General features: G+C 40.2%; 1 protein-coding gene and 1 long non-coding RNA gene across 4 annotated transcripts; one reads left to right on the forward strand and one right to left on the reverse strand.

The window, feature by feature from the left end:
- Nucleotides 1–6,778: 6,778 nt before the first annotated feature.
- LOC132402160 (uncharacterized) lies at nt 6,779–30,209 on the forward strand. The gene is made up of 3 exons (XR_009514819.1): nt 6,779–7,205; nt 20,439–20,617; nt 30,138–30,209. It is a non-coding gene; the product is annotated as an uncharacterized LOC132402160 (long non-coding RNA).
- On the reverse strand, nt 9,976–111,267 carry tada1 (transcriptional adaptor 1). 3 transcript variants are annotated; one of them, XM_059984828.1, is made up of 8 exons: nt 110,906–111,247; nt 67,229–67,320; nt 59,966–60,031; nt 54,306–54,403; nt 50,083–50,292; nt 43,831–43,982; nt 39,161–39,323; nt 9,976–11,300 (listed from the first exon to the last, which is right to left on the reverse strand). In XM_059984828.1, the coding sequence occupies exons 1-8, from the start codon at nt 111,205–111,207 to the stop codon at nt 11,151–11,153; spliced, it is 1,233 nt and encodes a 410-aa protein (XP_059840811.1). In that variant the 5' UTR covers nt 111,208–111,247; the 3' UTR covers nt 9,976–11,150. The 3 variants fall into 3 exon arrangements, with proteins under 3 accessions (XP_059840811.1, XP_059840810.1, XP_059840812.1); XM_059984827.1 differs by lacking the exon at nt 9,976–11,300 and adding an exon at nt 11,309–13,758 and having other exon boundaries at nt 110,906–111,262; XM_059984829.1 differs by lacking the exons at nt 9,976–11,300; nt 59,966–60,031 and adding an exon at nt 11,309–13,758 and having other exon boundaries at nt 110,906–111,267.
- Between the last annotated feature and the right edge of the window lie 26,965 nt (nt 111,268–138,232).

The raw sequence follows: 138,232 nt of genomic DNA on the forward strand, positions 1-138,232 counted from the left end.
GTGATTCTGAGACCTGGACTATCTACAGCAAAAACCTCACTGCACTGGAAAGACATCACAAACACTGACTTTCTAAAATCCTCCAAATTCAGTGAAGGATACATTTTTCTCATGTAAGGTATTGCAACAACTTTAACTGTTTGAACCAATGTCAGTGAGCCCTCCCAAGCTAGCAACCCAACCATCAAAGCCTTAGTTATTCTCAGTCAACAACAGACACATAGAGTTGTTCAGCACAGAAAGAGGCTCTTCAGTCCAATTCATCCATGTCAACTAAAGTGCCTACCTAAGCTCATTCCATTTATCCACAAGGTGTATATCCTGATAAACCTTTCCTTGCCCTCCATTCCAAGCAATATACCTGAGAATTACTTCTACACTTGCTTATGCTTAATCACATCCTTCCTATAATGAGGCCACAATAAATGCAAACGACATTCGAACTTTGGATGAATTAATAATTTGTACAGCAGTAAAATGAGATTCCAACTCCAGTACTCAAAGCCTCAGCTGATGAGAGACACACTTTGATTTTTTGAAACTTGGCAGTTTTCTGTTGCAAGGCAACATCTTAAGCCGGCAGCTAAACCTATCTGAGGACCTATTGTCACCTTTTGTCAGTACATTTAATTACATGTGCTCCAAACATGTTGAACCTTTTCATGTTTGTGATCTTTATTGAATGCCTTCCAAAAATTCAAGGACACCTCATTCACTGGCTCCCCCTTATCTATTTTGTTAGCCACATCTTCAAAGAACTCCAGTCAACACAACCTTGTAGGTGAAAGGGCCTGTACTATGCCGTAATATTCTATGTTCTACATTCTAATAGTCAAATTTGATTTTCTTTCTGCCAGCTCCTATTACTCATTTCAAAGCATTTCATTAATTCATCCTTTGTTATAGATTCTATCACTTTCCTGTCACTGATATTAGGCGTACATGTCAGTGGTTCCCTGATATCTCTCTCCTTCCTTTCTTAAATAGTAGGATTATATTTAGTACCTTCTGAACCACAGAAACATGCCATTAATCTGCCCTGAAAGTTTTTTCTTGCACTTTTTCATTAGAAGGACCATGATGATTGACAGTTCATATTCAAAGCAGTGCAAGTTGGTGCAATTGTGAAAGGGTTTAATTGCCTACTCATTCTTCAGCCCTGGATGAGTCACTTGAGAGTCTGGGTGAACAGGTTACTGAATAAAAAGTGAGAAAGTGTAGCTTCTCTATTTTTATATATTTGTGATCACAGATAGATAAAAGTAGAAAAAGAACAGGCATAAATCTAAAAAATTCCACATAAAACTGAGTTTCAATAGTATGGCAAGGTCCCCCCCACCCAAGAAAAAAAAAACAGAGAACTGCAGTGAAACGACCCAGAGCTATAGAGAAAGCCTTCAAGCAATCTCACTCAGAAGAAAGTGAAATGAGCTGTGTTCTGTGCTTCTCCACCCCTGTTTCCCACCCACCAACCTCCCTTCATCCCTGCTACGCCATGCAGTCGCTTCCTCTTGTTAATTTCTCAGTGAAAAGTAAAACCCTGCCTGTCAGATGCTAAAGGACAAAAGAAAGGATCATAAAAGAAAGTATGAAGCCCAAAGCCTACTCACAATATCAACCAAAAGACCAAGTTTGGTCCTTATCAATCCACTGTAATTGCAGCATCTTAGTTTGCCTGAAATAAAATGGTTTTTCTCTCACGAATAAATTTATCTTCCTACTTTTTGTGACACAGGTACATTGCTTCCATGTTGAATCACAGAGGAACATCAGTCTCACAGACGCAAGAGATTCTACACATACTGGAAGCTTTGAGCAACACACACAAAATGCTAGAAGAACTCAAACGAACAAACAGCATCTATGGAGTGGAACAAGCAGCCAACATTTCCAGCTGAGACCCTTTATCGGGTCTGGAAAGGAGCCAGAATATGATGGTGGGGTGAGGGTGGGTTGCATAATCTGGCAGGTAATAGATGAGACCAGGTGAAGAGAGAGGTGTGTAGGGAAGGGGAGGGGGTTGATGCAAGAAGCTGGGAGGTCATAGATGGAAGAGGTAACAAGTTGAAGAAGGAATCTGGTGGGAGAGGACAGCGGAGCGTGGAGTAAACAAAAGGAGGTAGGAAACCAGAGGGAGGTGATTGGCAGGCCATGAGGGCAGGGTAGGAGAAGAGAAGGGGTGAGAGGGCCATCCGAATGGGGGTGAAAAGCAGAAAAAGATTTTTTTAAAAGGTGGGGGTGAAATGGAGGGGAGTGGTTACCAGAAATTAGAGAAATACATTCCATGCCATCAGGTCAGAGACTACCAGGGTAGAAAATGAGGAGTTACTCCTCCAACCTGGGCTTGGCCTCATTGTTCCAGTGGACAGACATGTTGGCATGGAAATGGGAAAACAATCTTATTAGTTTCATTCCTCTCTCTCTCTAATTCCCTCCACCTTCACAATTTATTCTCTCCCATGTGCTTATAAACTCACTTTGTGATTCTTTTACCATTTACCTGCACTGAAGGATAATTAATCTATTAGCGCATTTTTTAGGATGTATGAGGAAACAGCACTCTGGGGAAATGCACATGGTCACAGGGAAAACATGCAAGCTCCATGTTCAGAAGACCTCTGTGAAAGCAAAAAGGCAGTTCCATATGAAGTTAGAGGGACAGTTGGATGTACAACAGATGTGATGGAGTTTGCATTCCATTACATCAGATAAGGTGAAATTTAGCAGTGCAAATGGCAGTGATGCTTCATTCCCCAATGAGCTCAATGCCTTTTCCACTTTGAAATAAAGAATAACACTACAGCCATGTGAATCTCTACAGCACCTTGCGACCTCCATCTTAGAGGTCAATGTCAGATGGTAATCCCTCGCAAAGGGTCAGGCCCTGCTCGTGTGCCTTGCTGGGATCAGAAAACCTGAGCTGAGCAACTGGCTGAAGTGTTCCAGGACATCTTCAATCTTTCACTGCTTTGGCGTGAGGTTCCCATCTGCACCAATCACAGTGGTAGCCAAGAAGATCAGGTGACTATCGCCCAGTAGGACTCACATTTATTGTGAGTTGGTCATGGCTAGAATCAAGTCCTGCCTGAGCAAGGATCTGGACCTGCTGCAACTAGCTTATCACCACAGTTTACAGTGGATGCAACCTCGCTAGCTCTCCATATGGCTTTAGATCACCCAGGTAACAGCAAAACATAGGTAAGACTGCCATTTATTGATTATAGCATGGTTCTTGATTATTATTGGGGCAAGGAGAAGGGGCAATAATGGAATGGAAGAAACAGTTGGTGGAGAACTTTCTTTTGGATATTTAATGTAAGGTCCAGCTTTTCATATTCTTCATTAAAGGATGGCTGGTATGTTGACTCCAAGCATTGTCATCATGCTGTACCTCAATTTTGGAGTGGCCTTGGATGTGGAATGATGATTATAGTTCATCTTGAAAATTAGATCCACCCAAGCAAGAAGACACACGTATGGTAAATAAGAGACCAGCCAATATACCACAATTGAACAAGTGTGTAAGTTTATGAACTGTTATGTATGCATCTCCCAGTATTCAAGCAGAAATTGGTTCAATGATTTATGTGGCATGATTAATTCAGAAGTGAATCAAAAATAGCAGATGCTGCAAATTTTAGGTAAAATGTTGAATTTTGGGCATACTTAGCATGTCTGGGAGGGAAATGGGATTAGCACTTCAGATGAAGAATTATTTACAAAGGGTGACTGACAAGTTTGTGGCCTAAGGTAGAAGGAGTCAGAATTCAACTCTGAGTGATTATGCAGAAAGTCTGAAGTTCATAACTCATCAGTTAATAATTCATCAGGGTGATTGATAAGTTTGTGGCCTGGTAGAAGGAGATGAGTTATTAACTTCAAACTTTCTGCATAATCACTCAAAGAATTCAACTGCATGTGCATGTAATGAGAACTGTATAACTCATCTCCTTCTACCTTAGGCCACTAACTTATCGATCACCCATGCTCTGGACCCTTTCTGGAGGTCCAAGATCTTTATGCTCCATGACCGCTGGACTAAGTGTGTGAATGTAGTAGGGGACTATGTTGAAAAATAAATATCTAGGTTTTCTAAAATTGACTCCTTCTACCTTATCAATCACCCCTTGTAAAATGAGATATCAAACATGTCTTAAACTTGAAGAAAGCAAAAACAAAAGGATTGTCTGTGATCCAACTGGTGACACAATTTGAGATACTGCTGCCTGAGGGCATGGTAAACACAATAAATGAGCCATTTAGATAAAATGTTAAAAGAATGAGAAGAATGAGAAGGTGGGTGTGAGAAAGTGAAAGAATGGAAAAGCAAATGCAATGTTATTATATTAATCAAAGAAGTTGTTTAAGTCAAAGTCTCAAAAAATAAAAGGTTATAAATGACTCACACCCTTTGAGTGGTTGAATCTGACATTCGTACTTAGACATACCTACCAGACAAGTACCAGCAGACCTAACAAATTCAGCAGTCTTCAGTACCCCACTATTCTTACTGACACTTGCATCCCACCCTCCCCTTCTTGTGAAATCAGGACAGGTCCTCAGGTCAAAATGGAGGTGGCCAGGCCAAGAACATTTTGCTGTCTCCAGTTAGAATGCCACCTGCAGCAAGAAAAGGAAGTGATGGTGGAATATTGAGTTTCAATTTTCTTTATTGCAGCAGGAGTAGGTGTTCAAAACAAGACAGAATATTCACTTTTCAAAACACTTGCTAAAACTTCCTCCCAAGAGGATCATGTACTTGAACCCACTAATTTCCTACCATGAACAAGACCAGTATCATTATTATTTTTAGTTAAGAGCAGGAAGAATAACCAGACTATGGAAGAATTTACTTGGGCTAAGGCCATTTGTCTATACTGCATGATCTTGTGCTAGGGAGAGAGGAATTTAAGGCTAAATTTGCCTGAAATAAAAGATTGGTGGAATTTCAGTTTACACAGTTGAATGAATTTAGTCATTCTTAGTTCTAGAGGTTTTGTAAAAGAAAATATAACTTTTTCAAAGTTACATTTTTGCTAATTCTAATTTTGAAATATTGAGGAACAAAATCATAGACTTTTTACAGCAGGGAAGTTGAACCATTTGGTCCATCAAATCTACCTTTTTTGTAGAAACTTAATCTAACTGATCAACCTGACATGTCCTCAACCTATAAATCTGTCACTTAACCAGCTTCTTTTCAGAATCCCATATCTCTACTCCTGCATCTGGCAGCGTATTCCAGACCATATTTGCTCACTATCCAAAAAGGTTTTTCTTATCACTTTTCCTCTTTTTATAAACCACCATCATTCAATTGCCCCTGATATTTGACCTGTCCAGCAATACAAAGTGTCCCTCTCTGTCTATTCTGTCAATATTCTTCATGACCTTAAATATTTCCATCAGATCCTACATAATATTTCTGTAATAAGGAGAAGAACTCCAGTTTCTCCAGTCCATTGACATAGTTCCCTCACCTCTAGAATTCTTCTGGTAATGGAAAAATAACTGCAAATGCTGAAATATGAGACAAAAGTAGAAATGGTGGAAGAACTCAGCCAGTCGAGCAGCATCTGTTCAAAGACCAACTGGTTTGTGTTTGGGTCACTGACCTTTTTTCATAACTTCTTTTGGTAATTCTTGCCTGCACCTCTCTAAAGCCTTTACGTCTTTCCTGAAGTGTATTACATAGAATTGGACACAATACTCCAATTCTGGTCTGTCTGGTACTTCATAAAGGCTTATCATAATTTCCTTTGCTTTTATTTATCAAAGCCTAGGTCCCACATGTCTTTTCTGCAACTTCAACTTCCCCTGCTACCTTCAACAAACCATGAACATACTCAGTCAACTATATCCTCCCACTACCACCCCTAGTTGTTCAGATCTCAACTAGTTTATCTTGCCTTTCTAATGCTTCCTGTAAAAATCCTTCCTTTCAACCATCTGCTGGAGGTCCTATGTGACCAACAACCTGAGTCTCAACGTGGACAAAAGGGATGAATGTGCACTTCAGGAAGGCGCAGGTCGACCATTCTCCATTGCACATCAATGGCATTGCCTTGGAAAGTCAAGAGTGCAATGTTCCTTGGTGTGCACATAACGGACGACCTAAGCAGGATCCAGGGCACCTGCTCATTACTCAAGAAGGCACAGCAGTGTCAACACCTACTGGGGCAATCGAGGCCTGCGAGGCTCCCCGCTCCCATTCTAACAACTTTCTACAGGAGCACCATCAAATGGACCCTGTCTGGCTGCATCATTGTGTGCTGCAGAAGCTGCAAGGCATCGGACCAGAATACCCTACAGATGATAGCGAAAACCGCCAAGAAGATCATTGGGGTCTCCCTCCCATTCTCCCCTCTCCCATTTGTCACATTTACCGGGGCGTTGTAGACACGGGCCTGAAGCATTGTTGAGGATCCCTACCAGCCATCCCACAATCTCTTTGACCCACTACCATCAGGACTAGGACTAACAGACTGGGTAACAACTTCTTCCCTCAGGCTGTAAGACAAAAGAACCACCACTGAGGTCTGGTCACCAGGACAGCAAGCGGTTTTCTGTTTAACTGTACTGTGCACTATATGCATTTTGAATTTTTTAACTGATTCATGGTAATATTTGGTAATATTTTGTTTTATGTGCACGTTTTGTGGGTGCAAGAAGCTTCAGGTTCCTGCACCCATGACTTTATGATGATCCATTTCACAATTAAAGAAAACTTGAGAGCAAAAAAACGCCGATTAAAAAGTTAAGTGACTTGTGGCAGGAAGCCTGCCCACCCTGGTATGAGGCCAGGGAGGGGCAACACAGTGGACGGTGTAGTGATGTAGCAGCTCATGCTGTGAGATGACTCCAGTGAGAGGTTGGATCGTGATCTTAGTGTGAAGTCTACATGTCTGCTCTGTAACTAGCCTGGTTTCCTGTCTGCTCCTGTTTTCTATCTCACCCCAAAGATACGCTAGAGCTTTAAATGACTAATGTGCTACCTCTAGTGTAGGTGGGTGACAGGAGGATTGACAATAATTGATAAGCATCCGAGCGTGAACAGTTTTCAGTAAAAGCAGGAGGACTTTGGGAAAAGACTGATAGCCTAGCTCTGATTGTGTCCTCTACGTCATAAGCAAACATCATATTTAAAAAATGCTAGGATTTGTGAAGATGATCATTTTAAAATCAAGATGCAACTTAACTAGCAGGTATTGTTTGTCCCACGTTTATTCCTCCGCGCCCACATCTCAGCGAGTTCGGCACCCGCCCCTTTCGTCTCCGAGCCGATTTCTTTCACTCTCCACCCTGCACCAGTTACCCTTCCTGCGTCTTCAACCCTCCTCCTCTTCCTGGACACCCCGCCCTGGTCTTGTGGCTGCTTTGGACCTTTCCATTGCCAAATGCGGACGGGACATTAACCGTCCAGACTATGTTTAATACTCCTCTCTCCTCTGGTGACCTCACTCCTTCCGAACGCTCGGCTCTCCACTCCCTCCGCACCGATCCTAACCTCACCATTAAACCCGCAGATAAGGGAGGTTCCACAGTAGTCTGGTGTACTGACCTCTACCTTGCCGAGGCCCGGTGCTAACTCTCAGACACCTCTTCTTACTTACCTCTCGGACAGGACCCCACTGAGGCACACCAGGACATAGTCTCCCGCACCATCACCAGTATTATTGACTCTCGGGGTCTCCCATACGCTGCCACCAAACTAATAGTTCCCGAACCCCGTACCTCCCGTTTCTTCCTCCTACCCAAGATCCACAAACCCGCTTGTCCAGGTAGACCCATTGTTTCAGCTTGTTCCTGCCCCACTGAACTCATATCTGCATACCTCAACTCTGTTTTATCCCCCCAGTTTAGTCCCTTCCTACCTCATCCGTGACACCTCACAGGCTCATGATCTTTTCAAGGATTTCAAGTTCCCTGGCCTCCATCAACTTATTTTTACTATGAATGCCCAGTCCCTGTACATCTCCATGCCCCATCAGGAAGGCCTCAAAGCATTCCATTTCTTTCTGGACACCAGACCCAACCTGTCCCCTCCACCACCTAGCGGAACTTTTCCTCACGCTAAATAATTCCTCCTTCGGCTCCTCCCAATTCCTTCAATGAGAAGGGGTAGCCATGGGCCCAGCTATACCTTGCTGTTTGTTGGCTATGTGGAACAGTCTATGTTCCAAGCCTACACTGGTGACCGTCCCACACTCTTCTTAAGCTACATCGACGGTGGCATTGGTGCTGCTGCCTGCACCCGTGCTGAATTCGTCAATTTTACCCACTTTACCCCCAACTTCCACCCTGCCCACACATTAACCTGGTCCATTACCGACACCTCCCCCTTCTCAATCTCTCTGTCTCTGGAGACAGCTTATCCACTGATGTCTATTACAAGCTCACAGACTCGCACATCTACCTGGACTACACCTTGTCCCACCCTGTGAGTTGAAAAAGCGCCACCCCCTTCTCTCAATTCCTCTGTCTCCGCAGCATCTGCTCCCAGGATGAGGCTTTTCATTCTTAAACAAAGGAGCTGTCCTTTTTCAAAGAAAAGGGCTTTCCTTCCTCTATCAACCTCAACTGCATCTCTTTCATTTCACGCATGTATGCTCCTACCCCATCTTCGCACCACTCTACCCAGGACAGGGCTCCTCTTGTCCTCACCCACAAGCCTCCTCGTCCAACAGGTAATTCTTCAGAACTTCTGCCACCTCCAACGGGACACCCCCCCCCCACCAAGCATATCCTACCCTCCCGCCCACTTTCTGCTTTCCACAGAATTTTACCCCCTACGCAAACCCTTTGTCTATTCACCTCTCCCCACTGATCTCGCTCTTGGCACTAAGCCTTGTTAGTGGAACAAGTGCTAAACCTGCCCCTACACCTTCTCCCTCTCTACCATTCAGGCTCTAAACAGTCCTTCCAGGTGAGGCGACAGTTCACCTGAGTCTATTAGGGGCATTTACTGTGTTTGGTGCTCCCAGTGTGGCCTCCAGTATATCGGTAAGACACGACGTAGATTGCCAGACTGCTTCGCCAAGCATCTAAGCTCTGTCCGCCAGAACAAGCGGGATCTCCCAGTGGCCGCCCATTTTATTTCCTACTTCCCATTCCCATTTTGATATGCCCATCCATGGCCTCCTCCACTGTCACCTATTTCCTGGTGTTTCTCCTATCCCTCCCATCTTTTAAATCTACTCCTCAGCTTTTTTACTCCAGTCCTGCAGAAGGCTTTCGGCAGAAATGTCAACTGTACTTTTTTCCATAGATGCTATCTGACCTGCTGAGTTCCTCCAGCATTTTGTGCCTGTTGCTTGGATTTCCAGCATCTGCAGATTTTCTCTTGTTTGTGATTTGGCAGTTATTGTGTTAAGATGTGACAGGTGAATAGAACCTGGCGTGAGTACAGATTTGGAGCAGCAGAGTTCAGTTAGCCTTCAGATTGCAATGGAGTAAAATTGGGAAGATCCATGGAGACGTGTTTGTATACTTAAGTTTAAAGATAATGAAAATAATGAGGGGATCTCAGTGAAGCAAAGAAGAATCGTGTGTGGAAATAAATGACTTTGTGATGGCGCAATTTGTGGTCTAAACCTCATTTCAGAATCAAACAGAATATCAAGGATGTAAACAGACCAATTCAGCTCCAAAGTGGAGAGGAATGGAACTGGCTGCTATGAACAGGTAGGAACCAAATTTGGTTTTCCGAGCAAATTAGAAAAAAAAATCCTGTTCATCCAGTTCTGGATGTAGGATAAGCAATCTATCAACTTAAAATATAGTGCAATGGTGTGATGCAGCTAATTATATAACCAAACTGTAGGTTGATCCAAGCATCAAAATAATGGTTTTGCACAACCATGTTGTATGTGCAATATATACTATATATACTGGTAAAGGATTTTAGACAATTTTAAAAATCAATTTTGTGTTGTATATTCAAAATTCAGAGATTAATACTTGCAAATTTTTCAACATAAGCTAAATGACATCTGGGTTTATTGATATTTAAATGAATTGACTACAGCATTTTTCCACATCAACTACAAAATAAAATTATAAATACACAAACATGTAAAACAAATGTAAAAAAAAACTTGTATACAAAAGAACCTGTATTATACAGATTAAATCTCAAATTTTTATCGTACAAAAATAAACTTATTCAATGTTGTTATTACAATGCATTGGTAAACATGCACTTAAGACATTTTGCCCATCAATAATGGTATTTTCCATCAATTAAACTTGCACAAGGAATCAGGATCTACCTAGCGAAGTTATTTTACATTAGTTGGCAGGTATTACGCACAAAAGGGAAATCAATCAGGCCTTTAAGTACTTGGCAAACTTTTAGCAAATGCTTGCTTAGTTTCTTGTGTGAAATTCTAACCTTTAGCAAAATACTGAACCAGCTTACTTTAGAATTAATCTATAGGCTGGCAGAGTGGTGCTGCAGGAAGTACAAGTGTGTCATACTTCTGGCAACCTACGATCAATCCAAACCTCAGGTGCACTCTGTGTAGACCTCACACTTTCTCCATGTTATTGCGTGTGTTTCCTGCCACATCTCAAAGACACACTGGTTGTTCAGTTACTTGCCAACTATAAATTACTCTTAGAGTAGGTGGCTGGTGGCTGAATCAGGATATGTTAGTGGGCGTGTCACAAAGTATATGCTAAAGGGAAATTAGTGGGGGAATAGGATTGATCTGATGGTCACAACTGACTTGAATCAAATGATCACCTTTTCCGTTGCAAGGAAACAGGAACGTATGAGTAGGGAATTAGTACACACATATCACACTTTGCAACCTCAAATCAGATAACTAAAAGCAAATTTGGCCATACCAATTTTTTGGAATGCATAACAGCAATGCAGCTGCTTAATAGATGAAGGGAAACACTCAGCTATAAAATTTATTGTGAATATTTTATCAAAACTGTTAAATTTAAGTAACATTGTCCATTATTTAAAGTCACATTTGTCATTAGCTACAGGCAATAATGCTTCCTAGTGCAGGGATTATCCATAGATGGTATAGACATAACATGACTGTTGATGAGGGATCCAATTTAGATCAGCAACAGATTTTTTTTTAACAGCCAATGCAAAGCATGTTCTGAGCTCCAAAACTGGCTGCGACCAGTCAACAAACAAGGCCTTCTTTGACTGCCAGTCTTTGCCGATGGATCTTATCCTGCTCCAACTCCTCATGGCTTGGGTGCCAGAGTCTAGCCAATATCCTTTCTATATTCAAGGCATAAACTGTGTGTGCTGGTATTACTTCCCTGTGTACCTACAAAGAAAAAAGATCATTAAGTACAATAAAAAGGCAACAGATTAATGTGAACATTTCACAGAAATTATAATCTTAAATTCATTCAAAAAAAATTAACTGCTGTAGGAACACAGTAGGTCAGGCAGCATCTCTGGAGGCAGAGGAATGGTCAATGTTTCAGACAAAACCCTGCATCTAAACTGTGAGTACAGAGGGGTGATAGTATAAAGAGGTGAGAAGCTTTGATCATTTCAGTTTGGCTGAGCTAAGTACGGACTCAAAAATCTATGTTTTTCTCTTTTGCTAAAAATTAAGAGTAAACTGCAGCAATTTTAGTAACTATTTAACACTAATAATTAAAACAATTACCCAAAACTCAGTTATCCTGACAATCTGGAATAACTTTTCCCTTCTCAGCTCACAACGGTCAGAGAAACTGAATTAACAGATTTATAACGTAATGCATTTGGTGAAGTTTTTGTTTCCAAAAGTAGCAGAAACACATCCTAGGAACCATTCAGAAAATCAATTATTGTGAACAATGGAATCTGAACACAAAGAATACACAGCAGATCAGCTGGTAGACAGAAGAATGTCTGTGGCTGCTTTCTGAGGTTTGGTATAGTGGTTGAGTTGGGGCCCAAAGCTCCAGGCATATTAAGGATTAATTCCTGCCCTTGGTACTTTAGCCACAAAGAAAAGAAAACGCACATATATCAACCAGTTAGTTTCTTTCTTGTTGGATTTGGTTGTGGACATTGAACATTCCTTCATTTGCAACTGAAGCTGAAATATATTTATAGGCCAGAACCAAAAGATGTGATGCGACGGTCCTGCAGTTGATGGTCCACCTTGGTTTAATTAATAACATTGTTAGCCATACATTCCACAATGGTGTTATTCTTCCAGTTGAATACAAAATACAGAACTAGTCATAGAAAAGTACAGAATAGAAACAACTATTCGGCCCATCTAGTCCGTGGTGAGACATTTAAACTGCACTGGGACCATAACTCTCCATACCCCTACCATCTATGTACCTTTCCATACTTCTCTTAAAACACTGAAATCGTGCTTGTATGCATCACTTACGCATGCAGCTGATGCACACTCTCATGACCCTCTGAACGAAGAAGTTTCCCCTCATGTTCCCCTTAAACTTTTCACCTTTTGCCCTTAACCCATAGCCTCTAGTTGTAGTCCCACCCAACCTCAATGGAAAAAGCTTGCTTGCATTTACCCTATCAATACTCCTCATAATTTTTTATACCTCTATCAAGTCTCCCCTCAGTCTTCTACTATCCAAGGAATAAAATACCAACCTAGTTCATCTTTCCATATAATAAAGGTACTCCAGACCCCGCAACATCCTTGTAAATTTTCTCTATACTACTTCCTGTAGGTAGGTGACCAAATCTGTACACAATACTCCAAATTAGGCCTCAGCAATGCCTTATAAAACTTCAACATAACACCCCATCTCCTGTACTCAATAATGATTTATGAAAAGCAAAGTGCCAGAAGTTTTGTTTATGACACTATCAACCCTTTCTATGAATTTTGGACCTGTAATTCCAAATCCCTTGTACTACTGCACGCCTCAGTGCCCTAGCATTCACTGTGTAAGACCTACCCTAGTTGGTTCTACTGAAGTGCAACACCTCACGATAGTCTGCAGCAAATGGCATCAGCTATTTTTCAGCCCTTTTTGCCAACTGGTCCCCATCCATCTGCAAGCCATGATCATCTTCCTTGCCGTCCATTACACTCCCAATGTGGTGTCATTGGTTGTTTGTTAATCTAGTTAACCACATTATCATTTAGATTGATGATATATATGACAAACAACAACAGACCCAGCACCAATTCCTGCGGGACTCCACTAGTCACAGGCCTCTAGTCAGGGGGGCAACCATCTACTACCACTCTCTGGCTTTTCCCAAGAAGTTAATGTCTAACCCAAATTACTACCTCATCTTGAATGGCGAGCAACTGAACGTCCTTGACCAACTTCCCATGTGGGACCTTGTTAAATGCCTTGCTGAAATCCACATAGACAACATCAACTGCCTTGCCTTCCTCAACTTTCCAGCTAATTTCTTCGACAAAATCTAAGATTGGTTAGACACAACCTAACACACATGAAGCCGTGCTGATTTCCCACTACTGATGTCAGGCTCACTGCCCTATATTGTCCTGGTTAAATTTTAGAGCCTTTCTTAAACAGCAGAACAACATTAGCAATCCTCCAATCCTCTGATTGGAGGATGATTTAGCTAATGATAGCTAAATCATCCTACCTGCCGCCAGGCAATTTCTGCACTTGCCTCCCGCAGGTTCTGAGCGACACCTTGTCAGGTACTGGGAATTTATTCATCCTAATCTGTCTCAAGACAGCAAACACCTCCTCCTCTGTAATCTGCATAAAGTCCATGAAGTTGACGCTGTTTTGCCTTATAGACTCTGTCTTTGTTTCCTGAGTAAATACAGATGTAAAAAATGCATTTAAGATCTTCCCCATCTCTTTTGGCTCCACACATGGATTATCATTTTGATCTTCCAGAGGACCAATTTTGTCCCTTGCAATCATTTTGCTCTTAAAATATCTGTACAATCTCTTGGGATTCTCTTTCACTTGTATGCTAAGGCAACCTCGTAACTTCAATTAGCCCTCCTGATTTACTTCTTAAGTGTTCTCTTGCATTTCTTATACTCAATAAGCACCTTATTTGTTCCTGCCTGCCTATATCTGCAATGTAACTAATTTTTTTTCTTAACCAAGGTCTGAATATTTCCTGAAAACCAAGGCTCCCAACACATGTTATCTTTACCTTTTATTCTGACAGGCACATACAAGCTTTATACTCTCAAAATTTTGCTTTTGAAGGCCTCCCACTTACCAAGTACATCTTTGCCAGAAAATTCCCTGTCCCAACATACGTTTGACAGATCCTTTCTGATATCATCAAACTTGACCTTTCTCTGACTTAGAATATCAACCTGTGGACCAGACCTATCTTTTTGCATATTTACTTTGAAACTATTGGCATTGTGATCAGTAGATGCAAAGTGTTCACTTGCCCTATCTCACTCCCTGATAGTAGATCAAGTATCATACACTCTCTCATTAGGACTTTCTATGTACTGATTAAGAAAACTTTCCTGAACACATTTGACAAACTCTATCCCATCTAGTCCTTTTAACATATAGGAGTCCCAGTCAATATGTGGTAAGTTAAAATCATCTACTATAACTACCCTATGCTTCTTGCACTAGTCTGCGCTCTCTCTACAAATTTGTTCCTCTAAAGCCCTCTGACTGCTACAGGCACACAATCCTGAGATCACAGCCCCCGAGATCCTGCCCTTTAACTCAGCACATAAAGCCCTGAACTCTCTTTACAGAACCTCATCGCTCTTCTTTGTATCAGAACCTCATTGGTACCTACATGGACCATGACTTCTGGCCATTCACTCTCCCACTTAGAAATGCTGGGACTCGATCCAAGATATCCCAGACCATGGCACCCATGAGGCAACATATCATCCAGAAATCTTGTTCACATTCACAGAACTTCTTTTCTGTTCCCCTAACTAACCAATCCGCTACCACCACAGCTTACCTCCTCTGCCCCCTTTGCTTCTGAGCCACCATGGCTGTCAAAAGAAAAGGACTGCATAAAAGCCAAGGAAAGGATATAGAAGGAGAAAAAGTGAGTGGGAAGTTGGATGATTGGGAAGCTTCTAAAGTCCAACAAAAAGCAATGAAATAAAGCTACAAGGGAAAAGATTAAATAGGAGGGCAGACTAGCCAATGATATAAAGGATACCAAATGTTTTTTTCAATTATATAAAGAGTAAAAGGGAGGTAAAATTTGATACTGGACCATTGGAAAATTATGCTGATGAGGTAGTAATGGAAGACAAAAAAATGGCAGATGAACTTAATGGGTATTTTGCATCAGTCTTCACTGTGGAAGACGCTAGCAGTGTGCCAGAAATCCGTGAGTGTCAGGGAGCAGGAGATGAGTGCCATTGCTATTACAAAGGAAAACGTGCTAGGCAAACTTAAAGGCTTTGAAGTGGACAAGTTACCTGGACCAGATGGACTACATCCCAGAGTCCTGAGAGGGGTTGCTGAAAAGTTAATGGATGCATTGGTCAAGATCTTTCAAGAATCACTTGATTCTGGAATGGTCCCAGAGGACTGGAAATTTGCAAATGTCACTCCACTTTTTAAGAATGGAGGAAGGCAAAAGAAAATAAATTATAGGCCAGTTAGCCTAACCTCTTTGGTTGGAAAGTGCTGGAGTCTATCATTAAGGTTGAGGTTTCAGGTACTTGAGTCTAAAGATAAAATAAGTCAAAGTCAGCATGGTTTCTGTAAAGGGAAATCTTGCCTGACAAATCTGTTAAGAGTTCTTCGAGGAAGTAACAAGCAGGGTGGACAAAGGAGTGGCAGTGGATGGCATTTACTTGGATTTTCAGAAGGTATTTGATAAGATTGCACACATGAGGCTGCTTAACAAGATAACATCCTTTAGCATTACAGGAAAAATACTGACATGTAGAGAGGAATGGTTGACAGGCAGGAGGCAGAAAGTGGGATTAAAAGGGGCCTTTTCTGGTTGGCTGCCGGTAACTAGTGGTGTTCCTCAGGGGTCAGTATTGGGACTGCCGCTTTTCACATTGTTTGTCAATGATTTGGATAATGGAATTGATGGCTTTCTGGCAAAATTGGCAAATGATACATAGACAGGTGGAGGGGTAGGCAGTTCTGAGGAAGCAATGCAGGAGGACTCAGACAAACTGGAAGAATAGGCAAAAAAATGGGAGGGAATAGTGTTGAGAAATGTATGAGAATACATTTTGGTAAAAGGAACAATAGTGTGGACTATTATTTAGATGGGGAGAAGGTTCAAACATCAGAGTTGCAGAGGGATTAGGTGTCCTTGTGCAAGACTCCCTGAAGTGTAATTTACATGTTGAATCTGTGGTACATCTCTCTCTCTCTCTCTCTCTCTCTTTCATTCATTCAAGGAGAATACAATATAAAAGCAAGGAGATAATGCTGAGCTTTTACAACACACTAGTCAAGCTTCATGCAGTAATGTCAACAGTTTTGGGCTCAATATCCCAGAAAACATGTGTTGTCATTGGAGAGAGTCCAGAGGAGATTCACGGGGATGATTCTGGGAATGAAGGGATTAACATATGAGAAGCATTTGGCAGTATTGGGCCTGTGCTCACTAGAATTTAGAAGAATGCAGGGGGACCTCATTGAAGCCTACTGAATGTTGAAAGGACTAGATAGGGTGGATGTGGAGAGGCTGTTTCCTATGGTGAGGGTACTCAGAACTAGAGGGCACAGCGTCAAAACTGTGGAGCAACCTTTTTGAACAGAGGTAAGGAGAAACTTTTTTTTAGCCATAATAGTGAATCTGTGAAATGATCTGCCACAGACTGTGGTGCAGTCCAAGTCCGTGGGTATATTTAAGACAGAAGTTGATTGTCTCCTGATTGGTCAGTTCATCAAAAGACGTGGGAGAAGACACGTGTGTGGAGATTAGTGGGATCTGGGACCAGACATGATGGAATAGCAGAGCAGATTCAATGGGCTGAATGCTTAATTCTGCTCCAATGTCTTATGGTTTTATGGACCTTTGGAATTATGGTATTGTACCCATTGGTGAGACTTGATTTCAGGGGAGGCAAGACTAGCAGCTCAATGAATTAGGTGCTAAATTAAAGGTTAGGACCTCCATAGTTGTGGTCTCAGGATTGCTCCCTGCACCATGTGCTATTGAGGCCAGAAATAAGAAGATCATAATGTTTAACATGTGGCAAAAGAGTTGGTGTAGGAGGGAGGTTGTCAGATTTTTGGATCATTGGGCTCTCTTACAGGAAAGGTGGGACCTGTATAGACGAGATGGCTTGCATCTGAACTGGAGGGGGACTGATATTCTAGCAGGAAAGTTTACTGTTTATCAGACAGACAGACATACTTCATTGATCCCGAGGGAAACTGGGTAATTGGTTTACCAGTGATGGACAGGGTGGATTTAAACTAGAGTTGCTGGAGTGGGAGTGGGAACCAGAGCGCCCGAACAAATAGTGGTTGTGGAGAAAAATGATGTTAAGCCTACATACAAAGACAAGATTCAAAAGATTGATACTGGTGGTATTAATGTTCTGAGTCATGTATATTTCAATACAAGCAGTACTGTGGCCATTAGTGAGATGGTTACAGGACAGGCAGGACTGGCAGCTCAATGCTCCAGGTTCCTGCTGTTTTAGACATGACAGAGCGTTAGGGGTGATGTTACTAATCAAGGAAAGCATCTCGACAATGCTCAGCCAGGACAGATTGGAGGGCTCATCTACTAAGGCTATATGGACGGATCTGAGGAATAAGTAAGGGGTGACCATATTGATAGGATTATATCATAGACCCAATAGTCAGTACAGTTTAGGAGAGCAAATTTGTGGAGAGATAGCAGATAGTTGCAAGAAAAATAAGGCTGTGATTACAGGTGATTTTAACTTTCCATATATTGACTGGAACTACCATACTGTAAAAAGGATAGATGGGATGGAGTTTATAACCATATAACAATTACAGCACGGAAACAGGCCATCTCAGCCCTTCTAGTCCGTGCCGAACACTTACTCTCACCTAGTCCCACCGACCTGCACTCAGCCCATAACCTTCCATTCCTTTCCAGTCCATATACCTATCCAATTTTACTTTAAATGACAATGCCGAACCTGCCACTACCACTTTTACTGGAAGCTCGTTCCACACAGTTACCACTCTCTGAGAAAAGAAGTTCCCCCTCATGTTACCCCTAAACTTTTGCCCCTCAACTCTTATGTCCTCTTGTTTGAATCTCTCCTACTCTCAATGGAAAAAGCCTATCAATGTCAACTCCATCTATCCCCCTCATAATTTTAAATACCTCTATCAAGTCTCCCCTCAACCTTTTAAGCTCCAAAGAACAAAGACCTAACTTGTTCAACCTTTCTCCATAACTTAGGTGCCGAAACCCAGGTAACATTCTAGTAAATCTCCTCTGTACTCTATTTTTTTTTACCTCTTTCCTATAATTCGGTGACCAGAACTGTACACAATACTCCAAATTTGGCCTCACTAATGCCTTGTACAATTTTAACATTACATCCCAACTCCTTTACTCAAAGCTCTGATTTATACAGGCCAGCATACCAAAAGCTTTCTTCACCACCACATGAGATTCCATCTTCAGGGAACTATGCACTATTATTCCTAGATCACTCTGTTCTACTGCATTCTTCAATGCCCTACCATTTACCATGTATGTCCTATTTTGATTATTCCTACCAAAATGTAGCACCTCACACTTATCAGCATTAAACTCCATCTGCAATCTTTCAGCCCACTCTTCTAACTGGCCTAAATCTCTCTGCAAGCTTTGAAAATCTACTTCATTATCCACAATGCCACCTATCTTAGTATCATCTACCAAATTTTTGTCAAATGTGTTCAGGAAGTTTCCTTAATCAATATATCCAGTCCCCAACTACAAAGATGTTCTGGGAGAGGGAGAGGTGTGGGAACCAGAGCGCCAGAATAGAGAGTGCAATGGTTGTGGAGAAAAATGTTGCTGAGATGTTGGAATCAAAAGGTCAAAGCTGTTGGGTGGTCTATAATATAATGGGATTATAATTAGAGCGCCAAAAAGTCAGTGAGATTTAGAGCAGCAAATTTGTAGCGAGTTCACAGACTATTGCAAGAAACATAAGAATGTGATAGTAAATGATTTTAACTTTCTACATATTGACCAGTACTCCAGTATTATAAAATAGATAGATAGGTACATAAATACTTTATTGATCCTAAACAAAATTACAATGTCACAGTAGCATTACAAGTGCACAGAATAAATATTAGAAGAGAAGTAGAAAAAGTAAAAAATAAGTTACCATGAACTGTCTTAACAGGAGAGTGCCACCACTTCCCCAGCTGTAGGTTGGCTCATTATACAGCCTAATGACTGAGGGCAAGAATGACTTCATATCCTTTGGAGCAACACAGTTGTCTTAGTCTATTACTAAAAGTGCTCCTCTGTTCAGCCAAGGTGGCATGCAGAGGGTGAGAAACATTGTTCAGAATTGCTAGGTTTTTCTGTAGGGTCCTTTGTTCTACCACAGACTCCAATGTGTCCAGTTTGACTCCTATAACAGAGCCAGCCCTTCTAATCAGTTTATTGAGCCTATTGATGCCGTTACCCCATTACACCACCGCATAGAAGATTGTACTGGAGACAACATGTGAAGAAGAGGCTTGCATACTCCAAAGGACCTCAGTCTCTTCAGGAAATAGAAGTGACAATGGCCCTTCTTGTACGTAGCCTCCGTGTTGGTGCTCCACTCAAGTCTGTTATCCAGGTGCACCCCCAGGTACTTGTAGGTTGTCACCACATTCAGGTCCTCTCAATACTAACATGGAGCAGTGTAGGCTTAGTCTTCCTAAAGTCCATCACCGTCTCCGTTGTCTTATTAATGTTGAGCTGCAGATGACTCAGCTTGAACCATTTGACAGTCCTCCACCTGGGCCCTATATTCATCCTCCTGTTCCCCCTTTTAACACCCAAATATCACTGTCATCAGAGAATTTCTGCAGATGACATAATTCAGTGTTGTATCTAAAGTCCTAGGTATAGAGGGTAAACAGGAAAAAAGCCAATACTGTCCCCTGTGGGGCCCCGGTGCTATTATAGCCATGTCTAACACACAGCTCTGAAGCTATACATAACTGTGGTGTGCCAGGCAAGTAGTCCATTATCCGGGATACAATGTAAGTGCCAATCTGCACTGAATGGAGCTTTCCCCCCAGAAATGAGGGCTGTATGGTATTGAAGGAACTTGAGAAATCAAAAAAACAGGATCCTCACAGTGCTACCCTGCTTATCCAAACGGGAGTAGACTCTGTTCAGCAGCTAAATGATAGCATCATCTCCTCCATTGTGCTCCTTGTAAGCAAACTGCAAGGATTGAAGGCAGATTTGACTAGAGGTCAGAGGTAAGCCAGGACCAGCCTCTTTAAGGTCTTCATAAAGTGTGAGATCAGGACCAGACAACTACAGTCATTCAAAACTTTCGGTTGGCCCTTCTTAGGTACTGGGACCACACGATAGGCTCCACAGTTGGGACCCTTTCCAGGCTGAAACTCAGATTGAAAATACACTAGAGAACTCTACACAACGGCTTCAGGACATTGGAGTTCACATCATCTCGGCCAATGCTTTGCTGTGTCAGTTTCCCTACAGCTCTTCTCACATTGCTTAGTAATGAAGGTGAGTCCATGATGTCCAGGGAGTTGATGGGTGAAGATTGGGATATGGAGGTGTGGATGGTAGGTGCAGGGCCAGGAAGGGATGAAGACAGTGGTAGCCTATGTTCTTCATCCATATGTTGAATTGGAGGGGGGAGGAGGAGAGGCATTGGTGCCTCTTCACCCAGACTGGTGTGCTGAGTGGGGGGGAGGGGGTGAACAGGAGGGAAATTGTCAATGATATTCCCAAATTGTCAATTGGGGATGATATAGGGCAGGTGACAGACGTTTATGTAAGGTACACACTGCATCTGGTGATCAGAATGTTATTAGTTTCAAGATAATTATGGAGAAGAATAAGTCTGGTCCTCAGGTTGAGATTCTCATTTGGAGAAAGGCCAATTTTGATGGTATTAGAAAGGATCTGCCAAATGTAGATTAGGTCAGGTTGTTTTCCAGCAAAGGTGTACTTAGCAAGAGTGAGGCCTTCAAAAAGTGATATGGTGAGACTGCAGAATTTCTATGTTCTTGTCAAAATAAAAGGCAAGGCTAACAGGTTCAGGGAATATTGGTTTTTGAGATATACTGAGGCCTGGTTAGCCATATATAACCATATAACAATCACAGCACGGAAACAGGCCATCTCGGCCCTCCTAGTCCGTGCCGAACTCTTAATCTCACCTAGTCCCACCTACCCGCACTCAGCCCATAACCCTCCACTCCTTTCCTGTCCATATACCTATCCAATTTTACCTTAAATGACACAACTGAACTGGCCTCTACTACTTCTACAGGAAGCTCATTCCACACAGCTATCACTCTCTGAGTAAAGAAATACCCCCTCATGTTTCCCTTAAACTTTTGCCCCCTAACTCTCAAATCATGTCCTCTCGTTTGAATCTCCCCTACTCTCAATGGAAACAGCCTATTCACGTCAACTCTATCCATCCCTCTCAAAATTTTACATACCTCGATCAAATCCCCCCTCAACCTTCTACGCTCCAATGAATAGAGACCTAACTTGTTCAACCTTTCTCTGTAACTTAAGTGCTGAAACCCAGGTAACATCCTAGTAAATCATCTCTGCACTCTCTCTAATTTATTGATATCTTTCCTATAACTCGGTGACCAGAACTGTACACAATATTCCAAATTTGGCCTTACCAATGTCTTGTACAATTTTAACATTACATCCCAACTTCTGTACTCAATGCTCTGATTTATAAAGGCCAGCATTCCAAAAGCCTTCTTCACCAACATATCTACATGAGACTCCACCTTCAGGGAACAATGCACTGTTATTCCTAGATCTCTCTGTTCCACTGCATTCCTCAATGCCCTACCATTTACCCTGTATGTTCTATTTGGATTATTCCTGCCAAAATGTAGAACCCCACAATTCTCAGCATTATACTCCATCTGCCAGCGTTCAGCCCATTCTTCTAACCGGCATAAATCTTCCTGCAAGCTTTGAAAACCCACCTCATTATCCACAACACCTCCTACCTTAGTATCATCGGCATACTTACTAATCCAATTTACCACCCCATCATCCAGATCATTTATGTATATTACAAACAACATTGGGCCCAAAACAGATCCCTGAGGCACCCCGCTAGTCACCGGCCCCCATCCCAATAAACAATTATCCACCACTACTCTCTGGCATCTCCCATCTAGCCACTGTTAAGCAGGAGGTGCACAGCAGGTAAAGGCAGGAAGAAACAAATGAGGTACATGAGTATATAAAATACAAGAGAACACTTAAGGAAATCAGGAGGACTAAAAACAAGCACGAGATTGCTATAACAGACAAGATGAAGAATTCCAAGAGCTTCTACAGATATATTAAGAGCAAAAAGATAGCAAAGGAGAAAATTGGTCAACTGGAAGATGAGTGTGGTCATCTAGAGATGGAGTCAAAAGAGCTGGGATAAATCTTTCTTTCTCAATCTTTTTTATTGAGTTTCAAGTAGATAAACTTAACAATGATAATGATACAAAGAGATTGGGATTACATTAATAACAGTTAATATGTACAGAAACAGACTCCGAGTAACATGTGTAATCTAAGCCTCCCAGTAATTAGACATGAAAAAGATTCAAAATAATTTTTTTTTACAAAGGAAAAAAAAAGTCCCACTAAACTAAAAAAAACACAAAACAAAACAAAAGCTGGGCTGCCATGTTTCATTATTTGTCATTAACTCTGATCCTCTATACACAAACAAAAAGTTATGAGAAGGATTCGGAAAAGGTCAGCTTACATCATATAAAAACGTTGAATAAATGGTCTCAAAGTTTCTACAAATTTAACCTAATGCCACTACTAATTTTTTCCAAGTTTAAACATGTTTTAACTTGGGAAAACTATTGAAATGTAGTAGGGGGCTTAGGATCTTTCCATTTAAATGAAATGGATCTTCTGGCTATTAATGTAACAGAGCTGGGATAAATCTTCAATGGATTTTTTGCATCTATATTTAATCAGAAGACAGACACAGAGTTTACAGAAGTGAGGCAAAGCAGCAATGAGGTCATGGAATGGAAACAGATTACAAAGGAGGAGGTGTTTGCTGTCTTGAGGAAAATTAGGGTAGATATACAGTGGCTTGCAAAACTTCGGGCACCCCGGTCAAAATTTCTGTTACTGTGAATAGCTAAGCGAATAAGAAATGACCTGATTTCCAAAAGGCATAAATTTAAAGACACATTTCTTCAATATTTTAAGCAAGATTTTTTTTACTTCCATCCTTTACAATTTCAAAATAACAAAAAAGGAAAAGGGCCCGAAGCAAAAGTTTGGGCACCCTGCATGGTCAGTACTTAGTAACAACCCCTTTGGCAAGTATGACAGCTTGCAAATGCTTCCTGTAGCCAGCTAAGAGTCTTTCAATTCTTGTTTGGGGGATTTTTGCCCATTCTTCCTCGCAAAAGGCTTCTAGTTCTGTGAGATTCTTGGGCCGTCTTGGATGCACTGCTCTTTTGAGGTCTATCCACAGATTTTCAATGATGTTTAGTTCAGGGGACTGTGAGGGCCATGGCAAAACCTTCAGCTTGTGCCTCTTGAGGTAGTCCATTGTGGATTTTGAGGTGTGCTTAGGATCATTATCCTGTTGTAGAAGCCATCTTCTTTTCAGCTTCAGCTTTTTTACAGACGGTGTGATGTTTGCTTCCAGAATTTGGTGGTATGTAATTGAATTCATTCTTCCCACTACCAGTGAAATGTTCCCCGTGCCACTGGCTGCAACACAATTGATCCACCCTCGTGCTTAACATTTGGAGAGGTGTTCTTTTCATGAAGTTCTGCACCCTTTTTTCTCCAAACATACCTTTGCTTATTGCAGCCAAAAGGTTCTATTTTAACTTGCATCAGTCCACAGGACTTGTTTCCAAAATGCATCAGGCTTGTTAGGATATTCCTTTGCAAACTTCTGACACTGAATTTTGTGGTGAGGACACAGGAAAGGTTTTCTTCTGATGACTCTTCTATGAAGCTCATATTTATGCAGGTGTCACAAAAAAACAGTGCACCACCACTCCAGAGTCTGCTAAATCTTCCTGAAGGTCTTTTGCAGTCAAACAGAGGTTTTGATTTGCCTTTCTAGCAATTAACAAGCAGTTCTCTTGGTAAGTTTTCTTGGTCTTCCAGACCTCAACTTGACCTCCACCGTTCCTGTTAAATGCCATTTCTTAATTACATTACGAACTGAGGAAACGGCTACCTGAATACACTTTGCTATCTTCCGATAGCCTTCTCCTGCTTTGTGGGCATCATTTATTTTAATTTCCAGAGTGCTAGGCAGCTGCTTAGAGGAGCCCATGGCTGCTGATTGTTGGGACAAGGTTTGAGGAGTCAGGGTATTTATAAAGCTTTGAAATTTGCATCACCCGGCCTTTCCTAACGATGACTGTCAACAAGCCATAGCCCTAGCAAGCTAATTAAGATCTGAGAACTTGGTAAAAGTTATCTGAGAGCTCAAATCTCTTGGGGTGCCCAAACTTTTGCATGGTGCTCCTTTCCTTTTTTCCCCCCACTCTAAAATTGTACAAAACAAAAATAATACACTAATCTTGCTTAAAATGTTGAAAAGGTTTCATCTTTAACTTTATGACTTTTGGAGATCAGTTCATCTTCTACTCACTTAACTATTCACAGTAACAGAAATTTTGACCGGGGTGCCCAAACTTCTGCATGCCACTGTAATCCCCAGGCCCTAACAAGTTGTGCCTAAAGACCCTGTAGGAGACTAGTGCAGAGATTGCAGGGATCCTAGCAGAGATATTTAAAACGTTTTGTTTTTGCCATGAGTGAGCTGCCAGAGGATTAGGATAATTAATGTTTAATAAAGGCTCCAAGAAAAAGTCAGGAAACTATAGGCCAGTGAGCCTAACAACAGCAGTGGGAAAGTTATCAGAAGGTATTCTAAGGGATTATATATATGAAGTATTTGGATAGACAGGGACTGATTAGGGATAGTCAACATGGCACTGTGTGTGGTAAGTCATGTCCAACCAACTTTATAGTTTCATTTTGAGGAAGTTATGAGGGAAATTGATGAAGGCAAGGCAGTGGATATTGTCTGCATTGACAATATCCTGCAAGGAAAGCTAGTAAAGAAGATTCAGTCTTAGGCAGTAAACTGGAATAAATCACAAACAAGAGAAAATCTGCAGATGCTGGAAATCCAATCAACACACATAAAATGCTGGAGGAACTCAGCAGGCCAGGCTTGGAACATAAGACAAACAGGCAGGCATAGCTGGGACCCATGCGAGTGCCCATTGGTACCCCTTTTGTTTAAAGGAAGTGGGAGGACCCAAAGGAGAAATTATGTACCAAGCCTACACTGGTGATGTCCCACACTTTTCTTACGCTACATCAACGACTGCATTGGTGCTGCTTCCTGAACCCATGCTGAACTCGTCAATTTCATCCACTTTGCCTCCAACCTCCACTGTGCTCTCAAATTCATCTGGTCTATTTCCGACATCCCCCTTCCCTTTCTCAATCTCAGTCTCTATCTCTGGAGACATCTTATCCACCGATGTCTACTATAAACCCACAGACTCTCACAACTACCTGGACTATCCCTTGTCCCACCCTGTTACTTGTAAAAACACCATCCCCTTATCTCAATTCCTCTGTCTCCAGCACACCTGCTCTAAGGATGAGGCGTTTCATTCTAGAATGAAGGAGATGTCCTCCTTTATCAAAAAAGGGGCTTCCCTCCTCCTCCATCAACTCTGCCCTCAACCGCATTGCTTCCATTTCATGCATGTCTGCTCTTACCCCATCCGCCCGCCATGCTACCAGCGATAGGGTTCCTCTTGTCCTCACCTACCAACCCATCAGCCTCTGCATCCAGCACATAATTCTCCAAAACTTCCACCACCTCCAACTGGATCACAGCACCAAAAACATTTGCTGCTCCCCACCACTCTGGTTTCCAAAGGGATCGCTCCCTGCATGACTCGCTTGTCCATTCGTCCCTCCTGGCACTCATCCTTGCAAACAAAACAAGTGCTACACATGCCCTACACCATCTCCCCCACTACCATTCAGGGCCCCAAACAGTCCTTCCAGGTGAGGCGACACTTCACCTGTGTGTCTGTTGAGGTCATATACTGCGTTCAGTGCTCCCGGTGTGGCCTCTTGTATATTGATGAGACCCGATGTAGAATGGGAGACCACTTTGCTGAGCATCTATGCTCCATCTGCCAGAACAAGCAGGATCTCCCAGTGGCCACCGATTTTAATTCCACTTCCTATTCTCATTCCAAGATGTCCATCCATGGCCTCCTCCACTGTTGAGATAAGGCCAAACTTAGGTTGAACAACACCTTATATTCCATTTTGGTAACAACAACCTGATTTCTCAAACTTCCAGAAATGCCAATCCTCCCCCCCATCCTTCTCTCATGTTACTTCCTTGCCTGCCCATCACCTCCCTCTGGTGCTCTTCCTTTTCCCCTCTTTTTCTTTCTTCCATGGCCTTCTGTCTCTTTCACCAATCAACTTCCTAGCTCTTTGCTTCATCCCTCCCCCTTCAAGTTTTACCAATCACCTGGCATTTTCCTCTCTCCCCTCCCCCCACCTTTCAAATTTACCCCTCAGCTTTTTTTTCTTCGCTCCTACCAAGGGGTTTTGGCCCGAAACTCCAATTGTACTTTTTTCCATAGAAACTGGAAAAACTATTGGCTTTGTGGGGGAAGCCAGAGAATGGTAATAGATAGTTGCCATTCTGACTAGAGGCCTGTTACTAGTGGTGTGCCACTATCGGTGCTGGGTCCATTGCTGTTTGTTATCTATTTCAGCGTGGTAAACTGGATCAGCAAGTTTGCAGATGGCACCAAGACTGTGGCGTAGTGCACAGTGAAGGTGGCTATCAAAGTTTGCAGTGGGACCTGACCCAGTTGGGACGGGTGTCTGAGTTATAGGGAAAAGCTCAGTAAGTCAAGACGATATTCTCTGACAGCGTAGGAGAATGAGGGGAGATTTGATAGATGTACACAAAATTATGAGTGACGTGAGTAGGATAAACACAAGCAAGTTGTTTTCACCACTGAGGTTGGGTGAGAATAGAACTAGAGGTATTAGGTTATGAGATAAAGGTGAAGTATTTAAGGGGAACTTCTTCACTCAGAGGGTGGAGAGTGTGTGGAAAGAGCTGCCAGTGGAAATGGTGGATACGAGTTCGATTTCAACACTTAAGAGAAATTTGGTAAGTACATGGATGGGAAAGTTATGGAAGGCTCTGGTCCAGGTACAAGTTGATGGGACTAGGCAGAATTGCAATTCAGCATAGACTAGATGGGCCAAAGGGGCTTTTACTGTGCTGTAGTGCTCTATGACTATGAATAAAGAGGAGGGTGGGTCAGAAAAACAGTAAATCACTTAAAAAGGGAAATACAATGGAATGAAATAGAGTTTGCTGAGGCTGAGTGTGCCAATAGAATAGCAGGAAGGAAAGTTGGCAAGCAGTGGCAGTCATTTAAGTAATTCATTATACTGCGCAAAAATGTATCCAGTAAGGAAAATACAATTCTAAAGGGTGGAACCAAAAGCAGCAAGATAAAGTTAAGCAAGGATAACATATATAAAGAGGAAAATGTTTCCAGCTGATCTGAATGGGAAAAATTCAGAAACCAGAAAAGGAAGACTAAAAATAATAAGTGAGAAAAAGCATACAATGATGCAAATTTTGTAAGGAATACGAAACTGGACACTAAGTGCTCCTTTGAGTAATTAAACAGGAAAAGAGAGGCAGTTGGAGTTTTTAAAAAAGGTAGGAAAACTTTACTGCAATTTTACAAGACATGACTGAGATCATACCTCGAGCACTGAATAATTTCAGTCTATCTACTAAAGAAAACAAACTATTTCACTGGATGTAGTTCATAGAAGCTTCACTGGAATGGGCCCAATAAGGAAAATTGTGTTGAGGAAAGAGTGCCACACAACTCATTGCTTAGAAACATAACAGTTAGCCTTATTGAAACACATAAGATTCCAAGGGGACTGGACAAGTTAAATGCTGACAGGATGGTTCCTCTCCCTGAAAGCCACTGATCAAGCCCTGAGCAGATATGGGAAATCTTGGTTCATCCAGGCCCAGGGCTTCTGGTTGGGGAAGACTAAATAATTCTCTGGGGGATACATTTGTTATATTTTGCAACTCCAAAACATAAAAACCAATTGAAAGGAAAACAAGGGAGCCAGGAATGTGAGTCTAACTTCATTTTTTACTTTAAGTGAACATAGAACAATACACCACAATGTTGTGCCGACCCTTAAACCCTGCCTCCCATATAACCCTCCACCTTAAATGAAGTGTGTACATATCACATAGTGACAGGATGATGTATACCAATTATGTACTTTTATATATAACCCGCAATGCATGATGTAAACGAAGAATGTTCACTGCAGATATAAGCCATACTGCTTGTCTGTTGTTAATTTTCACATTCTAAATCTCAAGGCTACCCAGTACTGTGTCACTCTCATCATTACCAGATTTTTCATTAACAATATGCAGATTAGTGCTCTTTTTGTAACTGCAACTTATTTTTTTACCTTTTTCTCTCCCCTGCGCAGTCCATTTATATTTGTCTGCCCTACGTGCTCTTTGTATGCATCCTACTTTATTGCATTTTCTGCAAGTTTTGCCCTTAAACCTGAATGGTCTGTTGTATGTGAGCCCTTAGCACAACGGTAGCATAATTAGTTTGGCCAGTCTGGCTTCTGCTTGGACACTGCAATTTTGTTCACACTCAGTTTCATTCCTGACTGCAACTCAGTTATGTCTTTGTCTGCTGTTTCCATTGATACAGCAATTTCAACTGCTCCTTCAAATGTAAGTTCAGTTACAAGTTGTTTTTGAATGCTTTCTTATAAGATTCCACAAACTATATGATCTCTCAGGACATCATTAAGCCCATCATTGAAATGACAGTGCTCAATCTCTTTAAGTCAGCCATGTACTCTGAAACAGACCCCCCCCCCCTTTTGTTTTCACTTACGAAACCAAAAGTGTTCTGCAAACTGCATGCTTTTAAATCCAATGCAGTCATTAAATTTGGCACTTGCTTCTCACTGGCTATATCATTTGCTTTAAAATATTGCTCAATTCATTCCATAAACAATATCCATTCACATGCTGTGTACTGAAATGTGTCAATCTTTCCGATGTAGCCCTTTTATATTTTATGATTATTATCTCCCACTCACTGTTCAGAATCAGATTTAATATTACCGACATAGAAAGATAGAAACATAAAAAACCTACAGCACAATACAGGCCCTTCGGCCCACAAAGCCATGCCGAACATGTCCTTACCTTAGAAATTACCCAGGGTTACCCATACTCCTCTATTTTTCTGAGCTCCATGTACCTGTCCAGGAGTCTCTTAAAAGACCCTATCGTATTCACCTCCACCACCGTCACCAGCAGTCCATTCCACACACTCACCACTCTCTGTGTAAAAAACTTACCCCTGACATCTCCTCTGTACCTGCTTCCCAGCACCTTAAAACTGTGCCCTCTCATCTTAGCCATTTCAGCCTTGGGAAAAAGCCTCTGACTATCCACACTGACATCCTACCTGTAGTGGGGCGACCAGAACTGAGCACAGTACTCCAAGTGGGGTCTGACCAGGGTCCCATACAGCTGCAACATTACTTCCCGGCTCCTAAACTCAATCCCACAATTGATCAAGCCCAATGCACTGTATGCTTTCTTAACCACAGAGTCAACCTCCCAAAGATCCCTGTGATCCTCCACACTGCCAACGATCTTACCATTATGGCATGATATGTCATCTCTGCAACAGCAGTACAATGCAATACATAATAATAGAAAAAGAAACTGAATTACAGTAAGTATATATATTTAAATAGTTAAATTAAATCATGCAAAAAGAGAAAAAAAGTAATAAAATGCAATGAGATAGTGTTCATGGGTTCAACGTCTATTTAGAAATCAGATGGCAGAGGGAAAAATCTTGTGAATATGTCTATTTTCTGCCTTTTTTAAAAGCCAACAGCATCTGTCCCTTCTGAAGAACATGCGCTGCATTTAAAAAAAAACTTGACCATTTCTCGTTGCACTTCTTTTTAACTAGAACGTCTCACTGAACTTCAACAGGTAGGTACTCATCTCAGGTTTGTTCAAAACTTTCTTGTTGCCACTCTTATGTTTTGTAACTTCAAGACATAAAAACTCATTTAAAGGAAATCAAGAGAGCCAGGAATCTAAGTCTAACTTTGATTTTTACTTTAGGCAAGGCACATATGTATCATGTTGTGGCATGATGATGTGTGCCACTTTCGTACTTTTACATGTTTTATTATACAAAAAATGCTTAAACAAACAATATACCTACAACATTACTCAATAATTAAATACACAACATTCATCCACAACTGACTATAAAGTCTTCAACAACCATGGCATGTCAGATTTTTTGACGTATGCTTGAACACGGCCCAGTCCACTGACTCTAAGCAGTCCCATAGCTGCTGCTGTGCCTCCCAGGGCCACCTCCTCATTATCCTTACTTCTGAATCAGAATCAGAATCAGACTTTAATCGCCAAGTACCTGTGCACATACAAGGAATTTACTTCCGGCAGATGTTGTCTCTCTGCTCAGAACAATAATAATGATAAATATAAATGAAAATATAGATTATACATACAGGTAGTGCAATCCAAGTAATAGTTAGCCGACAGTTAACTGGCAGTTAACTGTTCAGCAAAGTGACTGCAGTAGGGAAAAAACTTCTCCAGTGCCTATTAGTCTTAGTCTGGAGGGATCTGAAAAGATCTTGTGATCTTTTCTGGTTAAGTCAAAAACCTCTACAAAAGGGGTCGGCTTATACAAAGGTAACATGAAAAGTCACTTTTTTAACCTTGAAAATGGTCAGGGGTGGGGTGCGGCTGGCTTATACTCTAGTTTGGCTTATACATCGGAATTTATGGTACCAAAGAAAAATCAGCCTACTCTGACGCCTTTCAAATCATTGCTGGGGACTTCAGTCAAACTTGCTCAAAGAATCTTCCTGACTACTTTTGGGTATACCTTATGGATTTTGCACTGCTGATCATAAAAATCACCATGAAATTCCTTATCACTGACATATCCTCTGCAGCACTTGACCACTGCTATACGATCAGCAGGAATGCCTACAGTTTGATGCCTGGACTGCATTTCAGGAAATCTGATCATCTGGCTGTCCTCCTCCTACCTGCATACAGGCAGAGGCTAAAGTGCATGGCTTCTGCCAAAGTGCATGCACTTCTACACTGCAGTCATTGAGTCTGTCCTGTGCACCTTCATCACTGTGTGGTTTGGAGCCGCCACCAAGCAGGATAGAACCAGACTACAGCGCACAGTGAGGACTGCCGAGCGCATCACTGGAGCCTCCCTGCCCTCTATTGTGAACCTGCACTCTTCCAGGTTGAAGAAGAGGGCGGGGAACATCATAAAGGACTCCTTCCATCCTGCGCAAGGACTGTTTGAACAGCTTCCGTCTGGTAGGCACTTCAGATCCCTCCAGCACTGAAGAAGTTTTTTCCCTACTGCGGTCACTTTGCTGAACAGTTAACTGCCGGTTAACTGTCGGCTAACTATTACTTGGATTGCACTACCTGTATGTATAATCTATATTTTCATTTATATTTATCATTATTATTGTTATGAGCAGAGAGACAACATCTGCCGGAAGTAAATTCCTTGTATGTGCACAGGTACTTGGCGATTAAAGTCTGATTCTGATTCTGATCTCACATGTCGGTACTCAGCTTTGCTGGATCCGGAACCTGGAAATTTTGTGAACCAGTACCTGCTAAGAAAATAGGCCTACATATTGTAGAGCATTATAAGCGAATTCCTAATAAAGCAGGGAGGGAAGTTTTGGACTAGGTAAAGAATCTTCTGAAATGTAAGTGCACTTGTCAGGTGAGACAAAAGCAGCAGTGAAATCTGAAAATACGGACAGTGGCTCCCCAGTGGTTTGACATCTGTGCTCCAGCCACTAGATGTGAGTTTAAACTATTCAAAGAATTCAAGCATCGAAAGTGGAATGAATGGATGATGTCTGGAAATCAGCCATTCACTCCAGCAGGACATATGAGGGTCGCATCTCCAGTGACAGTTAGCGAGTGGGTAGCGCATTGTGGCAGGAAATGAAGGCCGAGTGCAATGTGAAGACCTTCAAGAAGTGCAGCGTCAGCAATGCTTTGGATGGCAGTGAAGATCATTTGCTTTGTGAAGAAGATGATGGAGATTTGGCAGCCAGTAAAGCTGCAAATGACAATGCAGAAGCATAAATTGACAATCCATATGATGATACGGTGACTGCCAAAGAATGGGACATGATTTTCAGAGAGTCAGATAATGAATAGTGTCAGAGTTTCAAGCTCTGAACGTCTGACAAGTGTACAAGTAAATTTAGAAACAGAATGTGTTCTGTAGATCTTTTCTTTTGTGTAGATTTCATAAGTGTTTGCATTTTCTTTTATACTTGACTCAAAAACAGCCAATAAATACGACCTGTCTTCTGTGTATTCACTTTTCCAAAGTTGGCACCCTCTGTACAAGCCGACCCCTAATTTTAGGACCAAAATTTAGGACTAAATTCTCAGCTTATACACCAGAATTTACGGTAATTGTGGCACTTAATATATCAAGTGCTCACTTAACATTGGCCTTGGGTAGCATGTAAACTGCAGTCAGGATTATGGAGGAGAACTCTCTTGGTAAATAGTACGGACGGCACTTAATCATTAGGTGTTCAGATTGGGAGAACAAGAGTGTGACAAGACCACTACGTCTGAACACCAGAAAGAGTTTATCATGAAACACAGACCACTACTTTCTGCCCATGGTGAATCGAGAAACTCGAGACTAACCGCCATATCTAGGTTGTCCAAGGTGAGCCATATCTCTGTAAATGCTACATTTCCGTGTGATACAGCAATCTTGCCTTCAGGTGTTCTATCTTGCTCTCCAGTGACTGTGCATTTGCTAATGAGATACTAGGTAGAGGAAGTTTTACATCCTGCTATTTTAGTCTGGCTTGAAGCGCTCCCTGCCAACCTCTCCTCCAGCCATGGCGATGGCCAAGCTTTATTCTCTTAAAGGTGCCATATCTGCATTCCTGAAAGTCAAGTCCGCAAAGCCCTTCTGGATATTGGAAAACTCATTAGTTTCTTTAGACGGTTCAAACTACGTTCTTAAAGCGATATGAAAGGCAGCCGATTGCAGCAATAGTTGTTCAGAAAAATATATTGAGAAGTTTTGTGAGCCGTCCATAAAACTCTGTTATGTATCACCAGCGCCACCTTTCTTCAGTTCTCTCCCGTTCAGTGGTGGATAACAACCAACAGTTAAATAACTACTTTGTTTCATTAACTTAATCTATGTGGTTTCTCCCCACCATAGCCTTGGCTCCCTCTAGAGGTCTCCACTACAACAAAATATTAAGGAATGGCTGAGAACACCAAGGCTTGGAACCAATAACATTCAAACTGCAGACAGTGAAGACATGCTCAGGAATTTACTGCACCTTTAGATAAATGTACCACAATAATTGGAATAGTGACATCTTTTAAACAATGTGGGAAAATGCTCTTAAGATACAATCCACAAAATGCAAAACAAATCCAAACTTGTAATTCCTACCCCATCATTAAAGTCTGAATCATCATTAAGTAGATGGAAAGCATTAACAGATTTCCCAAGTTACACTTAATCACTTACAGCCTGCTTCATGATGGGAGAGTTGTGGTTCTCCCTTAACCACAAAACTCCAGACCAGAATAAAGACAAACCAAATGCACATAAAACCTGAATTCTAAAGCAGAACAGAAAGTAAATGTCTTTACAGTAACTGGCCAAATGTAGCATCAAAGACTGCAATCACGTAGTGGTTGTTGAAGGGAAATCTTGACAGCCACAGTAAACTGCTCTGAGCATTAATCCAAGCTCAGATATCTTTAATTATTTCAGGAAAAAATCTTCAATAAGCAGAGGCATTCATTGACATTCATTTGCAATTCCTCATATAATCATGCATTCCATGCCTACATACTATACAACAACACTTGGGCAACATTCAAGTATATGCTGATAAATTTCAAATATTGCTGGTGGCATAGTGGCATCAGCGCCCTGCTGCCCCAATTAGTCAGTTTCTTAGAATTAGTTAAAAAAGGTATTAAAAAAACAAACTACTGTTTAATGGAGTAACATATTATGCATTTAAATGAAATACAATACAAATTAAAACACTTCCAAAGCTACAACAGTACTATAGTTATTAACTATAAGTTATCGACAGAGGAATTCAAACTGTATATCCTGCTGTTCTTTTGATTGACTGTAAATGAACAAAATCAGCAGACACTTAACGTAGCTAATAAACTGCCTTCATACTGTTATGAATGTACCACAGCTCTGAGGGGCCAAAGGGTGCGGGGTAGCCCCCTCCTTTGTGAGAATCGCAAGATCACTATTGAGTCCGTTCAGGAGACCCAGGAAATGAGAGAGAGAGACGTGCCGAATACCTCGTTCCACCGCGATGCAAAATAATGCTACATTGACCATCGTCTCCTGGAGACCACGTTTGTGGATTGGGGACTATTCTACGTGCAAGCCCTCGGGCAAAGTGGGCTGGTTGAGAGAGAGATTGCATCATCCCAACCTGATTGACATCTGAGACCCCGTAAGGAAGTATAAAAGAGGGTCTGGGGGAACACCCCCTTCAGACGCACCAGAAGAAACGCTAACGATCCCGTAGTAGCGGGAAGCCATTTGAAGGAAGTCACGTGCGTTCGATTCCGTTGCTGGAATCGGTGACTGGAACCATGGAAACCAGCTTTTACCAAACAATGGGGAAGCCCGCTTCCCTGATTCAACGGATTCGCTTCATAAAAGACCCGGGCAAGTTTCTTTTCTCACCAATCTCTCTCTCTCCAACAAGTGAAAACCCAGCGGTCCCCCCCCCCCCCCCCCCCCAAAAGGCTGAGGCCTGCAGGAACTGAGTGACTTTTATATTTCCATCGGACAATATATTATCCCCTAGACAAACGATCAAGCTGTTTCTTATTGATGGTTATTATTAGACCCGCGCTTTTAGATTGAGCAGTGACGACGTATATTATCTGAATGTTTGTATTAATCTTATTTTTGAGCCCCTTCATAAATAAAGACTTTTAAAAATAGTACCATCAGACTTCAACGGACCTCTCTATCTTTGCTGGTAAGTGATCCAGTTACGGGATTTTGTAACAATACAATGATTTCAATGATTGCATCCTTCAAATCTTCATCTTCATTGTAACATTCAAGATGATTGTCAATACCTTCAAATTATTTGTAGTTCCTAACTTGTTGATGTAGTGAAATTGTTTCATTTTCACTCCAGGATGTTTCTGTCATCTCCAAGCCTGAATGATTGAAGCCGCAGCAAGTAAAACAGTTCTGAATTGTCATACTGCTTATTTCTTGCCAACCATCTGTGACAAAAAAATCACTGCTTTTTGAACACACACATGTAATTGATACTACTTAAAAACTGATCACTGTAAGTACGGTGTAGTGCCTAATAGCCACATAAGTGTGTAGGACTGACACTAGTTTGGCAACAATCTTCTGTCCCAACTAAGCAGCACAGTGTCCCAAATAAATGAAGGGAATTCAAGCTATTTTCTTGATTTGTTTTTGTTCTTTAAAAGTTGTCCTAAGTCAGCAGCCGCCCTGATTAACTGATGGCCCAAATAACCAGAATCTACAGTACTTGTACTTCACAATTACATGTTTAATCATCTACCAATGATAGTTAACATAATTGATTTACAATCCATCAAGTTTTACCTCCTCCATCTTTGTAAATTAATTGCAATAGGTACCTTCTAAAAAATGCACTGTTTCAATTGATGATGACCTTTTCTACAGCAACTCTGAAGGCTACAATGTATCCACCTCAATACTCAAGAGCAGCAGGTGCTCAAAAAGACCTAACCCTCCAACTCACACAGGATCCTGGACAGTTTAGGAGGGGAGCTCATCACTTTTGTGAGCAATTACCATGAACATTAATTGTTGTTTTTCCCCATGTTGCCCACAATCCTGCAAAAGATTAAAATACAAAAAAAATGATAAAAAGATAGTGTCAGAAGTAAGGAAGAATGCTGACTGCGGAACTTAAAAGTTCAGAGGAACAGTGAGTAGAGCAGGATAAGAATACGTGTTTAATTGCAATGAAATTAGCAGGACATGTATTTTTCCCTGGCTGTATTCACTGCTCCTCTGGACCTTAAGAAGTCATATTCTCCCTTACATCTGACACTCTCTTTTTCTTATCTGTAGCATTAAAGATCTCTCTTTCTCTCCATGAAGAGGCTGTGTAACATGTTGAATATTTTCAGCCTCATCTTTTATTTCATAGTTCAGTAAATTGCAGTAATTTGTTTTCTCTAGTTTACCTCACCCTTCTAACTTAAATCTCCTTATACTCAAATCTTCGGCAGAGAGAACAGTTACCATTAACTGTGATTAACTTGATTATCTCTTCCCACTCAGCACCATTTGTGTCATTCACTTACTTGTGGTCTCTTTTGATTATATTCTCTTTGTTCTCATCATCCTTCACTGCAACTTTTCCTATTTATAATGGATCATCCACTTGAAAAGTTAACTCTATATCTCTGTCCACAAAGGCTCCCTGACCTGCTGGTTACTCTCAGCATTTTCTAATTCCACATGTGAAACCCCTACATTCACTATAGAGGAGGGGACAGATAATAGAGTTTAGACCAGACACTAAATTCAGGATCCCCTTATCCAAAGAAATTAGTTCAATTTAAGTTGTGAATATAACAAGTGAAACAGGAAATCAACTTTGAATGCATATTTTTATCTTACACCTTCCTGCAATGACATTCTCAGGCTAGATGTGAGGGTGATGGCAGAGGATGGATGGAGAAAGATCGAGAGATTGGGTTGTCAAGTTTATAAGTGGGAAAAGAGAGACAGGGATGGTATAGGCATCCGTCAGTCTTGAAAGTTTCCAGGGCGCAGGCCTGGGCAGGGTTGTGTGGAAGACCGGCAGTTGCCCATGCTGCAAGTCTCCCCTCTCTACGCCACCGATGTTATCCAAGGGAAGGACTATCCAAGGGAAGGGCAAGGGCCGTAACAGCTTGGCACCGGTGTCATCGCAGAGCAATTGGTGGTTAAGTGACTTGCTCAAGGACACAACACACTGCCTTAGCTGAGGCTTGAACTAGCGACCTTCAGATCACTAGACCAACGCCTTAACCACTTGGCCCAACACAGGGATGGTATACGGCTTGCTAGAAGGGATGTATCTTTGATAAATATCCTACTTCCTCAGTAAGATGAATAACCAGTCTGACATTTATTTTCTCAAGTTAAGAAGGCTAAAGAAAAACTATTAAGAAGCAATTAGGATGAAAAGGGGGAATTATGGTTGTTGTACCAGTCCAATTCTTAACATTACAGAAAAGAATTAAAATGTTCAAAATGTCAAAATGAATCCAATCTCAGGTTCGAGGAACAACACCTTATATACCGGCTGGGTAGCCTCCAACCTGATGGCATGAACATTGACTTCTCTAACTTCTGTTAATGCCCCTCCTCCCCTTCTTACCCCATCCCTGACATATTTAGTTGTTTGCCTGTTCTCCATCTCCCTCTGGTGCTCCCCCCCCCTTTCTTTCTCCTGAGGCCTCCCATCCCATGATCCTTTCCCTTCTCCAGCTCTGTATCACTTTCGCCAATCACCTTTCCAGCTCTTAGCTTCATCCCACCCCCTCCAGTCCACTCCTTTCATTTAGCATTTCCCATTCCCCCCTCTACTTTCAAATCTCTCACTATCTTTCCTTTCGGTTAGTCCTGACGAAGGGTCTCGGCCCGAGACGTCAACATCGCTTCTCCCTATAGATGCTGCCTAGCCTGCTGTGTTCTACCAGCATTTTGTGTGTGTTGTTGTTTAAAATGTTCAGTAAAGCTTTCTCCATCTTACTGAAGAGACCTGGATAATTCCTAGGCCAATGTGGGCACACATAATTCTTGTTTATGCAGAGTGCAAGGTAACATCAGGATAGTTGTGGAAATATAAGCACAACCAACAGGAAGTTGGTTTATATAGGGTGCAGTCTGGCCATGGCTAGGATAATCTAGAAGATCTAAGCCATAAATTGTGAATAATCACTAAATATGAGGAAATGCATAATGGAATTCCAATCTGTACGTGGGAGAGATACGAAGGGCTAATAGAAGGAGGTGCTGTTAAGAGTAATCTGCATGTATAAATTCAGTGTATTTTGTAGAACGTACACACTATAGCAACTATACACTGCTGGTGAGCGGAGTGAATGTTCAAGGTGGTGGAAGAGGTAGCAAGAAAATAAGGGCTGACTTTAAGAACGGTGCATGTACTTTTCCATGCAGTTTCAATACTAACACTTGCATGACATGATCAGTATGTAACAATCTGTACTGCTGCAATATTTAACTTTGCCATGAATGTAGACAGAAATATAATAACTACATTTTGTGAAAAAATATGAAGTATGAAAAAATAGGAAATAGATATCTCTTCTGAAAATTGCAATCTCTTGAAATGGTGCCTCAATATTCAACATTTTGGTTCAGGCAGGTACAATAGTATCATTTAAGAAGCACTCAGAGAGATACATGAGAGGGCTGAGCTTACAGGCATATAGGTTGAATGTAGGAAATTGGGACTACCTAGGTGGACAATGTGGTTGGCATGTGGAATGGTTGGGCTGAAGGGCCTCATTCTGCACAGTATTCTTCTATGACTCTATGAGTGATAACGATTAGATTTGGGTTCAAATAGACATAAAAGGTTCTGCGTAATGATCAAACACAGCCAAGAAATTAGATAAGAAGAAAATAGCAAATTTACTTAATTTTTATCACTGTAGTTTTCTCATGGTAGGCTATTTACTCATAAATTTAATAATAAAACTAGATCCACAAATCTAGGGCAATGCTACACAATACAATTTACCTGGAGAGCTTCAAGAAGGTCATACATGTTCACAGGTGGGAGAGTAGCTAGCATATCTTCACCAGAACAGGCCAAAAGAAGGGCTGCCTGCTGCTCCACATCATCTGAGGAGATGTGAGGACCTGAGTTCTGTCCAGCAGTTAGCTGCATACCAGGAGGGGGGCTGGGTCAGAAGGAAAAAAAATAATGAAAATCCATATTCCTCTGGACAAAAACATTTCCATTCTTCTGTAGATTGCAAACTCATCTTCAGAAATCTTAACAAGCAAATTATGAACCAAAATAAAAAGCTGGAACATTAAAATATCCATTGCCAATTTTACAATTGCTTCTTAATGAGCTTCAAAATATACTGCAGAAAATTCAAATAAGCATTAATTAAAACAATTGTCACTTTAAATTAAAATGTTAAGTTACAGAATAAAAGAACAAACATGATTGCAAACACTACCACAATGCACAAAAAGTTCATAAGACATTAGAGCAAACATCCTACATGTAGCAAAGCAAAGGCATATGGTTAACTTGATTTTGCCTTCAGACTGGCTTAGATACATCAACAAATATATCGTAAGTCTGTAGGCTACTCAGTAAAATTATTGGAACTATTACTTCACGTGGCCAAACTCAGTTTTGCCACTTGATTAGTTATGTTGACCACAGCAGCAGTCTACAATTTTATGTCCTCTTTAATGCAGAATCATATCATAACACACTATTAGTGTGACAAAATCAGTGCCAAACAATTGGTGCGTATTAAAAATCACCAAAAGACTGGAGAACATGTACATTCAAAGTAGAGTTTTGAAAATAAAAAGCAGCAGCAAGTCCTAGCATGTCTGCTCTATCACTCAAAAAGTTTCAACAGCTTCTTGTCTCATCCTATTGTAAAATTCCCTCAGAGCAGAGGGAATTCCTATTCTCAATGCTAAATGTAAGCTCTCGTATCCTGAATCTACGCCATCTGCTTCCAGATTCATCAGCAAAAGAAAACAACATCCCAGCAGCTAACCTTTCAATCTCATTCCAAATCTAATGTTTCAATGAGATTACCTCTTGCACTTTTAAACTATAGATTAAATAAACCCAATTTGCTCAACCTTTTCACAAAGTACAGCTTTGATCATTCCACTATAGTGGAGTGTCATAGCAGCAAAAGTGAGCAAAGCGTAGGTATGATCCACTGAAAATTTGGAAACCAGATTACATTGATCACTAGTTTAACTTCCTTATGTTCTGGGAAGAGGAAGAATGGAAGCAGAAGGTGGGAGCAGAGTAGAGGTGAAGGTGTAATTAAGTACCACACCAAAAGCCAAACAATATCTGTCAGTGGTCTTTCACTCTTACCAGTGAATCCATATTATTCACATTTTCTGAACAATTAAATCAAATAATGAGAAGTCAATTACAACCCCAATGTTTTAAAGCCTACTGCAAGCTAAGTCTGATTAATTTTGAAGGTGGTAGCAAAACATAAATTGAAAGAATGAAATCCATGTATTTAAAGTTTGCTGGAAGAACAGCACAAACATGCCCTTCTATACTGTAATGGGAACAGACTTGCCAGTGAAAGAAAGTGTAGCTAAGGAGTGAGTAAGCAACAGGTACTTGAATTCAATGCTTAAGACTTTTAAGACGCCTTCACAGCAGAAAAGCTGTGCACAGTGGCATGCTAAAATGCAACATGATGTAGCACAAAAATACATTGAATCTTGTTTTCTCATAGCTACTCCAGCACATCATCTCACTCCAGGTACACTCATCCCTCCTAGTCTATTCACTTCCACACATCTATATCTGTCCGGGAACTGCTGACATTCAATCTTATTTTTTTGAGTACAGCTGGCAACATCTGCCCTCTTTGTTCATCCCTAATTACCCAAAGTGGTGCTGTTGTGGCATACTGTCCTCTTGACTGCTACACACAAACAGAGACTGGTTGCTTGCCAGTCTTTGTGTATAGTTTTTCATTTACTGTATTGCATTTCTTTGTTCTACTGTGAAGGCCTGCAAGAAAATGAATCTCAAAGTAATATATGGTGACATGTATCAACTTTGATAATAAATTTACTTTGAACTTTGAAACACTGCATCTTTCTAGTAAGGATGCTCCCAAACCTTTGTTGGGTTAGGGCAGGGGTTGGCAACCCACGGCTCCGGAGCTGCATGCAGCTCTTTCATCTCTGTGCTGCGGCTCCCCGTGGTTTGTTAGTTTTTGAAATGTAATTCAAAATTTGAAGATTGTGGTGATCTTGTACAATCTAGATAAAACGTTGTGGCGACCCCATTTCCTGGCACATCCGAACCGGCTCACAATTAGCCACCGTTCCGGCTAAGGGAGATAGCCTACGGGAGTTTGTGAGTACGTGTCTTTTGGAGCATCCGCACCCATGGGGGGGGCGGGTTGAGGGAGGCTTTAAAGCAAGGCTGTTTAGTTCGAATAAAGTTATCTTTGACTGCAGTGTCGTTATTTTAGCGCTGCGTGTAGCACACCGCCACAACGTGTTTCTTTATCGCTATTAATATACGTCACCACTGCCAATCCCTGACACCCGCCAGTGCGCGATTTCTTTTAATTTTTCGATCGAAGGTAGGCTAACTATGGAGTAACCTTCAACCCAACATCTTTTTCTCGGAGTTCAAAATGCTTTTGTTGCATGCAGAAATGTAATTTCGTTTTCTCTGCAGGAGTTCATCAATTTCATAAATGCAACACATTATAGTTTGTTTATACATAGCATAAAGGCAAAAAAAAACATTGTATGCAGTGTTATTTCATTTTTAATGTCAATCGGGTTTTGTGGCTCCCAGTGTTTTCTTTTCTGTGGGAAATGGGTCCATATGGCTCTTTCAGTGGTAATGGTTGCCGACCCCCGGGTTAGGGAATTCCAGGATTTAGACTTACAAAGAACTGGGAACATGGAACTGACAAGCACTGTCAAAACAGTTTTGGCATACACAAGCAAATATGGATGTCAGAGAATGAGTAACCTGTGATGATTTAGACAGAACTTTACCATCTTGAAAACATATTACAAATGTGACGGAATATTCATCACTAGCCCTGATGAGTTCAGCTCCAACCGCATTCAAGAGGTTTGATTACATCCATGACAAGGCAGCTTGCTTGGTTGGCACGCACCCACCACCTTAAAAATTAACTTTCTCTACTGCTAAAAGAGCAACTACAATGCCCATCATCTCTGAAATGTGGTGTAGTAACTCTCCACAGCACCTCGCACTGAAAAACCCTACTACCAAAAGAGATAAAGGCAGTTTTCAACTAATTACAAGCTTCTTTCCACCATCCTGACTTGGTAATAAATTGCTACATTTTCATGGTCAGCATTGTGGAAAAACCTTCAGAGGAACTACTGATGTTGATAAAAAAAACAACACAGGGGCATGGGAATGAGAATAAATGCTGACTTTACAAGTGAAACACATATCCTACAAGTGTCTGCTTTGTTCTAATCCTTCCATAGGTGCTCTGCACCATTATCCTGACCGCAGTTTACACCTCACCTCAGGCAGGTGTCAAGCTAGCACTTGAGAAATGATGTGTTGTGATCAACAAAAATGGATCAGTGTATCCTGATGACTGTCACATTGTGGCAGGAGACTTTAATCAAGCTGGCTTGAAGAAGTCTCTACTATCAACACATCACCTGCAATTCTAGAGGGCTCAACACACTCGGCTACTTCTATAGGTCTGTTTCTGCTGTACAATTCTAATCACATTTTAATTAAAACAAGAAAACATGGAATAATGCTAACTTTATAACTACAACTCTTCCACTGCCAACACTTTTTAACCCCCATAGAGAGGGGTCTCCCACAAAATTGAACTCCTAGGTCTAGGATCCAGTCACTACATTTAAATAGTATATTAGAACACCATCAAATTGCCTATTGAACAAACCACCAGCCTTTACCTCAAATTTATTTTTGGGCTACAAAAATGAGTCTTATTTATGATTAAACTATTAAATGGAATGGTAATTTCACAAATATTCCTGCAAGAGAACAAACATTTAAAATGCAAACTATTTTTTAAACCTACGAATTTCATAGTTATGTTCAGGAACTGCCTCTCAAACCTTAACTTTTCTTCTTCCTTTGGTTTTAAGTTAAGTACATAACAAATACTTTGGTTGTGATTTAATTTTTCATTGTTGCAATTACATGTTACACTGTGGCTTCTTGGTCCTATCAGATGAATATAAAAGATTATTTAATCACATGTTTCACCGCTATTTACAAGAGTTGAAATTGCAGAGATTGGCTGCCTCATTTTCTATTTATGAAAATGGCAACAATTCGGGTATTTAATTCCATGCAATGAATTGTAATGTTCAACTTAATGACAGGCAATAAGCAATTTCAAGTGTCTTTCCCAATAATGGTACAGCACAGCACTATAGAGGCATCAGCAGCAATTTATTGCAATTCTATATTGCAAATGAACTGAAGACAAAATACTATCATTTGAAAAGATTAAAATAATTGCAGATAAGAGCAGTGACAAAATGTTATATTTTGTCAAAGTTTATTCAATTTTCAAGTGATATGGATTTATCTTGCAAATACATATTTAGGTCATTTTACATTAATTTTGATTTTTTTCAAAAATATTTAATATGTTGATATAAATTTGATATCTTACTTACCAGTCAATAATGTTGTTATATGCAATAATGCTGTTTTTTAAATATGGTTGAGGATTAATGCTGCTTCCAAATGCATACTTAAAATGACCATCACGTAAACGGTACGACCGCCTCCTGGATATCACAGCCGTCAAGATGTCTTTCAGATGATTCTAGAGGAGAAACATTTCAGTTTGATGATTTTTCATAATCATGATTTCTGCTTTGATTAGCCATTAGAGTCTCTAAATGAATACTGTACATGTTACAAGTTTTCTTTACATTATTTCAACTTCATATTTTGCCTTCTGTGTTGATCTAACCCCATGGGCTAGTCCAGTGATTTTCCCACAAGTTGTGTTTAGTAAAGACAACTAAGAACATCTGATCTACTCACATTCCCTACTGAGGTCTTTATTATCCTTGATGTTAATATGTTTGGAAGCAGGCTACAGATTACAAACAGCATGACCTAGAGTGACAACGCGACTCTGCATTATATACTGTGCCCAATTGGCCAGACCTTAACTAGCTCCACCTGCAAACTAATAAATTAAATGTATGACACCTAGCAAAATAACACTCCAGATTTTCTTGTTGTCAGGGATGTAGAAAGTTTCCAATTACCCCAAAAATTCAGAAATATTCACATGTTAATTATCTAAAAAAATGTTGGTTCAAATTTAGTACTTCCATTACTTACAAATTTACAAATTTTTACTAAATGTCATCGCTCTTTGATTGGCACATGCTTACAATTTACCATGTTATTTTTCGATATAAGGAGAGCACGCAGGAATTCCTTGTACCAAAGCATCTGCGAGCAATACATCAAGGATCAATGCGCCCTTGGCATTGTCCATCCATTGTGTTGTCATAGAGATTGCTGTGATTCAATCTATATTGTGTTGCCTTCAAGGAAGCTTCAAAATCCCCCAGCAATTCTAACAAAGCCACTTGTGCCAAGAAATTACATCAGTAATCATTAGCTAAATGTAATTAAAGTAAGTGAAAAGCCGTATATTTAGAGGCCATTAGCTTCTCATTAAATCTAAATGCAAACCATCCTTAACAGTGACAAAATAAGACTAAGCAGAAGCAATAGGCAACATTTTAGTGATTTGAGGATGCCCAAATTGCTAAAAACAATGTAGGCTGCAGGGCTTGAGAAGATTACCAGGAAAGGGTGACTTCCATGCCTAGGATTAGAATAATGCTAACTTTAAAATAAAAACAATGTTCAACTATAAGCTATGCAGTCACATGTGAGGTGTCAGCTCAACCTAGTCAGCGGTCGGATGATGATAATAATGTAATTGAGGGTGGAAGTAAGTGTCTCCCCAGTAACACATAAAGGAGGGTGGAAGAAAGAGTCTCCCCAGTAACACATAAAGGAGGGTGGAAGAAAGGGTTTCCTGAGTAACACTTTGGAATACCATGTCCAAATATAACAAAGGGTTAGATGCATGTTCAGTAGTTGAGAAAGCAAGGCAGATGTTGAAACAGCTAATATTAGACAAAAATAACCACACTAGGTGACACGATTCAAAATCTATTTTAGGTAACCATGATACCAAGATTACAAACCATCAGGTTAATTGTCACACATCGGCCAAGGAGAAAAATGGAATCAGTGGCTATGAAACAAACATTGTGACCAGCTAAAGTCATGACTTTGGTCTTTCCAATACTTAGGTGAAAAAAAAAGTTCTTTTTTCCTTACTATTTGTTAATTAAGCAGAATGACAATTGTAGTTGAGAAACAGATTGGTGACATACATCAGAGTGCTACAGGGTACACGTTACTTTTTGCTGATATTGAAGGGCAGTCACAGGAGGGGCCCAGGAATAGATAACTGGAAATATTCAAAAGTATGAGAGTAGGAAAAGAAACACCACTGTATGTGTCAAACATCACTAGGCAACTGCAAGGTTATCTAGTTGGAGGAGGACAATACTGATAAGAAGAGATGGTTTACTACAGGTTTACCACCACAAATCTGTCATGATTGGGATCTGTGCAATGCTAGATTAGTGATTTTGCCGAATCCCAGCTGGTGAGGCTTTTCCAGGAACTGAATTAATGGTGTGCAGTTAGGTGGATTGTAAACATTATTCTTTACCAAGAGTTCTGGTTTTGAATGTTCAGAGCAGTTATCCAAAATCAGCGTTATTTCACAATTTTTGTCCAGAACAACAGAGTCACATTGAGTTCTCGCTTCTGGAACAAAGTAACATTCAAACCATTCCAATGGAATGTCAGTTGTAATCCATCTTTTTTTGTTTGCACAGTAATTTACTGGAAACTGCTTCATACCTTTGAAATATTCTAAGTGCATTTATTATCAAAGAATTTATAAATTATACAACCTTGAGATTTGTTTGCTTACAGGCAGTCACAAAGCAAGGAATCCAAAAGAACCCGATTTAAAAAAGACCAACCCCCAGTGTCCACAGAGAAAAGAGGGATAAAAATAACAAAGTAAAATATATCATGTAAACAATAGGAGTGAGCAACAACAGCATTCTGATCCAAATCCCAGAGCACCTCAGAGTAGGCCTAAAGCCTCAGTATTCAGTTCAATATATCAGTGCAGCAAATCACTGCAAAGTTTGCAGACATGAAGCACAGCAGCTGGGGCAGTCTTACAACCTTAGCATCACAGAGCAAGGAGCCCCCAGACTATCTGGGCCAGCGTTTCAATTGCCCGAACCTCACATTAGGACCCGCCATGGCGAATCACTCCAGGCTTAGATCTCACTCCTGGAAAAGCCGTTCTGGATCTATCCAAATCGGCTCGGTGCCCAGAGTAATCAGACCTCGCCTAACTCTCAACACTCTGCCTTTCCAGCCTATCGCTGGGACGTATACTTTTGCCACCTGTGTTTACTGTGTTTACTACAGTGTTAGAACAGGCCAACATAGAAACACAATCATTTGATGCTTTATAACCTGTTGGTGATTCTGCATCCTTTGAGGTCAGTGTTTGTCTTGAAGTACACCACCAATTTAAGGCCTTGGTCTTGCCTTGCAGGCTTGCTCAGGATTAAAATTTTCATCAGAAACTAACTTAGAGAACTTGTCAACGAACTCAGCAACTGTTTTCTTGCTCCTTGTCTGCTGTGTTTCATCACACACTGCATAAAATTTTATGCCATGTCACTGCTTGAAAAACCAAAGCCACCCTTCATTATAATCAAACTCATAATCCAGTCCTAATTCTTCATGAAATAATTTTGCTTGTTCCTTTACCATCCCTAACAGTTCTACACCTTCGCTGACAAGGCGTTTAAACTACTTTATGAACTTTATCTAGTTGTGAACATCTTTCATTTTTTTCCTTATAAGATGTGAGAGAAAAGGACCAATCAAATGGGACAATGAAAAAGTATGTATGGATCTGGAGGAGATAGCAGAGGTACTTAATGAATACCTTGCTTCAGTATTCACTACGGAAAAGGATCTTGGCGATTGTAGGGATGACTTACAACAGATTGAAAAGCTTGAGCATTAAGAAAGAGGATGTGTTGGAGCTTTTGGAAAGCATAAAGTTGGTTAAAGTCACCAGGACTGTACGAGATGTACCCCAGGCTTACCGTGGGAGGTGAGGGAGGAGCTTGCTGAGGCTCTTGCGATGATCTTTGCATCATCAATGGGGACAGGAGAGGTTCTGGAGGATTGGAGGGCTGAGGAGGTTGTTCCCTTATTCAAGAAAGTGAGTAGAGATAGCCCAGGAAATTAAAGACCAGTGGATCTTACTTCAGTGGTTGGTAAGTTGATGGAGAAGATCCTGAGAGGCAAGATTTATGAACATTTGGAGAGGCACAATATGATTAGGAATAGTCAGCGTGGTTTTGTCAAAGGTAGGTCGTGCCATACGAGCCTGATAGAATTTCTTGGAGAATGTGACTAAACACATTTATGAAGAAAGAGCTGTAGATGTAGTGTATATGGATTTCAGCAAGGCATTTGATAAGGTACCCCATGAAAGGCTTACTGAGAAAGTAAGAAGGCATGGGATCCAAGGGGACATTGCTCTCTGGATCTAGAATTGGCTTGCCCACAGAAGGCAAAGAGTGGTTGTAGATGGGTCATTTCTGCATAGAGGTCAGTCACTAGTGGTGTGCCTCAGGGATCTGTTCTGAGACCCTTACTCTTCATGATTTTTATAAATGACCTGGTTGAGGAAGTGGAAGGATGGGTTAGTAAATTTGCTGATGACACAAAGGTGGATAGTGTGGAGGGCTGTCAGAGGTTACAGCAGGACATCAATAGGATGCAAAACTGGTCTGAGAAATGACAGATGGTGTACAACCCAGATAAGTGTGAGGAGGTTCATTTTGGTAGGTCAGATATGATGGCAGAATATGGTTTTAATGGTAAGACTCTTGGCAGTGTGGAGGATCAGGGGGACCTTGGGGTCCGAGTGCATAGGACACTTAAAGCTGCTACGCAGGTTGACTCTGGTTAAGAAGGCATACAGTGCATTGGCCTTCATCAATCATGGGACTGAGTTTAGGAGCTGAGAGGTAATGTTACAGCTATAAATGACCCTGGTCAGACCCCACTTGGAGTACTGTTCTCAGTTCTGGTTGCCTCATAGCAGGAAGGATGTGGGAACCATAGAAAGTGTGCAGAAGAGATCTACAAGGATGTTGCCTGGATTGGGGAGCATGCCTTATGAGAATAGGTTGAGTGAACTCGGCCTTTTCTCCTTGGAGCGACAGAGGATGAGAGATGACCTGATAGGTGTACAAGATGATGAGAGGCATTGACCGTGTGGATAGTCAGAGCTTTTTCTCAGGGCTGAAATGGCTAACACAAGAGGGCACAGTTTTAAGGTGCTTGGAAGTAGCTACAGAGGAGATGTCAGGGTTAAGTTTTTTTTAACAGAGAGTAGTGAGTACATGGAATGGGCTGCCAGCAGCGGTGGTGGAGGCAGATACGATCGGGTCTTTTAAGGGACTCCTGGATAGGTATATGGAGCTTAGAAAAACTGAGTGTTATGGGTATCCCTAGGTAATTTCTATAGTAAGGACATGTTCGGCACAGCTGTGTGGGTCGAAGGGCCTGTACTGTGCAGTAGGTTTTCTATGTTTTATACACATCTGTTTTTTTGATTTGTTGCCAATGACAAACTGGAACAACTTTTCTTTTGTTTCTTTATGTCATAAATTATGGAAGAGTTTGTATTATACAAGTCGCATATGTACCAGTATCGAGTTTTTTTCAGAACTTCCACCTTATATTGTATAGATAACATATGGTGCTTGTGCTTTACACCATGAGAAGCACTTCCTTTAATCAATGAGGACCTGACTATGGCTAAATAAGCACAGGCTATAAAAATAAATGCGGAATAACTTGCTTCCTTTAAAGACCATGTCAACAGCTGATTCTGCTAATGGCACCACCAAAACACTGGTGAAGAGTTGGCGTGGTGACACAGGAAATTTGAAATAAGGCTGGCAAAAGTCATGTCCGAACCAGTGGTGGAAACAGATTACTGACTGCCAGATAGTCAACCTGTACTACAATAAAGAAGGATGGCATTTGTCATTTTTAGCCCTGTGAGATTGGCAGAAAGCGAGCGTGAGTGATTCAAATATTGATTTCCAAGATAGATGAGGATTTTGTAAGCAACAGCATACTTCAGGATTCTGTAAAGATGACAACAAGATATATTAATAACTTACAAACCAGAAGAGCCAAGGGGGAGTTCTTCTAAAAAGAGTGAACATGACAGAAATGGAAGAGGCAACACCTCAAGGGCTAAGAACTTCTGAAAAAAAATCTAACATGGTATCTAGTTAATATGATCACTGGCTAAATTGGTTGTCTGCTTTAAACCAAAGAGATTATATTGCAGATATTGGAAATCTGAAACTTATTGTTTCAATGAAAAGATATCAAATCAAAACCTTAAACTTTCTCTTTGGAGGTTGAATGCCTGGTAGACTATTTCTAGCATTTTTTGTTTTGCATCTGCTGTGTAGATTCAATTAATCTATACCGGTAATTAATGAAAATGATTGCTTTTGGAAGGGGGAAGTAACATATCAAATGAAATAGCAATTGAAACATCATATCCTAATAAGCATTTCAGCAAAGTAAACCTCAAATGTAGGTTCTGAGTAATCTCATAGATAGAGGGATTTGTGGGAGCAAAGGAATAATTATGTACTAGAGCAGGGAAAAGGTACATAACTATAATGAACATTGTTCATAATGAACAGTCTGCAGTCAATCAAAAATTAACACTAATGCAGTACCTCCAATGCATGAACCACTGCTGACACAGCATCTTCCGAAACATTGTCCAGTCCACACTCATATGCTGTTACTATCATCCGACCTTCTAACTGCCCTCTTGTGGGAAGCACCATGGTATGAGTACAAAACTTCACATCATCCTCCTCCTGGGGATCCTTTACCACAAAGTGCTGTGCCCCCGATAAAGGATTCTGAGCTTGAAAACGATGCTGAAGAAAAATGAAAACAACTTGAAAACCAAAAAGTGTGAAGTCATTACATTTAAAAATGAATTATAAAATCTAATACAAAACAGCCAATTAAAATGTTTACATGTTTACTATTTTTAAAATGGACTCTGTCCTTGCATTATCTTAACAAGAAATGGTCAAATCTAAAGTTACTCCAAATTTATTATTTATAACACTGCTTTGGTTCCATACAATTGACAGCAATTATAATATGATCTCTATTATACAGCAGCCAGTGCAATTCTTTGGACATATTTTGCTGGATTCAACTTAACACCTATTCCTACTGACCTTTCGAAGGCCAGTTCTGCTGATCGTTTTTGGTACCAGCAGCCCTCGAAAAGCATAATGCCGAGGCCCTGCCTAGTTATATATTCTGATCCACATGGCCTGAGAGGCTCACATGTTCAGAGGCATTTGAGAACAAGCTGATGTAAATTATGAAAGCAAGTGAACCAAAACATATGAAAAACATGCACATCTCAATAAACCAAAGTAAATTAATTGATAAGAGTTATTGCCTTTTGCCTTCTTCAGGCCTAAATTGCCTGCTGAGATAAATGAGGTCTCCAATCCCACATCTGTATTGGAGATGTATTCTGGGTGACTACAATCTGCTGATTTTAATATTTAAACCACAAAGGTTATAAATTAAGGATCACTGCTTACTAGTAACAAGATTTTGAAAACATAATAAAGCTCAAAATATATGAATAATCATGGTTCACACAAAATACAAAACAATAAAATGTCACTGGCATTGAACTATTACTATTTCCATGTAAACCCAACTGTCTTACCCTACTGATTTAATTAGCTATTGAACTGCCTTATTGCAGCAGTTGAAAGAAGAGTTCAGAAAAATATTAAACAAATACAGATCATTTGATCCAAAAAGTTTATGCTGGCGACAATGCTCCAGCTGAGTATTTTTCTTATCTTGTCTGAGCTAAATCCATCAATGTAAATCCTCCATTCACTTCTCCCTTGTGATTAGTCAGCCTTCCCTTACATATATCTGTCCTATGGATTTCAACCATTGCTTATGGTAGTGAGTTTCACATTCTCACCTCTAGGTAAGGCTATTTCTTCTGAATTCTTTACTGGATTCCTTGGAGTTCATCTTGTATTGATGGCTCCTGTTCATCCCTATATGATAATACTCCCTCTGCATTCATCAATCAAAACTGTACACAATTTTACAGACTTCAGACTTGCCTACACAGGAGACACAAAACTATTCATTATTGCTCTGTAAACCTTGCCTGCACCCTTTCTACTGACAATATGTCAGTTTTGTTAGATGACAATCAGAATTCTATGCAGTATTTTGTGGTCTAACAAAGGTGTGACACATACTTGGCATATATTTATTCAATTCTGTCCCTCTCAAAATAAAACCTAATGTTCAGTTTACTTTCTCTATTGTCGTGCTAACTTTCGCAACAATTTTTAGTGATTGGATCCCTAGGTTCTTCTACCTGCCTGCAGATAGATTGTTCATTCTAGAAGTAGTCCTTCTAGCTTTCCTTATCAAAATACTGCAATTTAGTTTAGTTCTCTTCAACACGGAATCACCTGCAAATTTATAAATTGCTAATGTATACTGTGAACACCTGTGACTGTAGCACTGATTTTGTGAAACAGCACTACCCACCTTCCTAAATTGCATAGCTACTCTTTACTCCCATTCTGCAGTTTATCCTGACTCAAGCCAGCAATCTATTCAAAGTTCAAAAGTAAAAGTAAAATTTATTATCAGAGTACATACATGTCACACAGACAACCCTGAGATTCTTCTCTGTGGGCATACTTATCAAATCTATACAACAGCAACTGTAAACAGGATCAACGGACAACAAACTATAGAAATGCAGATATAAATAAATAGCAATAAATAACGAGCATGAAATAACAAGAAGTCCTTAAGGTGAGACTATAGGTTATGAGAATATCAGAAGAATGAGTGTAGTTATCCCCTTTTGTTCAAGAGCCTGATGGTTGAGGGGTAGTAACTGTTCTTAAACCTGGTGATTTGAGTCCTGAAGCACCTGTACCTGCCTGATTGCAGTAGCTAGAAAAGAGCATGGCCTGACTGGTGAGGATCTTTGATGATGGATGCTGATTTTTTACTACAATGTATCATGTAGATATGCTCAATAGTTGTGAGGGTTTTACCCGTGATGTACTGGTCCAAATCCACTACCTTCTGTAGGATTTTCCACTCAAAGGCAATGGTGCTCCCATACAAGGTCATAAGGCGGTTCGTCAGCACACTTTCTAACACACACATATATTGAATTTTGCCAAAGGTTTTTGATGACATGCTGAATTTCTGCAGACTCCTGACTCATGCTTGATCCCTGATTCCACATTTTCAGACCATATTGTTTAGATCAATATGGAATATGTTATTGAATGCTCTCTGAAAATCTGAATGATTTTGACTTATCATTGACTATTTTCCTTAAAAGGTAAAAAGGTAAAAGATTACAGCATGCTGCTGTGCAGAAGGACTTGGGAGTTCTTGTGCATGAATTGAAAGATGCTTGCAGGTGCAACAGGCTATCAAGAAGGCAAATGATATGTTGGCTTTTATTGCTGGAGGGATTGAAGTTAAGAGCAGGGAGATTATGCTGCAACTCTATAGGGTACTGATGAGGCCGCACCTGGAGTACCGCATGCAGTTCTGGTCTCCTTACTTGAGGAAGGATATACTAAATTTGGAAGCGGTGCAGAGGAAGTTCACCAGGTTGATTCCAGAGATGAGAGGGTTAGGCTGTGAGGAGAGATTGAGTCACCTGGAACTGTACTTGCTGGAATTCAGAAGGATGAGAGGAGATCTTATAAAAAAAGATAAAATTATGAAAGGGATATATAAGGTAGAGGCAGGAAAGTTATTTCCACTGGCAGGTGAGACTAGAACTCAAGGACGTAGCCTCAAGGTTCGGGGAAATAAATTTAGGAGAGTTGAGGAGGAACTGCTTTTCCCAAGAGTGGTGAACCTGTGGAATTCTCTGCCCAATGAAGCAGTGGAGGCTACCTCAGTAAACATATTTAAGACAAGTTGGGTAGATTATTGCATAGTGGGGGAATTAAGGGTTATGGGGAAAAGGCAGGTAGGTGGAGATGAGCCCATGGTCAGATCAGCCATGATCTTATTGAATGGCGGAGCAGGCTGGCCAGATGGCCTACTCCTGCTCCTATTTCTTATACAACCACTAACATAAAACCACTAAATAATAGACAGTTTTCCTACAGGAGCTCCAGCCATTTCTTAAAAATTCAATAATGTTAGTTAGGAAAGATTTTATCTTTTGAAATCCAACCACCTATTTATTTTATATATTTTTTTTTATCTTTCTTCCATTTTCTCTTCTCATTGGAATTCCATTAAGTTTCCTAACAATAATGTTCAGGTAGTTATTAGGACATGTTCTAACCTTCTTCCTGAATAAAAGTTATTATATCAGATATTCAACGTTCATCTGAAAGAATAGCTTTACCTTATATATTATAAGATGTTTTGCAATCTCTCCAGTTTCTCTTCAGTTGAACTAGGAGTTTTATCCACATTAAGTTTATTTAAAATATCCCATTTTCATTTTAACTGCATTTCTTTTAAACACTGAGTAATGAAATGAACATGCCCAACTCTTCTGTCACCATGATAATTATTAGAACAAAATAATTATTTATTATTTCTGCATTTTGTTAACCATTTCCTGTAGTACTGCCCCATCTATCCATTAGTGGTCATATTTCCATTACAAAGTTTGTATTAATCTATTTGAAAAATATTTTACAGTTTCATTGATTTAACTTCAAAGTCTTTTTCCCATTCTAATTTTGTCTTACTTTTCTCATAACTCTGCTACATTCTCTCTTAGCTTGCATTCTATTACTAATGCCTGATTAAGAGGAAATCAGTATTTATGGCAAAATCCTAGTAGTCAAAATGAAAATATTCAATGATATTGAAAATCACTCACTTCAAATTTTGCCCGAAGAGATGGAAATTTTTTTTTGCTTTTTGGTTTACCAGGTTTAGCAGCCGATTGACTGTTCCATAGTAGAGAGGATGTTCCCTCTGAAACACAAATGGTACAAAGACTTCATATTTTTCAAAGAATGGTCAGCAGCTTTTGCATAAACACAAATGATAATTTATCCTATTAACACAATTTAAATTTCTCACAGGAAATTTAGCATCAATTAAATCAAGGAAATTTAAAAACAAAATGCATTTATACATCAAACACGTGGAAATCTGCAGATGCTGGAAATTCAAACAACAACACACACAAAATGCTGGTAGAACACAGCAGGCCAGGCAGCATCCATAGGGGGAAGCGATGTCGACCTTTCGGGCCGAGACCCTTCGTCAGGACTAACTGAAAGGAAAGATAGTAAGAGCTCTTACTTTCCTTTCGGTTAGTCCTGACGAAGGGTCTCGGCCCGAAACGTCAACAGCGCTTCTCCCTACAGATGCTGCCTGGCCTGCTGTGTTCTACCAGCATTTTGTGTGTGTTGTTGCATTTATACATACTCATTTCCCACTTTAATCAATACGATATGGGAAAGTCCTACTACTTTGTTCCTGTGTTAGAGTGGAGACTGGGAAGTATTGAATGATACAAGTAGTGGTGTCAGATGATAGAAAATAGTAAGGGCTATTGAATATTAAAAAGGACAAATGGGAGATGTAATTAGCAGAAAATTATCCTGAAATTACCACAAAAAGTAAAAAGAAACTGAAAGCTGTAAGTGTGAGACACAATGCTGGAACAGCTGATTACCTTGAACAGTTGAATTCAATATTGAGTCCAGAATGCTTTCATGTGGTAGTTGAAAGGTTTTGAGTTTCATTTACAGAAACCAAAAGTAACTGTATAAGTGGGATGCAACTTTAAACATAAAGAAAACTGGATACTTAGGGTACCCCTTTCAGAGTGAACAGAGGTCCTTTGCATTCAATCTGGTTTTTTTTTAATGTAGAGGTAATGACACAGTGAACTCATAGAGCAAGTGCTGCTTGTCTTAGAAAGAATTTCAGGGACATCAGGAAAGGTGCAGGTGAAAATATAAATGCTGAAACTCCGGCAGTCATGTGGGAAAATGCTGTAAGACGGAGTGGGTATTGGTGGAGATCCAATAGCAAACCAGAGCATCCTGGTGGGAAAGGTCTCTTCAGAATATTGAAAGGTGCAAAGGAGAAGATGCATCTGAGAATGATATCACATTGGAGCAATAAGAAACTACAGGGAAGGATCCCTTCAATGTGAAGCTGATGAGATACTTAGGGATTTCTGATCTGTTCTGGTGGGAAAGGAGGGAGTGAGAGCCACCGCCACAATTGCAGAGGGTGAAGACATGGCCGCTAAGCTGATTCAGTGTGCTACGTGTATAATGTGGGAGGTCAGGGACACTGATGGTGCCACCGGCTGCTACAGCTGTGGAAAGTGTGTCCAGATTCAGCTTCTGAAGGAGCATGTTGCAACAATGGAGAAAGAACTAGATAACCTCAGGTTCATCTGCGAAAACGAGAGTTTTCTGGACAGGAGCTACAGTGAGGTTGTTACACCTAGGATACCGGAAGAGAGAAAGGGGGCGACGATGAGGAAGGAAAGGATGCTTGAAGTACAGGAGACCCCAGGGGATGTACCTCTCGTAAACAGGTTCACTCTCTTGGAAGCTGTCAGGACAGAAGATACTGCCAGTCTGAGAGGCAGACAGGTCTGCGAGTCGAAAATTGGTGCAGAAGCAGAGCCGAGGAGTCAGACATCAGGAAGAGCCGTGGTAGTAGGGGACTCCATAGTAAGAGGTACGGAAAGGGATTTCTGCGGCAACAGGCGAGATTTAAGGATGGTGTGTTGCCTCCCTGGTGCTAGGATCCAGGACATCACGGACCGATTGCAGGGAATCCTCAAGGGTGAAAGTGAACAGCCGGAAGTGGTAGTGCACGTCAGCACAAATGACATTGGGAAGAAGAGGAAGGACATTCTGCAGCGGGACTTCAGAGAACTCGGAAGAAAGCTGAAAAGCAGGACTTCCAGGGTGGTTATCTCTGGTTTGCTTCCAGTTCCTCGTGCTGGAGTGGGCAGGAACAGAGAGATAATGGATCTGAATGTGTGGCTGAGGAACTGGTGCAGGAAGCAAGGATTTACATTCTTGGACCACTGGGCTATGTTTTGGGGTATGGATAAATTGTACAAAAGGGACGGGTTGCACCTTAATAGGCGGGGGACCAGCATTCTGGCAGGCAGGTTTGCCACTGCAACACGGTTGAGTTTAAACTAAGTAGCGGGGGGGGGGGACTGGACTGGAAATGAACTGGAAATATAAAGATGGAGTTAAAGGGAAAGTGAAAATAGGAAAAGTTAAAAAGGACAACAGAATCAATGGAGCAGAAAGTTCAAGAAGAGATCATATAGTATGGCCAAGTGAAACAGGAATTGATATGAAAGGTGAGGGGAGTAATGAATTAAAAGTATTATATATGAATGCACGAAGTATAAGGAATAAAGTAGATGAGCTTGAGGCTCAGTTGGAAATTGGCAAGTACGATGTTGTGGGAATAACAGAGACATGGCTTCAAGCGGACAGGGCCTGGGAAATGAATATTCAAGGATATACATCTTATTGAAAGGGCAGACTGACTGGCAGAGGGGGTGGGGTGGCTCTGTTGGTGAGGAATGATATTCAGTCCCTTGCGAGGGGGGACATAGAAACAGGGGATGTAGAGTCAGTTTGGATAGAACTGAGAAATTCTAAGGGTAGAAAGACCCTAATGGGAGTTATCTACAGGCCCCCCAAACAGCAGTCTGGATGTAGGGTGTAAGTTGAATGAAGAGTTAAAATTGGCATATCGCAAAGGTAATGATACAGTTGTCATGGGGGATTTCAACATGCAGGTAGACTGGGAGAATCAGAATGGTACTGGACCCCAAGAAAGGGAGTTTGTGGAGTGCCTCCGAGATGGATTAAGAGAATAGCTTGTACTGGAGCCTACCAGGGAGAAGGCAATTCTAGATTTAGTGTTGTGAAATGAACCGGATTTGATCAGGGACCTCGAGGTAAAGGAGCCATTAGGAGGTAGTGACCATAATATGGTATGTTTTAACCTAAAAGTTGAGAAGGAGAAGGGAAAATTCGGATGTGTCAGTATTACAGTTGAACAAAGGGAACTATGGAGCCATGAGGGAGGAGCTGGCCAAAGTTCAATGGAACAATACCCTAGCAGGGAGACAGTGGAGCAAAAATTTCTGGGAATTTTTGGGAATTTCTGGGAATAATGCAGAAGGTGCAGGATTGGTTCATTCCAAAGAGGAAGAAAGATCCTAAGGAGAATAAGGGGCGGCCGTGGCTGACGAGGGAAGTAAAGGACAGTATAAAAATAAAAGAGAAGAAGTATAACATAGCAAAGATGAGCGGGAAACCGGAGGACTGGGAAGCTTTTAAAGAGCAACAGAAGATAACAAAAAAGGCAATACGCCAGAAAAAATGAGGTACGAAGGTAAACTAGCCAAGAATATAAAGGAGGATAGTAAAAGCTTCTTTAGGTATGTGAATAGCAAAAAAATAGTTAAGACCAAAATTGGGCCATTGAAGACAGAAACGGGTGAATTTATTATGGGGAACAAGGAAATGGCAGATGAGTTGAACAGGTACTTTGGATCTGTCTTCACTAGGGAAGACACAAACAATCTCCCAGATGTAATAGTGGCCAAAGGCTAAAGGATGAACTGAAGGAAATTTATATTAGGCAAGAAACGGTGTTGGATAGACTGTTGAGTCTGAAGGCTGTTAAGTCCCCGGGACCTGATCTTCTGCATCCCAGGGTACTTAAAGAGGAGGCTCTAGAAATCATGGATGCATTGGTAATCATTTTCCAATGATCTATAGATTCAGGAACATTTCCTGCTGATCGGAGGGTGGCTAATGTTGTCCCACTTTTCTAGAAAGGAGGGAGAGAGAAAACAGGAAATTATAGACCGGTTAGCCTGACGTCAGTGGTGGGAAAGATGCTGGAGTCAATTATAAAAGAGGAAATTACGACACATTTGGATAGCAGTAGAAGGATCAATCCGAGTCAGCATGGATTTATGAAGGGAAAATCATGCTTGACTAATCTTCTGGAGTTTTTTGAGGATGTAACTATGAAAATGGACAAGGGAGAGTCAATGGATGTAGTGTACCTGGACTTCCAGAAAGCTTTTGATAAAGTCCCACATAGGAGATTAATGGGCAAAATTGGGGCACATGGTATTGGGGGCAGAGTACTGACATGGATTGAAAATTGGCTGGCTGACAGGAAACAAAGAGTAGTGATTAACGGGTCCCTTTCGGAATGGCAGGCTGTGGCCAGTGGGGTACCGCAAGGTTTAGTGCTGGGACCACAGCTGTTTACAATACACATTAATGATTTAGATGAAGGGATTAAAAGTAACATTAGCAAATTTGCTGATGACACAAAGCTGGGTGGCAATGTGAAATGTCAGGAGGATGTTATGAGAATGCAGGGTGACTTGGAGAGGGTGGGTGAGTGGGCAAATGTATGGCAGATGCAGTTTAATGTGGATAAATGTGAGGTTATCCACTTTGGTGGCAAGAACAGGAAGGCAGATTACTATCTAAATGGAGTCAAGTTAGGAAAAGGGGAAGTACAACAAGATCTAGGTGTTCTTGTACATCAGTCAATGAAAGCAAGCATGCAGGTACAGCAGGCAGTGAAGAAAGGTAATGGCATGCTGGCTTTTATAACAAGAGGAACTGAGTGTAGGAGTAAAGAGGTCCTTCTGCAGCTGTACAGGGCCCTGGTGAGACCCCACCTGGAGTATTGTGTGCTGTTTTGATCTCCAAATTTGAGGAAGGACATTCTTACTATTGAGGGAGTGCAGCGTAGGTTCACAAGGTTAATTCCTGGAATGGCAGGACTGTCATATGTTGAAAGATTGGAGCGACTGGGCTTGTATATACTGGAATTTAGAAGGATGAGAGGGGATCTGATTGAAACATATAAGATTATTAAGGGATTGGATACACTGGAGGCAGGAAGCGTGTTCCTGCTGATGGGTGAGTCCAGAACTAAAGGCCACAGATTAAGAATAAGGGGTAGGCCATTTAGAACAGAGATGCGGAAAAACTTTTTCACCCAGAGAGTGGTGGATATGTGGAATGCTCTGCCCCAGAAGGCAGTGGAGGCCAAGTCTCTGGATGCATTCAGGAGAGAGTTAGATAGAGCTCTTATAGATAGCGGGGTCAAGGGATATGGGGAGAGGGCAGGAACGGGGTACTGATTGTGCATGATCAGCCATGATCACAGTGAATGGCGGGGCTGGCTAGAAGGGCCAAATGGCCTACTCCTGCACCTACTGCTACTGTCTATTGAGAGCAGATATGTAAAAAATGAAATAGGTACGATCACTTAAATTCTCTGTAAAATCTAGAGACCACATTTGGAGGGGTACAAATGAGAAGGGTGAATATTGGAAAAGAGCGTGAGGGCTTTGTAAAAAAACTGGTGAGAATTTTAATTGGAGGCACTGCGCAAGTAGAAGTCAGAAGTCAGCATGTAGAAGGATGAGAAGATGTGTGATAGGATAAGCATTAAAACAGAGCTTTTTACTCAAGCCATTACAATCCCATTTACCTGGAGCTGAAACCATAATCTGACATCTAGTGAGGATCGCAAGCAAGAAGTCATTATGGGAATGCACTAGAAAACAAAATCATTTTCCTTTAGTAATATATTCAATCCATCACAGCTTAGATACAAGTCAGCATCAGAGAAAAGGTGTCATGGATATTTATTTTCATCTAAATACTGTGTCAACATTCTTTGGTGATCCAAGAGCAAATTAATTGATAAAGCAAAAAAAAAACTGGGAATCTGAATCTATAACAGAAAGTGCCAGAAATATTCGAGTCAGACAACATATGAAGAGGGAAAAAGAACCAAGGCTTCAGGTGATCATCCTGCAGTATTACTTTGTGTTGCAGCCCAAGCACTGGCAAACTATGTACCTTAGGAGTCAAAAAGGCATCACAAACATAATATTTGTATTCATCTTTCAGATATGCTTGCCACCGTAGCTCCTGAGAGCTTTAGCTCTAATGGAAATCAAATATTAATTGCCCATCCCTAATTATCCTTCAAAAGGTGATGGTGAACAGCCTTCTGTAGTCTATTAACTTACAGTACTCTTACAGTGTTGTTTTGTAGTGAGGTACCAGAAATTATGAAGGACTAACATTTTCAAATAAGAATGATATGCAATTTAGAGGGGAAACCGCGGGAGGTGGTATTCCTACCAAACCATACTCTGATTGGTTTTGGTGGTGACGGTACAGATTTTTGCAGGTGCTGTAATATCAGAGAAAACTGCAATACATTTTGTAGGTGCCTCATTGAAACCACCATGGTCTACGCAACCTACAACCACTCTCCAAACCAAACTCAACATTAGAAAGGAATACACATAACTGCACAATTTTAGTACCAAACAACAGGAATACTCAGGTCACTTGCACACAAGGTCTTGTACTAAGCATGAAAGAGGTTATCGACAGACAGCCAAAATCAAAACAGATGCTGCTTTGTTGGGAAGTTACTCGTTAAAGAAAATTTCTTTCTAATTTGCTACAGATCTTTGAAAAGATTATTTACTTAAAACATTAACTTTTTTTTCTCTCTCCACAGATGTTGCCTGACCTGCTGAGAAATTAAGAGTTTTCAGTTTGATTTCAAATTTCCAGCATCTGCAGTATTTCGCATTAACACCCTTCATTTGGGAAATGGATATATTAGTCGGCACCACCTTTTGCCAAAATTCAATGTGCGGTCATGCAGTGAGACATGGATTTAAGATGCTGTAATAAAGCAGATAGACAAATAAAAAGCTATTTGCAGGATTAATAGATGCTTGGTCATTTATTAGATGCCCATCCAGTAAAGATTTAATAACATTAGGAAGGAAATGGAGAAAAACTACAAATTTTAATCATTTGAAATTCTAGAATTTCTATACAAATTTTCAATGTGACTTTCAGTCTGGTGTGGTTCCAGTACTTAAGAAGGGCCAACCGAATGTCTTAAATGACTACCGTCCACTGGCCCTGACCTCACACATTATGAAGACCCTAGAGAGGCTGGGCAACACACAAAATGCTGGGGGAGCTCAGCAGGCCAGGCAACATCTATGGAAAAAAGTATAGTCAACATTTCAGGCTGAAACCCTTTGGCAGGACTAGAGAAAAAAAGCTGAAGAGTAGATTTGAAAGGTGGAGGGAGGGGAGAGAGAAACGCCAAGCAATCGTGAAACTTGGAGGGAGAGGGGTGAAACAAAGAACTAGGAAGTTGATTGGTGAAGAGACAGAAGGCCATGGAAGAAAGAAAAAAGGGGGGAGGGGAAAAGCACCAGAGGAAAGCAATGGGCAGGCAAGAAGATAACATAGGAGAGGGACAAGGTGAAGGGGGTGGGGAGGCATTACTGGAAGTTTGACAAATCGATGTTCATGCCATCAGGTTGGAGGCTACCCAAACAGAAAATAAGATGTTATTCTTCCAAACTAAGTGTGGTCTTATCCTGACAGTGGAGGGGGCCACAGATGGATATATAGGAATGGGAAGTGGAATTAAAATGGGTGGCCACTGGGAGATCCCGCTTGTCCTAGCAGATGGAGTGTAGATGCTCGGCAAAGCCATCGCCCAATCTATGTCAGGTCTCACCGATATACAAGAAGCCACACTGGGAACACCAAACACAGTATATGACCCCAACAGACTCAAAGGTGAAACGTCACCTCACCTGGAAGGACTGTTCAGGGCCCTGAATGGTAGTGAGGGAGGAGATGCAGGGGCAGGCGTTGCACTTGTTCTGCTTGCAAGACAAGCTTATACTAGAGAGGCTGGTCCTGGCTCACCTCCAACTGCTGGTCAGATCAGCCCTCGATCCTCTGCAGTTTGCCTACAAGAAGCACATTGGAGGAGATGATCCTGTCATCTAGCTGATGAACAGAGTCTACTCCCATTTGGATAAGCAGGGCAGCACTGTGAGGATCATGTTTTTTGATTTCTCAGGTGCCTTCAATATCATACAGACCTCATTGCTGGGGGGAAAGCTCCATTCAATGCAGATTGGCACTCCAATGTATCCCGGATAATGGACAACTGACTGGCAGACCACAGTATGTGTGGCTTCAGAGTTGTGTGTCAGACATGGCGAAAACAGCACTTGGCTCCTTCCTTGTTTACCCTGTATACCTCAGACTTTAGATACATCACCGAGTTATGTCTGATGACTCAGTAATAGTTGGGTGTATAAAGGGAGGACAGGAGGATAATACAGGACCCTGGTGGAGGACTTTGTCAAAAGGTGCAGGCTGAGTCATCTGCAGCTCAATATTAGTAAGACAAAGGAGTTGATGATGGACTTTAGGAAGACTAAGCCTGCATTGCTCCCTGTTAGTATTGATGGGACGTGGATTTGGTGAGGTACCCGGGTACCTCAAGTACAAGTACAAGTACCCGGGGGTGCACCTGGATGACAGACAAGTAGAGTACCAACACAGAGTCTATGTACAAGAAGGGCCAGAGTCACTTCAATTTCCTGAGGAGACTGAGGTCCTTTGGAGTATGCCGGCCTCTCCTTCACCAGTCTGTTATCACCAGTACAATCTTCCATGCCAGGGGTCACCAAACTTTGTTACACCGCGGACCGGCTGTCAGGAGGTGGGGGGTGTTATTCACGACCGGAATATAGGTGATAAATCAACTATAAATCACTTATAAGTGACTAATACACTCAATTCCATTTCTAACTGGATTTATCTAACAAATTTAATATTAAACACACAGCACATATTTTCCTTGCATGAATATAGTGATAAATCAATTATAACTCACTTATTAGTCAATAGCATCATAACATTTTAAGTAACGTTTGGATATTAAACACACAGCGCATATTTTTCTCATATGAACATATAAAATCATTGCAACACACCAAAATCGCTGAATCAGTGGGAGCCCTGGGCTTGTTTCCCTGCAACAAGATGGTCCCATTGAGGGGCGATGGGAGGCAGCGATACTCGAAGGGGGTTCCTCATGTCCAGTCTATTCTGCAATTTAGTTTTCATTGCATTCATTACAGAAAACCCCGCTTCACAGAGATATGATTTTGGAAATGGAAGCAATGTTTTCAGTGCTTTCACGGCTATTTATTCAGCCTTGACTTTGATCCAGAATGCTGGCAGAGATGTCATGTCAAACATACTTTTCAGCCCACTGTCATTTGCAAGCTCGAGGAGTTGATCTTCCTGTGCTGACATAGATGATTCACCAGGGACATTCACAAATGGGTCACGGACTCATTCCTTTGCACATCTTGGGTCATTTGCAATTGGGAAGTTATGCTCGAATTCTGTCGACAGCGAAGGTAGGTGATAGCGCACCAGCTATGAGAAGGACGGTGCAGCCTCAGTCTCTCCCAAAATCCCAGCTAATGTTGGGAACATGTCAAATATGCCCCTGTCCAGTCGCCGTCCCCACAGTCCAAGGCTAGCCACTAAGCATGACACTCTCAGAGCAGCAGCATTTGTGGAGGTGGTGGCTCTCAGCACTTGCTTCTGTCCCGCTTGCTCACGTTTTTTCTGCTCAAAAAACTCAAAGGGTTTGTCTTTAAGTGCAGGGTGCTTGGACTCAAGCCGAAGCAGTTTTGAGGGCTTCATTGCCTCATTAGACAGCTTGTCTCCACATAACACACACAGGGAACTTGGAGCTTGCCAGTCACCAGTTGCATTAAAGCCATATTTTATGTACGACCCGTTGTATTTTCTATTGAAGGAAGCTTTCTTTTTTTTTTCCGCAGTCTCGGCCTCAGCTGTCTCTGCGTTATCATCATCGTTAGGCCTTTTATGTCCCTTACCACCTCTTCCAAAGAAACTCTCAAGTTACATTTGTTTTTTCACTCAGCGAGTCGTTGTAGGTTAATGACCGACTGATGACCTCGAGTGGGTAATGACCTCGCTTGCGTTCAAGTTCAACAGTGGGCATGACAGGGAATGAGTAAAGGTGCAGCTGACTCATATCTTTTCATATTGCCAAATCATGTTTCCTCACAGCCCGGTAGCACATACTTTGCGGCCCAGTACCGGTCCGCGGACCAGAGGTTGGGGACCACTGTGCTTTGCGGTTGTGTGCTGGGGGCCATCAAGATGGGTGACACCTACAGGCTCAATAAGTTGATTAGAAACACTGGTTCTGTTATAGGAGTCAATCTCAACACACTGGAGGCTGTGGTAGGAACAAAGGACTTTATGGAAAATCTTGGCAATGCTAGACAATGTTTCTCAGCCTTTGCATGCCACCTTGGCTGAACAATAGAGCACTTTTAGTAACAGACCAAGACAAATATGCGGCTCCAAAGAATGCTATATGATGTAATTCTTACCCTCGGCCATTAGGCTCTATAATGAGTCAACCTATAGCCGGGGAAGTGATGCCGCCTCCTGTTAGAGGTAACTTATTTTACTTCTCTTCTAATGTTTATATCTGTGCACTGGCAATGCTACTGTGAAACTGAAATTTCCTTTGGAATCAATAATGCATCTATCAATCAAATTTAGGCTCCAATGGAAATAAGACATTTTAACTTTAGTAATTGGTTTTGTGACAGATAAAGCTCAAAAATTTATCTGAAACATTGTAAAGTCAAGTACTGTAATGATTTGCCTTTTTTGCACATGGGAAGTGTTTGATATTTTTCTTTGAACAGGTTCCATGGTTTTCTTTGTCTTGGCTGCTTGTGAGAAGATGAATTTCAGGTTTATATGCAGAATACATACTTTGAGAGTAAATAGTCTTTGAAGCTGTGATTCCTCTGTCCAAGAGAACATTTTACAGCCAAAGTTAATTCATGAAATAAAAGCCTCATGACAACCTCAAATATATCTCGTAATCCTGAACTATATTTTTTAAACCAAAACTCTACCATTAATAATGGTTGGGCAAGTTATAAAACAAAGGATCCTCAAAGCACACTGACAATAATATCTTAATTAGACTAGTTTTAATTTAATTAACCAGAATATAAATATTGACTTTACAAACAAAGAAACATAACTAGTTGTACATGTGGAGCAAAAATAGCTAATACACCCTTTACGACCAATTTCCAATCATCCTTCTATCAGCTCGGTTATCACCCTTAGCTAGATACCTATGGAAAGAGCACAACTTCAATTTCAAGTTCAAGGGCTTGAACTTACTCACCAACACCTAGCTACTCAATCTCCCAAATAAGTTTGAGGCAGCAAAAGACAAGGTGAGTCATCAACTTTTGCCGCAGTGGCACAGATCACTCTGATCCACCCCACCCCTCCACTAAGCTATACCCATTACTCAGCCGCTAATTCACTGTTAATAGAAAATTTATGTTAAACTTATTCACTCACTCTTTCCAGAAGCCTCGTAAACTGATTTTACTCTAAAAGACATGTCTCAATATTGATTCCTGGGAACTTAACTATTTATTTTACTTTAGTCTGAAAATCATCCATCTACCCCAGTCTCTGTTTTCTGCTTTTAAACTAAATCGACAGCTCCTGACCCTTAAATTTAATGGGCCCCAGTATTACATATATAGTTATATGCCCTATCATACTGATAAAAAAATGCATTAATTAATTTACAGAAGAAAGGGAAAAAATGTTGAATTGGTTCAAATTATTTTCTTGATCAATACACAAATGTTCTCCATCTGTTCAAGTTCATATCCAATTCAGTTTTGAAATCTATTTCCTCCACTCATTCACTTGCTTGTCTGCAGTGAGATTGTCATTGGCAAATTAGGGATCACTTAATTGAATATTACCCAAATGCATTTTGGGTCAATACAGAGCATGATCTTATCATCAATCTAAAGTGGGCTAGAAGAGGTGCAGCGAAGTTAAGATGGCACTAACAGCGACTCTTCTGCTTGAATCTTTGGAAACAGCTCTATTTCTACTGTTGATATCTCTTTTTCTTTTCAAGGTTCTTTTGAAGATCCTGACCTGGAGTTACACTCTGACTTTGGTTCTTTGTGGGAATGGTACCCGCTCTCAGGGTCTCATGACCGGAAGCTTTTTGACACCCAAAGGATGCAGCTTGGGAGGCAAGCACACCTTCATGGTTCCTGATTTTCTTTGCTCTGGAGACATGCTGATTCTAGGCTAGTGCCCCGACCAAGGCATCGAGGGAGAACACAGAACATCAGGAGTAGAGGGCTAACTGCCAGGGGTTGTGTGCCCAGGGAGCTGCACCATTCTGGTGCCAAGTCTCTAGGCGCGGAGCTCGAAAAAGCAACATAATAGACTTTTAACATTGTAAATCAGCGGACCGTTTGGTTCGTCTCTCCTCTCGCTATGAAACAGGGACACCTTATTAGGAAGGGAGAGAACTGAGGTATGTTGAATTACTGGGTGAGCGAGTAGCTTTTGGGGTACTGCAAGTCTGTCTTTACTGATGCTTGCTGCATGCTTGAGTGCTCAGAGGAGGGTGCTAAGGCTTTTTTGCTGGTGGGGGGTCCTTCTGCTTCTCGCTACCACTTCTGTATGGGAGGGGGTAGCTGGGGGGTGCTTCGGGGTTCCAACGTTTTAACTGTCATTCATTCTTTGGGATACTCCTCTGTTTTTGTGGATGTCTACAAAGAAAAAGAATTTCAGGATGTATATTGTATGCATTTCTCTGACATTAAATGTACCTATTGAAACCTATTAATTCAACTTGTCCAAGTTGAAGCATTAGTGTAAGCTGTATCCTTTTCAAGTACCTACTGCAAAGTCACCTGACAGTGGTTCAGTGTACAAGGTTTTCAGTCACAAGGTTTATAGATTCTCATAGATAAGAAAATGAAACAGTTATGAATCTTACCATTATCTTGAGTAAGAAGCCTCCTGGCTTCCAAATCAAACTCCTCTTTACTTATCTTTTGCTTGAACCACAGCTTCAAGTTTGCCCAATATCTGGAAAAAAAAATTAGGAGATCGGAGATAAGAACCACATCTTCAACCAATCATTGTCAAGTAGTACCTTCAACTTAGAGAAATACCATATTACATGACATGACATACTCAAAAATTAAATTTAAATGAACTAGGAAATATCAGAACCAATGATAACTATTACATGAAAGAGGTGATCTCTGGGGACAGTCTCACACAGTAGCAACTGAAGAATGGTTGCTGATTATCAGGCTGGGCGGAGCACAGAAGTACTCAAGAGATAAAAAGCCACAGTAAGAGAAATCAGTGTGAGGTTAAAAATGTTACAGCAATAGGAAGGGTGGGAGAATTTTTGGACAGGAACAAGATTTTAATATTTGACAGGTCATGAATTACCAAAAGTCAAGAGAAATGTAAATAGAAGTGTTGTGAGATGAAATGGTTAAAGCTCAAGATTGGAAGTAATCTGGGATGCAGAAGTTGCAACTGTCTGATTCAGATTCAGAAAAAGTTCAAGCAATCACTGGAAAGCGTTCAAAGTCTGCAGGGAACCGATGTAGTCCACTGTTTATTCACAGCACTTTATCTGGGAGAAATTGCAGCCCATTCCCTTTTGGATAACAGACCAACACTACGCTAGTGAAGGATTCAAGTCAAAACTGAATATTAGCAGTGGGCATGTGGAAGATAATAGCCTGATCTGCAATTTATATAACTAAGGGCAATGCATGCATGAGAAAAACACTAACAGTGATACTGTAATCCCTGGAACTTGCTGGAACAAATAATCTGACTAAAGATTCACAAAATACAACCAGGTTAGAGTACAATTAATTCCAATAAACTACATAATTGAGGAAAGCCTCTTGAGGATATTATTATTATTACTTGTAACAAAAGCAGTACAAACAGCAAGTATAACAAAGAAAGGTATAGAACTACCACTGCAGAAACTGGTTTTATCATGAATACCAATGGGTAGGCATTCTTAGCTAGCAATATTGTCTTAGGTATAAGCTAAGCTTACACCTAAAGCCACAATTACTTTTTTATATTCAAAACACATTTACTTTAGTAATAACCTCTACCCACCCCACTTCACTCCTGTTATTTCAGTTCCTTTATTCAAATTATTAACTTTCACTGCAAAGGAAGAGACAATGACAAAAAAGATACATGGATTAGAATTTAATTATTGTGGACTCTCATCTTGAACGCACGTGTTATCAGAAAGTGCATCTTTCTCTTAGAAATGCATTCTAAATGACAGCTTCTATTCCCATAGTATAGCAGTAAACGAGAGATTAGCAATCAAATTTGTAAAACAGCCAAGGAACAAAACAAAATCTGCTAACAGGCTAGGTCAGGGGTGGGCAAACTTTTTGACTTGTGGGCCACAAAGGGTTCTAAAATTTGACAGGGGGGCCGGACCAGGAGCAGATGGACGGAGTGTTTTGGTAATACACCTCATAAGAGAAAATAAAATATCATGGGATATGTAGAAAACATGTGCGTTAATTTCAATTGAAAATGAACAAATGCATTACAACAAAATATCTGTCTTAGAAGTCCCATGGTATTTAGCTATTTATTGAAATGACTTTTAAAACACTGAAAATTAAATGAATAAAATACAGCTTTTTTTAATAGTAACTGTTATTATTTTAAAGCACTGAAAATTATGTTATCCTTCCAAGATATTATCATCATCACTCTCCTCCTGACTCTTTATTTCAAAAACGGTAGGAGATGCAGGTCTACTTGTCCTGCTCCTTCTTATTCAATTGTCCCCTGTGCCAAAACTCAACAACGACCAGCACAAAGACAGAACAGTGACAGCGCGCCAGTATGCGGAGCGCGTTATTTGATCTGGAGCGCATTTTTTATTTTGAGAACATACGTGCACCTGCGCACTACTCATGTCCATCACTTAACAGAAATGACATGTAACATGTAAGGCTTATTGAAAAAAATATTTTCAAATGCATTTTTTACATAACACAACAAAGAAACTTATTTTTAATTTCAGTGGGAACAGTGTTGTTGGTCTCCCTTTTTAGCCAGCGCATCAAAGTCTGGATTTAGTTTTGTTGCGGCGATTCTCAGGATGGATCTGAGGTGTTGGTCAGTTAACTTGGATCTGTGGCTGGCTTTGTTGATGTTCATGACGCTGAACGCCTGTTCACACAAATAGGTTGAGCCGAACAAAGAGTAAAGCACAAATGTGGAGTAATACGCTGCACCTCAACAAAGGTCAATGTATATAGAGTGTGTCATCTATTGGGAAAACACAAGAATTGCGGGGGGAAAACGTTAACAAAGTTTATTAATATAATTTCTGCGGGCCAGATTAAAAAGCTTAACGGGCCGCATATGGCTTCCGGGCCGTAGGTTGCCCATGCCTGGGCTAGGTATTTCCTTGGAAAACTGCCAAGCTTGATACACTCTACCTTAAGTTCCTTTGATAAACACAAATCTGTATATTTGGAACAATTTTTTCTTTTGCCTAGGGAAGGGATGCTAAAGAACAAGAAGGCACAGTTTCAAGATCAGGGGTAAGAGATTGAAAAGGGTCACCAAGAGCAGCTTCTTCATACAAAAGTTGATGCATATTTGGAATGAGTTGTTAGAAATAGTGGTTCAAGTGGACACACAAGCAGAACTTAAAAGCCATCTACAGAAGAATAGCTAAGTTTTAAAGGCCTATGGGCCAAATAATGCAGATGAGACTAGCTTTCTGGCCAACACAGTTGGAATGAATGAGCTAGGCCAAAGGGCCTATTCCCATGATGTATGACTATGTCTGAAGTCAACAACAGTTTTAAATTCCACATTTAAATCACAATGTTAACATAGAAAGGTATAAAGAACTTGAAAAGTTAAACTGGAGCTCGGAAAGGTTTTGATGACCAAGGATGCAATCAATTTATTTAGATATTTTGGAGGCTTTGTGGATGCAGACATAAGTGTGGAAGACAAATTGAAAAAAAGTATAGAATTCAATAATTAAATATTTCATCATAATTCCATCATGGACAATGGAGGAATATAATGTACAGTAACTTAGATTCATGTTAACTAACTATATATTTCAAGTACATTTCAAGGCAGTGAATGCACTCTCTTTCTTTTGTAGAACACCCAATGCATTCAACATCCTCCTTAAGTGCCACACAAATAAACAAAATGGCTCCTGCAACAGAACCTAATGCAGGTTGATAAACTGTCACATTGTTTTGGACTCATGGCCACAGAGGAATTTTGTCTCATCACACATGTTCCTGTTCTGCAGTAGCTGACGACATGTGAACATCAGAAATAGGAGCAGAAGTAGGTCATCTAGCCCATCAAGCCTGCTCCGCTATTCAATAAGATCATGGCTGATCTGAACACTGATTCATCTCCACCTACCTGCCCTTTACCCATAACCCTTTAATTCCTCTACTATGCAAAAATCTATCCAACCTTGTCTTAAATATATTTACTGAGGTAGCCACTACTTCACTGGGCAGAGAATTCCACAGATTCACCATTCTTTGGGAAAAGCAGCTCCTCATCTCCATCTTGAATTTACTCCCCCGAATATTGAAGCTATGTCTCTTAGTTCTAGTCTCATCTACCAATGGAAACAACTTTTCTGACTCAATCTTATCTACCCCTTTCATAGAGGTACAGTATAGTGAAGCAGTCATCACGTGCGCGGTCATTGTCAGAGTAGTCCCGAGTCAGAATAGTAAGGCTTCGGCCCAAACAGGGCTTCAACAAGAACGGATGGAGGCTAGGTAAGTTCATTCCTTATTTCTTATTTAACTTTAAAGAGAATAGGGGGTATGCCTACAGAGCCAGTTTTCTGTTCTGGATGTCAGATGTGGGATTTGCAGGAAACTCCTAGCCTCCCCGACTGCCACATCAGCACCAGGTGCATCGAGATGCAGCTCCTTATGGACTGTGTTAAGGAACTGCAGCTGCAGCTTGATGACCTTCGGCTTGCTTGGGAAAGTGATGCAGTGATAGACAGGAGCTACAGGGACGTAGTCACCTCAAGACTACAGGAGACAGATAAATGGGTGACTGTTAGGAGAGGGAAGGGAGAACATTAAATAGTGGAGAGCACCCCTGTGGACATCCCCTTCAACAATAAGTACTCTATTTTGAGTACTGTTGGTGGGTTGGGGGGGGGGGGGGGAATGACCTACCTGGGGGAAGCAACAGCAGTTGTGCCTCTGGCACTGAGTCTGGCCCCGAGGCTCAGAAGGGTAGAGAACTGAAGAGGATGGCAGCACTTGGCCAAAGGGGACTCGAAAGTCAGGGTGACAGATAAGCGATTCTGTGGATGTGAAAAGGAAAACATAAATGGTAGCTTGGCCTCCAAGGTATGGAGGTCAGAGATGTTTCTGGAGGTGTCCACAATATCCTGAAAAAGGAAGGGTAAACAGCAAGAAGTCGTGGTGCACAGTGGTACCAAGGACATAAGAAGAAAAAGGGAGGAGACACTGAAAAAAGAATACAGGGAGTTGGAATAAAGCTGAAAAGCAGACCTCAAAGGTGGTAATCTCAGGATTGCCGCCTATGCCACGTGATTGTAAAGATGGGAATAGAATGAAGTGGCAGATAAATGTGAGACTGAAGAATTGGAGCAGGGGACAGGGATTCAGATTTCTAGATAATTGGATCCCCTTCTGGGGCAGATGGAACCTGTACAAAAGATGGGTTGCATTTGAATCTGAGGATGTACCAGTAGGTTTACAAGTAGATGATAGGTGTAACGTGAATGTAAGGAAGGACAAACCAATGTCTGTACAAATGCAAAGTAAAGAGTTAAATTGTACCCTAGAGCAAAATTCAAAAGGGCTAAGAATGCAAGACTGAAAGTGCTGTATTTAAATGTGTGTATCATTTTGAGTAAGGTGGACGAACTTGTGGTGCAAGTAGAGATTGGTCAGTCTCACATTGTGGGGATCACTGAGTCGTGGTTGAAAGAAGGCCATAGTTGGGAGCTTAACATCAAAGGATATATTTTGTATTATAATGTTGAGCAGGAAGACATCGGCAGTGGTGTGACTCTGTTGTTAAGAAATAGAATTACATATTTAGAAAGAGGTGTCATAGGGTCAGAGAATGTTGAATCTTTTTGGGTGGAGCTAAGAAACAGCAAGGATAAAATAGTAGATAAGATGTAGGGTTGTGATTGCAAAGGGAGCTAGAAAAGCCATGTAATAAGGGAAATGAGACGATTGTAATGGGGGACATCAATATGCAAGGGAATTGGGAAAATCAGGTTGGTGTCAGATCACAAGAGAGGGAATTTGTTAGATGCCTACAAGATGTCTTTTTAGAGCAGCTTGTGGCTGAGCCTACTCAGGGAAAGGCTATCAGATTGGATGTCTTATAGCAACCCAGATCTTATTAGGGAGTTTAACATAAAGGAACCCTTAGGAGACAGTGATCATAATTTGATTGAATTGATACTGTAATTTGAGCAGGAGAAGCATAACTCATATGTATCAGTACTGCAATGGAATAAAGGGAATTACAGAGACGTTACAGAGGAGCTTGCCCAGGATTGCAGGAGGATACTGGCGATGACAGCAGAGTAGAGATGGCTGAAGTTTCTGGGAATACTTCACAAAGCGCAGAATAGATATGCCCCACAGAGGAAGAAGTTCTCAAATAGCAGAGGTAGGCAACCGTGGCTGACAAAGGAAGTTAAGGACTGCATAAAAGCCAAGGAAAGGACATACAAGGTAGAAAAAGTGAGTGGGAAGTTGGATGATTGGAAAGATTCTAAAATCCAACAAAAGTCAACTAAAAAAGCGATAAGGGAAAAGATTAAATAGGAGAGCAGACTAGCCAATAATATAAAGAAGGATACCAGAAGTATTTTTAGTAAAAGGGGAGGTGAGGGTTGATATTAGACCACTGAAAACAATGCTGGTGAGGTAGTAATGAGGGACAAAGAAATGACAGATGAACTTAATGAGTACTTTGTAACTGTCTTCACTGTGGAAGGCAATAGAAGTGTGCCAGAGGTCCATGAGTGTCAGGGAGCAAGAATGAGTGCTATTGCTATTACAAAGGAAAAAGTGTTAGATAATTTCTAAGGTCTTGAGGTGGACAAGTAACCTGGACCAGATGGACTACATCCCAGAATCCTGAGAGGGATTGCTGAAGAGTCAACAGATGCATTGGCCAGCATCTTTCATGAACTAATTGATTCTGGAATGGTCCTAGAGGACTGGAAGTTTGCAAACGTCACTCCACTCTTTAAGAAGGGAGGAAGGCAAAAGAAAGGAAATTATAGGCCAGTTAATCTAATGTCAGTGGTTGGGAAGTGCTGGAGTTTATCATAAAGGATGAGGTTTCAAGGTACTTGGAGGCTAATGATAAATAAGTCAAAGTCAGCATGGTTTCTCTAAAGGGAAATCTTGACAGATCTGTTAAGAGTTCTTCAAGGAAGGAACATGCAGGGTGGACAAAGTTGTCATTTTACTTGGATTTTCAGAAGGCATTTGATAAGGTGCCACTCATGAGTGCTTAACAAGATAAAATCCTATGGCATTACAGGAAAGATACTGGTACTGATCCACACTGGTATGGATAGCGGAATGGCTGACAGACAGGAGGCAGTGCATGGGAGTAAAATGAGCCTTTTCTGGTTGGCTGCCAGTAACTAGTGGTGTTCCTCAGGGGTCAGTATTGGGACCACTACTTTTCACATTGTTAATAATTTGGATAATGGAATTGATGACTTTGTGGCAAAGCTTGTGGATGATACGAAGATAGGTGGAGGGGTGGGTAGTGCTGGGGAAGCAATGCAATTGCAGCAGGGCCCAGACAAATTAGAAGACTGGGCCAAGAAGTGGCAGTGGGATTACAGAGTTTGGAAATATTTGATAATACATCATGGTAAAAAGAACAATAGTGTGGATTATTTAAATGGGGATGGATGTGGAGAGAATGTTTTCTGTGGTGGGTGTATCCAGAACTGGAGGGCACAGCCTTAAAACTGAGGGATGATCCTTTAGAACAGATGTATGGAGGAATTTTTTTAGCCAGAGTGGTGAATGTGGAATGTTCTACCGCTGACTGTGGTGGAGGTCAAGTCTGTGGGTATACTTAAGGCTGAAATGGATCATTTCCTGATCAATCAAGGCATCAAAGGATATGGTGAGAAGGCAGATGTATGGGGTTGAATGGGATCCAAGATCAGCCATGATGGAATGACAGAGCAGACTTGATGGGCTGAATGGCCTAATTCTGCACCTATGTCTTATGATCCAATCTGGAGTGTAACAGGAACCTAGAGTCTAATGAGAATCTCACAACAGTTCCAAAGCAGTATAACAGAATCCTGTATTAGCTGCAAGTGCACAAATGAGTGGTGCAAAGGTAACAGACATCATCTGTATACAACCTGCAAAATCATCTTCTATGCAAACATATCGTTCACACATTATACAGAAAAAAACAACTTCCTTCAGATCAGAGAAAAACAGTAAATTTGCTCGTCAACCACAAAAGAACATTGCATTAGATATGAGTTTAATACTCAAAAATTAGCTCAGAGCATATGTAACAAGTGTTCCATATGGCGTAAAAGAAACTGTTAGATAGAGCCATGAATAGCCAGGAAATTGAGGGTTGAGGATCATGTACAGGCAGAAGAGATGGTTTAATTTGGCATTGTGCTCAGTGTAGAGATTATGAGCCAAAGGGACTCTTCGTCTGCTATATGGTTCCACGTTCTAATCAGAGGTTCACAGCACAAGAAAGTTAATCCTGCTCTGACCACAGTCCTTTTAGGATAAGGCACCCACTTTCTACCTCTAGTAGTCTTTAAGAGCAGCAAATTTCAGACTTCCATAACTCTATGTGAAAAAGGCTAGATCAGCTGAAACGTATAGATTACATGAACCAGTACACACAATATTTAAATAGATTAGTATCACTAATTCAGAAATGCAAATTCTAATCCCATCAATCCAATTGGGGAGTTTAGATACAAATACTTAATTAAATCTGTAATAAAGATTAGTACAGGCTGAGTACCCCCAATCCAAAATGTTTGGGCCTGGAAGTGTTTCAGATATTTTTGAATTTTGGAAAATATCATGAGACAGCTTGGGGCCGCCATCATTTCTGACTCTGAATTTATGTGCTACAATAAGCAGTTTCTATCTCACTCTGGTTCAGCACACATTATGTATTTAAAAGAAAACATTATACACCATCAATATCATGAAAACATAACATGTGCAGCAGCACAACAGCATTGGGAGAATACCTGAATCAGCTGTTGAACAGCAAACAATGCCAGGCTTTCAGTCTCCACCTACAATGCTGTGTTGTGATTAAAAGGTTACAGTACACTCTATTTGTATTTTACTTTTTTTTAAGGTTTTATACAAGATTTAAAAACAATCAGCAGTGTAGTCTCGTTCAGATGTTAGATTTTCATCAGTAATGATCTTCACAAACTGATCAATGAATGCTTCATGACCAGCAGACGCTTTAAATCTTTAAAAATTTAATGTGGTGACATTTCTTAAATTCCTAAAAGCAGCCTGATGAATGCTTACAATTACCTTGAGTTTCCAGTTTGCTCTGATAAATCTTTGCTTGTTTTATGATCAGTATACCGTTAAGTGGCAAATGTTCACTTCAACACTGACGAATCTATTTATTTCAAAACAATACTGATTTCTTCATTTTTCGCTTTATACAGTGTTTTTCTATCTATTAACTTTCACTCATTACAAATGTGAGGTCACTTCTCAGAACTATCTGTGATGCACAGAGACCTGCACCTCACCTGGGAACCTTCACAGTGCCTTGTGGGATTTTCTGTTTGTGATGTCATCTCAGCGTTCAAAAAGATTTCAGATTTTAGAATAAGGGGTACTCAACCTGCAGTTAACAATTTGGAATCAAAATTAACAGCAGCAGGAAACAAAGGATAATACAGTCAGCCCTTCTTATCCGCAAAGGATTGGATCCAGGACCCCTCGCGGATACCAAAAAACACGGATGCTCAAGTCCCTTATTCAACCTGTCTCAAAGAGGTGGATTTTAGGACCCAGCGGAACCCCAGACCTTATTTAACCTGTCTTAGTACGGTGGACTTTTTATAGGATATGATGGATAAACTGAAATAGGGTACTAGGATGGGAAGGATAAAGTGTAGGTTAGGGTATGTGTATGTATGCGATTGGGTGAAGGGATTTAGAATGTGAGTCCATCGCATACTGCGGAACAGAAGGAGGCAGTAATGCACCATTAAGCTGGGTGCCAACCGCCATAAAACAAGAGAGAGAGCGAGAGAGAGAGCGAGAGAGAGAGAGCGAGAGAGCGAGAGAGCGAGAGAGAGAGCGAGAGAGCGAGAGAGCGAGAGAGCGAGAGAGAGAGAGAGAGAGAGAGAGAGAGAGAGAGAGCGAGAGAGCGAGAGAGCGAGAGAGCGAGAGAGCGAGAGAGAGAGAGAGAGAGAGAGAGAGAGAGAGAGAGAGAGAGAGAGTACAGTGGACATTAGGACCCGGCAGTACAGCTCTGAATCCACAGTGTGTTCACGAAAATAATCACGATCACGATTGAAAATAAAGTGGAAATAATAAAGCGATGAGAAAGAGGTGAAACTCCATCGATCATTGTCAAAGTGTTAGGCTACGTCAGTCAACGATCGGAACAATTTTAAAGGATAAAGTGAGAAAGGTCCTGCCCCAATGAAAGCTACAATTATTACTAAGCAACGCAGTGGCTTCATTATTGGGTTTTAGGGTTTTGGGTTTTTGATCCTCCACATCAACCCGGCACGAATGGAGAGCGCACTCGAAAGCGGTCTGTTACTGGATTGAACCCGGGAACTTCCATTCCCGACGCTGAAACATACATTGTTAAATGTTTTTTATGCATAGAAAGATAAAATATATACTATATACTAAGACAAACATTTAACTTATGCTAAATAATATTGATGTACCTGCTCCGATTTACTTAGCAAGAGAACTTCTGATTTTTTTCGATAACAATCCACGGTAACCTATGCACATCCTCCCGTATACTTTAGATCATCTCTAGATTACATATAATACCTAATACAATGTAAATACTATGTAAAATAGTTGTTATACTGTATTGTTTAGGGAATAATGACAAGAAAAAAAGTCTGTACACGCTCGAACAACAAATGCTGGAAGAGCACTTCCGGGTTTTCTCAATTCGCAGTTGGGTGAACTTGCGGATAAGGAGGGCCGACTATAGTTGAGGTGTGATTTTGTTAGAGAAAAGTAATCACCAGTAGGATTTCAAAGACCTCAGAACTTCACTTCCTTTTAGAAATATTTATTAAGTATGTAAACTTAAATATAAGAGACACAACTAAAGTTTAGCTATGATACAAAAGTAGATGGTTGAGGTGTAAGGTAGAATGAATATGGAAGTGATAAAGCTCAATTAGAATCGGGGGTCTTAAATCTAACAACAAAGGGAACCATGAAATGGAGACAACAACACACACAAAATGCTGGTGGAACACAGCAGGCCAGGCAGCATCTATAAGGAGAAGCACTATCGACGTTTCGGGCCGAGACCATGCAGTGCTGATTAGGAAAATATACTGAAAGGTATGATGCTGGAACCTCAGTGCAATAGTGGAAAAATTGCAGCATCAGCAGTGTCTTGTTTCTCATGAGATGTAAAACCGAAGCCTTAGCCTGCATCCCAGGTGAATGCAAAAGATGCCATGTCTTTATTTCAAGAGCCAATGTCCCAACCTAAATAGGTCTCTCAATCAACACGAATTAGAACATGACATAGAAGCAGAATTAGGCCAATCGGCCTATCGAGTCTGCTGTCATTTCATGGCTGATCCCTTTCCTTCTCAACCTCATTCTGCTGCCTTCTCCCTGTAACCTTTCACACCTTGACTAATCAAAAACCAATCAACCTTTGCCTTCAATACACCCAGCCTAAAGACATACAGCAAGTGAAAGTAGCACGTCAACAATTCTGTACATAGAAAGATCCCACAGACATCAACATGGCTGTTACGTACCCCGTAACTGAGTTAACAGACAAGCAGAAATGGAATGATACCTGGAGTCTGGTGGTACTGTAACTAAAGGTGTTTATTGGTAAACTAAACAATACAGTATCAAAAATGCCAATATACATATAAAACAGGTTAGCAATAGTAAAAACAGAAGTGTAGGAATAATAATCAACAGTTTAAAAAAAACAAGCTCTATCAAAGTCTAGGGGTAAATAAATTGTCATAGAAGAATATAGAGTTCAGTTCAGTTCGTGCTGAGGTAGCTGTTGTGTTGCAATGTTGGAGAGAGAGAGAGAGAGAGAGCGAGCGAAATGTGAGCAGCTGCAGCAGGCAAACCTTCCATTGTCTTCTTGTTCTGTTGCACTGATGTGGTCATTCGGTTATGACCCCTCCGTTCTCGGCTAGACCGTTCTTCCGTGGTGGGCTCGTCACTCTGGCATGAGTGGACACACATACACAAGCCCCCACCGGCCCTGCCGTCACACTGAGAGCTCTGTGACCGATCTCCTGATTCGGCCCTCTAAGCCCCCACCTTCCTGTGGGTGCACAACACTCTTGCAGTGTCTTGAGGCATATCTGAGGGTGTCTCCACAGACCCGACTTTTATCCCCACTGATGGGGTATCAGCCATCCATCAACTCAACATGACCATCAAACTAGTCCACTCCCTGCTGTCTCAGCAAGAATGTTAACGAGCAAAGTGTCCTTGTAGCAAAAGATTGTTTACCTTTCCATCAGTGAAGAAGCCATAATACATAAATCCTTCGTCTCCCTCTCTCTCTCTCTCTCTTATCTGTAGCAGATGCCTTTACCTCTGTTCTTCATCTCTCTCTCATTGGCAGCATAGCTCCTGGGGGGGGGTAGCTCTGGACACCATTTCCATCTGGTTTGTTCAGCACACACAACACCCCCACCCTTCAAGGAATTTTTACCAGGTGAAAATTAACTAGTAAGGCACATTACATAATCTAATATAATACAGAAGTGGTCATTAATCAACAGAGTAACACAGATATGATTACAAATTAACACATGGATAAACAATCAGCAATTACATTGTCAGTCTCCTTTACATGTTGTATTTTAATATCGAATTCTTGTAACATCAGACTCCAACTTAATAACCGCCTATTTTCATTCTTCATGTTAGCCAAAAATACCAAGGGGTTGTGATCAGTATAAACTATCAATGGTTTCTGTGACGAACAAATGTAGACCTCAAAATGCTGTAATGCCAGGATAAGTGCCAGTAATTCTTTTTCTACAGTGGAGTATTTTCTCTGGTGCACATTGATCTTCCTAGAGAAATACGCCACTGGGTGTTCAATTTCATCGCCAGCTTTCTGCAATAAGACTGCCCCTGCAGCCTCGTCACTTGCGTCGGTTGCCAGGGAGAAGGGTTTCGAAAAATCAGGTGCTTTTAACACAGGGTGGTAGCACAGTATGGTTTTCAGCCACTCAAAGGCTTCTTGGCAAGGATTGCTCCACACAAACTTTTCATCCTTCTGCAAGAGTTTTCTAAGCGGCAGGGCAATATCTGCAAAGTTCTTACAAATCTTCCGATAGTACCCCACCATTCCCAAAAATCTTCTCAGTGCCCTCCTATTTGTTGGGACAGGGACTTCAGAAATAGCCTGCACAGGGGCCAGCTGCCCCTGTCCTACCACATACCCCAGGTACGTAACCGTGGCATGGCCGAACTCACTTTTGGCAAGGTTCACTGTGAGATTGGCTGCAGACATTCGTTTAAACAGTTCCTCCACAGCCGCAATGTGCTCGTCCCACATATCACTCCAAACCACTAAATCATCAATGTAAGCCTCTGTGTTCATTAACTCTTTAATCACTGAGTCAATCATTCTCTGAAATGTCCCTGGAGCGTTTTTCATTCCAAACGGCAAGACATTGTACTCGTATAACCCTGATGGAGTGACAAATGCTGAAATTTCTCGAGCCCTGTCAGTTAAAGGAACACACCAGTATACTTTTTCTCCTCATCCGGTAACCCCTTCTGAAACAAGGCTGGTAAAAACGTCTCAGCTAAATAAATGCTGGACTCAGTTAAACTGGTTCCTGTCTCAGCCGCCTTTCTAGACATGCTGCGAGTTACTGCGCAGGTGGGGTAAATCTTGGAATCTATGGGCATGTCCCCAGCACTTACAGGCCTGCTCGTCAGCTCCACTGCTGAATACACATTCCCACCTGCAAGGTCATTACCAAGTAGGACGTCCACACCATCCATCGGTAGTTCCGACCGCACCCCTATTTCGACTGGTCCAGATACCAAGTCACATTTCAGAAATATCCCACAGACATCAACATGGCTGTTACGTACCCCGTAACTGGGTTAACAGACAAGCAGAAATGGAATGATACCTGGAGTCTGGTGGTACTGTAACTAAAGGTGTTTATTGGTAAACTAAACAATACAGTATCAAAAATGCCAATATACATATAAAGCAGGTTAGCAATAGTAAAAACAGAAGTGTAGGAATAATAATCAACAGTTTAAAAAAAACAAGCTCTATCAAAGTCTAGGGGTAAATAAATTGTCATTGAAGAATATAGAGTTCAGTTCAGTTCGTGCTGAGGTAGCTGTTGTGTTGCAATGTTGGAGAGAGAGAGAGAGAGAGAGAGAGAGCGAGAGCGAGCGAAATGTGAGCAGCAGCAGCAGGTAAACCTTCCGTTGTCTTCTTGTTCTGTTGCACTGATGTGGTCTTTCGGTTATGACCCCTCCGTTCTCGGCTAGACCGTTCTTCTGTGGTGGGCTCGTCACTCTGGCATGAGTGGACACACACACACACACAAGCCCCCACCGGCCCTGCCGTCACACTGAGAGCTTTGTGACCGATCTCCTGATTCGGCCCTCTCAGCCCCCACCTTCCTGTGGGTGCACAACACTCTTACAGAGTCTTGTGGCGTGTCTGAAGGTGTCTCCGCAGACCCGACTTTTATCCCCACTGATGGGGTATCAGCCATCCATCAACTCAGCATGACCACATCCATCAAACTAGTCCATTCCCTGCTGTCTCAGCAAGAATGTTAATGAGCAAAGTGTCCTTGTAGCAAAAGATTGTTTACCTTTCCATCAGTGAAGAAGCCATAATACATAAATCCTTTGTCTCTCTCTCTCTTACCTGTAGCAGATGTCTCTCTCTCATTAGCAGCATAGTTCCTGGGGGGGGGGGGGGGGGGGCGGGGGAGCTCTGGACCCCATTTCCATCTGGTTTGTTCAGCACACATAACATGGCAAAGATGGGGTTTTCCAAAAGAAACAGTGAGCGAGGAATCAATGCTGTATGTGATTAACTCAACAGTTTACTTCAAAACAGTACCAGTGAACCACTGGTGGAAGGAACTTCAATGTAAAGTTTCATGTGGAAAATGTCACCTCTCATACTGCAGAATCACTCAGCTGCAACATGATCTTCTCAACTCCTTCCCAGTTAGGTTACTGTGGGGTGGAGTCGTGCACTCAAGGATAGAGTTATTCTCGAGGAGGTCCTCAGAGTGTCCTTCCCAGCTTATACCTCTTTTCCTGGTGAGTTCATCCCATCCCTGTCTCTCATCAGGGAGATACCTGAGAATGGCTTTCAGAGCACTGAAGAACCCATTTCATGTTGTTTGTATCAATGAGCTTCTGAGCCCTCTTCACTCTCTCTATCATCCATCTGTTAATTAGGTCCTGCAATTTTCTCTGGCTTCCTGCTTCCACAAGTCTGTTGAGCTATTCCTTTTGCCTTGAGGAAAACTGGAGCTTCAAATCAGAGAAATGTTCTATGCTCGAGTTAATTGGCTCCTTGATCTGCTTGTCATTGTCATCAAACCCATTCAGGTTCTTGATAAAAAAGCCAAAAGCCTCCGTACTGAAGTGCCAACTTCGGAGGATTTCGAGACAGTCTATAAGTGGCAAATACTTTAGGCCTCCTAATGGGTTGCAAGCTGATAGATTGTTTCAAAAGTGGATCAGCTTGTGGTCAGTAAAGCAGTCATCGGGGCCTAACATGGTATTAAGTGGTGCAGACACCTTGAGGTCCTTAGTCATATGACAAAATAACTTATGAGATACCGCTGCATATATCAGTCATATTATTACATCGTATCATTGCCTTGCTGATAAAGCAGAATAAACACGAGGAAATCTGCAGATGCTGGAAATTCAAACAACACACACAAAATGCTGGTGGAACACTGCAGGTAAAGCAGAATGATCATTATGATAAGGCCATGACCCACACACCTTGTTAACTGAAGGACACCACAGAAGTTTGTCTTTTCTATTCCTTCCCATTCATTATGTATTAAAAGGTTATGTGCCTTCCTTCCCAGCACTGATGATGTCCAGAAGGATCAGTCTTTAATCATGAGCATTTAAACTAGAGTGGCAGGGGTACTGGGAAACACAGCAGCAGAGCAACTGTTACTAAAGTTGAGAGCAAGAAATATGGTTTATCAAGTCAGATCGAAAGGAAGGACAGCGAGGGACAAGCTAATAAACATGGTGCAATGATGTGCTAGAATGTACTTATTTCAAATTAATACTATTATGGGTAAGGAGGTTGATTTTGAAATCTGGATCAATAGAAGGAATTGGATGGATGCTGTAGCGTGGCAAATAACAATGCTTTTTTAGCGCCAGCGATCCTGATCAGTCCTGCTGAAGGGCTTCGGCCCAAAACGTCAACTGTACTATTTTTCCATAGAGGCTGCCTGACCTGCTGAGTTCCTCCAACATTTTGTGTGTGTTGCCCTCATTTCCCACCTTCTCCCTGTGACTGCATAGGTTTCATCCAGGTGCTCTAGATTCCTCCCACATTCCAAAAAGATAGAAATTAGGGTTAGTACATTGTGGGCATGCTAGGAAAACAGTGCCAGAGGCGGGCTGTCTCCAGCAACCTTTGGACTGTGCTGGTCATTGAGGCAAACAATGTATTTCACTCTATGCTTCGATATACACGCGGCAAATAAAGCTAATCTTTTTTTAAATTCTTATTATATTATCATTAGAGATCTTGTTGCATGAGAGACAGCAATGGTAACGCAACCTTCCCAGGTTGTGTTGTTTTAGACATAATTTGCCTTTCCCCAATTTAGAAGTATGCTGGACCTAGTTCTAGGAAATCAGACAGCCAAGTAACTGACCTGACAGTAGGTGAACATTTTGAGAAAAGTAACCACAACTCATTTTGTTTTTAGATAGTTATCAGTAAAGATAAAATTGAATCTCGTAGGAAGTTACTAAATTGGGGAAAGACAAATTGTGACAGGATAAGACATCATATATGTGGGCATTATTTAAAGACCGGCTGAGCAGAGCTCAGGATCAAGGATGAGAAAGTGAACCTTGGATGACGAGAGGTCCAAAATTTAGTCAGGAAGGAAAAAAAAACATACTTAAGGTTCAGGAAGATAAAAATCAAACTTTGCCCTTGTGGAAAGTCCAAAGTCCAGAAATGTGAATATGATGCTATAGCTCTCTCGGATCATGCGCCTTTAAGCTTAACTTTTGTATTGAATGATGTCGTTATTGCAAATTTGCCTTGGGATTTTCCAGAAAAATTATTACTAATTTCAGACTTTGTCAAATTTATTGAGACTCAGATTTTTTTCTTTTTAATAATAGGGGAGATGTGTCAAAATTGATTATACTGCATACATTTAAAGCATATTTGCAGTCAGATAATCTCTTACTCAGCTAAGCTTAAGAAACAGACAAAAACAGAGTTAGATAAGATTTCCAAACAAATTAAAGACTTGGATAATATTTATGCAATCTCTCCTAACATTGATTTATTCAAAGGGTTGAACTCCAAATCACAATATAATTTATTATTAACTTATCCTATTGAAAGAAATTTGCTTAAATTGATGTCAATTTTATGTGTTTGGAGATAAAAAATAATAAGCTATTAGCATCTCAATTAAAAGCAGCTAGAGCTAAAAGACAAATTTTGAAAATTCGTAAGGAAGATGGTAGTTTAGTATGTAATTATGAAGATATTAATAAAATTTTTCAAGACTTTTATATTGAACTTTAGAAATCTCAGTTTCCAGTTGATTCTTCTAAAATCACTGCCTTTTTACAAAAGATCAATTTTCCTCGAATTTCTGTTGAAGAACAACAAACTCTTGATGCTCCTTTTACTGAAAAAGAAATTCAGAAAGCTATTTTTTCAAAGCAGTCTGGTAAAGCTCCTGGACTGGATAGTTATTCTGTAGAATTTTATAAAAAATTTGAAAAATTGCTCTCTTCATATATGTTGGAAATGCTTGAAGATTCTTTTTTGATAGGAGAGTTACATCCCACATTTTATGAAACTTCTATTTCTTTAATTCTTAAGAAAGATAAAGACCCTACTGACTGTGCTTCATATAGTCCTATTTCATTATTAAATGTGGATGCTAAAATTCTTTTAAAAATAATGGCTAATTGGCTGGAGAATTTTATAACTACAATTATCTCTCAAGACCAAGCAGGTTTTGTAAGGTGCTGTTATTCCTTCTCTAATATTCAGAGACTGTTAAATGTTATATATTCACCTTTTTCTAAGACTCCCCAATGTGTTGTCTCTCTTGATGCTGAAAAGGCATTTGACAGAGTTGAATGGAAATACTTAATGTTTTAGAGAAATTCGGCTTTGGTATTAATTTTAATAAGTGGATCAGAATCATATCTAAAAGCCCTATTGCTACTGTTATTACTAATAATTGCAGATCTCCTTTTTTTTTGCTTTTGCGGGGTACGAGACAAGGATGTCCGTTAAGTCCTTTGTTATTTAATTTGGTGCTGGAACCCTTGGGTATTACACTTCGTGAAGCTAAAGATAATCATGGAATTCTCATAAATGAGACTGTTCATAAGATCTCCCTTTATGCTGACGATCTCTTAGTTTATATTTAGAATCCTGAAGAATCCATTCCTAGTTTATTGAAACTATTAAACAATTTTGGAAAGTTTTCGGGATATAAACTAAACCTTCATAAAAGTGAGTTAATTCCCCTAAATGATTCTGCTTCTATATATGATGACATTCCTTTTAGAATTATGGACTCAATTAAATATTGAGGTTTTATTATTACTAAAAATCATAAAGACCTTTATAAAGCTAATTTGGCTCCTTTAGTGGATTTTATAAAGCAATTATTTTGTACATAGAATCCAATCACACTTTCGTTACAATCACAAATTCATGCAATTTTACAAAATTTTTGTATGTATTTCAAAATATCCTTTTTTTTAACTAAGAAGTTTTTTGATCAGGTTGAGTCTATTATTTCATCTTTTGCTTGGAATAATAAAAGACCAAGAAATGGTAAATATCATTTACAAAAATTTTAAAAAGATGGAGGTCTTGCTCTGCCTAATTTAAGAATGTATTATTGGGCTGTTAATATACATTATATGTATTTTTGGTTATAATGGGCTGATAGAAATGAACGACCAGTTTGGGCTGATTTGGAATTGAATGCTGTGAAACAGTTTCACTTAACCTCATTATTAGGAGCTTCTCTACCAATACAACTGGCCAAAATTACTAATTTAAATTTATACCCTGTGATTAAGCAGTCATTACGAATTTGGTTCCAGTTTCGTAATATTTTTAATCTCAAAATATTTAAACTTTTTAGTTTAATTTATCGAAATTATTTATTTCAACCTTCTTTCTTTTTCAATCTATTATTATCAATATCAACATAATAAGATTAATACATAGACAGAGGGATTACAAACTTACAAATTTAAACTGAACATGAAAGGATACACAAGCAATAGTTACAATATAATTAAGTCTTCCCAAAATCATGAATAATACAAATAACATATAAACAAAGCAAAACTAAGTTATATCATATGTATTTTAAAAAACAGAAAAGAGAAAAAGAAAAAAATTATGCTAGAAAAACTAATCTAACAACCTAATAACTAATAAAGAGAAAAAAGAAAAAAATAAATAAATAATGGGCTGTTTATAATATCTATTAAAAAAAATACAAAATCATCAGTGTCGCCAACTCCAATCCTCTCAACATATGTATAATCAAAACTGGAAAAACGAATAGGTTTGGAACAGGGTCACATTACATCATATGAAAATATTGAATAAATGGTCTCCATGTCTTTTCAAATTTAATAGAAGGGTCAAATATAGCACTTCTTTTTCTCCAAATTTAGACATAACATAGTTTGAGAAAGCCAATGAAATACGGCAGAGGGATCTCAGAATGACATCTGTCACAAATAGGATTTATATAGGAATAAAAACGAGCCAATTTATCCTCGGACATATGAGCCCTGTGCACAACTTTAAACTGTATTAATGAATGTTTAGCAGATATAGATGATAAAGTGACTAATTGAAGAATTTTATCCCAATTCTCAATAGGGATAGTAAGGTTAAGTTCTCTTTCCCAATCATTTTTAATCTTATAGAAGGGCTCTGAACGTATTTTCATAATTATATTGTAGAGTTTTGATATTACACCTTTCTGAGAAGGATTTAGTTCTAACAAATTCTCCAAAATACCCGAAGACTCAAGATTTGGAAAGGTAGGAAGTACAGTATTTAAGAAATTCCTAATCTGTAAATATCTAAAAAAATGAAATCTAGGCAAATTATATTTATTAGATAATTGTTCAAAAGACATAAAACAATTATCCAAAAATAAATCGGAAAATCGTAGTAATCCTTTAGTTTTCCAAGCTGAAGCTTGGTCTATAATAGAAGGATAAAAAAAGAAATTGGATACAATAGGAATAGTTAAAACAAACTGATTTAACCCAAAAAAATTCCGAAATTGAAACCATATACGTAAAGTATGTTTAACTATCGGATTGTCAATTCGTTTCTGCAACTTAGAAAGAGCAAAGGGAAGAGAAGACCCTAAAATAGAACCCAATGAAAATCCTTCTACAGATTTAGTTTCCAGGTTCACCCAATGAGGGCTAAAAGATAAATCCCAATCCTTTAACCAACATATCAAATAATGGATATTAACTGCCCAATAATAAAATCTAAAATTAGGCAATGCCAATCCACCTTCCTTCCTTGCCTTCTGTAAATATTTTTTACCTAATCTAAGATTTTTATTCTGCCATATATATATGAGGAAATTTTTGAATCAACATTAGCAAAACATGATTTCGGAATAAAAATTGGTACCGCTTGAAATATATATACGAACTTGGGTAAAATAATCATCTTAATAGCATTAATCCGACCTATCAGAGATAAAGATAATGGTGATCATTTAGTGAACAAACATTTAATCTGATCAATTAAGGGTAAAAAATTAACCTTAAATAACTCCTTATAATTTTTTGTAATTTTAATCCCTAATTATATAAAAGAGTCATTAACTAATTTAAAAGGTAAATTTCCGTAAATTGGAACCTGTCTATTTAAAGGAAACAATTCACTCTTATTAAGATTTAATTTATACCTGGAAAAATTACTAAATTGAGCCAACAATGATATAACTGCAGGAATGGATTTCTCTTTCTTTTCTTTTTCAATCTTTTTATTAAATTTCATATATAAAAAAACATAACATAGTATTGTATTAAATAGGTTATGAATACATTAGATTTAGAATTAAATTAGTAACAAGATAACAATATCTTATTAAGCTATCAGCAAAAAAAAAGATCGTACAATAATCAATCTAACCTATATTGATTATACATGAAAAAGATTAAAAATAATCAAAAGAAAAAAATATATAAAATACAGGAAAAAAATGTATATTAAGGAAATAAAAAAAAACCTAAGCTAACATGGGCAATAATAATAGTTTATATGTATATGGTAGTGTCAAAAACTCCGGAACCAGAACAAGAATAAAAAGAGTAAAGGACTGGAAGAAGCCAAATTAATTCATATGAAAGTGTCGAATGAACGGTCTCCAAGTTTCTTCAAATTTAATTGATGAATCGAAAACAGTACTTCTAATTTTTTCTAAACTTAAACAAGAAATAGTTTGAGAGAACCACTGAAATGTGGTAGGATTTACTTCTTTCCAATTTTGTAATATAGACCTCCTGGCCATTAATGTTGCAAAGGCCATCATTCGTCTAATTGAAGGGGAGAGTCGACTATCATCTTCATTTGGTATACCAAAAATTGCAGTGATAAAATTAGGTTGTAAATCAATATTCCAAATTGAGGAAATGGTAGCAAATATGTCCTTCCAATAATTATGTAAGGTAGGACATGACCAAAACATGTGGGTCAATGAAGCCACATCTAAATGACATCTGTCACATTGAGGATTAACATGAATGAGAATAAAACCGAGCAAGCTTATCTTTAGACATATGAGCTCTATGTACGACCTTAAATTATATTAGAACATGTTTAGCACATATAGAAGAAGAATTAACCATTTGTAAAATTTTTTCCCATTTTTCCGTTGATATATTGTATTGAAGTTCTTTTTCACATTCCTGTTTAATTCTGCCCGATAACTCTGGTTGTATCTTCATAATCATATTATAAATAAAAGCCACTAATCCCTTCTGACAGGGATTTAAAGTAAAAATTATATCTGAAAAATCTATCAAAGTTGAATTAGGAAAGGATGGTAAAACTTTGTATAAAAAATTTCTAATTTGTAAATATCTAAAAAAATTAGATTTAGGTAAATTAAATTTGTTAGAAAGTTGATCAAAAGACATCAAACTACCTTCAGAAAAAAGATCACGAAAACATATTATACCTTTCCTTTTCCATATGCTAAAAGCTTGATCTGTTAAAGAAGGTTTAAAAAAATTAAGTAAGATAGGGCTATCAAGAACAAGGTTTTTCAGAATAAAAAACTTATGAAATTGAAACCAAATTCGTAATGTATGTTTGACAATAGGGTTAGATATCTGTTTATTAAGTTTAACTAAGTCAACAGGGAGAGAAGAACCAAGAACAGAGAATAAAGAATATCCTTGTGCATCATTACATTCTAAATTTACCCACTGTGGGCACAATGGTAAATCTAAATCTAGTTTCCAATATATTAAATTTCAAATATTATTCGCCCAATAGTAAAATCTAAAATTGGGTAAAGCTAAACCACCATCTTTTTTAGATTTCTGTAACTGTCTTTTACTTAATCTGGGGTTTTTATTTTGCCACACAAATGAGGAAATTTTTGAATCAATGTTATCAAAAAAAGATTTAGGAATAAAAATTGGTAAGGCTTGAAATAAATATAAAAATTTCGGTAAAATCATCATTTTAATAGTATTGATCCGACCAACTAATGATAAGGATAAAGGAGACCATCTAGTAATAAGTTGTTGAATTTGATGAAGCATAGGTAAAAAATTCAATCTGAATAAATCTTTATATTTCTTGGTAATTTTTATACCTAAATAAATAAAATTATCAGTAACAACTTTAACTGGTATCCTATCATTCAGTAAAGTTTGTGCATTTAAAGGGAATAATTCACTCTTATCCAAATTTAGTTTGTAACCAGAAAAACTACCAAATTGAACCAACAAGGATAGAATAGCGGGAATAGACCTATCAAGATCAGAAATATATAACAACAAGTCATCAGCATAGAGTGATAACTTGTATAACTTCTTTCTAAATCTTTTTATTAGTATTAGTAATATAGACAGAATACAAATGATATATTGATAAAGAAATTACCAACATACACATTCCATTACATATGAAAAAAAACATACATAATAGTTACAATATATAAGAGTTTACCAAGACCTAAGCCATAAGATATATGTATGGACATAGTAAATCTAAATATTTCATAATGTATAATATAAAGAAAACAGAAAAAGGAAAGAAAAAAAGAACAAAAAAAAAGAATTTTTAATGCAAAACTAGCTAATCTAATAATTATAACTAATAAGTAATAAAAAAAGAAACAAAAAAAAGAGAAGGAAAAAAAAAGGGGGGCTGTTTATAATATCTCACAAAAATAAGTATTCATCAATGCTGTCACTTCCGGTCCTCTCAAAATACATAAGCTAAAAGCTGGGAAATCAAATGAACTTGGCACAGGGTCATATTACATCATATGAAAATGTTGAATAAATGGTCTCCATAACTTTTCAAATTTAATAGAAGTCTCAAAAGTACCACTTCTAATTTTTTCTAAATTTAAACATAACATAGTTTGAGAGAACCAATTAAATACAGTGGGAGGATCAATTTCTTTCCAATTCAACAATATAGATCTTCTAGCCATCAGAGTTAGAAATGCAATCATTCGATGGGCTGAAGAAGATAAATGCAGTGAGTCTAACATTGGTAAACCAAAAATTGCGGTAATAGGATGAGGTTGTAAATCGATATTCAAAACCGCAGAATATCAAAAATATCTTTCAAATATTTCTCCAAAAATGAACACGACCAAAACATATGAGTTAAAGACGCAATTTCAGAATGACATCTATCACAAATAGGACTTATATGAGAGTAAAAACGAGCTAATTTATCCTTGGACATACGGGCCCTATGTACGACCTTAAATTGTATTAGTGAATGTTTGGCACATAACGATGATGTATTAACTAATTGAAGAATTCTATCCCAATTCTCACTAGAAATACTAAAACTAAGCTCTCTTTCCCAATCCTTTTTAGTCTTATAAAGAGGCTCTGAACGTATCTTCATAATTATATTATAAAGTTTTGAAATAAGCCCTTTTTGGAAAGGGTCTAATTCAAATAAACTCTCCAAAGTATCTGAAGGCACAAAATTTGGAAACGTAGAGAGTACAGAACTTAAAAAATGTCTAGTCTGTAAATATCTAAAAAAATGAAATCTTGGCAAGTTATATTTGTTGGATAATTGCTCAAAAGACATGAAACAATTATCTAAAAATAAATCAGAAAATAGTAATCCCTTAGTTTTCCAAGCCGAATAAGCTTGATCTATAATGGAAGGGTGAAAAAAACAATTAGATACAATAGGACTATTTAAAACGAATTGAGTCAACCCAAAAAATCTCCGAAATTGAAACCATATACGCAAAGTATGTTTAACTATCGGGTTGTCAATTCGTTTCGGCAATTTAGAAAGAGCAAAAGGGAGAGAAGTCCCTAAAATAGAACCCAGAGCATAAGCTGATACCGATTTAGTTTCTAAACTCACCCAACAAGGGCCAAAAGATCCACCCCCATCTTTCAACCAACATAACAAATATCTAATATTAACTGCCCAATAGTAAAATCTGAAATTAGGTAATGCTAACCCGCCTTCCTTTTTTGTCTTCTGTAAATATGTTTTACCTAACCTGGGATTTTTATTCTGCCATATATATGAAGAAATTTTAGAGTCAACATTACTAAAAAAAGATTTCGGGATAAAAATTGGTATCGCTTGAAAAATATATAAAAACTTAGGTAAAATAACCATCTTAATAGCATTAATCCTATCTATTAGGGATAAAGACAGAGGTGACCACCTAGTAAACAAACCTTTAATCTGATCAATTAAGGGTAAAAAATTAAATCTAAATAAATCTTTATGGTTTTTTGTGATTTTGATCCCTAAATAAATAAAAAAGTCATTAACTAATTTAAAAGGTAAATTTCCATAAATTGGGACCCGTTTATTCAATGGAAACAATTCACTTTTATTAAGATTTAACCTATACCCAGAAAACTCAGTAAATTGAGCCAATAATGATAAAACTGCTGGAATGGATTTCTCCGGGTTAGAAATGAATAGTAATAAATCATCTGCATACAAAGATAACATGAATATCTGTCCCACGATTAATACCCAAAATATCCTGTGATTGTCTGATGGCAATTGCCAAAGTTTCTAAGGCAATGTTAAATAGTAATGGACTAAGAGGACATCCCTGTCTAGTGCCCCGAAATAGGCGAAAAAAGGGAGATCTTTGATTATTGGTAAACACTGAGGCTACTGGAGTATGATAAATCAATTTAATCCATGATATAAATATCGGACTAAAATTAAACTTCTCCAACACATTAAATAAGTAAAGCCATTCAACTCTGTCAAATGCTTTCTCCACATCTAATGAAATCACGCATTGTGAAGTATCATGTGAGGGAGTATAAACAATATTCAACCATCTCCTAATGTTAAAAAAAGAATAACGATTTTTAATAAAGCCAGTTTGATCATCTGAAATAATTTTGGGTAATACCTTCTCCAATCTAGATGCCAGTAACTTGGAAAAAATCTTGGAGTCTACATTCAATAAAGATATAGGTCTATAAGAAGCACAGTTAGTAGGGTCTTTATCTTTCTTCAATATTAAAGAAATGGAAGCTCTATAAAAAGATTGTGGCAAATTCCCTAATCTAATGGCTTCCTCAAAAACCTTACCTAACCAAGGGGAAAGAGTAGCGGAAAAAAATTTTAAAAATTCAACTGTATAACCATCTGGACCCGGTGCTTTCCCAGAATTCATTGAGGAAATAGCCCCTTTAATTTCTACATCCGTAATAGGAGTATCCAATATCAAAAGATCATCAGATGATAATCTTGGAAAATTTAATTTTCCAAGAAAATCAGACATGGTATTATAATCTTGAGGAAATTCAGATTGATACAGGGAGGTATAGAAATCTTGAAATGCCTTATTTATCTCATCATGATTAACTGTCAGATTCCCATTCTGCTGACCAATCTTAGTGATTTGACGTTTAACCAAAGCATTCTTCAATTGACTAGCTAACAGTTTACCAGATTTATCACTATGTATATAAAAATCAGATTTAGTTTTCATTAATTGATTTTCAATCGAGGATGTAAGTAATAAACTATGTTCCATTTGAAGTTCAACCCTTTGTTTGTAAAGCTCCTTACTAGGAGCAATCGAATATTTCTTATCAATCTCTTTAATTTTATCAACCAATAAAAGAGTTTCCATCTTGATACGTTTCCTTAAACCAACAGAATAAGAAATAATCTGTCCACGTATATAAGCTTTAAAAGGGTCCCAAAGTGTTCCACAGGAAATATCATCTGTAGAATTAGTTGAGAAGAAGAAGTCGATCTGCTCCTCCATAAATTTTATAAACTCAGAGTCTTGCAACAAGGTAGAGTCAAATCGCCATTGTCTAGCATTAGAAGCTGTATCCGTAAATTTCATAGAAAGTAATAACGGAGCATGATCAGAGATAGCTATAACATCATAGTTACAACCGATTACCAATGGAATAAAACAAGAGTCTACAAAAAAATAATCAATTCTTGAATAAGAGTGATAAACATGTGAGAAAAAAGAAAACTCTTTGTCATTAGGATACCGGAATCTCCAAATATCAAAAACTCCATTGTCAGTCAAAAAAAGAGTTAATACAAGTGGCCGACTTATTAGGTAAAGTCTGAATAGATAAAGATTTATCCATCAGAGGATTTAAACAACAATTAAAGTCACCACCCATTATTAACTTATATTCGTTTAGATTGGGTAAAGAAGTAAATACTTAAAAAAATCAGGACAATCCACATTTGGAGCATAAACATTAACCAAAGCAACCTTTTTATTACAAAGTAAACCCGTAATTAACAAAAATCTGCCATTCGGATCCGAAAAAATATCATGTTGAACAAATGAAATAGAGGAGTCAATAAAAATTGAAACTCCTTTTACTTTAGCATTCGAATTTGCGTGATACTGTTGACCCCGCCAAAATCTAAAAAAACGAAATTTGTCCTCCCTCCTCACATGAGTTTCTTGTACAAAAATGATATGAGCATTAAGTCTTTGGAATACTTTGAAAATCTTCTTTCGTTTAATTGGATGATTTAAACCATTAGTATTCCAAGACACAAAATTAATGGTCTTGCCATAATTCTATAATCAACCCTTTGGTATAAAAAGGGTTAACCAACTTATAAATTCATGCACCCGGAAGAGGAACAAAAGTAGTGAGAAGACCCGGAAGTGACGACAACACAGACATATTTGAAGTTCAAAAACAGCCCAAATAAAAAACTAACACAAACTGGTACAAAAAAAATAGAATTAGAAAACAGACCATCCCCCCACACCCCGAGAAAAAGAGAAAAAGCCAAAATATGACTTAAAAAGAGAAAAAGTAAGACTAATCCTACCCCCATGTCAGCTGAAGAACACTCCATATAAAAAGGATATATATAAAAGAATCACCCCAACTTTAAAAATTAAAATCGCTCTAATAAAAACCATATTTCTAAGTATAGTTAGTTGTAAAAAGAATAAAAATATAATCACTAAAAAAAAACTTATAAATCGGGCTCTGGCCCAGACAAAACAAAAAATATTTAAGCTAAGATAAGCGATGCATTGTACGGAAGAAACGCGAAAAATATAAACATAACGCCATCTTAAGCAAAACCAAAAATCTTTTCCAAAAAACCACCATCTTAATCAAGGAAAAATTCACCTTCAAAGAATTAAAAATATTCCTTCGAAGGAACAAAGTTAATAGACAAATATGTAGTTAAATGATTAAAGTGTATAAGGCAAAACAATTAATATGACACAAACACACTTTAACTTAAGTATAAAGTATATGATGAACCTACACCAATAACCAGATTTTAATTCTGGTTTAAGAGATCGAGGACCATCTTACACGATCAGAATCGTTCATTTATTAGAGACTGGTGTCTGTAGCAGTAGGGAAGTTCTCCTCCAGATATTTTCTCGCTTCTGAAGTTGAAAGGAAAACCTGTCATGGAGCATTCGACGGAGATATTCGAAGCTTCGCAGGGTATAGAAACGCAGGTTTCAGATTTTTCTCATAACATTCAGCCATCAACGGTTTAAAAAGAAGCCTTCTTTTTAAAAGGTCTGGACTAAAATCTTCGATCAGGCGGAAGCAAAAATCTTTGAATTTAATCATTCCTGCTCGACGAGAAGCTCTTATAAGTTGTTCTTTGTCATGTACATAATGGAACCGGACAATTACCACCGAAGGTTTGTCTGTAACACTCGGTGATCGACGCCGAATTCTATGTGCCCGATCCAATAAAGGGGGGTTATTCGGGAAAATCGTCGGAAACGCTTCTTTTAAAAGTTGAGCAAAATATTTCGAAGGGTCATCTTTTTCTATGCCGTCTGGAAGACCAAGTATACGTAAGTTCTGTCTTCTGGACCGATTCTCAAAATCGTCACTCTTGGCTTTAAGGGCTTCCATCAGCTTAATGGTCGAAATTAAATCCTGTTGCAGTTTTCCAATAGTCAAATTTCGCTTCCGAGCATCTTCTTGCAGAGACGCAATAAGAGCTTGTTGCTGTTTAATTACTAAATCCGTCTTAACCATGTACTCTTGAAAAGCCTTTATATCTTCTTTAAAAAATTGCTGTAGTTCAGCAAATTTTTTAACCAAAAACTCCATAAACAATTCAAAAGTTAATTGAGTTTGTAGTGTCGGAGCCTGCTTTTTTCCGTTACCGTTCGGATTACGTCCGGGATCCCGTCCCTTAGACCTGAGAGACATTTCTGTTTGCATATCTTCAAAAGTTCACAACAAACTCTTGGCAGTAAATCCAAAAAAAATGAATAAAGAAACTTTCGGTATAGGTAAAAATAAGCTGAATAAGGGTGATCAAAGGTTAAAAAAAGTAAAGGTTATGGAGCGAATCCAAAACAGTACTCACTCCATGAGCGTCTCCAGCTGAGTGATAACTTCTTATTACGGGTAATACCAAAAATATTAGGAGATTCACGAATAGCAATGGCTAAAGGTTCTAATGCAATATTAAATAATAAAGGACTTAAGGGACAACCTTGTCTCGTACCACGAGATAATTGAAAAAAAGAGGATCTATAATTATTCGTAAGAACAGAAGCAACAGGTTTATAATATATTAAATTAATCCATGATATAAAATTAGAACTAAAATTAAAATTTTTCAAGGCATTAAATAAGTATGTCCATTCAACTCTATCAAAAGCTTTTTCAGCATCTAATGAAATAACACATTCTGGGGTTGTGGGTGAAGAAGTATAAATTATATTAATCAATTTTCTAACATTAAAAAAGGAATATCGGTTCCTAATAAAACCAGTTTGATCTCCTGAAATAATCTGTGATAGTACCTTTTCTAACCTAATAGCTAAAATTTTTGTAAGAATCTTAGAGTCTACATTTAGTAGCGATATAGGGCGATAAGATGCACATAAAGTAGGATCCTTATCTTTTTTAAGAATTAAAGAAATAGTAGCTTCATAAAAAGACTGGGGTAGTCTCTTCTTAATGAATGCATCATTAAAGATTTCACATAGCCAAGGGGAAAGCAAAGAAGAAAAAGTTTTTAAAAATTCTATAATATAGCCATCAGGGCCAGGAGCTTTCCCTGAATTCATCGATGAGATAGCCTCTCCTACTTCGGCCATAGAAATAGGAGCGTCAAATAAACTTCGATCTTCATCTGTCAGTTTGGGAATATTCAAATTGTTAAAAAAAAATTATCCATCATAGATTGCCATCAAATTCTGATTGATATAAAGATTTATAAAAATCTTGGAAAGTATTATTGATTTCTTTATGATCAGTAGTCAGATTACTGTCTTGCTTACGAATTTTAATAATTTGTCGCTTAGTCGAAATAGCTTTTAATTGGTTAGCTAACAATTTACCAGTTCGATCACTATGAATATAAAATTGAGCCCTGGTCTTAATTAATTGATTCTCAATTGAAGAAGATAATAATAAGCTATGTTCCATTTGAAGCTTAACTCTCTTCTTATAAAGTTCCTTGGTAGGAGTCACGGAGTAAATCTTATCAATTTCTTTAATTTTATCCACCAATAAAGCTATATCTAAATATCTTTGTTTTCTTTTACCAGCGGAATATGAGATAATTTGTCCACGAATAAAAGCCTTAAAAGAGTCCCAAAGTATTCCTCTGTCAATCTCTTCGGTATAGTTTGTTGAAAAAAATAAGTCAATTTGCTGTTTTAAGAAGGTAGTAAATTCTGGATCTTGAAGCAAAGTAGCGTTGAGTCTCCAAGATCTAGTATTAATGGAAGAGTCTGAAATCTTGATAGATAATTTCAAAGGTGCATGATCCGAAATAGCAATAGAATCATATTTACAATCAGTAACATCTGTTAGTAAATAATGATCAATAAGAAAATAATCAATTCTAGAATAACTATGATATACATGTGAAAAAAACAAAAATTCTTTATCTTTAAGGTTCAAAAACCGCCACATTTCAGTAATTCCCGAATCAACCATAAAAGAGTTAATAAGTAAGGCTGATCTATTCGGAAGAATTCGAATAGGTTTAGATCTATCCATCAAAGGATTCAAACAACAATTAAAATCTCCACCCATTATCAACATATATTCATTTAGATTAGGAAGGGAAGTAAATAAACGTTTAAAAAATTCAGGGCAGTCAAAGTTTGGAGCATAAATATTAACTAGAGCCACTTTTCGATTAAAAAGTGAACCAGTAATCAACAAGAATCTGCCCTGTGGATCAGATATAATTTCATGATGTATAAACGAAATTGAGGGGTCTATAAAAATAGACACACCCCTAATTTTGGCAGTACAATTCGAATGAAATTGGAATGGATTTCTCAGGATCAGAAATAAATAAATCATCTGCGTATAATGATAACTTATGTATATCCATCCCACGAGTAATGCCAAAAATGTTCGGTGATTCTCTAATAGCAATTGCCAAAGGTTCTAAAGCAATATCAAACAATAATGGACTAAGAGGACAGCCTTGTCTAGTACCCCGAAATAAACGAAAAAAGGGAAATCTTTGATTGTTAGTAAAAACCGAGGCTACTGGAGTATGATATATCAGTTTAATCCAGGAAATGAATGTCAGACTAAAATTAAACTTCTCAAGCACAGTAAATAAGTATGGCCATTCAACTCTATCAAATGCTTTCTCCGCCTCTAATGAAATGACACATTCTGAGGTGCTACGTGATGGAGTATAAACAATATTCAATAATCTCCTAATTTTGAAAATAGAATAGCGATTTTTAATAAAACCAGTTTGATCTTCCGAGATAATTTGAGGTAATACCTTCTCCAGCCTGGATGCCAGTAACTTGGAAAAGATCTTGGAATCTACATTCAATAAGGATATTGGTCTATAGAATGCAGTCAGTAGGGTCTTTATCTTTTTTCAATATTAAAGAAATGGAAGCTCTATAAAAAGATTGTGGCAGTTTACCCAATCTAATTGCTTCTTCAAAAACCCTGCATAACCAAGGAGAAAGAGTAGAGGAAAAACACTTTAAAAATTCCACTGTATACCCATCTGGACCTGGTGCTTTCCCAGAATTCATAGAGGAAATAACCCCTTTAATTTCTGCATCCGTAATAGGAGTTTCTAATATTGAAAGATCATCTGATGATATTGATAATTTTGGAAAATTCAATTTCCCAAGAAAATCATACATGGTATTATGATCACGAGGGAAATCGGAATGATACAGGGAGGTATAAAAATCTTGAAAAGATTTGTTTCTCCCATCATGGTTAACTATCAATTCACCATTCTGTTGACAAATCTTAATAATTTGACGTTTAACCAAAGCATTCTTCAATTGATTAGCTAACAGTTTACCCGATTTATCACTATGTATATAAAAATCAGATCTGGTTTTCATTAATTGATTTTCGAAGATGTAAGTAATAAACTGTGTTCCATTTGAAGTTCAACCCTTTGTTTGTAAAGCTCCTTACTAGGAGCAGTCGAATATTTCTTGCAAATTTCTTTAATTTTATCAACCAATAAAAGAGTTTCCTTCTTAATATGTTTTCTCAATAATCTGTCCACGTATATATGCTTTAAAAGTGTCCCAAAGTGTTCCGCAAGAAATGTCATCCGTGGAATTAGTTGAAAAGAAGAAATTGATCTGTTCCTTCATAAATTTAATGAAATCCGGATCTTGCAGTAAGGTAGAATCAAATCGCCATTGCCTAACACTAGAAGCTGTATCCATAAATTTAATAGAAAGTTTCAATGGAGCATGATCAGAGATGGCTATAATATCATAATTACAACCAATTACAGATGGAATAAAACGAGTCAATAAAAAAAAATCAATTCTCGAGTAAGAATGATAAACATGTGAGAAAAATGAAAACACTTTGTCCTTAGAATGCCGAAATCTCCAAATATCGAAAATTCCATTATCAGTCAAAAAAGAATTAATGTAAGTGGCTGACTTATTAGGTAAAGTCATATAAATCTGGATATAAATCTGTCCAGCAAATGATTTAAACAACTATTAAAGTCACCACCTATTATTAACATATATTCATTTAGATTAGGTAGAAAAGTAAATAAGGACTTTAAAAAAATCTGGATAATCCACATTTGGAGCATAAACATTAACCATAGCAACCTTTTTGTTAAAAAGTAACCCAGTAATTAACAAAACTCTACCATTCGGATCCGAAATAATATCGTGTTGGACAAATGTAACAGAGGAGTCAATAAAAATTGAAACTCCCTTTACTTTGGCATTCGAATTCGAATGGTACTGTTGACCCCTCCAAAACCTAAAAACATGTTGATTATCCTCTTTCTTCACATGAGTTTCTTGTACAAAAATAATATGTGCATTCAGTCTTTGGAATACTTTGGAAATCTTTTTCCGTTTAATTGGATGGTTTAAGCCATTTGTATTCCAAGAGACAAAATTAATGGTCTGAGCCATATTTCTAAAATCAAACCTTTGGTATATAAAGAGATAACCAAATTATGAAGTCATGCACCCGGAAGAGGAACAAAAATGAGGGGCGGACCCGGAAGTGATGACATCCCGGACATTTTAGTAGTTTAAAATCAGCCCAAATGAAAAAACTAAAAAAAGAATTGATAAAAAGAACAATAAATTTAGAAAAGAAACCCCCATCCCCCCACCCAAGAAGAAAAAGCCCATCCCAAGCCGGGAGAAGGCTGGGGGAAAAAAAGGAGTGATACTAAATCTACCCCCGTATCAGCAGAAGGCAACTCCAAATATATAAAGGAGAGAAAATAAGATCCACCCAAACTCCAAAAAAGTAATTATCACTATACTAAAACAAGCTTCTTAATATAATTGCTAGTAAAAAAAACCAAAAATATAAACACTAGTAACTTATAAATGGGGTTAAAACCCAAACAAAAAAAAGTTAAAATGTGATAAGAAATGCATTATAGGAAGAAGACGAGAGAAAAAAATGGCGAAATAAAAAAAAGCAAGAAATATTTTAGAGAAGAAACTGCCATCTTAGTCACACAAAAAATGAAAAGGATATATATCAAACCGTTAAAAAAAATTCACCTTCTAAGGATTAATAATAATTACCAAAAATAAAGTACAGTGGTTAAAGTAAAATAAGATTAGTACATTGAAAAAAAAATTAATTAGAATATGAAATATAGAATAAACCTACACCAATAGCCAGAAACAAAATCTGGTTTTGGAAACAAAAACTATCTTGTAATGATCAAAATCATTCCTTCATTAGAAACAAGAGTCCAAAGCAGTACGTTAATTCTCATCCAGAAAGCTTCGAGCTTCAGATGTGGAGAGAAAAACACGCTGTGGTGCATTCAGAGGTGAGATTCTACGCTTTGCAGGGTATAAAAGCACTGGTTTTAGACTTTTCTCATAACATTCGGACATCAGAGGTTTAAAAAGAAGCCTTGCCTTCATTACTTCTGGGCTAAAATCCTCCACTAATCGAAACTCGAAATCTTTGAATTTAACCATCCCTAAACGCCGAGACACACAAATAAGTTGCTCTTTGACATGCACATAATGAAATCGAACAATTACAACAGGTGGTTTAGATGAAGAACTTGATGATCAGCGCATAATTCTGTGGGTGCGATCAAGTAACGAAGGACTGTCCGGGAATACAGAAGGGAACGCATGTAGCGGTGTGCTACACGCAGCGCTAAAATAACGACACAGAGTCGGTAAACCGCAGTTTTATTTGAACTTCACAACCTTGCTTTAAAGCCTCACTGATCCCACCCTCCCCGGGCGCGGATGCTGTAGGGACACGTACTCACAATCCCCCGCAGGCTTTTCTCTTTGTTGGTGAAGCAGACCTAGCGCCCTTTTGGGACTGGCCTTTGAGCCGACGCGCTGGCTATTTGTGAGCCGGTTCGAGTGCGCTAGGAAGTGGGTCGCCACATAACCCCCCCCCCCCCCCACCAGAACCGGCAATACACCCCCCAATGTCCACAGTCTGGGCCGGACCCTGTTTGGGAGGTCGGCCCCTGCGCCGCGGTGCTGGAAACTCGACCGGTTGCGCCATCCACATGGGCTGGTTTGAGTTGGTCCACCATGAAAACCTCCTCTCTCCCCCCAACGTCCAGCACGAACGTGGACCCGTTGTTCCTGAGCACCGTAAACGGCCCCTCATAGGGCCGTTGCAGCAGTGGCCGATGCCCACCCCTTCGTACAAACACAAACTTACAGTTCTGCAGGTCTCGGGATACGCAGGTCGGGTTCTGCCCATGCTGCGAAGTGGGTATGGGGGCCAGGTCACCGAGCCTCTCGCGTAGTCTGCCCAGGACTGCTGCGGGTTCTTCCTCTTGCCCCCTTGGGGCTGGTATGAACTCCCTGGGGACGACCCAGGGTGCGCCATACACCAACTTGGCTGACGAGGCGTGCAGATCGTCTTTGGGCGCCATGCGGATGCCGAGTAGGACCCAGGGAAGCTCGTCCACCCAGTTAGCTCCTCTCAGGCGGGTCATGAGAGCTGACTTTAGGTGACGGTGGAAACGCTCCACCAGGCCGTTCGACTGCGGGTGGTAGGCAGTGGTGTGGTGCAGCTGTGTCCCCAAAAGGCTGGCCATAGCTGACCACAGGCTGGAGGTGAACTGGGCGCCTCTGTCGGAGGTAATGTGGGCCAGTACACCAAAGCGGGACACCCAGGAGGCGAACAGTGCCTGGGCGCAAGATTCGGAGGTGGTGTCGGTGAGCGGGATCGCCTCTGGCCATCTTGTGAACAGGTCCACAATAGTCAGGAGGTGCCGTGCTCCTCGTGACACTGGCAGGGGGCCCATGATATCCACATGAATGTGGTCGAAACGCCGGTGGGTGGGGTGGAACTGCTGCGGCAGAGCTTTGGCCGCACCTTGGCCGTCTGGCAGTGCATGCACAGTCTGGCCCATTCACTGACCTGCTTGCGGAGTCCGTGCCAAACGAACCTGCTGGAGACCATCCGGACGGTTGTCCTGATGGAGGGGTGCGCTAAGTTATGAATGGAGTCGAAAACGCGTCGCTGCCAAGGTGCCGGGACGACGGGACGGGGCTGGCCGGTGGCGACATCACAGAGTAGGGTCCTCTCACCTGGGCCTACGGGGAGGTCCTGGAGCTGCAAACTGAACTGTAACTCTGTAACTCGGAATCTCCTCGTCTGCCTGCTGCATCTCTGCCAGCGCCTCAAAGTCTACCCCTTAGGAAAGGGCATGAATGTTAGGGCGAGAGAGCGCGTCCGCCACGACATTGTCCTTACCCGAGACGTGCCGGACCTCCGTCGTGTATCAGAGATGTAGGACAGATGACACTGCTGGCGGGACGACCAGGGATTGGACACCTTTGTGGACGTAAAGGTAAGCGGCTTGTGGTCCATGAACGCGGTGAAGGGCCTAGCTTCCAAGAAGTACCTGAAATGCCGGATTGCCAGGTATAGCGCCAACAGTTCCCGGTCGAAAGCACTGTATTTGTGCTCGGGTGGCCGCAGGTGTTTGCCGAAAAACGCCAGGGGTTGCCAGCGACCCGCGATGAGTTGCTCCAGTACCCCACCGACTGCCGTGTTAGAGGCGTCCACTGTGAGGGCGGTAGGGACGTCCATTCTGGGGTGCACTAGCATCACGCCGTTTGCCAAGGCTTCTTTCGTTTTAATGAAAGCGGCGGCGGACTCCTCGTCCCAGGTAATGTCCTTGCCCGGACCCGACATCAGGGCAAACAGGGGGCACATGATTCGGGCAGCTGAAGGGAGGAAGCGGTGGTAGAAATTGATCATACCTATGAATTCCTGAAGACCTTTGATCGTGGTGGGTCGGGGGAAATGGCGGACCGCGTCTACCTTAGCTGGCAGAGGGGTTGCCCCGTCTTTAGTAATCCTGAGGCCCAGGAAGTCAATGGTGTCGAGCCCGAACTGGCATTTGGCCGGGTTGATTGTTAGACTGTACTCACACAGTCGGATGTAGAGTTGATGGAAGTGGGACAGATGCTCCTGACGACTGCTGCTGGCTATGAGGATGTCGTCCAAAGAGATGAATGCGAAGTCCAGGTCGTGTCCCACCGCGTCCATTAACCGCTGGAACGTCTATGCGGCATTCTTCAGGCCGAATGGCATGCGGAGGAACTCGAAAAGGCCGAACGGGGTGATGAGAGCCATTTTGGGGACGTCGTCCAGATGCATCAGGATTTGATGGTATCCCCGGACGAGGTCTACCTTGGGGAAGATCCGTGCGCCATGCAGGTTCACTGCAAAGTCCTGAATGTGCGGCACAGGGTAGCGGTCCGGTGTGGTAGCTTCGTTCAGCCTGCGGTAGTCGCCGCATGATCTCCAGCCCCCTGACGCTTTGGGCACCATGGGCAGGGGGGAGGCCCATGGACTGTCGGACCGCCGGATGATCCCCAATTCCTCCATCCTCTTGAACTCCTCCTTTGCCAGTGGGAGCTTGTCCGGGGGAAGCCGCCGAGCACGGGCATGGAGGGGTGGTCCCTGGGTCGGGATGTGGTGCTGTACACCGTGTCGGGGCATGGCTGCCGTGAACTGCGGTGCCAGAACCGATGGGAAATCCGCCAGGATTCTGGTGAAGTCGTTGTCGGACAGCGTGATGGAGTCGAGGTGTGGGGCTGACAACTGGGCTTCTCCCAGGGAGAACATCTGAAAGGTCTTGGCATGGACCAGTCTCTGCCTCGGCAGGTCGACCAGCAGGCTGTGAGCCCGCAAAAAATCCGCACCCAGAAGCGGTTGGGCTACGGCAGCCAGTGTGATATCCCACATGAACCTGCTGGAGTCGAACTGTAGCTGCACCATACGTGTACCGTAGGTCCTTACCGTGCTGCCGTTCACTGCCCTTGGGGGGTACCCGGTGCCCTGTTGTGGGTGCCATAACTCGTCGGAGGTAAGACACTGATCTTGGCTCCGGTGTCGACCAAAAAACGGCGTCCCGCCCTCTTGTCCCACACATACAGGAGGCTATCACGATGGCCAGCCGCCGTAGCCATCAGCGGCGGCTGGCCCTGGCGTTTCCCGGGAACTTGCAGGGCGGACTACAGTGGCGGGCTTCTGCGCCCCACCGCTGGTGGTAGAAGCACCATTGTTCGTTGGTCTCCTCACCCCTGCCTCTGGGGTTAGCGGACTCTGTGGCTGGGCCTGGTCTGGTTTGCTGCTGGGAGCGTGGCCTGGTGATCTGTGCGACGGACGCCCCACTCTCCTTCTTGGCATTCCACAGCAAGTCCGCCCGGGCTGCCACCTTCCGGGGGTCGCTGAAATCCACGTTGGACAGCAGCAGGTGTATGTCCTTGGACAGCTGCTTGAGGAATGCCTGCTCAAACATGAGGCAGGGTTTGTGTCCGCCGGCCAGAGACAACATCTCATTCATTAAAGCCGATGGAGGTCTGTCTCCCAAGCCATCCAGGTGCAGTAAACGGGCAGCCCGCTCGCGCCGTGAGAGTCCGAAAGTCCTTATGAGCAGGACTTTGAATTCCGTGTACTTGCCGTCCGCTGGGGGAGACTGTACAAACTCCTCAACCTGGGCCGCTGTGTCCTGGTCAAGGGAGCTCACCACGTAGTAGTAACGTGTGTCCTCTGAGGTTATCTGCCGAACGTGGAATTGGGCTTCTGCTTGCTGGAACCATAGATGAGGTTGCAGCGTCCAGAAGCTTGGCAGTTTCAACGAAACCACATGAACAGATGCGGCGTTGTTCATCTCCGGTCCAAAAATCGTTTGGACCATCGGGGTCACCAATTGTAGCGGTTTGCTACACGCAGCGCTGAAATAACGACACGGAGTTGGTAAACTGCAGTTAAAGAACGATTTTATTTGAACTTCGCAGCTTCGTTTTAAAGCCTCCCTGATCCCGCCCTCCCCGGGCGCGGATGCTGTAGGGGCACGTACTTACAATCCCCCGCAGGCTTTTCCCTTTGTTGGTGAAGCAGACCTGGCGCCCTTTTGGGACTGGCCTTTGTGCCAACGCGCTGGCTATTTGTGAGCCGGTTCGAGTGTGCTAGGAAGTGGGTCGCCACACGCATCCTTTAAAAGTTGAGCAAAATACTTCGAGGTGTCCCCTTATTCAATACCTTCCAGGAGACCAAGTATACATATGTTCTGTCTTCTGGACCAATTTTCAAAGTCGACACTCTTGGCTTTAAGTGTTTCCACCTGTTTAATCGTCGAAGAAAATTTCTGCTCCAGTTTTTCAATTATCAAGTCTCACTTCCGAGCGTCCTCTTGCAAAGTTGCGATTAGAGCTTGCTGCTGTTTAACTACTGAATCAGTCTTATCCATAGCATCCTGGAAAGCCTTTAGATCTTGTTTGAAAGTTTGTCATCGTTCTTCAAATTTTTCATTTAAAAGCTCAAATAACATATCATAAGTCAATTCAGTATGCTTAGGATCGGTCTTTTTTTTCTTTCCGTTGCCGTTAGGATCTTTCCCAGGGTCTCACCCTTTAGATCTCAAAGCCATTTCTGTACTCATTTCTTCAAAATTTACAGTACACTCTTAAACATAAGTCCAAAAAAGTAGCAAGAATCTTTTGGTGTAGGTAAAAGTAAGTTAAATAAGGGTGATCACAGGTTAAGAAAAGTAAAGGTTATGGAGCGAATCTGAAACAGTACACACTCCACGAGCGTCTCCTGGTGACGTCCTATTTCAACCTTCATTAAGTGATCCTACGCTCTTCTTGGGAGGAATAAAGGTGCTTATTCCTTCATGGATCTGTTCCAAGAAGGCCGATTGATGTCTTTTGAGAAATTAGTAACTAAATACTCACTCTCGTATTCACATTTCCTGCAATATCTTCAGGTCAGAAACTTCTTACAAGAATATTTAAGTAATTTTCCATATATACAAGATTCTGACCTGTTAGATATTATTTTAAAAATGAATCCTTCAGTGAAGGGTTTTATTGGGAAAATTTATAATTTATTGTTACAACAGCACAATTACCCTTCACTGAAGATTAAGCAAGATTGGGAGAGAGAGCTTAACATGATCTTGATAACAGAAGATTGGTTGCGGATTTTGAAGTTGGTTAACTCTTCTTCGATCTGTACCAGTCACTCTTTAATTCATTTTAAAATTGTACATCGTTACTACTTGACAAAGGACAGACTGTCTAAAATGTTTCCTAATGTTGATAGTGTGACAGATGTAAAAGCGAGACAGCCACATTGACACGTTTTGGTCGAGTTCTGTACTGAAACATTTTTGGAAGTACATTTTCTTTACAATTTCTAAATTTTTAAAAATTAATTTACAACCTAATAAATTGACAGTTTTATTTGGTATAATCCCTCAATATATTCATGGTATTTCTCCATCAGGCCAACATGTAATTGCATTTGTTACATTATTGGCCAGAAGCGCTATTTTATTGAAATGGAAAAATGTTCCTGCTCCTACTTTGATACAATGGCTTTCTCAGGTGATGCTATGTCTTAGTTCGGAGAAAATCGTAAGTCGAACTTTTGATCTTCAATTTGATTTTGAAAAAAGGTGGGTTTTTAATGGAAGCTTGTATGATGTATAGCCCCGGGGTCGTGCTCCCAATGGGTTTTTTTTCCAGTTAGTAGGGGTGTTTTTTTTAGTTCATAGGGGTTCTTTTCTTTTTTTCTTTCAAAAAATATTCTTAACACTTTATTTTTTCTTATTATTGATATATTGCTTAGCTTTGTTAATCAGTTATTTGCTAATTTAATGCTTTATTGTACATAATGACATAGTGACAATGTATCTTTTTTTGTTGATCTTCAATAATAATTAATAAAAAAGATTTTAAAATGAAAATCATTATATTATCATTAGAGACCTTGTTGCATGAGAGACAGCACTGGTAATTCAACTTTCCCAGGTTGTGGTGTTTTAGGCGTAATTTGCCTTTCCCCAATTTAGAAGTACTGATAAAGGAGAATAATAGCAGTACTTAGGGAAGGCATACTGCAGAGTTCATCCAGAGCCAATTTCAGAAATGAGACAAGTGCAATTACACTGAATGGATTATACTACAAACCCGTCCCCATCAGCTACCCAGAGATGGAGGAACAGATATGTAAGCAAACTATGGAAAAATTAGAAAAATATAACAGCAACAAGGTTGTCATAGTGGGAGGCTTTAATGTCTCTAATATTGATTGGTGCTTCCTTAGTACAAGGAGGTTAGTTTGTTAGGATGTCTTCAGTGCATCCAAGCAGAGTTCTTGAAACAGTATGTGGAGAGTATAACCAGAAGAGAATATGCTGGACCTAGTTCTAGGAAATCAGACAGCCAAGTAACTGACCTGACAGTAGGTGAACATTTTGAGAAAAGTAACCACAACTCATTTTGTTTTTAGATAGTTATCAGTAAAGATAAAATTGAATCTCGTAGGAAGTTACTAAATTGGAGAAAGGCAAATTGTGACAGGATAAGACATCAGATGTGTGGGCATTATTTAAAGATTGGCTGAGCAAAGCTCAGGATCAAGGATGAGAAAGTGAACCTTGGATGACCAGAGAGGTCCAAAATTTAGTCAGGAAGGAAAAAAAAACACACTTAAGGTTCAGGAAGATAAAAATCAAACTGTGCCCTTGTGGAATATAGATAGCAGTAACGTGTTTAGCAAATGATTAGGAAGGCTTAAAGGAGCCATGAAATGTCCTTGGCGGGCAGGTTCAAGGAGAACCCAAACACATTACAATAACTCAATAATAAAGACAATAAATTGAGTCAGAGGAAGTAGTTTAGTTGCTAAGGGAGTATTTTGGGTCAGTATATACCAAGCAGAAAGAATTGGAAGACAGTGAAAACCGAGTGGGGCATGCTAATCTGCCTGGATATTAAGATTAAGGAAGAAATCCTGTTATTTCTTATGAAAAGCATTAAGGTGGATAAGACCGCAGGGTCTGATGGTATATATTCTAGAATATTGAAAAAAGCAAGTGAGGAGATTGTTGGGGTTCAGACAAGGATCTTTGTCCTCACTAGCAACAGGTAAGTCTTGGAGGAATGGAGAATAGCAAATGTTATGCCTTTATTCAAGAGGGAAATGGGAATAATCCAGGTAAGTATAGGCCAATGACCTTCACATCAGTGGTAAAGAAGCAATTGGAGAGGATATCGAAAACGAGATGAAGAGTCCTTGTGAGAGAGTCCAGAGATTGTGGGAACATTTCAATATTGGGCAAGTGGAATTGAGTGACATTATCCCCTCTGGGTTCAAGAGCCTGAAAGTTGATGGGTACTAACCGTTCCTGAACCTGGTGGTGTGAGTACTGAGGCTCTTGTACCTTCTTCCCAATGGCAGCAATGAGAAGAGAGAATGGCCTTTCTTGCAACAACACCGGATATAGATGTGCTCAGTGATGGGGCAGCACTTTACTCGTGATGGACTGGGTCATATCCACTACTTTTTGGAGGATTTTCTGTTTCAGGGCTATACCAGGTTGTGATGGAACCAGTCGATATACTTCACACCACACATCTATAGAGGTTTGTCAAAGTTTTAAATTCAGCATGACATCCTAACAAACTCCCAAGGAAGTCAAGGTGCTGCAGTGCTTTCTTCATAATTGCTCTTACATGGTGGGGTTCATTCGCCCACTACTATCATCTGATTTGAGTTAATTAATATGGTTTCCTTCCGATTTTTCTTTAAATGGATTTGAGTTGGCGGATTGATTTTTTTTTTAAATGATAACACCAAAGAATTTAAAGTTGCTGACCCTCTCCACCTCTGATCCTCCAATAAAGACTGGTTTGTGGTCCTCCGGTTTCCTCCTCCTGAAGTCAATAATCAGCTCCTTGGTCTCGCTGATATTGAGTAAATGGTTGCTGTTGTGGCACCACTCAGCCAGATTTTCAATCTTCTTCCTATGAATCTTACAAAAAGTAGTGGATTTGGCCCAGGCCGTCACAGGCAAAGCCCTCCCTACCGTTCAGCACATCTACACAGAGCTCTGTCACAGGAAAGCAGCATCCATCAAAGACCCTCACCATCCAGACTATGCTCCCTTCTTGCTGCTGCCATCAGGAAGGTGGTACAGGAGCCATAGGTACTCCACCAGGTTCAAGAACAGTTACTAACCCTCAACCATCAGGCTCTTGAACCAGAGGAGATAACTTTACTCAACTTCACTCATCCTATTGCTGAACTGTTTCCTCAACATATGGACACACTTTCAAGGACTCTTCATCTCATGTTCCTGATAGTTATTGCTTTCCTTTGTATTTGCACATTGGTTGATAATCCATCTTGCTGGGTAAAGTCTTTCATTGATCGCATTGTCTTTCTTGGATTTACTGTGTATGCCAGCAAGAAAAGAAATCTCAGGATTGTATATGGTGACATATAAAGTGCTTTGATAATAAATTTGCTTTGAAATTAAAACTATATTACTTAAGTTTATCAGTTAAATATTTTAAATACAGTTTAGACATGATGCCTTTTTTCTATTGTCTAAAAATTATATTAATTTTTAAACATATTTTCTGAAATGCTTCATTTATTTCAAACTATCTGTTGTACTTTTATTAAAAGTAAAACAATGAATACACATAAAAATAAGCAACAGGGCTCAGGCTTTCTCCTTAAAAGTACATAATTATTGATATTAATTCATTAATCAATGACAATCTTAGTTCAAAATTACCATTGCAAACATGAGAATTTTTTTTAGATTATCGCAGATTTGGGAACACACTTTCAAAGAGATTTGCCACCCCTACTCTAGATGCTGAAGAATTCACTAGGACAGGCAGCATCAATAAAAATAAGTGGACAGCTGGTATTTCAGGTCGACTGCCCAGATGAAGGGGCTTGATCTAAAACGGCTTGGGCCAGGAACGATGTCGCACCAGATTCCAACATCAGCTGCCCACGTCTCCCAAAACATCCTATTCCAAGTTCCAACATAGGAGAAAATGACAGGGCAAAATACTGAAGGACACTGCCCAAAGCTTTCTTAATCGTCCCCACTGGATCCTGGGAGTCTACGGTGCATGACCACTCAAACTGGAGGAAGAACGTTCAGAATGGTAGAGGACCTTGATGCCCATGCACCGGGAGGTCAGACACCTTGCTTGGGCAGCAGAAGTACACTAGCCACTCACCACCTGCCCCGTGGAAGAGTTTGTGGTTTGCACATTGGCCTCACGAGCCGCCTCGGAAACCAGGATACTAAGGTGGAAAAAGGTCCTCCACCATCCTCCGGACCCCAGTTGGAGCGTCACCCCAGACAGCTAGGCTGAATCCTCCACCCTCTGCGCATTGCCACCCGAGTCGGGGGCGTTGCAGTTGAATGGAGCCCCGCGACACGGTACCGGGAGCCGTGAACTCCGAGCCCGGGGCCTGAGCTCAGGCCCACTCCCAGGAGTTGTCCCCGCTCAACACCGATATCGCCGACTGGCCACTGCACTTACTGCTTCACGTTCTCTCCGAGCGCCTCCGTCAAGGTTTTCTTGGCGGCCTCCAGCTCGCTGACTTGAGTCGCCATGACGCGACCTCCTCCTCGCCGGAGCCCGGGGGGCTGTCGCACGGAGATGGGCAGCGAGCTGCCACCAGGCGCCCCCTGTAGGAGCGGAGGACCGCTCGCCCCGCAGCTGGCCGGCCGGGAGGGTTCCCTCACTCCGCCACGGCGACGCGGGACGACCAGCACCCGGAGTGACAGACAGCTAATGTACACCGGGCAGCTCACGAATCGAAAGCTGCAGATGTTAGACATCTGAAAGGAAACCTTCGGCAACTGGAAAAACTGCGTCAAAATATCAGGCTCAATAACCCCGCGTCAGACGTTCAAGCCCACACAGCACGTTAAGCAAATTATTACCATGTTCATAAAATATAATTCAAAATGCATACAGCGCAGGTATACAGTAAACAGCACAGTGACCTAGCGACGTTCGTGAAAAATAAGAAAAATCACATCGTTTTAAATAACCAGAAAGAGATCAGGAGTAGGAGTCGTTTGTCCTTTGACTATTTTAAATAGCCTATGGTCGCCTAAGTAACTGATTTCAACATTTTCCTAATTATGGCCATAGACCCCAGGTTGGGAACCCTGGTTTACACCACCTTCCTGATCTTGATTATGGCCAAGATCTTCCTGTACAATGCATACACCCCCTCCCCTTTTAGGTAAGGAAGCCAAATCTGTGCACAGTAATTTAGGTGTGGCCTCACCAACACCCTGTAAAACTGTAACAGATTCCTCTAGGACTTTTAGATACAAGTCCAAGGGATTTGGTGACTCTTTCTGTTCCTATGTCACAAAGTGTTATCGTCTTAGCAGTTTGTATGGTATCTATCTCTGGTGTTAGAATCGTTTTAAGTTCATTTCTCTCTATGTATAGTCATTTGATTTTCCAATATTATTGGGATACTTTTAAAGAAGACTGATCTAGAACAATTATTTACAATGTCCATGCCAGGGTGGGAATCAAGAGAGAAGGACTGACAGTGCGGTAAAGTTTTGTTATTCTCAGCTGTTCTATCTGGAGGTGGTGTAAACCAGGGTTCCCAACCTGGGGTCTATGGACCGCTCAGTTAATTGTAGGGGTCCATGGCATAAAAAAGGATGGGAACCCCTGGTGTAAATGGAAGGCGATGAATGAGGATAGCAGTGAGAAAAGAAAACATTGTTGCAATTAGTAAACAGAATCAGGTTTATTATCACTGGCATATGTCTTGAAATTTGTTAACTTAGCGGCAGCAATACAGTGATACATGATATTATAGAAAAATATAAATAGCTTCAGTCTGACGATCTCAAAGTGCATTTAATTTGATGAAGTTGACAGCCATTATCACAGCAGCAAGGGTTTCATGCAAATATCCATGCAATTTTTTTGAGTAATCACTAGCTGGTGGAGCACGTTGCAGGGTATCCTGCTGGGCCACACCTGCCTGCTCACTGTAAAATCGGTGACTCGGGGTGGACGTGGAGTGGGGCTCAGCAGACCGTCCTGCAGGGTGGGAATTGTAATTTGTGCGTGGTGAAGCAGGGATAAAGGTAATGACTGAGGTGCTGACTCTCCACACACACACACACACACACACACACACACACACACACACACACACACACACACACACACACACATACACGCAAGCACGCACACACGCGCACGCACACACACACACACACACACACACACACACACATACACGCAAGCACGCACACACGCGCACGCACACACACACACACACACACATACACACACACATACACAGACACACACACAGGCATACACATGCAAGCATGCACACACACACACACACAGGCACAGACACACACGCAAGCACGCGCGCGCGCGCACACACACACACACACACACACACACACATACACACGCATGCAGGCACACATACACACAAGCACAGACACACATGCAAGCACGCACGCGCACACACACACACATACACACAAACACACACATACATACACACACACGCACACACAGAGACAGACATACACGCGCGCGCACACACACACACACACACACGCACGCACACACACACACACACACACACACACACACACGCACGCACACTCCCCCCACACACACACACATACACATGCACACACACACACACACAACACACTCTCTCTCTCTCTCTCTCACTCTCTCTCTAAGCTGTTTTGCTACCTCATTTGTGCCAACTTGCATATTTTACCATTCCAATTAATATACATATATTCATTTCTTTTTTATTTATATATTTCAGTAACATTTCATTAAAACAATAAACTTATCATGGCCTATTCAGCAATTCCTGTGGCCCCAGTTTCTCGTTTGTTTACTTGTGGCCCTGCAAACTTTGGCTTGGCCCCCCTGGAGCCATATTGTCCACATTGAGAACCATTGGGCTACTCAAGACCAAGCCAGTGCTATCATTCAGAAAGTTCATGGCTGATCTAATTCTTTCAAAGTATTAACATCAATCCATAGAAAAGCAGTCAAAGTACAAAGAATTCCAAATATGTCTCACAAATGCTCTATATCCAACATCTACATTTATTCCCCCAGCAATAAATAGTAATGTTGGCTTTCCTACTGAGTTTCTGCAGCTGCAAACAAGCATTTTTCGATCCTGTTCTGGGACACACAGACCCCTTTGATTTTCACAGCACTGCTGTCTCTCACCATCCAGATAATGTGTTTCTTTACTAATTTCTCCTGCCAAAATAGACAACAAAATATTTTTGAAAGTTGCATTTCCTCTGAGTTTTTTTTGGGTTATGACAGACCGCTTGAAGCTGAACACAAATATGATTTCAGACTGCTTGCATCAAGTAAGAATTTGGAGGAACAGAAAATTAACTTTTATTGAACATCAGGAACAAAATAAAATCTGTAGATGGTGGAAATCAAAGCAATACTCACAAAATGCTGCAGGAACTCAGCAGGACAGACCTCTGGGGACCTCCCATCCACATCCACTGATCTCATAGTTCCTTTATCCCACACCACCTGCTTCTACCATCTGGCCAAGACCCACAAACCAGCCTGTACAGGTAGACCCATTGTTTCTGCTTCTTCCTGCCCTACCGAACTTATATCTGTGTACCTTGGCTCTGTTTTATCCCCTTTGGTTCAGTTCTTTCATAGCTACATCCATGACACTTCACACACTCCTGATCTTTTCAAAGATTCTAAGTTTAATTGCCCCAGTTCTCTTACTTTGAGCATGGATGTCCAGACCCTATACACTTCCACCCTCTATCAGGAACCTCAAGGTTCCCTGTTTCCTACTGGACACCAGATCCAAGCGCTTCTCTTCCACCAACACTCTCCTCCATCTGGTGGGATTGGTCCTCACTCTAAATAATTTATCCTTCGGCTCCTCCCACTTTCTTCAAACCAAAGGTGTAGCCATGGACTCTCGCATGGTCCCAGCTATGCCTACCTGTTTGTCGGCTACACGGAACTGTCTATGTTCCAAGCCTATACTGGTATCACTTCCTAACTTTTCCTATTCTACATTGACAACTGCATTGGTGTTGTTTCCTGCACCCATGCTGAGCTTGTCGACTTCATCAACTTTGCCTCCAACTTCCACTCTGCCGTCAAATCTACCTGGTCCATTTCCAACACCTCCTTCCCCTTTCTCGATCTCTCTGCCTCTGTCTCTGGAGAAGCTTATCAACTGAAATGTTTTATAAATCCACTGATTTTCACAGCTACCTGAACTGTACCTCTTGTCCTCAGCTTCCACCCCAGCATCCGTGGCTAGCCCATAATTCTCGTACTTCCACCATCTCCAATGGGATCCACCAAGTGCCTTTCCCACCCCCCACCCCCACTTTCCGCTTTCTGCAGGGATCACTCCCCACGCAACTCGCATGTCCATTCATCCCTCCATCCTGGCACTTATCCTTGCAAGCGGAACAAGTGTCACACCTGCCCCTTACACCTCCTCCCTCACTATCATTCAGGGTCCCAAACAGTCATTCCAGGTGAGGCAACACTTCACCTGTGAGTCTTTTGGTGTCACCTACTGTATCTGCTGCTCCTAGTGGGCCTCCTTTATATCGGTGAGACCTGACATAGATTGGGAGACCACTTTGCTGAGCACCTATGCTCCATCCACCAGAAAAAGCAGGATCTCTCAGTGGCCACCTATTTCAATACCACTTCCCATCCCCATTCCAATATGACAGTCTAAGGCCTCCCCTACTACCACAATAAGACCACACTCAGGTTGGAGGAGCATCACCTTATATTCTGTCTGGGTCGCCGCCAACGTGATGGCATGAGCATTGATTTCTCGAATTTCCATTAACTACCCCTCCGCCCCTCACCATTCTCCATTCCCATTTCCCTTTCTCACCTTATCTCCTTACCTGCCCATCATCTCCTCTTCCCTTTCGTGCATGGCCTTCTGTCCTCTCCTATCAGGTTCCCCCTTCTCCAGACCTTTATCTCTTTCACCAGCTACCCAGCTGTTTACTTCATTCCTCCCACCTCCCAGTTTCACCTAATACCTACTACCTTGGACTTCTTCCTCCCCTCCCCACCTGCCTACTCTGACTTAACATCTTTTTTCTCCAGTCCTGATGAAGACTATCGGCCCAAAACTTAATTTTTTACTCTTTTCCATATATGCTGCCTGGCCTGCTGAATTCTTGCAGCATTTTTTGTGTGTTGCTTATATTGAATATAATGCACTTAATTGTGTAAAGCAATAGCTTACAACAGATCAACTAAGCAATAGTTCAACTAAGGTAAAACTGTTTTGTTGATGATTTTTGTTTGAACTGTCCAGGACTTCTCTCTTAAGAGTCCAACAATAATCAGCCATCTTTGATTCTATTTGCCCTGATACCGTTTCTCCATGACCACAATGTCCTGGTGAAGAATTTCACCATGCTCGTCTCTACAGCACCAAGGTTTATAGGGAAGAAGTCTAAATGGGAATGCAGAAAATGAATCTTTAGTGACATGTTGCATTTCATGGTTTTATATGCTTGAAGCATGTTGTCAACTAGCTGCACGTAGTTTGGTGTTCTGTAATTGCCAAGAAAATTTTCAACAACATCATTGGACGCCTTCCATGCAATTTTCTCTGGTCCCACCAGAAATTCTTCAAATTGCCTGTCATTGATGACCTGTTTGATTTGTGTACCAACAAAAAGCCTTCCTTAACTTTGGCATCAGTTATTCTAACTTTAATTATGAATTGAAATAACAAATATATAGGCAATATTTTAAAAAAGTGTGTGATAAGGAAATTTCATGGTGATTTTCATGATCAGTTGCTCAGTTGATCAGAAGCACTGTCAACGTTTCCAGCCGAGACCTGAAAAAGGGTCCTGACGAAGGGTCTCGGCCCGAAACGTCGACAGTGCTTCTCCTTATAGATGCTGCCTGGCCTGCTGTGTTCCACCAGCATTTTGTGTGTGTTGTTTTAACAGATGTTTGACCACTTATGTAGTCTATTATTATTTCTCAGCTACTTCTTTATTTTCTTCACAATTTGATTTCCTACCTAGCTTTGCAACAGCTACAAATTTTGCAACTATATCCAAGTTGGATTGGTTTGGTTCATTAAGGTAACATGTACCGAGGTAGAGTGAAAAACTTATTTTCATACAGGTTAATTCATTACAACGGTGCATCAAGATAGCACAAGGCAAAATAATAATAGAGTACAGAAAACATGTTACAATACAAAGAAAATGTAGTGCGGGTAGACAGAAAAATACAAGATCACAACAAACTAGATCATGAGTTCAATTGTTCATCTTATCAAGCTAGTGAACCACCCAATATCCTTGTAACAGTGGAATACAAATTGTCCCCGAGCCTGGAGGTACATCTTCTGTCCAATGGGAGGGGGGAAATAGAGAATGTCCAGGGGAGGTGAGATCTTTGATTATTCTGGCTGCTTTACCAAGGCATTGAAAAGTGTAGTACTGTGGGAATACCTTCACAAGGATCACATCAACCATGAAGACTGCAAGCTGGGTGGGTAGCAGTGCAATGCTCTGCGAACAGAATTAGAATCTAGTTTATTAACAGTGGTATATGTACGTTGTGAAATTTGGTGTTTTGTGGCAGAAATGTAGTAAAATAAATAAAATACTGTATGTTATCAATTGTAATAAGAAATATATATAAAATGTTTAAGTGGTGTTAATATTATTATATCATTTTTGTTCGGTTTTGAAGGTGGCATGGAGATATTGTGTAAGTGAGGACCTTGCATTGGGAACAGTAACTGACAAGTGTTCTTTTCTTTCTTTTTCAATCTTTTTATTGAGTTTCATATAAATATATAAAAAAACATAACATAATAATGAATAGGTTATGAATACAATAGACTTAAGATTACATTAATAATAGGATAATGATATCCTATTAAACATCAACAACAAAAAAGTACATTAATCAATCAAGTCTATATAATTATATATGAAAAAAAACAAAACTAATCATCAAAAGAAAAAGAAAAAAAAATTAAAGATGTGTAAAAGAAAATATATATATGAAACAAACACTAAACTAAAACTAACATGGGCAATAATAACAATTTATAAGTATATGATAGTGTCAAAGAACTCCGGAACTCCATACCTGAACAAGAATAAACAGAGAGAAGGTCTGGGAAAGGCCAAATTAATTCATATGAAAATGTCGGATGAACGGTCCCCAAGTTTCTTCAAATTTAATTGACGAGTCAAAGATAGTGCTTCTAATTTTTTCCAAACTCAGATAAGAAATAGTTTGAAAAAGCCACTGAGACGTGGTAGGAGGGTTTACTTCTTTCCAATTTTGTAATATAGACCTTCTGGCCATTAATGTTACAAAAGCAATCATTCGTCTGATTGAAGGAGAAAACTGATTACCATCCTCATTTGGTATACCAAAGATTGCAGTAATAAAGTTAGGTTGTAAATCGATGTTCCAAATTGAGGAAATGGTAACGAATATGTCCTTCCAATAGTTATATAAAGTGGGACATGACCAAAACATATGGGTCAGTGAAGCCACTTCTGAATAACATCTATCACATTGAGGGTTAATATGAGAATAAAATCGAGCAAGTTTATCTTTAGACATATAAGCTCTATGTACAATTTTAAATTGTATTAAAGCATGCTTAGCACATATAGAAGAAGAATTAACCATTTGTAAAATTTTTTCCCATTTATCTGTTGGTATATTGTATCGAAGTTCTTTTTCCCATTGTTGTTTAATTCTATCAGACATCTCTGGTTGTATCTTCATAATCATGTTATAAATAAAAGCAACTAATCCCTTCTGACAAGGATTTAAGGTAAAAATCAAATCTGAGAAATCCGTTGAAGTTGAGTTGGGAAAAGATGGTAAAACTTTATGTAAAAAATTTCTGATTTGTAAATATCTGAAGAAATTAGATTTAGGTAATTTAAATTTATTGGAAAGTTGGTCAAAAGACATCAAAGTACCTTAAAAAAAAAGGTCACGAAAACATTTTATACCTTTCCTTTTCCATATGCTAAAGGCTTGATCTGTCAAGGAAAGTTTAAAGAAAAAATTAAATAAAATAGGGCTATCAAGCACAAAGTTTTTCAAAGTAAAAAATTTCCGAAATTGAAACCAAATTCGTAATGTGTGTTTAATAACAGGATTAGATATCTGTTTATTAAATTTAACTAAATCAGCAGGAAGAGAAGAACCAAGAACAGAGAATAAAGAATATCCCTTTACTTCATTGCATTCCAAATTTACCCACTAGTAACTGACAAGTGTTAATTGTTAAAAGAGAGTAAGAGCTCAGGGGCAACCTGTAGCAGTAGGGGTGAAAAGCAAAAATGGTGAGGTTTGATCAGGAAACAAAGGAAACATGTGGCAGGTATAGGCAAATGTGATTCAATAATCCTTTGAGGAATACAGTGTGTGTAGGAGAAGAGATAACAAAGAAATTAGGAGGGCAAAAAAGGGGCCATGAAATACACCTGGCAAATAAGATTATAGAGAATTATAAGACATTCTAATGTCAGGAGCAAGGATATAGTCAGGCAAGTAGCAGGTGTTCATCAGAATCAGGTTTATCACTCTCTTACATAACAGGAAATTTGTTGATTTTTGGCAGCAGTACGGTGCAGACATGAAATTACTATAAATAATAAAATAAATAAAGTGTGCAAAATAAAAAGGAACAATAAGACAGTGTTCATGGAGCATTCAGAAATCTGATGGCAGAGGGGAAAAAGCTGTTACTGAATCATTGAGTGTGGATCTTCAGGTTCCTGTACCTCCTCCCTTGTGTTAGTAATGCAAGGAGGGCCTGTCCTGAATGGTGAGGGTCCTTCCTGATGAATGCCAATCTCTTGAGTCACCGACTCTTGAAGATGTCCAAAAGGGTCATTCATGTGCGGAGTCAGGTGATGCAGATGAGATCCTAAATACATACACCATACAAACATACACCAAAGAAAAGGACAAGGAAGGTGGTGACTTCAGGGAGAGGTATGCAGATTGTCTGCAGCAAGTCTGGTACTAAGATGGAGGAAACATTGGATGTCACATGAGTTAATAAATCCCCAGGGCTGGCTGTGATATACACTAGATTGTTACAGAAAGCAAGAGAAGATTCACAGTAGCTGCAGCCAAGACAGCGATTTTTGCCTTTACGCTAGCCACCGGTGAATTTCAAGAGAAAAGCAGGGATAAGGTAGGCATATACAGGCCAGTTAATCTTATGGCAGTAGTAGATAAATCATTAGAGAAAATCTGATGTGATAGGACTTGTATACACTTGGAATCTGTGAGCCTGGAGACAAGGACTGGAGGTTTGGAGGCAGCCTGCCTCTGGATTGGAGGCCTTTCTGGGTTTATGAATGGGTGGGTGGGTAGGTGGGATGGGAAAGGGGCTTGTCTTGCGGTTTTGTTTTGTTGTTGCATGTGTTGTTTTGTGCAATATGGTGGGCATGCTATATTGGTGCCAGAATATGTGACAATACCTGCGGGCTGCCTCCAGCACACCCGCGTTAATGTGTAGGGTACATTTCACAGTCTGTTTTGATGTACACGTGATAATTATATCTGAATCAGAAAGGCAGAGGCTGATTAGGGATAGTCAAAGTTAATATGTTTGGGGGAAATCCTGCCTTATTTATTCGACTATTTTTTGAGGAACTCAGAGTGATGAAAACCAGGCAAGTCGTTGACGTATATATGTAAGGCAGTTGAGAAGGTCTTGCATTGTCAAGTTGGATTTCTTTATCTTCTTTGAACATGTGCAGCTACCCCACTTGAAAGAGATTGAATGCATCTACCCGAAGGTTTTTTAACAGGATTCCACTCAATGACCAAACAACTTTTCCTTTTTCCTCCTTTTATTTTTCACAAATGCGGCAGTTTGATAGTTCCATTAGTTCCATCAACCATTAGTCATTAGTCATTAGGTGAAAAAACTGACTGCCTCTCCGGACTTTGTAGACGGATTCGAACTGCACAGTCTCCGCTCCCTAATAGACTGTTATGTTTTCAAACCGGGCGGCCCCTCCCAAAGGTTCCCGAGCTCTTCTTAAACCTCGCACCATTTCCCAGAAGCACCTACGTGCAATGATCCCTGTGACAAAGCTATCGCTAACCCAAACACAGTGACAGCAGTGCTCTTTACATGAAACAGTCTCTCAAGTTATTTAAGGTTCAGCATCTTACCATAGATTCCAACGCTGCTCCTGGACTGCCACTGTGATGCTGCAGGGTCCCCCCCAATGTTCTGGGCAGAAGCAGCACTCAGGCAGTGGGTTCCATCCGGTCTATTACTTTTAAATTTTATTTTGTTTTGCCTTTAGGTCCCAATATTCTCTAGAAACTTGACATGTATGGTAGCAGATAAAGGCACATGGGATCTAACAAACTGGTTAATTGGATCAAAGTGATAGGATACAGTGGTGGAAGAATACTTTTCTGATTGCAAGTCTGTAACCAGTAGTCTACTTTACAGTTTCTGATAGATACTAAGGTATTGGATGTGAATATTTGAAGTATGATTGGTAGATTTACAGATGGCATGAAAGTTGATTGTATTGTGAATGAACAGGAAAGAAAGTTGTCTCATGTTACAGCAAGGTACAGTTGAGATGGAAAGTGGGGCAGGATGTAGACAAATGGAATTTAAACCCAACAAGATGTTACATTTTGGGAACATAAATAGGGGTGGGACAAATAGCGTAAGGAATATTGATGAACAGCGTGCCCATTGGGTGGAAGTTCATAGTTCTCTGAGAGCGGTAACAGAGATAGGTAGAGCAGTGAAGAAAGCATACGGCATGCTTACTTTCATAAATCAGGGAAAATTTAAATATTACATTGCACTTTACAAAGCACTAGTTCAGCTGTATTTGGAATAATCTTTGTGGTTCTGATCCTCACAGTATAGGAACGATATAGTTGCACTGAAGAGGGTGGCAGAGTAGATTCACCAGGATGATACCTTTATTGGAGGTCTTCAGTTATGGGGAGGCTTAATGTTTTCCCTTCAGCAAAGATGGCAGAGGGGCGACCTATAAAACATTTTAGAATTATAAGAAACAGAAATACACTGGATCGTCAGAATCTCTTTCCCATAGATTGCTCGTTATGTGCCATGTCGTATGATGTTGGTGGTCATGGTCTTTCCATGACCAGGATTGTTCTTGGCAGATCTTTCTGCAGAAGCGATTGCCATTGTCTTCTTCCGGTCAGAGTTTTTACAAGACAGGTGACCTCAGCTATTATCATTGTCTGCCTAGCGTCAGTAGTCACATATCCAGGACCTCGGCATAGAAGGCTGATCAGTAGCAAGAGTTTATAGGTTTAAAGTCAGTGTAAAGAGTTTTAAAGTTGATTAGAGGGGAAATTTGTATTATGCAAAGAGGTGGTGGATATCTGGAAATCACTGTCAGAGGAGGTCGTAGAGTCAGATACAATCACTACGATTACTAGACATTTAAACAGGCATTCGGGTAAGCATATAAAGATACAGACTAGATGTGGGCAATGGGAATTGCATATATAGGCATGGACATGGTGGATGAAGAATCAGAATTAGAATTAGAATCAGGTTTATTATCGCCAGCACGAGTCGTGAAAATTGTTATCTTAGCAGCAACCTGCATCCATGCTGCACAACTTTGATTCTAAGATGACTGCTCACCAGCATCTGCTTAAACGAAATTACAAGTGGGTAATATACACTGTCCTTGCCAGCAATGATCAGACTCACAAATATGAATGCATTTAAAAATATTGAGTTGAATTGGCTTTATTTCTTACATCCTTCGCATATCTGAGGAGTAAAAATCTTTACATCTCCATCAGAATGTGCAAATGTTTGCAATTTGTGATAAATAGTATGTACAGTATGATATACAACAGGACAGTCGATATAACATAGAAGTACAGATGTGTCAGTGTGAATTAGTCAGTCTGATGGCCTGGTGGAAGAAGCTGTCCCCGAGCCTGTTGGTCCTGGCTTTTTATGCTGCGCTATCGTTTCCCAGATGGTAGCAGCTGGAATAGATTGTGATTGGGGTTATCTTCATTATTGAGTTAGAAACATAAAAATATAGAAAACCTACAGCACAATACCCTAATGCCGTGCTGAACACGTGCTTACTTTAGAAACGACCTTACTTTAGAAAATAGCCCTCTATTTTTCTAAGCTCCATGTCCCTATCCAGGTGTCTCTTAAAAGACCCTATCGTATCCACCTCCACCACTGCCGCCGGCAGCCCATTCCATGCAAACACCACTCTGCATAAAAGACTTACCCCTGATGTCTCCTCTGAACCTGCTTCCAAACACCTTAAAACTGTGTTCTCTTGTGTTAGACATTTCAGCCCTGGGAAAAAGGCTATGAGAGGGATATGCTGTCAGATGGCAAGATGCTGTTTTGTGAGCTTACACTGGGGTCGGGGCGCTCAGGATTCCTCTCACATCAAAGATGTATGACTCAGTAGGTTAACTGGTCACATGAAATAACTAGGCAGCACAGGCTTGTTGGCCTGAAAATGCCTGTTACTTTGCTGTGTCTCTGATATAAACGAAGATAGAAGGCTACAGGAGAAAAGGCAATGTGAGTGAGATTGGGTAAGGGCATTTGAAGCCCAGAATTACTCTTTTAAGTTGACCCAAGATATACTGCAAAGTGTTATCCCTGTCTGCCCTGTTGGAAAGGAGACCACATTGTGAGCATCAAGTGTAGTACACTAAAGCAGGAGAAATGCACACAAATTGCTGCTCTAGCCAAAGGGAGGCTTTGAGATGCTAAATGGTGGGACAAGATAGAGTAAAAGTACAGGTGTTGTAACAGCCACACACACACAAAATGCCAGAGGAACTTAGCAGGTCAGGCAGCATCTATGGAAATGAATAAACAGTTGACGTTTCCAGCCAATACCATTCTTCAGGACTGGAAAGGAAGGGGGAAGATGCGGAATAAAAAACAGTGGGGTGAGGAGAAGGAGGATAGGTAGAAGGTGATAGGTGAAGACAGGTGGGTGGAAAAGGTAAATGACTGGAGAAAAGGGATCAGGACCATCGGAGAAAGGGAAGGTGGAGGGGACCCAGGGGGAGGTGATAGGCAGGTGAGAAGAGCTAAGAGGCCAGTATGGGGAGGGGAGGGGGAGGGAATTTTTTTTCCAGAGGGAAAAATCAATATTCATGCCATTAGGTTAGAGGTTTCCCAGATGGAATATCATGGCACAAGAGGAAGCCATGGGCCAACATGGCAGATGGGAATGGGAATCATAATTAAAATGTTCAGTCACTAGGAAGTTCAGCTTTTGTCAGATGGAGCTGAGGTGCTTGCGGGAGCAGTACCACAATTTACTTTGGGTCTCACTAATGTAGAGGAGGCCACATTGGGAGCACCAGGCACAATAGATGATCCCAGCAGATTCGCAGGTTAAGTTTTGCCTCACCTGGTAGAACTGTTTGGGGCCCTGAGTGGAGGTGTAGCAATTTGGCCACTTGCAGGGATAAGTGTTGGAAGGGAGATTAGTGGGCAGGTACGAAGACTAAAGTGAACCACACACTTCGAACAGGAAATGAGATTTGGTGCATTATAGTGAGTGATGGACAGGAGTGACTTATCAATAGAGATGAGAAAGTCAGGGATCGCGTGAGTTATGAACCCAGAATAGGCAGTGAGGGAATGGATTGAGTCTTGTACCCTGACTGTGGCTGTTCTGGACTGAATCAGATTGGGATGTACAGCTCTGACACTGCATTGCAGCAAACTAAAGCAGTAATAATAGGCAAACATCTGTCCCTAAAAACGTTAGATGGCTTGTCACATTTACAAAAGGAACCAGGCTTGAGGGATTTTTTTAAATTTGAAGTGCACATTGCTATTTATAGTCATGCATAACTACACACAAGCTATAGTCCTCCCTGTTCTCTCAAGTCTTCTGACTGCAAAACACACTGCCTTCTTGTTACTATGCACACTGATATCCTCTGCCTCCTTGCTGCTCTGGTGAATGCCTCATTACCATTTCACACATAAGACATAGGAGCAGAATTAGGCTGTTTAGCCCATCAGGTATGCTCCACCATTTCATCATGGTGGATCCATTTCCCTATCGACCTCATTCTCCTGCCTTTGCCCTGTGAGAGAAATGATTAAATTAAAGACGGTTCTTAAGGAGTCCATTTAGAATGTGCTGACACAGAAAGAACGTGCAAAGCAACTTGCAGGGCAACGTATAAACCAATTTGCAAAATCAGGATGAAACAATAGCTTGCTGATTAAAGAAGCGATACGGGTAACGGGAAGACATGCTTAACGGTTGAACAATAACGGTGTTAATGTGCTGAGGCTGATAAGTGGGCCAAAGGGTAATCACATTTGTAATTTTGTAATGAGATTAAGGAAGAATGTCTGCACCTCACATGGGTGCAACTCACAAAGTCGTAAACAAGTAGGGTATAAAAAACTGTGCAAAGTGTAATTCGGCACTCAATCTAGCAGGAGCTGGTTGGGTCCGACTCTGCAGACTCGAAAAATAAAGTTTACCGTTCTGCAAATTGCTGAGACTCAGTGTGTTTCTGACAACGTGGGGGCTCGTCCGGGATCCACACTCCGGCCGCGGTGGACACGAGGAAGGACATCGGAGACGGTGCACCCCGCCGAGTTTGGCGGTCCCTGACTCCTTGCTCGTCGCTCCGGCACGGCTTGAGCGAGTGATATCCAGACAGCGCAGAGCGGTAAACGGGGAGAAGAGGACAGTACCTGGTACTGGAAGTCCCCAGGACGCACCGGGTAAGTGCCTACTATTATAGTAGAAGGGTGCGGGAATAAGTAAGGACAGAGAAGACTGGGATCGCTACCCGGGGGTCCTCCTGATAAAAGTCCTTGGGACGCACCGGGTAAAGTGCCTACTGTTGCAGTAGAAGGGTGCGGGATTAAGTAAGAGCGGAATAAGATGGGAGGGGGTGGCTCTAAAAAGAAAGAGGAAACGGAAAGACCGGGACCATACCCGGGGGTTCCTCCTGATAGCCCCCTCGGTAGAATGTTTGAGAATTGGGGATGTGGAAGACTAAAAGGGAAACAAAAAAAAAATGATACAGTACTGTTTAATTTGGTCGAAACAGCCGATAGAAAAACCTGCGGTCTGGTGGCCGCGGCTTGGGTCTGAGGAGGATTGGGTACGACAAGCCTTAAACATTTACGTTAATTCAAAACCAAATGTAAAACCGGAAGAAATTGCTTATGCTTTTTGTTGGGCTCCCTGGCCAGGAGTAACAACAAAGAGTTTTAAATTGGGCACTAAAGGGGAGCGGAAGTGGGACCCACTCGATCATTTACCCCCTCCCTATGTCCAGCCTTCTGCGCCCCTTGCGGGAGCAGAGGGAGGACGTGCAGAAAGTAAAAAAACAGAAGAAATAGACCCGGAGAGGGAAGAGAGGGATGTTAGGGAAAAAGCAAAGGCAAGGATCGAAACAAGGAGTGTGACAGGAGCAGATAAGAAAAAGAAGGACGAATCAAAAAGGGAAGAGGTATCGATGTATCCCCTTCGAGAGGTTCCAATGGGAGGAGCACGAGGAGGGACAGGATTTGTAAACGTCCCTCTGACAAGTACCGAAGTATGAGGATTTAAGAAAGATATGAAAACTTTATTAGAAGATCCAATGGGACTGGCAGAACAGTTGGATCAATTCTTAGGACCTAATGTTTACACTTGGGAAGAAATGCATGCGATTATGGGAACGCTATTTTCTGCACAAGAGAGGCAAATGATACGACAAGCTGCAATATCAATTTGGGGAAGGGAACAGCCGAATGAGTTCAGTGTGATAGATCTAAAAGATGCCTTTTGGAGTTGCCCGTTGGAGGAAGGTAGCCGAGATATGTTCGCATTTGAATGGGAAAATCCCTTCACTGGGCGGAAGAAGCAACTCCGGTGGACCGTCTTGCCCCAAGGGTTCACGGAGTCCCCAAACCTATTCGAACAGGTACTGGAGCAAGTATTGGCTGGATTCCATTGTACCGAAAAGAACCAACTATTACAGTATGTCGATGACCTACTACTATCGGGACCAGCAGAGGAGGTAGTGCGAGACGATACTATAAGACTCCTGAATTACCTAGGAGAAAAAGGATTGCGGGTGTCCAAGAAGAAACTGCAATTTGTCGAGAAGGAAATAACATATCTCGGACACAGAGTCAGTAAAGGGCACCGCCAAATAACCCCAGAAAGAATAGCGGGAATAACTAAAATACCGCTTCCCAGGACAAAGAAGGAAATAAGACAATTTCTGGGCTTAGTGGGCTATTGCCGGATTTGGATAGAGAATTATACCTCCCTGGTGAAGTTTATGTACGACAAATTGGCAAAGGAAGACCGGGGAATAATCAGCTGGACCGAAGAAGAAGAACAGAAGTTCAGGAAAATAAAAGGGCAACTAATTCGGGCCCCGGTATTAACACTGCCAGCACTGGAAAAGCCCTTTCAGCTGTATGCAACAAACAATGAAGGAACTGCATTAGGAGTACTAACCCAAGAAAAAGGAGGAAAGCGGCAACCTGTGGCCTTTTTATCAAAAATGTTAGACCCGGTATCCCGGGGATGGCCGACGTGCATACAAGCCGTAGCGGCAGCAGCCGTACTAGTAGAAGAAGCACGGAAATTAACCTTTGGGGGAAGAATGACGGTGTATACCCCGCACTCCGTTAGCACCCTCTTAGCCCAAAAAGCTCAGCGGTGGTTGACGGACTCTCGCATACTGAAATACGAAACCATTCTGATGGTCGGGGATGATTTAAGCTTTGAAAAGAACAATAGTTGTAACCCGGCACAGTTCTTATACGGGGAATCAACAGGGGAGGAAACCGAGCATAACTGCGTGGAGCTAACAGACCTTCAGACAAAAAGTAGGGAAGATCTACAAGAAGTTCCCCTAATTGAAGGCGAGGAACTATATATCGACGGCTCCTCCAGATGCATCAATGGGGTACGACACAGTGGATATGCTATTATAAACGGGAGGACTAGGGAGACGGTGGAGTCCGGCCAGCTCCCGGGTAATTGGTCAGCCCAGTCTTGTGAACTATATGCCTTGCAGAGGGGACTGCAACTGTTAAGAAACAAAATAGGCACTATATACACCGATTCTAAGTATGCCTATGGAGTGGTACACACCTTCGGAAAGATTTGGAAAGAACGGGGGTTGATAACAGCCAGGGGAAGGGAATTAGCTCACAAACAAATGATAAGCATGACTCTGGAAGCCCTAACATTACCTCAAGAAATTGCAGTGGTTCACGTTCCAGGACATCAACGAGGAACAGCCCCGGAAGCAATAGGAAACCGGCTCGCAGATGAAGAAGCCAAACGGGCAGCAATGGAAAAAACGGTCCGACTTCTAACCCTGATACCAATAAGGGAAGGGCTTAACAAACTACCAGTCTTCACCCAAGTAGAAATAGACGCTATGAGCCAGCTGGGAGCCCGACAAACATCAGAAGGCGAGTGGAAGACCCCCGACGGACGGCAAGTACTGAATAAGGAAGTAACTCGTCATATACTGCAACAACTACACCAACAAAGCCATTGGGGAGTGCAAGCTATGTGAGACACTATCCTAAGGGACTATGTTTGTAAAGGGATATTCACACTAGCTCAACAGGAGGTGTGGGGCTGTTACACCTGCCAAAAGGTAAACAAGAAAATGATGCGTGCCACCCATAAGGGGGGACAAACATTAGCCGTCCGACCGCTCCATCGGATCCAAATAGACTTTACGGAACTACCACAAGTTCAGAGATGGAAGTACCTGTTAGTAATTGTGGATCACTTCACTCGGTGGGAGGAAGCATTCCCAACCACTAAAGCGGACGCCCCTACAGTGGCACGGATCCTATTAGAAAATATAGTCCCAAGATATGGAATAATGGGGTCTATTGATTCAGATAGGGGAACACACTTTGCCTCAAAAACACACCAGCTAATCTGTGACGCCTTAGGAATCCAGTGGAAGCTGCACACCCCCTGGCACCCTCAGAGCTCAGGAAGAGTCGAGAGGATGAACAGCACTTTGAAGACGCAATTGACAAAACTGATGATGGAAACCAAGCTACCCTGGACCAAGTGTCTACCCCTGGCCCTACTAAGAATCCGCACGGCTCCTCGAAAAGATATAGGAGTATCCCCTTATGAAATGTTGTTTGGCCTTCCATATTGGAACAAGGTGGAGGGCTATCCTTCCCTGCAAGGGGGAGATGTCTTTGTAAGGGACTATTTACAGGCACTGTCTCGTTCTTTTGCAGAATTGCGCAGGAAGGGGTTACTCGCACAAACCCCACCTCTGGACTTCGCACTCCACCGAACTCAGCCCGGTGACTGGGTCCTGATTAAGACTTGGAAGCCAGAGAATTTACAGCCGCAGTGGGAAGGCCCATTCCGGGTGCTACTGACCACCGAAGCCGCAGTAAGGACAAAAGAAAAAGGGTGGACCCACGCCGCGAGAATCAAGGGACCCGTAAAGCCCGAAGAAGGTGCAGAATGGACTTGCGTCCAGGGAGAAGACCCGATGGTGCTAAAGCTCAAAAGACGGACAGAATGAACTTTGGGACTGTAATGTATATACTGCTATTGATGAGAAGCGCTGAAGGAGGAGTATGTGGAAAGTTTAATCTAACCAACTGCTGCTTAAGATAGATGACAACGGAAAGGTGGTTCAAAAAAAATATCAGATAAAATAAGGAAACTGGCCCACGTGCCGGTACAGACCTGGAAGCCGCTGGGGTATTGGGACTGGCTGGACGGATGGTTGAAAGGAGGCTGGTGGCAAACCGCTTTAGGGGTTATAGGAGGGGGATTGATGGTCCTCCTTCTGCTACCATGTCTGATCCCCTGCTTGTGGGAGCTAGTAGCTCGGGTGGCAAGACAAGTCATGCAACCAGGGGCCCCAGCTGATCCTGTTCAGGTACTCCTACAAAGGGAAATAGAGCTAGAGGAAGAAGCCTATGTAAACCCGTGGCAAAAGCACAACTGATAGCACATTCTAAAAAGAAAAAGGGTGGATTGAGAGAAATGATTAAATTAAAGACGGTTCTTAAGGAGTCCATTTAGAATGTGCTGACACAGAAAGAACGTGCAAAGCAACTTGCAGGGCAACGTATAAACCAATTTGCAAAATCAGGATGAAACAATAGCTTGCTGATTAAAGAAGCGATATGGGTAACGGGAAGACATGCTTAACGGTTGAACAATAACGGTGTTAATGCGCTGAGGCTGATAAGTGGGCCAAAGGGTAATCACATTTGTAATTTTGTAATGAGATTAAGGAAGAATGTCTGCACCTCACATGGGTGCAACTCACAAAGTCGTAAACAAGTAGGGTATAAAAAACTGTGCAAAGTGTAATTCGGCACTCAATCTAGCAGGAGCTGGTTGGGTCCGACTCTGCAGACTCGAAAAATAAAGTTTACCGTTCTGCAAATTGCTGAGACTCAGTGTGTTTCTGACAGTAAGTATTCACCCCCTACAATTTAGTATTTAGTAGATGCGCCTTTGGTAGCAATTATAGCCTTGAGTCTGTGTGGACAGGTCTCTATCAGCTTTGCACATCTGGACACTGCAATTTTTCCCCTTTCTTCTTTAGAAAACTGCTCAAGCCACTCCAGGACAGTAACTTTGTTGTTTTAAGCCATTCCTGTGTTGCTTTGGCTTTATGCTTGGAGTCATCATCTTGCTGGAAAACAAACCTGTTCCCAAGTTGCATATCTTTGGGAGACTGTATTGGAGTATAAAGTATACAAGTTGCAACTTGTTATTTGCTAGAGAACGAAATCTTAGGAATGTAGAAGACAATGGTGTGTTAAGAGGAAGCTAAGAGGTGTAAATTATGTAGTCTGAGTTTGCTATTTGCTATGCACATACCCAAGTTAGTAGGAGAATGAAATATTAAGAATGTAGAAGACAATGGTGTGTTAATGAAATGTAGCTAAGAGATGTAGATTAGAACATGATTAAGTTAATGGGTAGAAACAATAGTGGTGGATGTACGTGTGATACGCAACTATAGACCAATTGCATATGCTAGTGCAACTAAACCAGGAGATTGCTATAAAACATGCTATGTCCAAGGATCGGTGGGCAATCAACGACTAGCTCAATGACTGTCTCTTTCTTTTCTTTTTCAATCTTTTTATTAAATTTCATATATAAAAAAAACAACACATAATAATGAACAGATTACAAATTCAATAAACTTGAAATTACATTAGTAACAGGATAATAATATCCTATTAAACATCAATCGACAAAAGGTACATAAATCAATCAAGTCTATATAAATATATATGAAAAAAAAACAAAAATAATCATCGAAAAAAGAAAAAAAAAATGAAATTATATATGAGAAAAAATATATATTGAAAAAAAATACTAAACTAAACTAACATGGGCAATAATAGCACTTTATAAATATATAAAGGTGTCAAGAAAAGAACTCCGGAACTCCATACCTGAACAAGGATAAGTAGAGAAAAGGATCTGAAATAGGCCAAATTAATTCATATGAAAGTGTCGAATAAATGGTCCCCAGGTTTCTTCAAATTTAATTGAAGAATCAAAGATAGTGCTTCTGATTTTTTCCAAACTCAAATAAGAAATGGTTTGGGAGAACCACTGAAATGTAGTAGGAGGATTTACTTCTTTCCAGTTTTGTAATATAGACCTTCTGGCAATTAATGTTACAAAGGCAATCATTCGTCTGATTGAAGGGGAAAGCTGATTGCCATCTTCATTTGGTATACCGAAAATTGCAGTAATAAAATGGGGTTGTAAATCGATATTCCATACTGAGGAAATAACATCAAAAATGTCCTTCCAATAGTTATGTAAAGTGGGACATGTCCAAAACATGTGAGTCAATGAAGCCACTTCTAAGTGACATCTGTCACATTGAGGATTAATATGCGAGTAAAATCGGGCAAGCTTATCTTTAGACATATAAGCTCTATGTACAATTTTAAATTGTATTAAAGCATGTTTAGCACAAATAGAAGAGGAATTAACCATTTGTAAAATTTTTTCCCATTTATCTGTTGATATATTACATCGAAGTTCTTTTTCCCATTCTTGTCTAATTCTATCCGATATTTCTGGCTGTATCTTCATAATCATGTTATAAATAAAAGCTACTAATCCCTTCTGACAAGGATTAAAAGTAAAAATCAAATCTGAAAAATCCGATGGAGTTGAATTAGGAAAAGACGGAAGAATTTTATGTAAGAAATTTCTAATTTGTAAGTATCTAAAAAAATTAGATTTAGGTAATTCAAATTTGTTGGATAGTTGATCAAAAGACATCAAAATACCTTCAAAAAAAAGATCACGAAAACATTTTATACCTTTCCTTTTCCATATACTAAAAGCTTGATCTGTCAATGAAGGTTTGAAAAAAAAATTACATAAAATAGGGCTGTCCAAAGCAAAGTTTTTCAGATTAAAGAATTTGCGAAATTGAAACCAAATTCGTAGTGTATGTTTAACAACAGGGTTAGATATCTGTTTATTGAATTTGGCTAAATCAATAGGAAGAAAAGAACCAAGAACGGAAAATATAGAATATCCCTTAACCTCACTACATTCCAAATTTACCCATTGTGGGCACACAGGTGAATCCAAATCTAGTTTCCAGTACATTAGGTTACGAATATTATTCGCCCAATAATAAAATCTAAAGTTAGGTAAAGCTAGACCACCATCTTTTTTAGACTTTTGTAATTGCCGTTTGCTTAACCTAGGATTTTTATTTTGCCACACAAATGAGGAAATTTCTGAATCAATATTATCAAAAAAAGATTTAGGAATAAAAATTGGTAAAGCTTGGAATAAATATAAAAATTTCGGTAAAATCATCATTTTAATAGCATTAATCCGACCAACTAATGATAAAAATAAGGGAGACCATCTTGTAGTAAGTTGTTGAATTTGATGAAGCATAGGTAAAAAATTCAGTCCAAATAAATCTTTATATTTCTTGGTGATTTTTATACCTAAATAGATAAAGTTATCAGTAACAACTTTAAATGGCATCCTATCACTCAATAAGGTTTGCGCGTTTAAAGGGAATAACTCACTCTTATCTAAGTTTAGCTTATAACCAGAAAAGCTACCAAATTGAGCCAACAAGGATAAAATAGCAGGAATAGACCTACTAGGATTAGAAATATATAACAACAAATCATCAGCATAAAGCGATAATTTGTATAACTTCTCATTACGGGTAATACCAAAAATATTAGGAGACTCACGAATAGCAATAGCTAAAGGTTCTAATGCAATATTAAATAATAAAGGACTTAAAGGACAACCTTGTCTCGTACCACGAGATAATTGAAAAAAAGAGGATCTATAATTATTTGTAAGAACAGAAGCAACAGGTTTATAATATATTAATTTAATCCATGATATAAAATTAGGACTAAAATTAAAATTTCTCAATGCATTAAATAAATATGTCCATTCCACTCTATCAAAGGCTTTTTCAGCATCTAATGAGATAACACATTCTGGGGTTGTAGGTGATGAAGTATAAATTATATTAATCAGTTTTCTAATATTAAAAAAGGAATACCGATTCCTAATAAAACCAGTTTGATCTTCTGAAATAATCTGTGGTAATACCTTTTCTAATCTAATGGCTAAAATTTTTGTAAGAATCTTAGAGTCTACATTTAATAATGAAATAGGGCGATAAGATGCACATAAAGTAGGATCTTTATCTTTTTTAAGAATTAGAGAGATAGTAGCTTCATAAAACGATTGAGGTAGTCTCTTCTTAACAAACGCATCATTAAAGATATCACATAGCCAAGGAGAAAGCAATAAAGAAAAAGTTTTAAAAAATTCTACAATAAAACCATCGGGACCAGGAGCTTTCCCTGAATTCATTGATGAGATAACCTCTCTTATTTCATCCATAGAAATAGGAGCATCAAGCAAGCTACAATCTTCATCTATCAGTTTAGGAATATTCAAGTTATTAAAAAAATTATCCATCGTAAACCGGTCACCGTCAAATTCTGATTGATATAAAGATTTATAAAAATCTTGAAAAGTGTTATTGATTTCTTTATAATCAGTAGTTAAATTACCGTCTTGTTTACGAATTTTAATAATTTGTCGCTTAGTCGAAATAGCTTTTAATTGATTAGCTAACAATTTACCAGTTCGATCACTATGAATATAAAATTGAGCCCTAGTCTTAATTAATTGATTCTCAATTGAAGAAGATAATAATAAACTATGTTCCATTTGAAGCTCAACTCTCTTCTTATAAAGTTCTTTGGTAGGAGTAACGGAATAAATCTTATCAATTTCTTTAATTTTATCCACCAATAAAGCTATATCTGAATATCTTTGTTTTCTTTTACCAGCGGAATATGAAATAATTTGTCCACGAATAAAAGCCTTGAAAGAGTCCCAAAGTATTCCTTTATCAATCTCTTCATTATAGTTTGTTGAAAAAAATAAGTCAATTTGTTGTTTTATAAAGGTAATAAATTCTGGATCTTGAAGCAAAGTAGCATTAAGTCTCCAAGATCTAGTATTGAAAGAAGAGTCCGGAATCTTGATAGATAACTTCAAAGGCGCATGATCCGAAATAGCAATAGAATCGTATTTACAATCAATAACATCTGTTAATAAACGATGATCAATAAGGAAATAATCAATTCTAGAATAACTATGATAAACATGTGAAAAAAATGAAAATTCTTTATCTTTAGGGTTCAAAAACCGCCATATTTCAGTAATTCCAGAATCAACCATAAAAGAATTAATAAGTAAAGCTGATCTATTCGGAAGAGTTCGAATAGGTTTAGATATATCCATCGAAGGATTCAAACAACAATTAAAGTCTCCACCCATAATCAACATATATTCATTCAAGTTAGGAAGAGAAGTAAATAAACGCTTAAAAAATTCAGGACAATCAAAGTTTGGAGCATAAATATTAACTAAAACAACTTTCCGATTAAAAAGTGAACCAGTTATCAACAAAAATCTACCCTGTGGATCCGAAATAATTTCATAATGTGTAAACGAAATAGAGGCGTCTATAAAAATAGACACACCCCTAATTTTAGCGGTACAATTTGAGTGAAATTGTTGACCTTTCCAGAACCTAAAAAAACGTTGATTATCCTCCCTCCTAATATGGGTCTCCTGTGCAAAAATAATATTAGCGTTCAATCTATGGAATACTTTAAATATTTTTTTACGTTTAATCGGATGATTTAAACCATTAGTATTCCACGAGATAAAGTTAATAGATTTATCCATCATACCAATATTAATTGTGTGTATCATAAAAGGTTAAAAAGACACATAACCCACAATTTAGGAAGAAGGAAAATTGATTCAGGAGCAACCGGAGATCCTGACACCTCAACAATATTAACAATTTAAAGTCAGCCCATAAACTAAAAGCAAAAAAATAAAAAGCAAAAGCGTGAAAAAAGATCCCTCCCCCCTCCCCCCACCCTTTGAAAGAAAGCCAAGCGGCAGGCGCATAAACTAATACTAAAATTACCCCCATTTCAAGATGGCAGCTCCATAAGAAAATTTTTTTAAGAAAAAACTATATAACACCCTAATTAAAATATAGAGTTGCAAAAAAAAATATATATATATATACCTACATATATATACATACATACACATACACACACACATCAGTCAAATCAAGAAAAAAAACCAAAATAGTAAAACCAGAAAAATCATTAATAAAAAAAATGAACATTAAAGTTTAAAAATGTAATACACCTTTAAAAAAGAAATTCCATATTCAGATACAAAGATGACGTTTCACAAGCCAAGACTTATGGGAAGAAGAAACGACATTTTGAGAAAGCCATATTACAAAATATGAATATAAATTCAGCAATCAAAAAAGTTATCAAAATAGAATTTTTTTTAAAAAAAAAGATTTAATAGACACTATAACATATATAAAAAAAAGACTAAAAAAAAAGAATTCAAAACCTTTGTTCCATTTCTAAATACAGGCAAGCAAATAAACGCTTATAAAAAGTAAAGACTTATGGGAAGAAGAAACGACATTTTGAAAAAATAATTCTTGATTACAAAATACAAACGTGTATAAAAAAGGATATTATAAAAATTAAAACAGCATCTATAAGCAATAATAATAGCAGTAAAAAAAAAACCCCAGACCTATAGCCCAAAATAAAAAGTTATAACCCAACTTCCAGGGTTAAAACTTAAAATGAAATGGCATCCTCTCTCCAAAAAAAAAATCTTCAATGTAACTCATAGTTCAAGTTGCACTAGAGGATCGATATTCTTCAACAAATTTCTTCGCTTCTTCAGGAGTGTTAAAAAAGTGTAGACTGTTGTCGGGCAGCACAATTCTAAGCTTCGCTGGATACATTAAAGCTTGTTTAAATCCAATCGAATGAATCTCTGCCATCACTGGTTTAAAAGCGATCCTGGCTTTCATTACTTCATAGGAATAGTCCTCAACAATTCGAAATGAGTAATTTTTGTAGGAGATCATACCTTTTTTACGAGCTAACCGAATTAGAAGCTCTTTCTCACGAGGATAATGAAGGCGAACAATCACCGCTCGTGGTTTATCAGGCACAGACGAAAACCTCGCAACTCTATGAGCGCGGTCGATAACAGGTTCATTTTTCAAACCTTCACCACCGAAAATTTCCCACAGTAATTTAGAGAAAAATTCAGTTAAATCACCGGACTCAACTTTTTCGGGAATTCCGATGATGCGCAAATTCTGTCTGCGAGAACGATTTTCAAGATCAGTAATTTTAAACTTATACTGATCTAAAGTTTTAGCAGTCGACTCTATCTTCTTCTCTAACACTTCAATTGTACGTGCTTTTTCACAAATTGATTGTTCAAGAGTCGTGATCTTATTTCCAAGCTGCTGAACCACTAACGCCTGCGACTGAAACTTAGTTTCAAGCGATTTAACAACTCCTTCAAGATCGGATATTTTCGAAGTAATCCTCCTTTCCAAATTTAACAGTTTACTGTCCAATTTACCTTCTAGTCTGCCTTCCAGACCCGCCAGTTTAGTATCCAGTTTAGCATCCAGTTTAGTGTCCAAAAGAGCAGAAATTGCGTCGATGGATACAGGATCCTTAGCCGATTTCTTACTTGTAGCCATTTTAGGTTTGACAAGATTAGATCAAATATTATTTTAGGAAAAAAGGGTCAATCAAAGGTAGCAACTCATATGATTAAGTTCGAAAAGATCTAATTAAAGGGTGATTATAGTTGAAAAAATAAAGAGCGCCTAAAAGGCAGATGCTTACGTCGCCATCTTGAAACTCCACCCCCGACTGTCTCAGCTTTGATTTGCAAATTAAAGTTTAACCCTTCTTGAAGAGCCTTCTGCGTCTCCTGGTCATTTGTGGGGCACGAAAAACCACGACAAAATTGGCGACCGCGGCAGGACCGGAAAGAGACCCGCGGAAAGGAAACAGCAGATTGGGGACGCTTCCCAGTCCTCTAGCGACCCCCACAAGGCTAACAGAATTAAGGGTGCACCCAAGCAAAAGATAAGCGCTTTTTGCGACAATTTGGACTAAGAATTCTGTTGGCTTTGGGGAGGTCTTGGAGTCTCAGAAGTGTGGAACCACTGCCGAAGGGTCTCTCCGGTCCAAAGAATCTGGCAGAATTGGGGGTTAACAGGAGGCTTAGAGGATTGATCAAGAACACTGCAGTGAGGGTAAGTACAAATAAGTTAATAAGAAGTTAAGTTAAGAAAAATTCCACGTGGTGTTGGTAAATCCCTGTGGATACCGCTTCGTATGAAACAAAGGTCTGAACAGGCATGGAAAGGGAAAATAGAGAAAACCCTCGTGGATACCGCCTTAAGAGATAAGGGTCTGAATAGACGAGGTGCAAAGAGAAAGATTCTGTGGATACCACTCTGAATCGAGGTCTGTATGGGCAGAACTGAATAGGAAACAAGGACAGTCCAATATATAGTTTAAAGCGCTGGTAGATAAACGATAGACTAGGCATAGAATTAGAGTAAATAATATTATCCAGCAAACAAACTGTGAATCTCTGAAATACCTTAAAAAGAGAGAATAACATGATAGGAAAAGGAACGGCAGTAGAGATTCTGAGCAAAAAATTCCCGATAAATAAATATGAGATCACAAAAACTTCAGAAAAATGGGAAAAGAGAACCAAAAACCTGGTCACAAAATGGCCAAGAGAAGGAACGTTTAATGTAAGTTTGTGCGAAGAAAAGGAGGCACTAATTAAAAATTTCAAACCAAAAGATAAATCTAAGAAAAGAGGGCAAAAAAGAGAATGAGAAATGGAAGTGCTAAAACTCTTCAGAACGGAGGGAGAAAGGCTGAGGAGGAAAGGTAGAATATTGATTACAAGCGAGGAAGACACTAAGGTGCTGGAGAAACAGCCTCTTGGAGAGAGAGGAAGGTACAGTGAGAATCTGGCTTCAGCTCCGTACCCGGATGCGAAGGAAATAGAAAAGCCCCCTCCCTATAATGAGGAAGGAACCCCTAAGCAGTGCCCCCTGCTGACGGGGACAGTAAACATACAGGGAGAAGTACAAGTTTGGGATAATGAGGAGGAAAACAGACAATATGAGAAGGAAAAAGCGGCGATATGGAAGGAGATACAGGCAGAAAGGATAAAGGTGGAACAGGCACAGAGAGAAATGGAAGAAGGGATTGAATGGATGAAATACTTAAGAGAGGAAAAGGAGTATGAGGAGTATCGGTTATAC

Source organism: Hypanus sabinus, chromosome 11 (assembly GCF_030144855.1).
Source record: "Hypanus sabinus isolate sHypSab1 chromosome 11, sHypSab1.hap1, whole genome shotgun sequence".
Taxonomy (NCBI): Eukaryota; Metazoa; Chordata; class Chondrichthyes; order Myliobatiformes; family Dasyatidae; genus Hypanus; species Hypanus sabinus.

Excerpts from the sequence above, each read along its gene's own strand:
- tada1 (XM_059984827.1), bottom strand. The coding sequence starts at position 111,207 with ATGTCTAACATCTGCAGCTTTCGATTCGTGAGCTGCCCGGTGTACATT. Across the intron at positions 54,404-59,965 it reads GATTATGGTTTCAGCTCCAG|AGGGAACATCCTCTCTACTA; the intron begins GTAAATGGGATT and ends TTTGTGTTTCAG. Across the intron at positions 13,759-39,160 it reads ACCTTCTTGAAGCTCTCCAG|GAAACAAAGACAGAGTCTAT; the intron begins GTAAATTGTATT and ends GTATTTACTCAG.